Source organism: Oncorhynchus kisutch, linkage group LG8 (genome assembly GCF_002021735.2).
Source record: "Oncorhynchus kisutch isolate 150728-3 linkage group LG8, Okis_V2, whole genome shotgun sequence".
NCBI lineage: Eukaryota > Metazoa > Chordata > Actinopteri > Salmoniformes > Salmonidae > Oncorhynchus > Oncorhynchus kisutch.
The window spans coordinates 27,339,474-27,461,052 of record NC_034181.2 but is presented as its reverse complement, the minus strand read 5'-3'; the positions used below and the strand labels follow the sequence as shown (position 1 = coordinate 27,461,052).

Below are 121,579 nucleotides of genomic sequence, written 5' to 3'. Positions count from 1 at the left end.
ATAGTGGCAAGCCTTCCCAGAAGAGTGGAGGATGTTATAGCAGTAAGTAAACTCCATAATAATGCCCATAATTCTGGAATGAGATGTTTGTCGAGCAGGTATCCACATACACATCCATCAGACGAAGTGTCAGGGCAGGGGGGAAAAAGTTCCTTCCCAAGTTGCATCTCAATATAGAAGACCTATACTATTGGTCGCTCTGTGTCAATATGAAATAAGCCTAGTAGTTACACTTTGATACCTAGCCTGTTTATATTCAAACTTCATTTTGGATTCCCACTGCTATTCCAGTTCACAGGCAGAGCCAGACAAGCACTGTCTGAAACAACAGCTGCACCATTTTTGTCTCTGCACATGCTGCTCTGCTGTTATGTGATGATTTGAATTTCAGTATGGAAAAAGGAGGGCCTTGTTTTGATTTGAAAAATACAGTTGTTTCTTTAAGAGAGAGAGAGGGTGGTGGAGGGAGAAAGAGACTGGTGGGATGACATCATTTTCTGGGCCGGGATGAATCAGCTTTTCTGTGACACAGACAACTCACACACCGTGCTCAGTTCCCCAGCATGAGCAACTGGCTCCCAGTCATCAGAGAGCTCTCATCAGCTGTGACCGGACTTCACCCGCACACAAAACACTGGGCTTTGCTCTTTAACTGGAAATTAGACATTTGAGAAGTTAGGGCTGGAGCATTTCGAGCGTTCATATTTAATTTGATAACCAGGACACCGTACAATGAATGCACCCTGTCTGTGATGTCAAAAGTGATTACAGGTATACAAACAGACTGGATTATAAAAGCAAACACAACTGTTACATTTAAACAAAGCTCAATTCATTCTCATTGGGAAGTGAAGAGTGATTATCAAAAGTGCTCTGAGAATGTCTGGACATATGCTGAACAGATGCATTAAGAAATGTGGTATAAGTCACAGCCAGGGGAGGCTGACATCTGGTTAATAACATCCATTGCCTCTTGATATGATTGAGAGGTTTCTCAAACAACGAAAATAACTTGCAAAGACGTCATCGCAATTCTGTAAAAAAGCCTGAAGGCAGTCGGTCTATTCTCACCAGCAAATGTACAATTTAGTTCAGTCATTTTTGACCAAGTACCTCTTCATTCACTAGTCATTATACAGTTAATTCAGGAAGTAGTCAGACCTCAACTTTTACCACATTGTTAAAAATGAGGCTAATGTAACAATGTGTAAATAGTTTTCCCTCAATCAACACACAATACATCATAATGACAAAGCAAAAATATTTAGAAATGTTTGGGAATGTATACATTTTTAAAAATTTAATTTTAGATGTCATAAGTATTCAGACCCTTTACTCAGTACTTTGTTGAAACACCTTTGGCAGTGATTACAGCCTCGAGTCCTCTTGTATGAATTTACAAGCTGGGCGTACCTATATTTGGGGAGTTTCTCCTATTCTTCTCTGCAAATCCTCTCAAGCGGTAAGGTTGGATGGGGAGCGTCACTACACTTCTATTTTCAGGTCTCTCCAGAGATGTTCGATCAGGTTCAAGTCCGGACTCAGGCTGCCCCACTCAAGGACATTGAGACTTGTCCCGAAGCCACTCCTGCGTTGTCTTGGCTGTGTGCTTAGGGTCGTTGTCCAGTCTAAGGTCCTGAGCACTCTGGAGCAGGTTTTAATCAAAGATGTCTCTGTACTTTTTTCCGTTCATCTTTCCCTCGATCCTGGCTAGTCGCCCAGTCCCTGCCTCTGAAAAACATCCCCACAGAATGATGCTGCCTTCACCATAGGGATGGTGCCAGGTTCCACGGGTGGGACTCCAATCAAGTTGTAGAAACACCAAGGATAATCAATGGAAACAGGACAAACCTGATCCCAATTTCAAGTCCCATACCAACGGGTCAGAGTACTTATCTAAATAAGGCTTTGTTTATTTGTAATACTTTAACATTTTCTACAAATCTTTTCGCTTTGTCATTATGGGGTATTGGTATTCTGTGTAGATTTTATTTATTTAATCCATTTTAGAATAAGGCTGTAATGTCATCAAAATATGGAGAAAGGGGTCCAAATACTTTCCGAATGCACTGTATATGATTACAAATGCAACATGAAGTGTCACAGACCAGTTATATATCCTCTATGGCTTAGAGAAGTCTTGACAGCCACTATATCTTTGGGAAAATGGATGCATCTATTATGCTGGTATTGTTGCAAAGCTGCAGACTACATAGTGCCTCCTAGTGGACAATTCATTAAGAGAAACCTGCTGAAGGAGCAGAGCTGTCAAATACTGTATAATTCCTACCACTCTAGAACAGTTGAAAATGTAAATGCAAAGTCAACCAATCACGATGCCTCATAACAGCAATGGATCTGAACTTCTCTTAGCATCAAATAGGAGTGGAAATTTTATTTTCAAAATTGTTCATTACACAACTGTGGGAAGGAAAAGCAATTACAATTAAAAAAGAAACGTGTCATGTTTTACAATACACTGTCCAAAAAAATCAGTCTGTACATCTAAGAAATGCAAAAATAAACGTGCACAAGTCAATAACTGAACCAAGGGTAAACAAAACTAAAAACAAAACATTTAACTAGGAGTTGAATGAAACTGCAGAGTATTTCAAAAGCAGTTATATAACCATTTATAATATGGAATCATAAATTAAAATTTTCATTTTAAAAATCTAATCCTGCGTCAGATGGAACATTTTAATTGCTTTCTTTTAGTAGGGTCGGTCTCTGCGTTCCTGGCGATGGTCCCTATGAGAGGAAAAAACATAATTTAGTGTCTAACAAACATGCATTAAGTAAGCAAATAATATTTGAGTATGATGAAAGCAGTCCAACATATCCCCTTACCTCATATCCATCTTGCCTGGGGGCCCGCCCATTCCTCCTCTCCCCATTCCCCTTCCTCTGTCCATCGGTGGTCCTCCCCTGCTACCCCCTCGGAATCCCCCTCGGTCCATTCCACCACGCCCTCTGAAGCCACCGCCACGGTCACCTCCCCATCCTCCACGGAAGCCGCCAGGACCACCGGGCCCTCCTGGTCCGCCACGGTCCATCCCTCTGCCCCCACGCATCCCCATGCCACCCCTGCCTCGCTCACCACCTGAACAAAACCACACAAGGCCCAGTTTAGCTTGCCACCACAGGCTATTGTAGACATATTGTATGATACACAGTGTAGATCGCTGTTGATATAATTTGGGCTGCTGGTAATGATAGTACCAGGAAATTCCAAACATCCAAAGACAACTGAACTTCATATCATGGAGTACTTCACAGGGAGGGAAATATGACTACTAAACATAAGTGGCATTCCAAGTGAACACAGAACAAGTCCTCCAATGCCAAAGTGTTTCATTACAGTGAGCTGACTGCTGCACATAGATGATTTCATGTTTCCCAAGAGTTGACACGAATCAAGTACAACTGCTAAGCATGGGCCCCGAAGTCAAGGTGATAAACCGGTTTGATTTGTATGTTTACATTTCAAGCTTTAAGATATATGAAATAAGAATCAGCCCGTGTTGCTCAAATAACACTTATATTGATTCCCGTCTATTCCTGTCTAGTTATGAATCAGGCCCTGACAATAGCGCTGCTGTGCCGGTGAGAGCCGTACCTGAAGGGGGCCCAAAGCCCTCTGGTTTGGGAGCTTTGCACTGGTTACACTCCATCCTCCAGGAAAAGTTCTGGTTGCCACAGCCCCTGAGAAAGACAACCACTCAGTCAGTACACGTTAGACACAAAAACTGTACATTTAAAAAAGGGGAAAGGGGAAAGGGAAAATACATTTTTCTTGAGGTACTTACTGGCTGGGGCACTCCCAGTCTCCAGCTCTCTGCTGTATGTTGCCACCCGGGCCCCCTGGTCCACCTCTGCCCATGCCACGTGGTCCTCCTCGTGGGACAAAACCTCCACGCTCCCCTCCACGGCCCATCATGCCTAACACCAGAGGTCGTTTCAGTATTTCACTTAATGGTCACGGCAACGTGGGACAATACCTTCTTGTTCAAAACTGAAAATTTAAGTCCCACAAAAGAAAGTTGGACATTTACCTCCAGGTCCTCCACGGCCCATCATGTCACCCCTCATGGGCATGCCCCCTCTCATCCCACCCATCATGGGCTTACGGCGAGCCATGGACACCTTCAGCCTCTTTCCCTGGTACTCTTTCCCTGTGGAGATCATGAACAGAAGGAAACAGGAATAAATAGAAAATGGAGAGAGGCTTGGGTTACTGGTCATTTCTTGTATTCTACAGTACATTTATGCATTAATCTGGACAGTTCAAGGGTAACAGCAGAGAATAGGCTGATGTCGGTTTAACAGGGCCAGTGAGACTAACCATCGAAGTACTCCACAGCAGCTTTGGCACAGAGGGGCTCCTCGTAGGACAGAGTGGCGTCTCCCTTAGGCTTCCCTGAATCATTGTCTGTGTAGATGTTGATGGCAGGCTTGCCCAACCTCCGGTTCATCTGAACATTAACAGAGGAATGAATCACTCAAGTCAAACTACCACACCATTGACAACTATCTGCAGTTGTATTTTTCTTTTTTATAGCATTTCTAAAACTGTTCAATCCTCCAATTAAAATGAGAACAATACAAGAGATTAGCAGTGGCCATTTATAAAAGCATTCTTTGGGAAAGACTGAAGGAATGCCGTGTTTCCCCTATTTATTAATGCCGTGGCGGCAACGGTTGTGAAAGGGGGAGGGCACAACTTGAATCTGTCCGGAATTGGCAGCCGAGAGCAAAATGTGCCTTTTCTTAGACAATTTCCTGCAGTTCTATACATTTCTCCATGGAGCTGAGAATTCTGTAGTGTGAAAGATCATTTTCTACAATTCTATGCATTTTGCTTAAATATTATTAAACATCCAATGGGGACCATGCGAACAATTTTGAGTTTTAAAGAGACATTTTTGTGGCAACAATTTAGCAGTTGAGGTATACCGATGCTAGATGAATACAGGGGAACAAATGGAATGTATGAGACCTAATACAGGTTTAAATTGAAATTATTTAGTTTCAGAGCATATCCTCACCCTTATAGGTCCAGGGTGTTTGAAGAAAACAGCCATCTCCTCCAGAGTTGCGCTTTCCGTGAGTCCTGTGATGTAGATGGTGCTGTTCTCAGAGTCATCCTGCTCCTCAGGGCGCCCTGAACAGACAGAACTGCTGTTTAAAACAAGCCTGAACACACTGCCACTATACTGTCCTTCATGTCAGATTCATAGCATACGCCATTAGGCAAAGCCACTTCAAGATGAACGCAACAAAAGACTTTCAGGTGGATGCAATACTGCCAAATCTGTAAGATAAACGCTGAAAGTTTGATGGTCAGTTGTGTCTACTTACCCATGTCACGCTCTGCCCCGTTGTTCATGGGTCCTGTTGTCCACCAGGCAAGGTAGAGAAAAAGGCAAAGAAAAGTCAGTTTGTGCCACTCAGGTCCACTGCTGAAGAGAATTTGAAGTGACAACCCAGACACACTCCTCCAAAAACACAGGTGTCAGACATTTGGGAAAATTGAAAATGGTACTGTGGTAAACCATGTTCCCCTCTTAAGTGGAAGACTCAGTAACCAGTATATTAGGAGTCCACCCCATTCACAAAAATGGTTTGCTCCTACAAGACAGCGAGTCACGTGGCCGTAGCTTGCTATATAAGGCAAAGAGGAATTCAGTTACTGCTCGGTTGAACGTTAGAAATGTGCAAAACGAGTGACTTAAGAGACTGACCGTGGTATGATCATAGGTGTCAGGTGCACCGGTTCCGGTACCTCAGAAATGGCCGGCATATCGGGCTTTTCACGCACGAGTGTCTAGGGTTTACCGAAATTGGTGTGACAACTAAAACATTGGCGGCAGTCACGTGAGCAAAAACAGCTCGTTGAGGTCGAAGGAGAATGGCAAGAATCATGCAAGCTGACAGGCATGCCACAAACAGGCAAATAACCCAGTACAACAGTGGTTTGCAGAACAGCATCTTGGAACACACAACTAGTGAGTCCTTGTCACGGCTGGGCTATAGCAGGAGACGACCACACATTGCCAGGTCTGACCAAACCCAGTTCCTGTTGAATCATGCTAATGGCAGTCAGGATTGTGTGTAAATCAACATGAGTCCATGGCCCCAGCCTGCCTGCCGTCAAGAGTACATGCTTGTGCCAGTTGTCGTGAATGTTTTCCTGGCACACATTAGGTCCCTTGATACTGAGCAACGTTTCCCTGGCCCAAAGAATACAGGCAATTCTGGAGGCAAAGGGGCATACTAAATGGGTGTACCTAATAAACTGGCAACTGAGTGTATATTAATAATGATGCAAAATAAAACCTCAGACCCTTCCGTATAAAAATGTGTGCCATAAGAAAAGTTCTTATGCCACCACAGATAGTCCCAAAAAATACCAGGAGTTTGCTCCATGAAATTGTAAATGCAAAACCATTTTTCCAAACCCGACACATTTCTTAGCAGCAGGCATTTGTCATTAACTTGTCATTGTAAAATAAGTACCTTGCTTTTCAAGGTTACCTTAAGCAGTGAGTGATAAACCAAAATGAGTTAAAAGTACCCCTTTCCTCTATTTCCATCCATCCTAATAGCCACCTATATAGATATTTGGCTACCCAAAAAACGCTGCACACACACACACACACGTAATGTAAGGGCTTAGGTAAATGCTCAGAGCGTACATGCTCTAGTAGGTAAAGGTCTGGAGTGGACTAGCCAGTGTAATACTCGTTAACTTACCACCAGGCTTATTGAAGCCACCTCTGTCTCCGGCGACGCTATGGGGGAATAAATGGAGATATGAAGGCGATTTCCCTTTTATCAGCCACTTCCATGTCTGGAGCCTCGTGGCTCGTTTGGGGAGGTTGACGGACACAGTTCTGACTAGCTCATTTAACAACCCCCCCAACATGCCTATACAGTCTATGCAATCCAGTTAATTGGGAATTAAGGTATTAACAGCAACTACGTGGCATGACTCCTTTACTAAATGGCTTCTTAATGACAGCATTCAATAGCAGATACTGGATAGTTTGGAGGTAGCCATGGGGTGCTAAATCTGTTACGTTTGGGAAATATGGGACAGAATCCCAGGTATTTGTTACAAAGGAAAACTATTTCAGATGCATTCCATATGTAGACAAGTAAAGGCTAAATGTCTAGCCTGGAGATAATACAATGCTTAGATCACATATTTAACTGTAAATGTAAGTTGATTATGCATTATGTCCACTTTACAGTTGAAGAAACCAGCTAAAAAAAACATTTCTTTATTTAAGTGCTCAAATGCAATGGATCTGAAATATTACAAACAGGTGATAGCCACCTTGGGGAGGAAAAAAATAAAATAAATCCATGTACATTTTACAAAGATGATTTGAAGTTACACAATTCTAATACAGAATTTAATTGGACCAAGTTACAATGTTATGCTGTAAAAGTAATAAGTTACATTTGTATAGTATAATTTGAGTTTCCCAGCACGCTTTAGACAGCACCATCCTCATCTCTTGGATTTTAGGCAGAACCCAAAATCTCTGTTGTTTAACCCCTTTGTTGTTTAAGATGCTGGCTCTTTAGTGAGTACAGGCACTTTATAGAATAAAGCTGGGTTTACATGGCTCTCACTGTGTTACCTGTAGCGTAAATGTGACAAAGCATGTTAAAAAAGGTGTTCATTTGATTAAACAAAACATTTGTAATCCAAAACACATTTCAAAAACACACATAAGGGGGTGGTTTTCCAGACAGATTAAGCCTAGTGCAAAGGCTAAAAAGCATTCTCAGCATTCTTTTCAGGAGACTAGGCTGAATCTGAGTCTGGGAAACCGGACCCAAAACATTTTGAACAAAAAACTATCCTGTATGAAAGTAAATGAATGAGTAACATATGGATGGGAAGCTACATTTCTAGACTACTTTAACCAATGTCAGCTGAGAGCTAGGGTTGTGATATATACTTTCAACTTTAAAACAGGGCTAATCAATAACATTATCTAATTGAGGTAAAAAAAAATGTGATTAATCAAATATTGTGATGTTGGCAGAGCAGTATTATTCACTTTGATGATCCTTTTAGGGCACACACACACAGCCATGTACTGAATAACCTATTACTGTAATATAAACCTAGGGCAAAACACAAGTGAACACGATAGGAGTCTGGTGTGACCTAGTGAACATGTGATGCGTTTTTTCTTATTACAGGAATATTACCTTGAGCCGTCTGATACTCAATGGAATCAACATCGACTCAAACTCTCGAGGTCCTATCATAATGCTGAGAAAGCTTTAACTAAACATGAAAGGCTACAGGTGGCAAGTACAGTACCAACAACCTATAAGGGGGATAACTTTGGTTCTGCATGGATGTGCCCTGAAGAAATGTATTTTATCGGTTTTCCCAACAAACAAAAACCTCATGTGCATTGACCTCAACCTAATATGCAAAAAAATGTATTAGAATAAGTAATCAAAGCATCTTGCTTATTAAACAAAAAGTTATTTTAAAAGACCTTCCTCACGGGTCATGAGACAAAAATGGTCCCTTAAATGGCCAGAAATGTTGTCCAGAAATTACCTCATTGGACAGAAAGGGGCACACCTCCCAACACCAATGTGAAAAAATATTGTATTTTATTGCAAAGGTTTGCTAGCTTAAAGATAAGAACTTTGTGGTTTGAAGAAGCAAGTCATAGATTCATGTGAAATAATACCTTTATATAAACAATAGTCAACACAAGCCAAAACCTAAAATTATCAGTTAATTTAACTAAACTTCCATAGTGCATACTCTCAAATACTGTACCTTCTGGATCAGCTTTTTAAAAGAAAAACCAGAGGATGGAATAAATACCCATGAAAATGATACGTTCTTAAACCATCTTAAAATGTATTTAACATCAAAGCAATAATTTTAGAAGGTGAGGTGTGCCCACAGCAGTGACCCTGTGAAGCCTTGTGAATAGATTTACCATAATCAATGCTATGGATGATATGCTGCGGTACAGCAACAAAGGATATCCGATTGAATAGTTTACGAGTCCAGCTCTCTGTTCACACGTCAGTCCCAACTCTTTGATTCATGAAAACATATTCCCTTCTTACCTTTGGCCAATATGGCAGGGCTGAGAGTTAGTCCTCATTTATGGAGGGTCCCTTCATCTAACTTTCTGTAGGCATTATATCTTTAATTTTACACAAAAGTGAACAGTTTGACTTCCCCCACTAATAAATTTGTTGTCTGTCATCCTTTTATAGGGTTATATCTCAGGGGCCCACTTACGTTTTAGGGAAACTTCAGACTCAGCCCTGCTCTGCCTTGACGAAGCACTTGTAAGAGTGGATGGAGGTTAAGTTAAGCAATAAGGAGTCTCACTTACCCCATGCCTCCACGGCCCATGCCCCCACGGCCCCGGCCACCGTGCATCATGCCGCCCCTGTCATAGCCATCCCTGGGAGGCCCACGGCTCTCCCCTGACCCTGGGAACCCAGCAGGCTCAGAGCCAGAGTAGCCAGAGCTGCCTCTGCCCTCCTGCCCGTAGTTATCTACAGAATAGCATAACAACAAGGTTAGGGAAAAGGAGGGAAAATCACATGACTATGACAATAAATAGCAGGTAGGCATGGGTGTTGAAATAGCAGGAGACTGATGCTCTTACTATAATGGCTTGACTGGTTGTAACCACTTTGAGGTCCGCTCTGTTGTCCATACTGGCTGGCTGCAGGCTGCCCATAGGAGCCCGAGGCCTGAGGGGGATAGCCCGCAGCAGGAGCCTGTTGCTGCGGTGGGGGCTGCTGCTGCTGGTATCCACTCTGCTGCTGCCCATAGCCTCCCTGCTGGGCCTGGTACCCACTCTGCGGTGCAGCATATCCCCCTGGCTGAGAGTAGCTGCTCTGGCTGTAGCCAGCGGGCTGGCTGCTGGCACTGTAACTAAAGTGATTAGGGACAGGCAGGGATTGAACAGGTCAAAGAGCGCTACATAACTATCTCTCCCGGGTGGCGCAGTGGTCTAAGGCACTGCATCGTAGTGCTAGCTGTGCCACGAAAGATTCTGGGTTCGAGCTAAGGCTCTGTCGCAGCCGGCCGCGACCGGGAGGCCCATGGGGCGACGCACAATTGGCCTAGCGTCGTCTAGGTTAGGGAGGGTTTGGCCGGCAGGGATATCCTCGTCTCATCGCGCACTAGCGACTCCTGTGGCGGGCCGGGCGCAGTGCATGCGGACCAGGTCGCCAGGTGTACGGTGTTTCCTCCGACACATTGGTGCGGCTGGCTTCCGGGTTGGATGTCCGTTGTGTCAAAAAGCAGTGCGGCTAGGCTGGGTTGTGTTTCAGAGGAAGCATGGCTCTTGACCTATGCCTCTCCCGAGTCTGTACTGGAGTTGCAGCGATGAGACAAGACTAACTACTACCAATTGGATACCACGAAATTGGGGAGAAAAAAAACGCTCTACACAGTAGATGGTTCTTATAAGTTGCCAGCTGCAACTTGTCTTCTAATGTGAACAATCATTAACAAAATATTGTGTAACTAACTGCACAACAACCTCCATTACACCCAGATGGATTTACTACAAAGCAGAATCAATTAGTTAAGCAACCAGAAATAACTACAGATTTTATGATTAATTAAAATAGCTAAACTTAGATGTCTATTAGTTTGTTCAATCAATTAGAACATGCCCATTTCAAACAACTTTATATAAAATAAAAAAAGTTATGAATATTTTGGCAAGTTAGATGGCCAACTCCTTGATCCTGCTTTGTAATATACCCTTAGGTCTTAATGTAACACTAGTTAGCCTACCTCTGAGGTGCAGTAGAGGCAGGCTGCTGACTGTAGCCAGCGTAGGCAGACTGGGCTGCATAGCCTGGCTGGGATGCATAGGTTGGCTGAGAGGCAGCAGGGGCAGCAGCAGCAGCGCTCTCATATCCACTGGCTCCATAGCCCGCGGCGGGCTGGGAGTATGCATGGGCACTGGGCTGGGCAGCAGGGTACCCAGCTGTGGACAAAGAGGAGATGGTTTAACTAAAACGCTTTAGATGGATAATTCCAGGCACACACTGTTGGGATTTTAGACCAGAGGCTGAACTACTCAAATGAATGAAGCAATCTGTTGCCTATTTGGATCACTCTATACACAGGACTTCAAAAACAAAAGTGCCCATGAGGAGAACTGATGAAGAATATTATGGCACAGAATACCATTGTGTGATTAAGAGTATTAGAATAAGTGTTAGATAAATAATATTATGAAGGGACTATCATCTTGTATCACTAACATGTCTGTTACAATTATGATTCAGGATGAGTACATACAATGTCAAAGAAATCTAGCATGTCCAGGGTTCATCTAGTCTACTAACAATACTATAGTCTACTACATATGATTCTAAATACAGTATATTATATTGATCACTCCATCAAGGCATTGAAGACTTGAAATGGATGGAGATGCATGAAAGGGAATCTGTGTCAAACCTGTTTTACTCCCAGCTGGAACGTGATAGCAATAGAGGAGAAAATGTTCACATTACATGAGGTCAATAGTTAAGAGTCATTTGATGGACAATTCTCACCCCCCCCCCAAAAAAATACAGTTGACCAAACATTTTGGTCTCTCTGGAACTGACCTGATGCTGGTTGCCCATAGGAGGAACCATACTGCTGCTGTGTATAGCCACCAGCAGAGGGTGCTGCCTGAGGGTAACCGGTCTCAGCTGCAGCTGGTTGGGCATAGGACCCATATGCTTGCTGGCTATAACCCTGTTGAAATACAAAAGGCCATAAGCTATTAGTCTATAGAAGAATAAGTCTGCTTTCCCAAGGTACAAGTTTTCCTGTGCTTTAGTTCAAGCTGTATGCAAACATGTCATGAGATCTGGGCATAATGTGGGTCACTGACCATTATTCCAGTTTGAATAATTTATAAATGACTTCTAATAAAACTCACCTGGGCAGATTGTCCATAGGCCTGTGAGGGCTGAGCAGCATAGGATCCATACCTGCAGGGACACAAGAGCATTCAATCATACAGTACCCATCTCTGATGTTGGCGTCTTAGTAAATCATAATGAATTTACCTAATTACACAAAACACCCATCCCACTGCATTGATTTGAATAGTCTGGTAGCACAATACCCATGTAGAAAGACTTACCCCTGCTGGGCACTGGCCTGGTTGTAGGAACTGTAATCTTTAAAAGAAAATAACAAAATAAATGACTAGCCTAGGCTTAACTTTCAGCAACAGTCCTAGTATCATATTCAGTTTGGGACTCGTGAGATGGAACTGCTCGACAATAATACCGTGTAAACCTTTTGCATTGCCAACAACGGCACACAATGGAAAGTATTTCAAGTTCAACAGACCTTGAAAATACACAAAGCACAACTGCAATTCCCTCTAAGCAAGGTCCGACTAGAGGCCGTTTTCCGGTGTTGTGTAGTGGAGGACATCCCGCCTTTGCTTGCATAACTACCGTAGCTAACGTTAGCAAACGTTTTTTTTTTTTTACTAGCCACACGTTTCAATTTGCAGACAAAGAAACGACGTGCGGCTAGATTAGCAAGGCCGCATGACCAACGGAATTGCATACGCACAGGCACGAATTAAAAACGCAGATAAACGTGTGCGGTGAATTTGTACCCTTCGCCCGGCATCGTGGCTAGTTAGGGCCTACTGCCCTAGATTCTAGCTAAGCTAGCTACAGTAGTAAACTGGTCAATTCACCAAACTGGTCAATTCGGCTGGCTAACTACTAACGTTAGCTAGCTTAATAGCTAGCTATCGACTACTGTACAGATTTAAACGTTCGCATTAGATTTGAATGTTGGATAATAACATTGATGTAACTATGCAGAATGACATAGAACTTTCTTTTGATATGCAACAATAAGTAATGTATTCGTGCAAAATCAGATAATAAAAGACCGTTAACGAAACCCACCAGGAGCTGACGCCATCTTCGTTTCTTCGTTTAGTCAGAGAATGGCGCATGCGCGTAAAAGTAAACGAGCCTCTAGCAAAGATGTTCTGTAGGCGCTATCCTGGATACTAGGGATGTCCCTATCCTAAACCCTAACCTTAACCTTTACTTTAAAAACGTACTATGTAGTAACCGCTCCGGCATTTCCTGGTTGCTAAAATTCTATTAGTTCGCGCTCAACGTGATCAAGACAAAGGAGATGATCGTGGACTACATGAAAAGGGCTCCCGAGTGGCACAGCGGTCTAAGGCACTGCATCTCAGTGCAAGAGGGGTCAATGTCGTCCTTGGTTCGAATTTAGGCTGCATCACATATGGCCGTGATTGCGTGTCCTATAGGGCGATGCACAATTGGCCCAGCGTCATCCTGGTTTGGCCGGGGTAGGCCGTCATTGTAAATAAGAATTTGTTCTTAACTGACTTGCCTAGTTTAAATAAAGGTCACATTTCAATTAAAACTTAAAGTTTGACTTTAAATAAGTAAAAGTTAAGTAAAAAAATAAATAAAAGTAACAAATAATTAAACAGCAGCAGTAAAACAACAATAGCAAGGCTATATAAAGGGGGTACAGGTACAGAGTCAATGTGCCGGTTAGTCAAGGTAATTGAGGTAACATGTAGGTAAAGTTAAAGTGACTATGCACAGATAATAAACAGAGAGTAGCAGCAGCGTAAAAGAGGGGTCTGGGTAGCCCTTTGATTAGCTGTTCAGGAGTCTTCAGGAAGCTGTAAGAAGCCTTTTGGACCTAGACTCTGGTACCACTAGCTGTGCGGTAGCAGAGGGAGCAGTCCATGACTAGGGTGACTGGAGTCTTTGGCAATTTTTAGGGCCTTCCTCTGAAACCCCCTGGTATAGAGGTCTTTGATGACAGGAAGCTTGGCCCCAGTGATGTACTGGGCCGTATGCACTACCCTCTGTAGTGCCTTGCGGTCAGAGGCCGAGCAGTTGCCATACCAGGCATTGATGCAACCAGTCACAATGCTCCCAATGGCGCAGCTGTAGAACCTTTTGAGGATCTGAGGACCCATGCCAAATCTTTTCAGTCTCCTGAGGGGGAATAGGCTTTGTCGTGCTCTCTTCACGACTGTCATAGTGTGTTTGGACAATGACAGTTTGATGGTGATGTGGACACCAAGGAACTTGAAGCTCTCAACCTGCTCCATTTCAGCCCCGTCGATGAGAATCGGGGCGTGCTTGGTCCTCCTTTTCCCGTAGTCCACAATTATCTCTTTTGTCTTGATCACGTTGAGCAAGGGGTTGTTGTCCTGGCACCACACGGCCAGGTCTTTGACCTCCTCCATATAGGCCGTCTCATCGTTGTTGGTGATCAGGCCTACCACTGTTGTATCATCGGCAAACTTGATGATGGTGTTGGAGTGGTGCCTGGCCGTGCAGTCATGAATGAACAGAGAGTACAGGAGGGGACTGAGCATGCACCCCTGAGGGGCCCCCCTGTTGAGGATCAGCGTGGTGGATGTGTTGTTACCTACCCTTACCACCTGAAGGTGGCCCGTCAGGAAGTCCAGGATCCTGTTGCAGAGGGATGTGTTTAGTCCCAGGGTCCTTAACTGAGTGATGAGCTTTGAGGGCACTATGGTGTTGAACGTTGAGCTGTAGTCAATGAATAACATTCTCACATAGGTTTTCTTTTGTCCATGTGGGAAAGGGCAGTTTTGAGTGCAATAAAGATTGCATCATCTGTGGATCTGTTGGGGTGGTATGCAAATTGGAATGGGTCTAGGGTTTCTGGGATAATGGTGTTGATGTGAGCCATGACCAGCCTTTCAAAGCACTTCATGGCTACAGACGTGAGGGCTACAGGTCGGTAGTCATTTAGGCAGGTTACCTTTGTGTTCTTGGGCACAGGGACTATGGTGGTCTGCTTGAAACATCATGGTATTACAGACTGAGTCAGGGAGAGGTTTAAAATGTCAGTGAAGACACTTCCCAGTTGGTCAGCGCATGCTCGGAGTACACGTCCTGGTAATCCGTCTGGCCTTGCGGCCTTGTGAATGTTGACCTGTTTAAAGGTCTTACTCACATTGGCTACGGAGAGCGTGATCACACACTCATCTGGAACAGCTGATGCTCTCATGCATGTTTCAGTGTTCCTTGCCTCGAAGTGAGTATATAAGTAATTTAGCTCGTCTGGTAGGCTCATGTCACTGGGCAGCTCGCAGCTGTGCATCCCTTTGTAGTCTGTAATAGTTTGCAAGCCTTGCCACATCCGAAGATCGTCGAGGGCTGGTGTAGTACAATTCAATCTTAGTCCTATTTTGATGCTTTGCCTGTTTGATGGTTCATCGGAGAGCATAGCGGGATTTCTTATAAGCTTCGGGGTTAGAGTCCCGCTCCTTGAAAGCGGAAGCTCTACCCTTTAGCTCAGTGAGGATGTTGCCTGTAATCCATGGCTCCTGACTAATGTGTACCCCCGCACATTGATTCGGGGGCCCCTGTATATAGCCTCGTTATTGTTATTTTATACTTACCTTTAAAAAATGTTTACTTCAGTTTATTTAGTAAATATTTTCTTAACTCTTGTTTTTCTTAAAACCTTATTGTTGGTTAAGAGCTTGTCAGTAAGCATTTCACAGTAAGGTCTACTACACTTGTTGTATTTGGCGCATGTGACCAATACAAATGTCAGTTTATGTGTGAAAATAAGCAAGTGTAGTGTAGAGAATCATTGTACCATCTAAATCACAGGAAGTTGGTGGCACCTTATTTTGGGAGGACGGGCTAGTGGTAATGGATGGAGCGGAATCGGTGGAATGGTATCAAATACATCAAACACAAGGTTTGATGCCATTACATTCACTCTGTTCCAGACATTATTAAAAGCTATCCTCCCCTCAGCAGCCTCTATAAATCTAAACCAAAGTTAAATATATTTTCCATATTCAAAAAAATAGTATTTTCAGTTGTTTGAAGCTGGTGTACAAAACAAAAAGTAAAAGACAATAAAACTACACTTTTCTGCATAATGCTGCGCTCAAAACAACTGATAAACTTAAATTATGTATTAAAACATTCTTTATGTATTTTGGTGGAACATTAAGAATCATCATGTATTATTATCATTATTATTATTATTATGATGATCATACTTGATTATAATTATATGATGTAGCCTATATGTAATTATATAGCTTTTAAATAAAACAAAATTAACTCAATCTTGGCCTATCAGCTCAACATTCTCAAAAATACACTAATGGACATTTTGTACAATGAAACCAGAAACACCTTGCCCCTCAACAATTTCAATGACTGTTTTATTGTCACCAGAGTAAAATACAGCAAAATCAACCAAAATCAAATCAAATCTAAATGTATTTGTCACATGCGCCGAATACAACAGATGTAGACCTTACTGTGAAATGTTTACTTACAATCCCTTAACCTACAATGCAGTTTTAATGAAAATAAGAGTTAAGAAAATATTTACTAAATAAACTAGTAAAACTTTAAAATACAAAAAGTAACAAATTAAAACAACAATAATGACTCTATATACAGGGGGTAGCAGTACTTAGTCAATGTGCGGGGGTACAAGTTAGGAATATAGCTAGTTTTAATTTCTTATGTTGGTGAGGTAATATGTTGGTGAGGAAAATGCAGCTGTGCTAGCTTTTTCTATCTAGCAAGCTAGCTGATTGCAGATTTTAGGAATATGAAATGTAACATTTTATCCTATTTAGAAAATGGATTTCTGTTAAGAGAACATTTATTTATAATTCCCCCAAATATTTTTACCGCATTAAAATTGCCCAGGGGAGTGTTTCAGTTTGACAGTAACAGGCTGTCCCAGTTTGACAGTAACTTTAGGCTATTGGCATACTGGGACACTCTCAAAATGTAAATATTCTAAAAAGGTGAGAGTAGTAAGAAAACCACTTACAGTCCTTTTGATTTACAATTACATCCCATTACAAATATGTTGTAATGATGCACTGAATATCCTTTGTTCGTTTTGTATAACCTTAACATTATTTACTTCAGTACCCTATAGAGACACGTGTCTTTACACGGGATACCACGCCCACGTCACATCCATTGTGAACCCTTTTCTTTTCGTATACTTCCTACAAATATTGTATACCAAACAAATTTCAGGAAGTGCACTTTAAAATTCTACATATGATAGATCCATGTAATTCTATGTTGTCCAAATATGTGGGTATTGATGATCAAATCAAATCAAATTTTATTTGTCACATATGTCACATATCTGCATTATCTGTTAAAAAAGAAAGTGAGAATCTGAGTCACTTGTTCCGTGAATGTAAATTTGTGTCAGTATTTGGGGAAAACCTTGCAGAATACTTATTTACCATTATGAACACTACCCATGTTTTTGACATGAAGGATATAATATGTTACGACTGCAATGATAACAAGACCATTGAAATTATTGTGAATTTTTTTAATTCTTGTTGCCAAATACTTTATATACAAACAAACATTTCAGAATTCTATACCAAAATTACACATATTTTTTATTTAATTGAATCATCTTGTTAAGACATTATCCCTCGTGAATAATAGCAAGAATAACATCTTCCTGAATCATAATAATGAGATTTTTTTCAGAGTGAATGCAATTGCACGAGAAATGTTTTTTTTTTTTTGTATTCTTTAGTATTTTTATAGCTTTTAAAAAATGTTTTAGTATTTTCTTGTTAATACCTGTGTTTTGTTTTGTTTGACATGTTTGATGTAGCAATGTAAGTTGTTGATTTTTGTATTACGAAAAATGTAAATAATAATAATATCACATACTTCCTTACTAACATACAGGCATTGATTGGTGGCTGTGTTATTGTACACATTGAAAGCTATTCATTACAAAGCTTAAGTGTCCCTCTTAACCAATACTCACCCTACATTTAGTTTTATGTTATAAACTTTTTCAGCAAACGTAACTTTTTGTGAATTGTGGTGTGATTTTTAGTTAAAAAAAATGCACATAAAGGCTTCATAATTCCTAAAGGTAATGTTAACTGACTGATATTATCTCATAGAACAAAACCTATAAGATTTTATTTAGCCTATTTAACCAGGTAGGCAAGTTGAGAACAAGTTCTCATTTACAATTGCGACCTGGCCAAGATAAAGCAAAGCAGTTGGACACATACAACAACACAGAGTTACACATGGAATTAACAAACATACAGTCAATAATATAGTAGAAAAATAAGTCTATATACAATGTGAGCAAATGAGGTGAGATAAGAGAGGTAAAGGTAAAAAAAAGGCCATGGCGGCGAAGTATATACAAAATATCAAGTAAAACACTGGAATGGTAGATTTGCAGTGGAAGAATGTGCAAAGTAGAGATAGAAATATTGGGGTGCAAAGGAGCTAAATAAATACAGTAGGCGGAGAGGTAGTGGTTTGGGCTAAATTATAGATGGGCTATGTACAGGTGCAGTAATCTGTGAGCTGCTCTGACAGCTGGTGCTTAAAGCTAGTGTGGGAGATAAGTGTTTCCAATTTCAGAGATTTTTGTAGTTCGTTCCAGTCATTGGCAGCAGAGAACTGGAAGGAGAGGCGGCCAAAGGAAGAATTGGTTTTGGGGGTGACCAGAGAGGTATACCTGCTGGAGCGCATACTTCAGGTGGGTGCTGCTATGGTGAGCAGCGACCTGAGATAAGGGGGGACTTTACCTAGCAGGGTCTTGTAGTTGACCTGGAGCCAGTGGGTTTGGCAACGAGTATGAAGCGAGGGCCAGCCAACGAGACCGTACAGGTCGCAGTGGTGGGTAGTATATGGGGCTTTGGTGACAAAACGGATTGCACTGTGATAGACTGCATCCAATTTATTGAGTACGGTATTGGAGGCTATTTTGTAAATGACATCGCCGAAGTCGAGGATCGGTAGGATGGTCAGTTTTACAAGGGTATGTTTGGCAGCATGAGTGAAGGATGCTTTGTTGCGAATTAGGAAGCCAATTCTAGATTTAACTTTGGATTGGAGATGTTTGATGTGAGTCTGGAAGGAGAGTTTATAGTCTAACCAGACACCTAGGTATTTTTTAGTTGTCCACATATTCTAAATCAGAACCGTCCAGAGTAGTGATGTTGGCAGGTGCAGGCAGGGATCGGTTGAAGAGCATGCATTTAGTTTTACTTGTATTTAAGAGCAGTTGGAGGCCACGGAAGGAGAGTTGTATGGCATTGAAGCTCATCTGGAGGGTTGTTAACCAGTGTCCAAAGAAGGGCCAGAAGTATACAGAATGGTGTTGTCTGCGTAGAGGTGGATCAGAGACTCACCAGCAGCAAGAGCGACATCATTGATGTATACAGAGAAGAGAGTCGGTCCAGGAATTGAACCCTGTGGCACCCCCATAGAGACTGACAGAGGCCCTATCAGAGAAGTAGTTGGTGAACCAGGCGAGGCAATCATTTGAGAAACCAAGGCTATCGAGTCTGCCGATGAGGATGTGGTGATTGACAGAGTCGAAAGCCTTGGCCAGGTCAATGAATACGGCTGCACAGTATTGTTTCTTATCGATGGCGTTTAAGATATCGTTTAGGACCTTGAGCGTGGCTGAGGTGCACCCATGACCAGCTCGGAAACCAGAAGGCATAGCGGAGAAGGTATGGTGGGATTCTAAATGGTCGGTAATCTGTTTGTTGACTTGGCTTTCGAAGACCTTAGAAAGGCAGGGTAGGATAGATATAGGTCTGTAGCAGTTTGGGTTAAGAGTGTCCCCCCCTTTGAAGAGGGGGATGACTGCAGCTGCTTTCCAATCTTTGGGAATCTCAGACGACACGAAAGAGAGGTTGAACAGGCTAGTAATAGGGGTTGCAACAATTTTTGCAGATAATTTTAGAAAGAAAGGGTCCAGATTATCTAGCCCGGTTGATTTGTAGGGGTCCAGATTTTGCAGCTCTTTCAGAACATCAGCTGACTGGATTTGGGACAGGGAGAAATGGGCAAGGCTTGGGCGAGTTGCTGTGGGGGTGCAGTGCTGTTGACCGGGGTAGGAGTAGCCAGGTGGAAAGCATGGCCAGCCATAGAAAAATGCTTATTAAAATTCTCAATTATGGTGGATTTATCGGTGGTGACAGTGTTTCCTATCCTCAGTGCAGTGGGCAGCTGGGAGGAGGTGTTCTAATTCTCCATGGACTTTACAGTGTCCCAGAACTTTTTTGAGTTTGTGTTGCAGGAAGCATATTTCTGCTTGAAAAAGCTAGCTTTGGCTTTTCTAACTGCCTGTGTATATTGGTTTCTACCTTCCCTGAAAAGTTGCATATCACGGGGGCTTTTCGATGCTAATGCAGAACGCCATAGGATGTTTTTGTGTTGGTTAAGGGCAGTCAGGTCTGGAGAGAACCAAGGGCTATATCTGTTCCTGGTTCTAAATGTCTTGAATCGGACATGCTTATTTAAGATGGTGAGGAAGGCTTTTTTTTTTAAATAACCAGGCATCCTCTACTGATGGGATGAGATCAATATCCTTCCAGGATACCCCAGCCAGGTCGATTAGAAAGGCCTGCTCGCTGAAGTGTTTCAGGGAGCGTTTGACAGTGATGAGTGGAGGTCGTTTGACCAATGACCCATTACGGATGCAGGCAATGAGGTAGTGATCGCTGAGATCTTGGTTGAAAACAGCAGAGGTGTATTTAGAGGGCAAGTTGGTTAGGATGATATCTATGAGGGTTCCTTTGTTTACGTCTTTGGGGTGGTACCTGGTAGGTTCATTGATAATTTGTGTGAGATTGAGGGCATCAAGCTTAGATTGTAGGATGGCTGGGGTGTTAAGCATGTTCCAGTTTAGGTTGCCTAGCAGCACGAGCTCTGAAGATAGATGGGGGGCAATCAGTTCACATATGGTGTCCAGAGCACAGGCAGAGGGTGGTCTATAGCAGGCGGCAACGGTGAGAGACTTGTTTTTAGAGAGGTGGATTTTTAAAAGTAGAAGTTCAAAATGTTTGGGTACAGACCTGGATAGTAGGACAGAACTCTGCAGGCTATCTTTGCAGTAGATTGCAACACCGCCCCCTTTGGCCGTTATATCTTGTGTGAAAATGTTGTAGTTCAGAATTTTTGGTGGTCTTCCTAAACCAGGATTCAGACACGGCTAGAACATCCGGGATGGCAGAGTGTGCTAAAGCAGTGAATAAAACAAACTTAGGGAAGAGGCTTCTAATGTTAACATGCATGAAACCAAGGTTATTACGGTTACAGAAGTCATCAAAAGAGAGCGCCTGGGGAATAGGAGTGGAGCTAGGCACTGCATAGATATCCTATATCCAAGATATCCTAAACCTGTGTTAACCTCAGACCTTATTTTCGGCGTTTATGCACAAACCTTCTTTGCAACCCAACCGATTCTTTCCCAATTAATTTTCCCCATAGGAATGACTGAACGAATCGTTTTGTTTTTGTTTTTTAAGACCGACTAGAAGGTTTTCACTAGTTACCACAGTCACAAAGTCAAAATGGTCTATATCGAAAAATAAATATGAAAACAAAAACGTGTTTCCCTTAATTGAAGGTTAGGCATACGTTTAGCAGTGTGGTTAGGGCTAGGTTTGAAATCTGATTTTAATCAAATACATTGTAGAAATAAGGGGGTATGACTTTGTGGCTGTGGTAATCCACTGAGATATGGTGCAATCTGTGTCTCTGGCATACACCATATTTCAGTGGGTACCAACACATTTACAAAATCAGGGTGCAGAAACATTTCATGAATCAAATAATTACAGAAACACCCCACAAATATTTTCCGTATGTAGTCAATTATAATAACTCGATGTAATAGGAGGTTTTACGTTAAGGTAGTCGTGAATGAACTCGTCCAAGAACGTAAACAGGAAGTGTTGATACATTGCAAAGTGGCACATTTTCTATCGGCTAAGGAAATACTTGAGTGTTCATGATTTATGCATTTTAACACGAAAAACGTCATTGAAGTAACTTACACTTATTGTACATCTTTCGACCCTTGGACAAACACACTTGGACAAGTAGGAATCCTCTCGCTGCTATCATGCTCGCTTTCTGATACGTCGTGCAATCTTATTTTGAATATTGTCAGTCAGTTAATGAAGCGAATATTGTCAGTCAGTTAATGAAGCGAATATTGTCAGTCAGTTAATGAAGCGAATATTGTCAGTCAGTTAATGAAGCGAATATTGTCAGTTATAAAGCGAAGATGGCGTTGTCATATTTAGAAATATTCAAGTCAAATATGTGCCATTGTCTTTATTGGACATAAAACATATTAGAACTTCGTGTGTCCGGAATATCGTTTGAATGGGGAAAGTGTTTGATTAGAGAGCTTACTACAGTGCTTCTACGACAAGCACTAGTAAGTCCGCTACAATGGTTGACCGCATTTGCTCAATATGGTTTTGGTTTGGCTCGAATCGTCCGGGATTCTTTCTTGGAACAACGTTTCTGTTAACTCTGATGGGGCTGATGTGGCTTGGTGGTATTCCAGCCAGTCTGAGTTTAGGCCCAGGTGGACAGTACCCAGGGTGCCGAGGTAGGTAATCTGCCAGACACACCTAGATTAAAGCAGGTATGGAATTTGATTTGTTACCCCTGAATAGAAAATAGAAAGTAACCTTCCCTCTCTCACACACAGATCTGTCACTCTATGCCTTTAGTCATGAGGAGCTGCCCTCTCTTCTCTACAACGCAATTCTCCTGCTGTTGCTTGGACCATGCCAGGAGCGACGCTGGGGCACAGTGGCTTTTCTTGCCCTCTCACTCCTCTCCATAGCTCTCCTGCCTCCACTGTATGCCATCCTACTCTTCATCAGTGGGGATGAGGCTAGTCGTGTTTGTGGTTCCTCTGCCACTCAACTGGCTCTGTTTACAGCCCAGTGTCGTCAGGTGACCCAAAGGAAGCTGCTCAGATGTGTACCAGTTTGGTTCCTGCCCTGGCTTCTCTTACTCCTCAATTTGGTGTTGCTTCCAAGCACACCGGGCCTGCTCCACTTCTGTGCCATACTGATAGGACACAACTGTATCCTTCTCTGCCAAAAAATACAACAAATTATTGGAAAGTGTTTTTGTCCCCATTGTCTCTGCCATATCTTTTACATTCTGTGATTATGTACCTTAACTTTGTTTAAAGATCGTCCATCCTTTATTGGGGTTTTGCAGAAAATAGAGAATATAGGGATTTTCAACTTCCTCCCTGATTGGGCCTATGTTCCTTACTACTCAAGGCTAAGGCTTCCCACCTATAACACCTTACAGAGGTGAGAACAACTCATGAGTTACAGTAGCTTGTTGAAGTCTGATTTACTACTACCTATTCTGGGAATGGAGTTGGTGGCATGAGTGAGATGAGATAATTTAATAGTCACATGTGCAGGGTTGTACAATGAATGCAGGACAAAGTGAAATGAAACAATGAGACTTTGTTTATTACAGATCTGGGCCATTCCCTCAGGTAGCTCCCTCTAACAGAACCCCCTTGGAGGACTTTCCACCAGTGAACCCACAGCCTTGGTTAGCGTCTGTTCCTCATTGGCTGCTGGATGGGTCTGCAGCAGTGTCAGAGGCCCAGTTATTGGAGGAGCAGATGCTGAGGGCGGGGATATTGGCCTCCTTACAGGATGCTCCTGAGGAACCAGGGACCAAAGTTGAGGTGCCAAAGTCCTCAGTGTCCTTTCTGAGGTCAGTCAGGTTTACTCTGACATTTACTAGTATAGAAGAGCACATTTGTGGCAGCCTATACACTGAGTGTACAAAACATTAGGAACACATTCCTAATATTGAGCTGCACAACCTTTTGCCCACAGAACAGCTTCAATTTGTCAGGGCATGGACTCTACAAGGTGTTGAAAGCATTCCACAGGGATGTTGGCCCATGATGACTCCAATACTTCACACAGTTGTGTCAAGTTGGCTGGATGACCATTCTTGATGCACATGGGAAACTGTTGAGTGTGAAAAACCCAGCAGTGTCACAGTTCTTGACACACTCAAACCGGTTTGCCTGTCACCTACTATCATAACCCTTTCAAAGGCACTTATCATAACCCTTCCCTAACCTGGACGACGCTGGGACAATTGTGTGCCGCCTCATGGGTCTTCCGGTCGCGGCCGACTGCAACACAGCCTGGGATTGAACCCGGGTCTGTGGTGACGCCTCAAGCAATGCGATGTAGTGCCTTAGACCTCTGCGCCACTCGAGAGGCCTAAAGAGCAATGTTTTGTACACTCAGTGTATGTACTATATTTTTTTAAAGAATCATTTTTGTAATTTGTCATATAATGCTTAACTTTGATTCCGGCCTAATGCAAGCTGTGATCGAATATATCATCAAAGAAAATACATTCTGAGCAAAACATACAGTACCAGTCTAAAGTTTGGACACACATACTCATTCAAGGGTTTTTCTATATTTTTTAAAACAATTTTCTACAGAAATAATAGTGAAGACATTAAAACTATGAAATAACTCATATGGAATCATGTAGTAACCAAAAAAGTTTAAAACATATATTTTATATTTGTGATTCTTCAAAGTAGCCACCCTTTGCCTTGATGACAGCTTTGCACACTTGGTATTCTCACAACCAGCTTCACCTGGAATGCTTTTCCAACCGTCTTGAAGGAGTTCCCACATATGCTGAGTACTTGTTGGCTGCTTTTCCTTCACTCTGCGGTCCAACTCATCCCAAACCATCTTAATTGGTTTGAGGTCGGGTGATTGTGGAGGCCAGGTCATCTGATGCCGCACTCCATCAGTCTCTTTATTGGTTAAATAGCGCTTACAGAGCCTGGAGGTGTGTTTTGGATCATTGTCCTGTTGAAAAACAAATGATAGTACCACTAAGCGCAAACCAGATGGGATGCCGTATTGCTGTAGAATGCTGTGGTAGCCATGGTGGTTAAGTGTGCCTTGAATTCAAAAATCACAGACAGTGTCACCAGCAAAGCACCATCACACCACCTCCTCCATGCTTCACAGTAGGAACCACACATGCTGAGTTCATCTGTTCACCTACTCGGCGTCTCACAAAGACACGGCAGTTGGAACTAAAAATCTCAAATTTGGACTCATCAGCCTGAGGACAGATGTCCATTGCTTGTGTTTCTTCGCCCAATCAAGTCTCTTCTTCTTATTGGTGTCCTTTAGTAGTGGTTTCTTTGCAGCAATTCGACCATGAAGGCCTGATTCACGCAGTCTCCTCTGAACAGTTGATGTTGAGATGTGTCTGTTACTTGAACTGTGTGTAACAGATGTGTCTGTTACTTGTAAAGAATTAGTTTGGGTTGCAATCTGAGGTGCCGATTTCTGAGGCTGGTAACTCTAATGAACTTATCCTCTGCAGCAGAGGTAGCTCTGGGTCTTCCTTTCCTGTGGCGGTCCTCATGAGAGCCAGTTTCATCGTAGCGCTTGATGGTTATTGTGACTGCACTTGAAGAAACGTTCATAGTTCTTGAAATTTTCTGGGTTGACTGACCTTCATGTCTTAAAGTAATGATGGACTGTCATTTCTCTTTGCTTATTTGAGCTGTTCTTGCCATAATATGGTCCAAATAGGGCTATCTTCTGTATACCCCCCTACCTTGTCACAACACAACTGATTGGGTCAAATGCATTAAGAAGGAAATAAATTCCACAAATAAATGTTTAACAAGGCACACCTGTTAATTGAGAGAATGCCAAGAGTGTGTAAAGCTGTCAAGGCAAAGGGTGGGTATTTTGAAGAATCAAAAATATAAGATATTTGTTTAACACTTCTTTGGTAACGACATGATTCCAGGTGTGTTATTTAATCGTTTTGATGGCTTCACTATTATTCTACAATGTAGAAAATAGTAAAAATAAAGAAAAACCCTTGAATGAGTAGGTGTGTTAACGTTTGACTGGTACGGTATATGTATTATTTTTTTACATTCTTTTCCCCTCTCAGGCTTCAGCAACTGGAGAAGATGGGGTTTCCTACAGATAAAGCTGTGTTGGCACTGGCTGCAACTAGACAGCTAGATGGCGCCATCTCCCTGCTCATTGATGACAGAGTTGGGGAGGAGGCTGTGATGACATCCAAAGGGAAGATCCCCCTGCCACCAAGAAATACCTGAGGCCTGTCAGGTCAGCACATGGTGACCAACTGGACCTTGGAACAGAAGGTGTGATTTAGCATGATGATATTGATATTTTGTTGAGTTTTGCTGAGCTGAACTTTGCTGAGCTGAATGTACCTTGTGGGCTAAAAGGAAAAGACGAGTACCCAAATTAATGTCATTATGAAAAAAATGACAATTGGCCTGTTAAAAAAGCAAAACAATTATTTATTATAAAAACCATCTAGAAGATTATTTTAGCACAATAACACATTAGCAAGCAATATCAAATATGCCCAAATTGGAAAATACATATGATGTTACATACTGTATATTAGCATACAAAACAATAAGCTTCTATTTATCTTTTTTTAAATAATTCACAACATTTTTATTATAAGATAAAGAAACAAATGATCAAAGAAGGAAGTTTTTTTTACTGTGACAGAGAAATCAGTCTAAGTATAAGAATGTAATAGCGGTACAAAGTTACACAAAAATGTATTCAAATTGCATCAACAGGTCCTGTACTACTGTGTGGTGTGTGTGCGTAGGACTGAAGCTGTTGTAGGAGAAAGATACACCTGTCCCATGAGTGGGGGTTCTTAGAGATGTCATTGCTTTAGCTTGTTGGTTTAAAATGTCAACTACTGCCAGTTTATGCAGGAGCTGCAGTTTGGGGTTTGAAATAAATGCAGGAATTTGATCACATATCAGTTTTGGTAAAGGAGATACTTAGCTATATGGGTATGAGTTTTGTATTCCAGCACTGCTGTTGAGAACAAATATTGTCTAAGAGTATAGAAACACATAACTGCATTTTTTTTGTGCACCAACAAATCTACAATAAAATGTGAATAAAATGAATACATGAAATCTCTTGTTAGATTTGTTTGATTGAAAGGGATGGTTATCAGACACCAAGACAAATGCTGTGCACTGATAAGCAATGCAGTACTACTAACTGACATCTCAATAGGAAAGGTGTGCCATGTCTTCATCTTTATAGTGCCCTACATAGCAAGGACTAACACAATATTATAGAAACAAAACAAAAGGAATATAAGAGGAAGAGATTGTGTGTGTGTGTGTGCCTTGCAGTCAGTACATGCTCAATATATTTAAATAAGTAAACCTCAGATTCCCAACATTGTTACAGTCCAAACAAATTCTCAGAGCCAGTCTTTTCTTTTACACTTAATTCCTCCTTTAATTTACCGCAATTTATAATATCCTGCAATGACCCTTATAGTCCAGAATTGTTTTCAGATGATTGAGCACCATTTAACATATCAAGCTTTTTAATGTTTGCATGTTTTCCAGAGGCCTATAGGATATTTTCTTGAAATATTTCCTAGCTGTAGCCACATTGGTGGGACACAGGGGGAACAGGGATGGGACACAGTGGGAGCCATGGGTCTACGAGGAGGTGTATGTTGGTGTAAAAGTGGCTGGTACTGGTTCCCAATGGAGGTGGGCAGACTCCGGAGCACCAGTGGAGCTTCCCTGAGGTGTCCCCCACCTTTCCTCTGATGGTACAGCCCACAGAGGGTATCAGATAAGGTCTGGATCAGTAGAGTGCCAGAGAGACCTAAGGGAGGGGGTAGTTAAACCCAGCCTGTGATCCTCAGAGATGCAGCAGGGAACAATGCTACTTCCCCTGAACCTTGGTGTCTGAGGACAGAGGAGGGGAGACGAGCCGATAGGGTTCGGCTCCTGCTCGCTTATCCCTGTAGAAACCACCTGGGGACGCAGTCCCGTATTGACCATCTCCAGACCCTAGATCAGGCTCTGTTGAAGAAACAAAGAATTGGGGCCATGCTACCCTATGCATACATATGAGATATAAAATAGTTAGTTAATAGAGCACATTATTACATATGATAAAGCATTTAAACTCAGCACAAAAAGAAATGTCCTCTCACTGTCAACTGTGTTAATTTTCAGCAAACTTAACATGTGTAAATATTTGTATGAACATAACAAGATTCAACAACTGAGACATAAACTGAACAATTCCACAGACATGTGACTAACAGAAATTGAATAATGTGTCCCTGAACAAAGGGGGGGGGGTCAAAATCAAAAGTAACAGTCAGTATCTGGCCATCATCTGCATTAAGTCCTGCAGTGCATCTCCTCCTCATGGACTGCACCAGATTTGCCAGTTCTTGCTGTGAAATGTTACCCCACATCCACCAAGGCACCTGCAAGTTCCCGGACATTTCTGGGCGGAATGGCCCTAGCCCTGAACCTCCGATCCAACAGGTCCCAGACGTGCTCAATGGGATTGAGCTCCAGGCTCTTCGCTGGCCATGGCAGAACACTGACATTCCTGTCTTGCAGGAAATCACACACAGAACGAGCAGTATGGCTGGTGGCATTATCATGCTGGAGGGTCATGTCAGGATGAGCCTGCAGGAAGGGTACCACATGAGGGAGGAGGATGTCTTCCCTGTAATGCACAGAGTTGAGAATGCCTGCAAAGACAACATGCTCAGTCCAATGATGCTGTGACACACTGCCCCAGACCATGACAGACCCTCCACCTCCAAATCGATCCCGCTCCAGAGTACAGGCCTCAGTGTAACGCTCATTCCTTCGACGATAAATGCAAATCCGACCATCACCCCTGGTGAGACAAAACAGCAACTCGTCAGTGAAGAGCACTTTTTGCCACTCCTGTCTGGTCCAGCGACGGTGGGTTTGTGCCCATAGGTGACATTGTTGCCCGTGATGTCTGGTGAGGACCTGCCTTACAACAGGCCTACCAGCCCTCAGTCCAGCCTCTCTCAGCCTATTGCGGACAGTCTGAGCACTGATGGAGGGATTGTACGTTCCTGGTGTAACACGGGCCGTTGTTGTTTCCATCCTGTACCTGTCTCGCAGGTGTGATGTTCGGATGTACCGATTCTGTGCAGGTGTTTTTACATGTGGTCTGCATCTGCGAGGACGATCAGCTGTCCGTCCTGTCTCCCTGTAGTGCTGTCTTAGGCGTCTCACAGTATGGACATTGCAATTTATTGCCCTGGCCACATCTGCAGTCCTCATGCCTCCTTGCAGCATGCCTAAGGCACGTTCACGCAGATGAGCAGGGACCCTGGGCATCTTTCTTTTGGTGTTTTTCCAGTCAGTAGAAAGGCCTCTTTAGTGTGCTAAGTTTTCATAACTGTGACCTTAATTGCCTACCGTCTGTAAGCTGTTCGTGTCTTAACGACTGTTCCACAGGTGCATGTTCATTAGCTGTTTATGGTTCATTGAACAAGCATGGGAAACATTGTTTAAACCCTTTACAATGAAGATCTGTGAAGTTATTTGGATTTTTACAAATTATCTTTGAAGGACAGGGTCCTGAAAAAGGGACGTTTCTTTTTTTGCTGAGTTTATATGATGTTGCCATACAGTGCATTTGGAAAGTATTGAGACCTTGACTTTTTCCACATTTTGTTACATTACAGCCCTATTCTAAAATGGATTAAATACATTTTCTCCTCAAGCTACGCAGATACCCCATAATGACAAAGTGAAAATAGGTTTAGAAATGTTTGCAAATGTATAAAACATAAATACCTTATTTACATACATTTTGCGATGAAATTGAGCTCAGGTGCATCCTGTTTCCATTGATTAATCCTTGATGTTTCTACAACTTGATTGGAGTCCACCTGTGGTAAATTCAATTGATTGGACATGATTTGGAAAGGGACACACCAGTCTATATAACGTCCCACATTTGACAGTGCATGTCAGGGCAAAAACCAAGCCATGAGGTTGAAGGAATTGTTCGTAGAGCTCTGAGACAGGATTGTGTTGAGTCACAGATCTGGGGAGGGTTTACTGAAAAAATTCTGCAGCATTGAAGGTCCCCAAGAACACAGTGGCCTTCATTATTCTTAAATGGAATAAGTTTGGAACAACCAAGACTCTTCCTAGAGCTGGCCGCCTGGGCCAAACTGAGCAATCGAGGAGAAGGGCCTTGGTCAGGGAGGTGACCAAGAACCGATGGTCACCCTGACAGAGATCCAGAGTTCCTCTGTGGAGATCGGAGAAACTTCCAGAAGGACAACCACCTCTGCAGTACTCCACTATTCAGGCCTTAATGGTAGAGTGGGCAGACGGAAGCCACTCCTCAGTAAAAGGCACAGTAAAAGGCAGGGACTGGGAGAAGAGTCAGGATCGAGGGAAAGATAAACGGAGCAAAGTACAGAGAGATCCTTGATGAAAACCTGCTCCAGAGCACTCAGGACTTCAGACCGGAACGAAGGTTCACCTTCCAACAGGACAATGACCCTAAGCATGTAGCCAAGACAACACAGGAGTGGCTTTAGGACAAGTCTTTGAATGCCCTTGGGTGGCCCAGCCAGAGCTCAATCGAACATCTCTGGAGAACCTGAAAATAGCTGTGCAGCGACACTCCCAATCCAACCTGACAGAGCTTGAAAGGATCTGCAGAGAAGATGGGAGAAACTCTCCAAATACAGGTGTGCCAAGCTGGTAGCATAATACCCAAGATGACTCGAGCAGGTAATCACTGCCAAAGGTGCTTCAACAAAGTACTGAGAAAAGGGTCTGAATACTTATGTAAATGTAATATTTAAGTTTTTTATTTTTAATACATTTGCAAACATTACTAAAAACCCATTTTTGATTTGTCATTATGAGATATGGGTGTAGATTGATGAGGATTTGTTTTTCAATTTTAGAGTAAAGCTGTAATGTAACAACAGTTTGAAAAAGTCAAGGTGTCTGAATACTTTCAGAATGCACTGTATCCATCATTATGATGTGACTAACTATGAAAGTGATCTAGACAAGTCTAAATCTTTGAGTTACATCAGCTATATTTAGTGAATTAATAAGATTGTACTAGTAGGTTCCCACTAATGCGAGTCCAGTTACACAAACAACTCTTAAATCAAAACAGACATAAAATATATATTTTTTCATATGGTTCTTGCATGCCTAATGCAGTAGATAATGTACTAGTGTGACCTGGGGGTGAGGATGGTTACCAGCGTTACCTGGCCAGATGATAGCCTCCAGCAGCGTCACCCTGCGAGCCAGAAGCTCCAGGTCTGCCTGCAAGTCTTGGAACATCTTCAAACTAATGTCCTATCAGAGAACAGTGACAAGGGGACTGGGTGAGGGGTGGGAAGTGGACACACCAGGCCTGGTCCTGGGGTTGTCTGACTCTGGCCATACCCACTGTCCCACGGCCCAGGAGTGGAGGGTGTGGTGACACCCAGCCTCGTCTGACCCCTGCCTAAAGCTGACCCTGCTGCCTCAGGCCTCCTACTCACCATGAATACCGATCATAGTCTCGAGGATTAAAACCCTCTCAGCTAAGATCTTCAGCGCTTCTCTGATCTGATGTATCCCGTCCCCCTGTGAAGATAGATATAGCTGTCAAGGTAAGGAGCACAAGCCAAACAAATTGCTCGCCAAGGTGCAAGTCATTTTCTCTATCAAACTAATACAGCAGTTAGAAGGTTAAAACCAGTCCACGCACCCAGCCCGCACCCTTTACAGATGTAGGATCTTCATTTGTGTAACGTGTACTCTACTAATCGGGAGCAAGTACCGGGAGTGAATTTAATAAATAAACGAACATGGAACAAAACAAGAAACACGAGTAGCGTACAGACATATAACACAGGATCAATAGCGCCTGTGGAAAGAACCCAAGGGAGTTACAGATATAGGGGAGGTAATCAGGAAGGTGATGGAGTCCAGGTCTCATGAGGCGCAGGTGCGCGTAATAATTAATAAACTGGCGACAATGAGTGCCAGAAAGGGGGAGCGGTAGTATACGTGACAGTAACCCCTCCCTGACGCTAGGCGCCGACCAGAGGGATGGGCCGGCCGAGGCATGGGAGCCTGACGAGCCGGCCGAAGCATGGAAGCCTGACGATCCCGACCGAGGCATGGGAGCCTGACGAGCCGGCCAAGGCATGGAAGCCTGACGATCCCGACCGAGGCATGGGAGCCTGACGAGCCGGCCAAGACATGGAAGCCTGACGATCCCGACCGAGGCATGGGAGCCTGACGAGTCGGCCGAGGCATGGGAGCCTGACGAGCCGGCCGAGGCATGGAAGCCTGACGATCCCGACCGAGGCATGGGAGCCTGACGAGCCGACCGAGGCTTGAGAACCTGTCAAGCCAGCTGAGGCATGGAAGCCTGACGAGCTAGCTGAGGCATCCCCGGGTTGCGTCAGCAGCCGCCATTGGACCAAACATCACCAAAAGAAGAAAAAAATCGAGCCGTTATTCTCCAACGAGTAAGCTAATAATCGGAGTGAATTTAATAAATAAACGAACATGGAACAAAACAAGAAACACGAGCAGCGTACAGATATATAACAAAGAAATAGAATCAATAACGCCTAGGGAAAGAACCAAAGGGAGTGACAAATATAGGGGAGGTAATCAGGCAGGTGATGGAGTCCAGGTGAGTCCCATGAGGCGCAGGTGCGCGTAACGATGGTGGCAGGTGTGTGTAATAATGAATAAACTGATGACAACGAGTTTCAGAGAGGTGGAGCGGGAGTAGACCTGACAATTTGAGACACTTTGCTACAGCAGGAAAACATTTTCCTGCAGCAACAGGAAATGTGTGAATTATTATGTGAATGAAATTTTTTTGTAGTGATTGATACATTTTCCGTGAGGGCAAATCAAGTCTGACATTTTAAACTGGAAATTACAAACTTTAGAAGCCTTTTTAAACCTTGAATACACTATAAGTTTGCATTTCCTGCTGTGCAGGAAGATTCTCAGCCACAAAATAGTGATCAAATTAAGATCCTACATCTGTACCTTATCCCTCCCCTGTATCTTTCTGTCTCCCTCATTCTCTGGCCATGCTGCCATTCCAGGCCAGTCTTTGCCATGCTGTGCAAAAACAGCATGCACATCACAGGACATTCCCATGTTGTTGACATAACAGAAGTGGAGGAGACGGCCCAGGGCTTCAGGTTTGACCATGCCATCTGCATTCCTTCTGGACTTGATCAAGATGAGCAGCTATTCAGCCAGGCAAGTTTCTGTTGCATTTCAGAGGGATTTTCTAAAAAGGTTGAAAATAACCTTCTGAAGTCTCAGTATACTGTATCTATATAACGGTTATTAGAGCTGAGTTCACAATAGCTGCCCATCCATCACTCACTGTATTAAATCATGCTCACCAAATAAAGCCAGTAAACCTTTACTATTTTTATTGAGTCTGTTTAAAATGAGAAACAGATCAATATCTACTTGTCAAGAAAGACCCACTGGCTTTATGAGTCAACCCCTAATAAATAAATATGAAACATTGAAAAAAATAAACAGAAAGAAAACAGACAAAAGCAATCATGTCAGTGACAGTTGATATAGAATGCATGCACAATATGACGTTAGTATGGATGCCTGAGTATTTTTCTCTTGGGTCAAGAAATAAACTGATTAACGAGCAAAGGACAAACCTCTACGGAACAAAAGGCAAGATTTCATTAAGCTACAGTACTGTATATCAATAAATCATATCAATGTCTAATGTCCAGTGTGTTTGTCCAGTTTGTATGATTCCACAATAACAAGATCCTCTGAGTCATGGTTGATTGATGAAGAACATATTAGAGCTGAAAGGATAACGGGGCTATTGTGAGACCATTGAGGAGATAAGAAATATATTTTTGGTTTGAGATACAATTTAGAGTGACCTTGCCTGGTTCCTGTGTTATTGATGAATTGTTACACTAAGTTAAAGCGTTTACATATGAGTTTGGCAAGCAAGAGATACATGGCAAACAGTGCAGTAACTAAGGATGGGACCATGCAGCCATGCATTGTGGGACACTGGAGGATAGCTGTATCCACTCACATCTCCAATCCCAGTCCACCCAGCACTAACCCACCACCACGGTTCCCACAATAACTCTATATGGAGTGATTTGGCATATACATTCCACACATACAGTGCCTTGCGAAAGTATTCGGCCCCCTTGAACTTTTTGACCTTTTGCCACATTTCAGGCTTCAAACATAAAGATATAAAACTGTATTTCTTTGTGAAGAATCAACAACAAGTGAGACACAATCATGAAGTGGAACGACATTTATTGGATATTTCAAACTTTTATAACAAATCAAAAACTGAAAAATTGGGCGTGCAAAATTATTCAGCCCCCTTAAGTTAATACTTTGTAGCGCCACCTTTTGCTGCGATTACAGCTGTAAGTCGCTTGGGGTATGTCTCTATCAGTTTTGCACATTGAGAGACCGAATTTTTTTCCCATTCCTCCTTGCAAAACAGCTCGAGCTCAGTGAGGTTGGATGGAGAGCATTTGTGAACAGCAGCTTTCAGTTCTTTCCACAGATTCTCGATTGGATTCAGGTCTGGACTTTGACTTGGGCATTCTAACACCTGGATATGTTTATTTTTGAACCATTCCATTGTAGATTTTGCTTTATGTTTTGGATCATTGTCTTGTTGGAAGACAAATCTCCGTCCCAGTCTCAGGTCTTTTGCAGACTCCATCAGGTTTTCTTCCAGAATGGTCCTGTATTTGGCTCCATCCATCTTCCCATCAATTTTAACCATCTTCCCTGTCCCTGCTGAAGAAAAGCAGGCCCAAACCATGATGCTGCCACCACCATGTTTGACAGTGGGGATGGTGTGTTCAGGGTGATGAACTGTGTTGCTTTTACGCCAAACATAACGTTTTGCATTGTTGCCAAAAAGTTCAATTTTGTTTCATCTGATCAGAGCACCTTCTTCCACATGTTTGGTGTGTCTCCCAGGTGGCTTGTGGCAAACTTTAAACTACACTTTTTATGGATATCTTTAAGAAATGGCTTTCTTCTTGCCACTCTTCCATAAAGGCCAGATTTGTGCAATATACGACTGATTGTTGTCCTATGGACAGAGTCTCCCACCTCAGCTGTAGATCTCTGCAGTTCATCCAGAGTGATCATGGGCCTCTTGGCTGCATCTCTGATCAGTCTTCTCCTTGTATGAGCTGAAAGTTTAGAGGGACGGCCAGGTCTTGGTAGATTTGCAGTGGTCTGATACTCCTTCCATTTCAATATTATCGCTTGCACAGTGCTCCTTGGGATGTTTAAAGCTTGGGAAATCTTTTTGTATCCAAATCCGGCTTTAAACTTCTTCACAACAGTATCTCGGACCTGCCTGGTGTGTTCCTTGTTCTTCATGATGCTCTCTGCGCTTTTAACGGACCTCTGAGACTATCACAGTGCAGGTGCATTTATACGAAGACTTGATTACACACAGGTGGATTGTATTTATCATCATTAGTCATTTAGGTCAACATTGGATCATTCAGAGATCCTCACTGAACTTCTGGAGAGAGTTTGCTGCACTGAAAGTAAAGGGGCTGAATAATTTTGCACGCCCAATTTTTCAGTTTTTGATATGTTAAAAAAGTTTGAAATATCCAATAAATGTCGTTCCACTTCATGATTGTGTCCCACTTGTTGTTGATTCTTCACAAAAAAATACAGTTTTATATCTTTATGTTTGAAGCCTGAAATGTGGCAAAAGGTCGTAAAGTTCAAGGGGGCCGAATACTTTCGCAAGGCACTGTACCAACGTTCATTTATACAATGTATAAACAGTATGTGCTGTACACAAGTTGACTTGACATATGAACATGTCATCCTTGGCATAGTTTATATCATTGGTAGAAGTGTTTGTAAAAGCATGGCATGACCAAATATTGATCCTCAATACAATGCTGTATTACATGACACTCAACAGATTCTTATAGATTCTATTTTATTTCCCTCAATCAGCAAATGACTTAGTATGTGCGATGTAGGAACAACAGGTGTGTGTGTGTGTGTGTGTGTGTGTGTGTGTGTGTGTGTGTGTGTGTGTGTGTGTGTGTGTGTGTGTGTGTGTATATGCCAACGTCAGATGCTCAGAATGTGACTGTGAAAGGTAACCATGGAGACAGTAGCTTGCAGAGGGAGTCAGGCAGCTTTAGGGTCAGACAGGAGTAGGACAGTGTTTTCAACAAGGGGCAGCACCCCACAGCACACCCCGAGGACCAAAAAAACACAATAATTACAACATCATAACAGAGCCCACACAAACAACAAAAACCACAATCCCACATGCCGCAAACTGACATACTATGGGTAATTGAGTACTTTTTAAAACAAGTGCAGGACGATTTGCAGACAACACCAATAACAATATAGATAAGTGGAAAGTAAACTTGATAAAAATAATAAATATGTAAATGTGGTGATTGGACATGGATCATAAAAAGGACCAAGTGGTGACTTGGTTCATAAATCCCTTACATTTAGATTGTTCTTGTAAAATGAGATAGAGGCAAAGGAAAATAAGTGATTAGACAGACACAGAATAATTGTCTACACAGCATACAGTGGGGAAATTGACTACTTCTCAATGTGTTTTTCTCAATTGCTGGCATCCTCTTTCCTCGCATCCTTATCAAACCCCATTGGAGGAGAAGACCCAAGGTTCCTCCCCTCAGACATTCTCCTCCTATGAGTTTTGAGAAGGACGCAAGGATAGAAGATACAAGGAATCAAGGAAAGACATTGGGAAAGGGCCACTATTTCCCCTCCTGGCTCCTGGTCCTATACAGCCCAGTGAGAGTCAGTGAGGCACAGGGTGAGCTACGGCCCCATCTCTGGTGGTCTTACCGGCAGGCCTTTCTGTCCTGGCTCTCCCTTGGCTCCTGCTACTCCCTGTATAGAAACATTGAGTCAAGAGTAATGGCACATTGAGTCAAGAGTAATTATCACTGGCATGAAAGTACTGACTATGAGGGGTTGGGTTAAATGCGGAAGACACATTTCAGTTGAATGCATTCAGTTGTACAGCTGACTAGGTATCTCCCTTTCCCTTTCTTTTGATGAAAAAGCAGCAGTAAAACCCATTCTCCGAGTTTGTGAGATCACTGGTTTGTATAGTTGACCATGGTGTAATCAGGTGCAACGTGTTGGTTTTTGCCACACTCATTTGGGCCACAGCTAGACAGGAAGTAGGTGGCTTACCGGCTCTCCTCTGAAACCTCTCTCTCCTGGATAACCCAGAGGACCCTAGGAAGCCAGAGGCAAGTTAGAAGGAGTTTTGTCTCTCTATCTAGGTGATGGAAAGAATGGGGAGGAAACATTAGGTGTGGTTGGGCCCTGGCCTATGCATGGTACTCACTCTCTCCCCACGTTCTCCTTTTGGCCCCACCGGGCCCTGTAACCCGGGGTCACCCGACTTCCCCTGTAGAGAGACAGGAGAAAAGGTTCAAACAGACACATACACATTTGTTAAAGTGGACAGTAAGTGGATCTAATGTCACTCATATGATTATTATTTCCATTGCACCATTACACACTGCCCACTATAGTCCTAAGGCAAAATCTTACGTTCTGTCCTGCTGGGCCAGGGGGTCCCACGGGGCCTTTGGGGCCTGGAGGACCTGTATACATAAGGACTGTGAGCATCAACCTAATAGGCAGCCTTTCGGTCAGGTTGCCTTTATAGGCCAAGATAGGTTCTTCTCAGACACACAAGGCAAATTGAGAATGAAAAGAGAGACAAAATAAAGGAGGAAAAAATGATGAATTATGGATGAACGATAGGAAAGGGGTTCATGTTACATGTGTGTTGAGGAACAATGCAGGGTTAAGACAATCAGATTATGCAAAGGTATTTGGACTATGACATAAACCACTATAAACAAAGTAAGAAAATACCCAGAAATCTCAGATGAATATTAACAACTGTGTCCACATTGTCTTTCTATTCTTACCCCCACCATAGGTGTGTATAGAATTACTGGCCTTGGCAAACCATTACAAATATGGACATGCTTGTTATAATGTTATAATGAACACTCTTAAATCTTCCTTGTTTGGTCATGATAGAAGTGATGCTGGATAAGTCTTATCCAGAATCCGATCAATAATAGGAGCTGGCCGAAGCTCACTCACAGTTCACTTTAAACATGAGAATGGAAAGGGCTCATCTTGACACATGATTTGATGGAACACTGTTGATGCAAACTGGGGCAAGAGGGACAGGCAAACAACAAATCAATCCAACATTTGAGAGACTGGGAGCAAATCCAACTTCCTCTAAAGAGGAAGTCAGGCATCTCCAGTTGAGAGGTGAGGACAGGGGAGTTGTGTTTCAGTGAATCTGACAGAGAACGGAGACTTTTGAGTATTAACCCAAATGAATACTCAATTTAATCACTACACTGACAGGATAATGAAACCAATATGTTACTGGCTAGTGGCTAGCGACCAGGAGAGAAAAACAGACATACTGACCAGCAGGTCCAGCAGGGCCTTGTGGGCCTTGGACAGGCATCCCTTGTGGGTCAGGGAATGTGTTGGAGAGGAGCAGCTCCTTGCCCTGACCTGGAATACAGAACATTGAGTGGTTAATAAAAAGGACAAACGAGGGCTGAACCACATACCTGAAAAGTACCTACAGGGGGCGATGTTCTCGCACAAATGTTCAGGCTTCTTTCAGCACCATAAAGTATCAAACCTTTACACTGTCCATCTTTCATAAAGGTAAATGTAATATATATATATATATGGCTGAATATCATAATTATCACATTGTTTGCACTCATTTGTATGTGTACTTCATGTCCTACAGGTACACATGGTACAGTATTAATTAAGAAAGACTTGTGTCACCTCCATTGACATTGTGCTGACAGAGCACTTCTGAGCTGACCTATATCTATCTGTAGGGAAAGAGAGAGGGAGAGGGGTAGGAAATGTCCAGTGATAGGTGGAAGTGTGTGGTTTTAAAGGGTTGCCTCAGGCTGACAGGTAGCACTGTGCTGATGGAGTACCACAGTGAGGGGAAGGACTGTCAACGAAACACATCCTCCAGCTGCCAGACTGACTCTGATCCCTGTTCCAGCCCCACATAACCCTCCTAACAATAGCCCAGGAAAAGAGGTGTCCGTCTGTCTGTCTGCCTGCCTACCTGTCTGCTTGTCCGTCCACCTGCCTGTCTGTCTCTATTGAAACATGATTTTATCTTCATCTCCAGCTCCTGTACTTCAACACCCTCTCTGATAGTGAGTCTCTGTCCATGTACTTTCCAACCCCACAGTGTTCTACAATGTAATGCATATGATATTCTAAGATGGCTGGGTTCCTACATCCCCTTATCCTCCTCTTCTCTACCTGTGACCCTGTCCCAGTTTAAAGTTGGAGGGTTCAGTCCAATTCTGCTGCAGGAGATTCCAGCCTCCAGATCCAGACGGGACAGCCAATAAGCCAGGTTTTTCCAAACGAAGCCTAGCATATAACCCCTGCATCTGCTGCTTTCATTCTGCTGCTTTCATTCACAGTTCACAGTCTCAGAATTCTCAATGCCAACCTTAAGTTACCCACAGCTAGAATTCTTCTGTCAACCTACACATCTGTGCACTGTTCAACACATTTCCTCCTCTCAGTCCTCATTCCCTCTCACTGCCTGGGCTCCACTGTTCAACACATTTCCTACTCTCAGTCCTCATTCCCTCTCACTGCCTGGGCTCCACTGTTCAACACATTTCCTCCTCTCAGTCCTCATCCCTTCTCACTGCCTGGGCTCCACTGTTCAACACATTTCCTACTCTCAGTCCTCATTCCCTCTCACTGCCTGGGCTCCACTGTTCAACACATTTCCTACTCTCAGTCCTCATCCCTTCTCACTGCCTGGGCTCCACTGTTCAACACATTTCCTACTCTCAGTCCTCATTCCCTCTCACTGCCTGGGCTCCACTGTTCAACACATTTCCTACTCTCAGTCCTCATTCCCTCTCACTGCCTGGGCTCCACTGTTCAACACATTTCCTACTCCCAGTCCTCATCCCTTCTCACTGCCTGGGCTCCACTGTTCAACACATTTCCTACTCTCAGTCCTCATCCCTTTTCACTGCCTGGGCTCCAACCCTTAAGTGAGGCTTTATGAACCCCCCCCCCCCCCCCCCCAGCTGGTTCAACTCCACATTTGGAAGTGGCTGAGTGACATCAGCGGCGGACAGGTCCTTATCCCAGCATGTGACGTTTGGGTCAAGCCATTGCCACTCTCTTTCTCTCCCCAGACTCAGACCCTCTCAACCACTCAATCACCTTGCTCTCAGGCCTTTGGCAGGCACACATGACAGGTGAGAGGGAGAGGGAGCGTCCGTTAAAACACATTGCATACATTTGTCTCTTTCTAATATCCTTACTTTTATTCCCTTTGCCATTCTCTCTGTTTCTCCTTCAGTTTCTCTCTCTCTCTCTCTCTCTCTCTCTCTCTCTCTCTCTCTCTCCCTCCCTCCCTCCCTCCCTCCCTCCCTCCCTCCCTCCCTCCCTCCCAACTCAAATAGATGCTCATCATGACTCTATGTAATGTAATAGACATTGGGAACATGTTGATTCTCAGTGGAAATAAACAATATCACCTATTTAAAGATCTAAGCAAGGTAGAATCCTCAGCCCACACCTCTCACGAAAACTACTGTCTCTGCAGCTCCAATCATTTTGGAATTGATTATGTGCGGACTGAGGTCACTCCCTCCAGTTTGGCCCAGAAAAATACCACCTATTATGAGAAGAGGAGGGGTGAGGGTGGTTGTCTGACTATCCATCCGTTTTTTTTCTTCTGGGACATCTCCAAGTCCATAATACTGGGGTGTGAAAACTCATGAGCTGCACTAGAATGGTCTACCATATTCACACATACCCACTGAATGGAAAATTGTACCCAGATGGGCATGAGCGATGGTGGTATGGAGCACTTAGGGCTGTAAGGCAAGCACATTGGCCTACCCATGGGCAGTGGCTACCTGTCATTCAGGGCAGGTGAGGCATGCCTGTTTTGCATGTTATTTTGGCATTAATACGTGTAACATATCAGTGGGCAAACAATGTAAAAAAAAAAAAGTTAATTAAGCTGCATACAAACGTTGTCTCTTTCTGGCTTTCTTGAGGAAGGCAGCTCCAAAATGCAGGTGTTTCAGCCTAACTCGGTGCTTTCTGTTGTGGTGGGGTAGCCAGTGGAAAATATGGACCGTAGGGGTTGGTAATGTTCTCTAGTTGTGCCGTTATTGGCTCAGTGTTCTGTCAGTCATGGGGACAATACGTTATCACCAAATCTAAGGGTAGAGCTCGAAAATTCAAGCCCCTTGGGCGCTGCCATAGAGTTACATTAGAAGTGCCCATCCAATAAGGCTCAAGGTCATTGGCCACAGATAAAATGTCAAATCATCTTATATCTACAGCAGCTTTGATTGGACTGATCATGTCGACATCATACTTTCAAAATCTTAGCTAGGAATCTAGTTGACAATCTACTGGCAAATCCTTTTTAAGAGAAATTATAGATATTATAGATAAAACGTATTGGTGCTCATCGGCCATTGGACATTACACAACATGTTGGAAATCGCAAATTCAACAATGAGTGATTTTGAAGGAATTTTGAAGGAATCAGTGGCTAATTGTAAGCATTGCAAAGCAATCACTAGCCTGCTATGCAGTGGAATGGGTGTGTGGGTCTCTTTTCCAAACTTAAAAGGATAAACATTCAACATTGGCCATGATGTCAATCCAGCATGACTTCAGATTTCCCTGTTCTGAGTTTCCAGTTGTTTTGACCGCGGGGTCAAAACAACTGGAAACTCAGAACAGGGAAATCTGACTTCCGTGAGTTCAAGACAACTGGGAACGATCTCCTACTGGGAAAATGTGTTTTGAACGGTCATCCAACTCTGAATTCCAAGTCGGGAACTTGGGCTTCTTTCTAGAGCTCCAACCTGAAGACCACTGACGTCATCATGATTGGACCTTTTTCAGAGATCTGAGTTGTCTTGAAAATATAATAAATCCAGAGAATAACTTTGATGACAAAGTTTGATGACAAAATGTGCCCACGAAGAACCACCGCCCCACCTTCCTGTTCAAGTGAGCACAGCACAACAAGGTGAGTCCAAAAATGTATTGTATGCTGTTGCATAAATTATGTAATATGCCAGGGAGATATGTATACTGTGGCTAAGAAAGTAATAATAAGTGTATGTTGTGTAATAAGCTGTTAGTAGCCCATGCATGAAAAATAAAAATAATATTTTGCCCCACCAAGATTATATTTATAACCAAATTCTTTGAGTGTTCCATAACACAACTGTTAATCTGATTAATTGAGTGTGTGTGGTGATGGATATGTCTATAGGGTATAGTGGTGCCTCTCTTACCCCGGTCTGGCTCTGGGATGCGGGCGCTGGCTGGGGCCGGGACTCCAGGGGGTCCAGGAGGTCCAGGAAGCCCAGGTAGACCCCTCTCTCCTGGGAGACCTGATGGACCTTTGGGTCCTGGGGGAGGGGAGATACACCGCACTGTTTCACTGAGGGACAGCATTGGCATGACAACAATGGAAAGGGTAGGAAAAAACTCCATGACAAAAGCAAGAATCAGCATTGGGACAGCATTCAAATCAAATCAAGCTTTAGGATTAAAAAACTAAGAATACCAATAAAAACTGAATAAGACTAAAAAGCACCCTAAGGAAAAGCAAAGCTAAAAAGGTGTTTTAAAATGTCTTTTGAATATGTCCACAGTTTCGTCCTCTCAGGTTCTCTGGCAGGCTGTTCCAGAGGCTGGGGGCATAGTAACTAAAGGCTGTCTCTCCATGCCTCTTAGTCCCCCTCAGGTTCTCTGGCAGGCTGTTCCAGAGGCTGGGGGCATAGTAACTAAAGGCTGTCTCTCCATGCCTCTTAGTCCCCCTCAGGTTCTCTGGCAGGCTGTTCCAGAGGCTGGGGGCATAGTAACTAAAGGCTGTCTCTCCATGCCTCTTGGTCCCCCTCAGGTTCTCTGCCAGGCTGTTCCAGAGGCTGGGGGCATAGTAACTAAAGGCTGTCTCTCCATACCTCTTGGTCCTAGGCTTTAAAAGGCCAGTGCCAGATGACCTGAGGACCCACTGGGTACATAGCTTTAGAGCATGTCTGACCTGTATTGGGGTGCACAATCGTTGAATGATTTAAAAACCAATAGAATTATCTTAAAATGAATTCTAAAACTCACAGGCAGCCAGTGCAGAGACCTTAAAACCAGCGTAATGTGTCCTCTCCGTCTGGTCTTGGTCAGTACCCACACTGCAGCATTCTGTATGTTTTGCAGTTGACCAATGGCTTTCTTGGGTAGACCAGACCGGAGAGCATTACAGTAGTCAAGCCTGCTTGTAATAAAAGCATGGATGAGCTCTCTGTATCCGCCTGAGAGAGAAATGACAGCACCTTGGCAATGTTCCTCAGGTGGTAAAAAGCTATTTTGGTCACGTGTGATTCAAAATTGAGTTCAGAATCAAAAATGACACCTAGGTTTTTTACCTGCTGTTATCTTTATTGCCCGTGAATTAAAATGTGCAGCCAGATTCTCTCTCTGTGCTTTGGCTCCAACAATAAGTACTCCCGTCATGTCTTGATTTAGCTGGAGGAGGTTGTGAGCCATCCAAGTATTTAAATCACTAATACAGTCTAATAATTTATCCGTGGAGTTAAAATCCTCTGGTGACACAGAAATGTAAAGTTTTGTATCGTCTGCATAGTAGTGAAAATCAATGCTGTGTCACACCCTGATCGGTTTCACCTGTCTTTGTGCTTGTCTCCACCCACCTCAAGGTGCCGCCTATCTCCCCCATTATCCCCTGAGCATTTATGCCTGTGTTTTCTGTTTGTCTGTTGCCAGTTCGTCTTGTCTTGTCAGGTCTTACCAGCATGCTTTCCCAGTTTCCTGTTTCTCAAGTGTTTGTTTCCTAGTTTTCCCAATTCTGACCATTTTTCTTGCCCTGACCCCGAGCCTGCCTGTCGTCCTGTACCTGCCTGACTCTGACCTGATTACGAACCTCTGCCTGTCCTGACCCCGAGCCTGCCTTTCGTCCTGTACCTGCCTGACTCTGACCTGATTACGAACCTCTGCCTGTCCTGACCCCGAGCCTGCCTTTCGTCCTGTACCTGCCTGACTCTGACCTGATTACGAACCTCTGCCTGTCCTGACCCCGAGCCTGCCTGTCGTCCTGTACCTGCCTGACTCTGACCTGATTACGAACCTCTGCCTGTCCTGACCCCGAGCCTGCCTGTCGTCCTGTACCTGCCTGACTCTGACCTGATTACGAACCTCTGCCTGTCCTCGACCTGCCCTTTGCCCCGTGTTATAATACATTATTGAGAACTGTACTATCCGCATCCTTTGTGGGTCATATCCTATGTGATATGCATTTTCTAGACTCTTGACCATTTAAATAGGTTCTAAACCAATTTAGAGCTGGACCAGAGGCCAACCCACCTCTCCAGTCTGTCCAGAAGGACACCATGGTCAACACTGTCGAATGCAGCACTTAAATCCACAAGGACAGAGAGCTGTTTGGCATCTGTGTTGACTCTTAGATAATTTACCACTTTAACTAAGGCTGTGCTGTGGTGGGCAAAAAAACTACAAAAAACAGATTGGAATTTTAAAAAGATACAGTTGGCACTTTAAAAATTATTTAGCTGTATGAAAACCAATTTCTCCAGAATTTTGCTTAAAAATGGAAGGTATTTTGGCCGAAAATTGCTAAGAGCTGAAGAATCTAGATTACTTTTCTTCAGAAGTTTCTTCAGTTTTTAGTGCAGTGGGGAAAGTGCCCGGTGTCCGGAGAGACATTTTTATTCTCTTTTGGTATATCATTCGATTTTTCATAGAATATTTTCATCATTTCAAAGGGCACCAGATAGGTGAACCCATGATGAAGAGGTTTCACCCTGTGTTGCCTTTTCTGGCATGCCGCACAATGGCAGGGGAGCCCTGGTGAACCTAGACAAATTGGTAGGGTACAGGGCTGTATAGATGTATAGTAGAGAATGTGAAGGGAGAGAGGAAGTGAGCGATGCATGGTGTATTAGGTTTCCGTGCTTGGTGGTTAACATCAGCAGCAGGCAAGGAGAGGAGAGAGCGGCCTGAGCGACTGACTGCTGTTCAGCTTTAATTAACAGGCTCTTAATGGCTGTGTGGGAGCTCAAAGGAGGACCTGGGAAAACTCAAATAAACACCATTAAATGTTGGAGCATATTAGCGGCACTGGTGCGCAATAAATTAAATGCTGCCTGCATCTGCATGAGCCGGAGTGTGAGAGCGCTCACGGTTGTGTGTGTGTGTATAACCAGTCCCAACAAGCCAGCTCGTGAAATTGTTTCTCTCTCCCTCCCACATCGGTTTCTCCTTTTGTTGAAAAAGGTGAGAAAGAAAAGCTGAGATGTGACTTGTCCCTGTGGCCCAGCTGGATTGGCCTGCTCCATCCACAAACCCAAACAAAGTGCCTCACCTCCCCACCACAACAACATCTGACCTCATTGTTTGCACTTTCCTGAGGTAATGCTTTGCACACACACACACACACACACACACACACACACACACACACACACACACACACACACACACACACACACACACACACACACACACACACACACACACACACACACACACACACACACACACACACACACACACACACACACACACACTCTATCTCCTTCTATCTCTTTGCCTTGTGAACCCGTATAATGCTCTGGAGGGTGATGCAACTGACAACAGCTATCATTGATTGTATTATCAACTATGAATAACTTGGCATAGAAGAGGGTCATTTGTAATGTGTTATTACAGCTCTAATTGGATTTGACACCTCGCTGATTCATTTTCACTTTGCTTTGGTAAACATTGCTGCAAAGGCTGGCTGTGTTGTGGTTCTGCACACACTCAATTCCACCTGAAGGACCATAACCCATGGTCAGCAGCACAGTGGCACAGCTGGGTAGTCAAAGTGGCTCCATCTCCAGAGTCTGTGTGTTAGCATGACGTTAAGGCAAACTAGGCTCTATTTCTCCAGCAGGATAATGGGGCCCTGGAGCAGCTGTGGGCTACAGTGTCAAGGTGTGAGTAAAATTGTGTGTGTGTGTGTGTGTGTCTGTCTGTGTGTGTGTGTGTGTGTGTGTGTGTGTGTGTGTGTGTGTGTGTGTGTGTGTGTGTGTGTGTGTGTGTGTGTGTGTGTGTGTGTGTGTGTGTGTGAGTGTGTGTGTGCATGTGTGCGTGTGTCTGGGTGCCTGTGTGCGTGCATGCGTGTAAGGAAATCGTAGTTCTTCTGTACAGGAAACACATGTCCTGTCTATGCGCTGTTTCAGGGAAAAACAACCCAAAATACATCAGTGCACGGCTCCACACACCTCAACCCTAACTCCAACCTCACACTGCTTCCCTCCCTGCGGAAGTCCCTGAGTGTGACAACAGTCTCCCCTTGACTCTTTATGAATCTGTCTGAACCACTTTTACACCACTGCTGAGATCATTTATTTCCCTTCCTCCTAAACTCTTGCTACCAAACATGCTCTCATAAGGCTCAGGGTTTCAGTAACATCAAACACATTTTTGTCAATGTTATCATTTCTAGTATGTGCAATGTACAGAAAGAATTCAGCATATAGGGGAGCAAATTGTGTGTAATAGAAACCCTATAAACAAGGCAACAATAAACACTTCGTCCCCCACCACTGATGCAGCTTGTGACTAACACATTTCTGTGAATTACTAAAGCTCCCACCTTGGGCCAATCAGTGCAATTTTGTAAATGCCGGATCTCTATGGCAAGACACATCATTCACCCAAGTTTAGTCAAAATCAGCCCAGTGCTGTCTGAGATATCGCATGTGACTAACGTACGAACGAATGTACGAACGAATGTATGTACGGATGGAGACAGATCCACAGTTCCCTCCCCGATTTGATCATGGGGGACAACAATAACACCGCAGACATATGGAAGACATAAGGAGACAGGACTTATACACATAGCTCATGTTCATTTCAGATTGGATTCACATGGTGTTTCTCAAAAAGTGGGTTTGTAGCTTAACTTTTGCTCTACATCCAATTTCTACCAAGCAGCAGCAGGGTCATATGTCCCTCAGAGAGGGAGGGGTACACTGTCTGCTTGTTCCATACAGAGAGGAACCAGAACCACAGCCACCAGCTCCAACATTCTACATTTACATTTGAGTAATTTAGCAGACGCTCTTATCAAGAGCAACTTACAGGAGCACATGTATGACAAAATTATTACTATGCATTTTATTGTCATTAAACTCATAGCTGCTCAGGAATGCCTAGGAATTTCTTGTTTTCAGACTGTTATTTATTATTTGTCCGTAACCATTTACCCTCGAATATAAGCAACAGATTTATGCTTTTCTTTATGTTGCTGAACGAATCGAATCTGGTTAGTCAGCAGGCAGGAACAACAACGAGTATTGCGAGCCATAGGGGAGTTTTGTGTAGTCTGAAGAGAAATATTTTTGGCGGGCTGCTGGAAACCATGCTGAATCAGCAAACTTTTGTATTTAGTAAGTCTTATGGTTGAAAAGTCTGTAAGTTATCACCATGTTGTCCGCAGAGGAACTGCTGTGTTTTTTATGGACTACACATGGCTTTGTGGAATGGCAGAGTGGTTTCACAGAAAGACAAACACTCTGATGCAGGATGTCATGATGCAATTTGTTGAGATCTGAGTGACTTTTCCACAATTGTTTCAGGCCTTAAGTCAACAGGTAGTGACATACACTCCGGGTTCTTGTCTGCCCTGGCAGACAGAGAGTACTGTCATAGTTGTCTTGGAGACAATGGGTTAAGTGGGTGGGTACACACACAATCCCCCTGTCCTTACACTGATCTTCACCATCTTTACCACAAGCGTATTTATTGACAAACAGTGTCAATGTCTTGTAAGACAAGAAGCATTTGTTTGACATCGGTGCACCCTGCTTAATCAACTGGAAATCTGGAATGTGTCAGTTATTCATGAAACATACATCTACTGAGTACAGTCTGTTATTATCATATTTCAGCCAAAAGGAATGACTGTCACACATTTGGAGGTTTACAAAATCAGTGGTTGTTATAAATCTTACACTCTGTCATTGTCTAGTTACAGTAAGTATCTTACCCACTAGTCCTGGGGTCCCAGAAGGCCCTCTCATCCCAGCCTCGCCCCTGGGGCCACTGGGGCCCGGCAGTCCCCGAGACCCTAGCTTCCCTGAGCAAAGACAGTGGACAGACACTAGTAACCATTGAGCCATACTGATACAGCCACAAATAAGAGTTTGTGTTACAAAGCAATGACTGACTTGACACCTCAAACCTACCATCTTGTCCAGGGGTACCGTCTCTGCCTCTATCGCCCTGTGGACCTGTGTGTTTGGGAAGAAATAGACAGGCGTCAGAGAGCAGACAAGGGCCCAGGGAAAGAGGGAGAGAAAGGGGTTCCATTGCCTTGTGTGGAAAAATGGACTAGACGTTGAGCGATTCCTGAGGTGAAGGGTTACAGGTGAAGGCAGAGCAGCTGAGCCGTGGACTGGATTAGATAGACTGGCTGAAAGACTAAGCACTGAGATGTTAATTAGGGCCACAGAGGTGCCAGAGAGGAACAAACCCCTTAGCTAGTCATGGGAGACTAAAACCCAAGAGTCCCACACAGGGCAGCAGATTCTGCGAAATTAAAGCTCCTATATTGTAGTGAAACTCAAAACGTACAGTACCATTCAAAAGTTTGAAGGGATTTTTGTTTTTACGATTTTCTACATTGTAGAATAATAGTGAATAGATCAAAACTATGAAATAACACATGGAATCATGTAGTAACCCAAAAAAGCATTAAACAAATCAAAATATATTTTATATTTGAGATTCTTCAAAGTAGCCACCCTTTGCCTTGATGACAGCTTTGCACACTCTTGGCATTCTCTCAACCAGCTTCATGAGGTAGTCACCTGGAATGCATTTCAATTAACAGGGGTGCCTTGTTTAAAGTTAATTTGTGGATTTTTTCCCCTTCCTAATGCGTTTGAGGCTATCCGTTGAGTTATGACAGGGTAGGGGGAGGTATACAGAATATAGACCTATTGTCACACCCTGGCCTTAGTTATCTTTGTTTTCTTTATTATTTTGGTTAGGCCAGGGTGTGACATGGGTGATTTATTGTGTTCGTCTTGTCTAGGGGTTTATTAGATTAATGGGGTTGTGTTCAGTTTAGTTGTCTAGGTAAGTCTATGGTTGCCTAGAGTGGTTCTCAATCAGAGGCAGGTGTTTATCGTTGTCTCTGATTGGGAACCATATTTAGGCAGCCATATTCTTTGGGTATTTTGTGGGTGATTGTTTCCTGTCTTTGTGTTTACTGCACCAGATAGGGCTGTTTTGGTTTTCACGTTTCTTGTTTTGTAGTTGTGTTCATGTTTGAGTTTTCTTATTAAAGAACCATGAACTATAACCACACTGCGATATGGTCAGCCTCTCCTTCCCAGGAAGAAAGCCGTGACACCTATTTGGTAAAAGACCAAGTCCATATTACAGCAAGAACAACTCAAATAAGCAAAGAGAAATTACTTTGAAAGTTTCTTCAAATCAAATCAACTCAAATATTATTGGTCACATACACATGGTTAGCAGATGTTAATGTGAGTGTAGTGAGATGCTTGTGCCACTATTTCCAACAGTGCAGTAATATCTAACAAGTTATCTAACAATTTCCCAACACACAAATCTAAAGGGGTGAATGAGAATATGTATACAGTATATAAATATATGGATGGGCGATGGCCGAGCCGGCATAGGCAAGGTGCAATAGAGTATATACATGTAACATGTAATGTAAGATATGTAAACATTATTGTAGTGGCATTATTTAAAGTGGCATTGTTTAAAGTGGCATTGTTTAAAGTGACTAGTGGGATGGTAACGGTGTGAACAAGCAGTGGCTCGGGTGGTTGTTGTCTTTTTGGCCTTCCTGTGACATCGGGTGCTGTTGGTGTCATGGAGGGCAGGTAGTTTGCCCCCGGTGATGTGTTGTGCAGACCTCACTACCCTCTGGAGAGCCTTGCGGTTGAGGGCAGTGCAGTTGCCGTGCCAGGCTGTGATACAGCCCAGCAGGATGCTCTCGATTGTGCATCTGTAAAAGTTTGTCAGAGTTTTGGGTGACAAACCAAATTTCTTCAGCCTCCTGAGGTTGAAGAGGTGCAGTTGCACCTTCTTCATCACACTGTCTGTGTGGGTGGACTATTTAAGTTTGTCTGTGATGTGTACGCCAATGAACTTAAAACTGTCCACCATCTCCAGTTCTGTCGCTTCGATGTGGATAGGGGGGTGCTCCCTCTGCTGTTTTCTGAAGTCCACGATCATCTCCTTTGTTTTGTTGATGTTGAGTGAGAGGTTATTTTCCTGACAGCACACTCTGAGTGCCCTCACCTCCTCCCTGTAGGCTGTCTCGTCATTGTTGGTAATCAAGCCCACTACTGTTGTGTCATCTGCAAACTTGATGATTGAGTTGGAGGCGTGCATGGCCACTCAGTCGTGGGTGAACAGGGAGTACAGGAGGGGGCTGAGCACGCACCCTTGTGAGGCCCCAGTGTTGAGGGTTAGCGAAGTGGAGATGTTGTTTCCTACCTTCACCACCTGGGGGCGGCCCGCCAGAAAGACCAGGACCCAATTGCACAGGGCGGGGTTGAGACCCAGGGTCTCCAGCTTGATGATGAGCTTGGAGGGTACTATGGTGTTGAATGCTGAGCTGTAGTCAATTAACAGCATTCTTACATAGGTATTCCTCTTGTCCAGATGGGATAGGGCAGTGTGCAGTGTGATGGCAATTGCATTGTCTGTGGACCTGTTGGGGGGGGTATGCAAACTGAAGTGGGTCTAGGTTGGCCGGTAAGGTGGAGGTGATATGATCCTTGATTAGTCTCTCAAAGCACTTCATGATGACAGAGGTGAGTGCTACGGGACGGTAGTCATTTAGTTCAGTTATCTTTGCCTACTTGGGTACAGGAACAATGGTGGTCATCTTGAAACATGTGGGGACAGCAGACTGGGATAGGGAGCGATTGAATATGTCTGTAAACACACCAGCCAGCTGGTCTGTGCATGTTCTGAGGACACGGCTAAGGATGTTGTCTGGGCCAGCAGTCTTGTGAGGGTTAACACGTTTAAATGTTTTACTCACGTCAGCCACAGAGAAGGAGAGAGGGGGAGGGTGCAGTTTTTGTTAGCGGGCCGCGACGGTGGCACTGGATTATCCTCGAAGCGGGCAAAGAAGGTGTTTACTTTATCTGGAAGCGTGACGTCGGTGTCCGGGACGTGGCTGGTTTTCTTTTCGTAGTCCGTGATTTCCTGTAGACCCTGCCACATACGTCTCGTGTCTGAGCCGTTGAATTCCGACTCCACTTTGTCCCTGTACCGGCATTTCGCTTGTTTGATTGCCTTGCGGAGGGAATAACTATATTGTTTATATTCAGCCATATTCCCAGACCTCTTTCCATGGTTAAATGCGGTGGTTCGCGCTTCCAGTTTTGCGCTGATACCGCCATCCATCCACGGATTCTGGTTAGGGTAGGTTTAATAGTCACAGTGGGTACAACATCTCCAATGCATTCTTTATAAACTCACTCACCGAGTCAGCGTATAGATCGATGTTGTTCTCTGAGGCTGACCAGAACATATCCCAGTCCACGTGATCAAAACAATCTTGAAGCGTGGATTCCGATTGGTCAGACCAGCGTTGAATGGTTCTAGTACATCCTGTTTGAGTTTCTGCATATAAGACAGTAGGAGCAAGATGGAGTTGTAGTCGGATTTGCCAAAGAGAGGCTGGGGGAGGTATTTGTATGCATCGCGGAAGTTAGAGTAGCAGTGATCGAGGGTATTAAAACCCCCAGCTACAATAAATGCAGCCTCAGGATATATGGTTCCAGTTACATAGAATCCAGTGGAGTTCCTTGAGGTCCATCTTGGTGTCTGCTTGAGGGGCAATGTACACAGCTATGACGATACCTGACGAGAATTCTCTTGGGATGTAATATGACCGGCATTTGGTTGTAAAGAATTATAGGTCGGGTGAGCAGAATGACTTGAGTTCCTGTATGTTGTTATGATTACACCATGAGTCGTTAATCATGAAGCAACAACATATCCAGAGAGAGCCATGTTTCCATGAAACAGAGAATGTTACAATCTCTGATGTCTGTCTGGAAGGCAACCCTTGCTCGAATTTCATCAACCTTGTTGTCAAGAGACTGGACATTGGTGAGTAGTATACTTGGGAGCGGTAGGCGATGTGCACGTCTACGGAGCCTGACCAGGAGGCCGCTCCGTCTGCTGTTTTGGGTCAGCCTAAGGACTCGAAGTGAGCCGACCATCTCTATCGGCGCCATCTTGCTAAAAAAAAAAGTTGCAAAATGCATCAAGCGCTATGATGAAACTGGCTCTCATGAGGACTGCCAAGGATTACCCAGAGTTACCTCTGCTGCAGAGGATAAGTTAATTAGAGTTACCAGCCTCAGAAATTGCAGCCCAAATAAATGCTTCACAGAGTTCAAGTAACAGACACATCTCACAACGTCAACCTTTCAGGGGAGACTGAGTGAATTAGGCCTTCATGGTCGAGTTGCTGCAAAGAAACCACTACCAAAGGGCTCCCAAGTGGCGCAGTGGTCTAAGGCACTGCATCACAGTGCAAGAGGCGACACTATAGTCCCTGGTTTGAATCCAGGCCGTATCACATCCAGCCGTGATTGGGAGTCCTATAGGGTGGTGCACAAGTGGCCCAGCGTCGTCCGGGTTTGGCAGGGGAGGACATCATTGTAAATTATCTGGCTTGCTTAGTTGAATGAAGGTTAAATATATACAAAAAATAAAGGACACCAATAATAATAAGAAGAGACTTGCTTGGGCCAAGAAACATGAGCAATGGACATTAGGCTGGTGGAAATCTGTTCTTTGGTCTGATGAGTCCCAATTTGAGATTTTTGGTTCCAACCGCTGGGTCTTTGTTAGAGGCAGAATAGGTGAACGAATAATATCTGCATGTGTGGTTGCCTCTGTGTAGCATAGAGGAGGATGTGTGCTGGTGTGGGGGTGCTTTGCTGGTGACACTGTCAATTATTTACTTAGATTTCAAAGCACACTTAACCAACATGGCTACCACAGCATGCTGCAGAGATATGCCATCCCATCTGGTTTGTGCTTAGTGGGATGATCATTTGTTTTTCAACACGACAATAACCCAACACATCTCCAGGCTCTGTAAGGGCTACTTGACCAAGACGGAAAGTGATGGAGTGCTGCATCAGATGACCTGGCCTCCACAATCACCCAATTGAGATGGTTTGGGATGAGTTTGGACCGCAGAATGAAGGAAAAGCAGCCAACAAGTACTCAGCATATGTGGGATCTCCTTCAAGACTGTTGAAAAAGCAATCCGGGTGAAGCTGGTTTAGAGAATGCCAAGAGTGTGCAAAGCTGTCATCAAAGCAAAGGGTGGCTACTTTGAAGAATCTCAAATATAAATATATTTTACACTATTTTGGTTACTACATGATTCCATATGTGTTATTTCATAGTTTTGATGTCTTCACTATGATTCTATAATGTAGAAATGGTAAAATAAAGAAAAACCCTTGAATGAGTATGTGTGTCAGAACTTTTGACTGGTACTGTATACACGGAGCAGATAATTTCTCTCTCTCTCAAAACTACTAAGACTGACCCACAAACATTGTCTGTGTGGCAGGACAAACATAATAGTGCATTTACATTCTTCTACAGGCCTCAGAAGGCCAGTGAGGATCTTAACCTAAGAGAGCCTTTGGCTAAAACAGATTTGAATGTAATTGGATGGAAGTTGATACACTATTGAAAAGCCTTTTGAAAGTGCACCAGCAGAACACTCTATCTTTCTAGCTGCAGCCAACGCTGGGCTGAGCTCCAGGGAAGGAGAGGGCTTTCATGCCCTGAAGTGTTCACTTTCCACACAACAGAACCCTGAAAGAGAGCAGCGCAGACAACTGGAAATTAGTGTGTGTGTGTGTGTGTGTGTGTGTGTGTGTGTGTGTGTGTGTGTGTGTGTGTGTGTGTGTGTGTGTGTGTGTGTGTGTGTGTGTGTGTGTGTGTGTGTGTGTGTGTGTGTGTGTGTGTGTGCGTGCGTGCGCACGTCTCTCTTTTAGCGACAGAAGAAATATGATATGGGGGAGGAGAGCTGTTTGAGATGCAATGGAGAACGAATTACAGCACACAAAGAGAGCCATAACCCGCTTCACTCAAATCAGTAGGAATACATGGTTGTTCCTAGAACCTGCCCATCCATGTGTATAGGTGACTTGTACGTACCTACGGATCCCTGCTCGCCAGGGGCTCCTTTGGTTTGTGGAGCCCATGTCTGTGAGGAAGACTCCGGTGCCGTTCCTTCTTCACCCTGTAGGTGGCGGTGAGAAGTGGAGGCAGGAGAGGACAGCACTTGGACCTATTGGATGAAATAGGAAAGAGAGAAATTTGAAGAGATGTTTTAATTGACATTTTCATTAGGATCCCCATTATCCGACACCAGTGCCGACAGCTAGCCTTACTGGGGTCCGACACATAATGAAGAAGACAATACAGATAAAATACTTTACAATTTATTGTAGTGTGCATGTGTGTTTTCATCTATCAGAGAAATGCCAATGCCTTTCAAATGGACTCATGATCAGAGACTGTAGCCTCTCGCTGCAGCACAATTTTCAGTAGAGTCCATGACTGTACCTTTTCCTCCAGTGAGCGGAGTCTGTCTGTCAGGGCTGTGAATCGACTACAGTTGAGGCAATCTGGAGAACAGACAAAGAAAAAAATACTATATGTGGACAAGTGTCGATATCTGCAAAAAGCACTTCCAAAAATGTTCTTCAATGAATATGAGAAACATGGGGCCTGAGTGTTAAAGCAAAACATTGTAAAGGAGATCAATTGGATCCCAGGTGTTCTGAATCTGATGATATTTAAAAGAGAAATATGGTTCCAGGTGTCATAGTACAGTATGAGAGAGTGTTAGGGTCCTGGTTCTTACTGGCGGAGAGCTGCTCCCCTGTTCCTGCTTCTGTGCGGGCAGAGGCAGGAGGTCGGCGGAGAGTGGACGGCTTCCTCACCGCCTCCTGAGCCACCAGCTGGTTTCCTGACTCTGTAGCAGAAGAGGAAGGGGAGGTTGAAGAGGAGTCATTTCAGTAGACCACACAGTGAGTTCATACAGTCGTCATTCCGTTATGATGCACTAAGTCAGTCATGCAAATGGCCCTTATAAGCAGTGAGGCTTCCAGACAACAGCACAATCAGTCCACATCAACAAGAAAATACCAACCCTCCCACAAAGTATTTTCACTCAATTTCAGAATGCTCAGTGGTGCCAATATTCCCTTGTCAATTCAGTGTTCTTTTTTTATTCCATTATTTTTATTCACATGATTTGTCATTCTGATTATGATGAAGCACAGTGGCAGGCTAGTTGGACTGCATGAGAGAGTTCTGCTCTGAAAGCCCTGGACAAAAACTATCTAGCGTCCTGTGACTGCAAGGAGACAGGGAGCTTCTCTCTACCAGGTGACCTCACCAACACCACTGTCAGGGTGGGCTAGCAGGTGAGGAACACAAGGGAGAGGGATGGACGGATGGAGGAATGGATAGAAAGAGGGATGATAATGTAGAGCAGGCGTGACTTTTATCTCTGTCCTGTATCCCATCCATAGAGCCATGATTGCATGGAACTCCATTCCATCTCAGATTGCTCAAGTGAACAGCAAACCTGGCTTTGAAAAACAGCTTCACAGCACTTCAACTCCTCTCCCCTATTTAAACAAATGATTTGATGTGTATGTATGTACTGATATGAATGTATAACTCATAGTCTAGTGCTACTGAATTGAGTCACTATTGAGTCAGTACAGAACCTTTCAGTTATATTTTTCTTGTTTTAATTGATGTAGTTTCTTGTCTATTTTCTGTATTATGTCATGTTTCATATTTTGTGAGGACACCAGGAAGAGTAGCTACTGCTATAGCAACAGCTAATGGGGATCCTAATAAAATACCAAATACCATACTGTAAACATCCTATAGAAGTAGGATCTTAATTTGAGCCAGTTTGCTACAGCAAGGAAATAATCCTGCAACAACAGGAAATGTGAATTATTATGTGGATTATAATTAATGGATACATTTTTCTTAGGGCAAATCAAGTCTGGCATTTTAAAGGGAAAATTACAAACTTTAGAAGCCTTTTTATACCTTGAATACACTACAAGTTTGCATTTCCTGCTGTGCAGAAAGATTCTCAGCAACAAAAGAGTGATCAAATAATTGGTACACTGCAATTGTATCAAATTCACACACAACAAAAGCTACACTTGGCCAAACTGCTTTCATGTTGGTATGATTTGATTGAATATAAAAACAGTTTCAGCTCTGAGTGCTCTGTTCTATCTCGCCTGTGGGAGTTTGTGTTCCTGCGGGTTGGGGATGTTTTAAATAGGCAGACCTTTGTGGAGTTCCACACTGTCTCCTCTGTGTGTGTTAGTGTTGTTGTGTCTGTATGACCCAGGTTCTGCGGACACAAACAAGAGTCTGGGTTCAGCACCTCGTTAGACGCCAGCCAACACCTCTTCTCAGAGTCAGCTGGAGCCAAACACACTGCAAACCACTGGCCAACACTGCCTGAGCTCACTCAATCTCTCTCTGTCATTCACACAGTCAGCCACACTTACTGTAATATATATTATGTGCTACTGATGCTCGTCAGTGACAGCACAGACAGAAATACAGTACAAAGAGTTCATGATCTGTTCAGAGTTCAGTGGGAGAAAGCAAAAGAGGACAAAAGAAAGCACAACAGAAAGAGTTAGGGCCCATAAAGAGAGAGAAGGAGAAAGGGAAATTAACAGTGTAAATGGGTCCTGCTCCAGACACTTGCCCTCAATCTTTGTGGATTTGATTTTCTATGTTTTGGGTTGAAAGGCTTTCTCAGTGGGCTACTACTAGTGCATGTGGAAATGAAACAAGGTTCGAGCTGAGACTGTAAATCAATGGTAAGTTCTGAGATATGTGTAAAGATGTACTGCTAAAAGCCGTATCTTCCATTTCAGTAAGAATGAAAAATTAGAGGCGAACTTCGAGTGGGGAAATAACACAGTCTTCGTTCTGCTCCATGTCCGTCTGTCTGCCTGTCTATGTGAGGGTGTGTGTGTGCGTATGGTAGGGGAGATGTCCTATGGAGACCAGGTAATATTGATGACAATGTCCGATTTCAAATAGGCTCGGAATTGATAATATACCCCTGCTCCAGAACGCACTGAAGGCACCTCTAACCCAGACTCCCTTTCCGACAGACAGCACTTCTTTTCTCTTTAGATTATAGACCATTCACGTGCCAAGATCCACCCTCCCACACTTAAACACATTGTATGAAACGTTCAGCTGGCTCTGGCACTCAGACAACCATCCCCCACACACCCCAACTTCCATTCTCTCACTCTCTCTTTCATTCACTCTGCCTGCCCATGTCTCAATTTTGAGAAATCACAGGATAACAAGTCAACTTATTCCCTATCTTCCCATAGACAGTGTCTGTGAAGCAGTGTGTGTTGACTTGGATGTGCTGAGTGTGATCTATTCATCTGGGCCAAGAGTAACAATGTCGGGGCTTGTGACTGGTCTCTCTCTCTCTCTCTCTCTCTCTCTCTCTCTCTCTCGCTCTCTCGGCTAAAGGGCGGGGGGGTCAGAGAGACTTGCCTGAGTGCATTTGACCCTTGACCCTGTGATGCTCTGGGCCCTAATCAAGGTTTGAATCAGAGCTCTTCATTAGAAGAGACCCCTGTGGAGAGAGGAGAGGTTGTCCTGACATCAGCTCTGTGTCTGGTTCCAGGCTCTGTGGCTGACAGGACAGGACAGGACACAGAGCACAGCACAAGGGGGAGTTTTCCACTGTTTACAAACACTGACAAGTCATTTCCTCCCCACTAGCCTGGCCTGCCTGGTGAAACTCTCTCAGGAGACAGAGGGAGAGGGGTGAAGGTCACACCACTGCTGTGTCAGGGTTAATTAAAATCTCATTAGTGTTATACAATTATCCACAGCTCTGAGTGTGTGTGTCACAGGAGGTTGGTGGCACCTTTATTGGGGAGAACAGGCTCGTGGTAATGACTGGAGTGGAATCATTGGAACAGTATTAAATACACCAAACACATGGTTTCCATGGTTTCCAGGTGGTTGATGCCATTCCATTTGCTCCGTTCCGGCCATTATGAGCCATCCTCCCCTCAACAGCCTCCACTGGCATATATATGTGTGTGTGTGTGTGTGTGTGTCAGTACTGGCAGTAGGAGCATAACGCCTTCCCCTCTGTGACTGTGGTTACCAAAATAAATCCCTCCAACACCCTTTAAGCAGCCCCTGAGGGCCCTCCATGGCAGTCCGGGGGAGGCCCCTGACAGCACAGTCACAGGGAAAGGGGGCTGGGAGCCATCCTCTTCCTGTGAGACAAAGTCTCACCAACCAGCAGGCTTGTGTATGTGTGTGTGTGTGTGTCATATTAAATCTATGTTCATTGGTCGTGTACACAGATTTGCATATGTTATCGCAGGTGTAGTGAAATGTAGTAATACCTAGGAATAAAAAGAAACCGATACACACATAATCCAGAAAAAGTCTGAAATATAAATATACATATACACTACCGTTCAAAAGTTTGGGGTCACTTAGAAATGTCCTTGTTTTTGAAAGAAAAGCAAATTTTTTGTCCATTAAAATACCATCAACTTAATCCGAAATACAGACATTGATAGGGACTTGTGAGGTGTCTGTTTCTCAAACTAGACACTCTAATGTACTTGTCCTCTTTCTCAGTTGAGTCCAGGCTCTGTCACAGCCGGCCGCGACCGGGAGGCCCATGGGGCGGTGCACAATTGGCCCAGCATCGTCTGGGTTAGGGAGGGTCTGGCCGGCAGGTATGTCCTTGTCTCATCGTGCACTAGCGACTCCTGTGGCGGGCTAGGCGCAGTGCACACTGACACGGTCGCCAGTTGTATGGTGTTTCCTCCAACACATTGGTGCGGCTGGCTTCCGGGTTGGATGGGCATTGTGTCAAGAAGCAGTGCGGCTTGGTTGGGTTGTGTTTCGGAGGACGCATGGCTCTTGACCTTTGCCTCTCCTGAGTCCGTACGGGACTTGCAGCGATGAGACAAGACTGTAACTACTACCAACTGGATACTATGAAAATTGGGGAGAAAAAGGGGGTGAAAAATAAATAAATAATAATAATAAACTTGGATTAGCTAACACAACGTGCCAAAGAGAACACAGGAGTGATGGTTGCTGATAATGGGCCTCTGTACACCTATGTAGATATTCCAATCAAAATCAGCAGTTTCCAGCTACAATAGTCATTTACAACATTAACAATGTCTACACTGTATTTCTGATCAATTTGATGTTATTGTAATGGACAAAAAAGAAGCTTTTCTTTCAAAAACAAGGGCATTTCTAAGTGACCCCGCTCTTTTAAACGGTAGTGTACATTAAGGGTTAAGGTTAAGGTTAGGGGTTAGGGAATACATGTTTTGGTCCCCTTAAGGATAGTACAACAAACGTGTGTGTGTGTGTGTGTGTGTGTATTTGTGTGTGTATTTGTGTGTGTATTTGTGTTTAATGGTCCAAGATCAGTCCTCCAGTGTTACTTTCCCAGTGAAAATAAACCAGACCATTCTGCAGCCAGCCCAGCCAGCCTAGCCTGCCCAGAGAGCACATTTCCTCCTTCTTTTCTTTACAGAGCCCATTAATGCTCCAACTCACTCTAGGCTCCCTCTCCTTAGCTCATTATTTGCCCTGGTTTATTTATTCTCTCTTTGATATGCAAAAGACGTAGCCATGTGCAGACAGACAGCCCTCGTGCTAGGAAGGCCTGTCTTCTGGAGGTATTTCTATGGCTAAAATGTCTCTTTGTTTCTCAATACATATGGTCTGTAATGCTGGGAGGGTGATTATATGCAAGCTCACACACATCTCGTCTCAGTGGTGGCCTCGATGGAGTTTAATCAACAACGAGGTGTACATTTAAACTATGTGATTTTACCACAGCACAGGTCAGAACCTGAGAATGAACTCTGTCAGAGGGGACTGGGGCTCTGGCTACACCTTCTCCTCCTCCTTTAGCTTGAGTTTCATAAGACTGGTTTAGCTCAGAGCCAGAGGTTCCCAGAAGGAGGTATGGGGTCTGAGGGAGCGGCGAGCAGCTGTGGACACAGACCATCCAGACAACACAGGGCTGGGCCGGGCTGGGGAGGGGAGGAATCGTCCTGATCTGATCCATCTCTGTCTGCTCAGAGAGTGACCGGGTGCAGCTAACCAGCCAGGCCAGGGAGTTTTTATCTGTCACACTGCTGTTGAAGCCTTCATGAAGACTAAAGACCACTGGTGCATGTGGACAAAGATTTGGATGCATCTGTAGATGCATTCCTCTTAGACAAAATTATGATCCTGCAAATATTCCTTACAGAGTGGCTGGCTACCCTTTGTCTATGAGTTCTGACCTAGCAGTTTCACTGGTTTATTAGTGTGACTAAAAAGGGCATATGATAACAAGTTTGGATGATGCTCCACCAGTTCTCTCTCTCTCTCTCTCTCTCTCTCTCTCTTCTCTCTCTCTCTCTCTCTCTCTCTCTCTCTCTCTCTCTCTCTCTCTCTCTCTCTCTCTCTCTCTCTCTCTCTCTCTCTCTCTCTCTCTCTCTCTCTCTCTCTCTCTCTCTCTCTCCTCTCTCTCTCTCTCTCTCTCTCTCTCTCTCTCTCTCTCTCTCTCTCTCTCTCTCTCTCTCTCTCTCTCTCTCTCTCTCTCTCTCTCTCTCTCTTCTCTCTCTCTCTCTCTCTCTCTCTCTCCCTCGCTCTCTACACATGGCTTCCATCTCCCAAATTGCGTTGGGACCATGGTATCGTCACTGTGACCAACCCGAGACTCCTCTTCAGTGGGCCAACCCAAAACTGCCCTGCACCCCAGCGTTTATAGTGCTTTCCCAGGATTCCAGCTTTGCTTTTATTAGGTGATTGGCTGAGAGGGAGGGGTGGCCTACATCATGAACTGCCACTCTCCAGTGACCCCCCACCTCAGCCTGCAGTGGTGAGGCCCACAATTTCTTCTCACACTGCAGTGCCCGCTGGGTTCCTGTGGGACTCTGTAATTAGGGGCAGTTGTATGGGAAGGGGGGGTCCTTGGGCCAACATGGACTATCTCCAGAATTCACTATATGGGTAGGTTAAGCTCAGAGAGTCTTTCCACGGACACTCACACATATTTGGCTACACACACAAACACACACTACTAAGGTTGTTGTTGTGAGCAGACCTGCTGCAGAGGTGTTGGGCCAGCCAAACTGCAACTGAAACCAGATGTGGCCTTTAAGACCCTGAGGTGAGGGGTGGAGTGGTGGGGGGGGGTGGGGGGGGGGGGGGGGGGTCAGGGAGGGGCTCTCACCTCCTACAGACACATCTCACTTCATCAGTCAACACCAGCAGGCCGGCAGGCAGACCAGACAGTCAGACAGGAGATCCCTGGCCTCCAGACTAATGGGTCTGAGAACAGACTAAGACTGCCTGGGATCTTTAACAAACACTTCGCCTGGCCACTCAATGGAGTGTTGGAACTTGTGTGGTTGCAGTTACTGACTTCATTCTAATGCTTTCCTCTTGTTCTAGAACACACCTGTGTGTTCTGATTCCAGTTAAGATGATAAAGGTAGACTCAGCTAAATGACATTGCCACGAGTACCACTGCAGAAACTGCGATAAGTGAGATGCAAGACTTCACTCCCACACTGTCACACACAGTGTCTGCACATGTGTATGGGTTCACTTCGATGCTGTTAGAGCGTGCTTGGTACGGGACTAATTTCGGTCACCCAGAAGTAAAAATCTTGAAAAGTTGTCACTTCCCATTTACACATGAATCTGTCCACGAGAGATTAGTACGGGACCAAAACAGTGGGGAGTTTAGCCTCGCACTTCAACACTCTTAGTTGTTGCGGAAATTGACCCACTATGCTGTTTACTTTATGCACCTACGTCATATCGCTGAGTTTACCTTCACCTGGCCTCTACAGAGTAGACAGACAGACTCAGCAGGGTGGCACTAACCCTAAAGCAGCCCATGCCCAAGCTGTCCCATAATATGGAGCACAGCCAAACACACAAACACACACACGCATCCATACACGCGCACAAGCTCCCGTGCACACGCAAATGCACACAAGTTCCTACAGTAGTGTAGTGCTGGTCTGTCAGCCCTGTCAGCTCATCTATTCCATCCAGATGTGCACGCAGACGGACCTCTAATCTCCCGCCTCCTCTTCCCAGACAGGGGCTGCTCCTTCTGCCCCCTCTCTTCCTCTCTCCTGCCCCCTCTCCCTCCCTCCCTCTCCCTCCCTCTCCCTCCCATACCTGTGGTGAGGCTGATGGCAGGGGCAGGGTCCCAGACGGCTCTGTGGAGCCTGGTTGCCCCCCCCCCACCTTCTCCCTGGCAGGCAGCTACAGAGTAGAGCCTGGCCTGGCTGTATGCTGCACTGGTGTCTATCTGCCTGCCTGCCTGTCTGTCTGTTCATCTGTCTGTCTAGAACATTTACATCTGCTCCTACTGGGACCCTGTCCGACTGACTGGTTGCTATGGACAGCCTTTAACTTAATTTCGCTCCCCTCCCACTTGTCCTTCCACTCCTCACTGACCCTCTGGTTATTATTTCCCAACTGCCTGGTCTGTGGTTACCTACACTGGAGTGCAGTCCTCTGGCCCCCCTGACAGTTTTCACTGCTGAGAATCGCTCCAAGGCGCTCTCATAAATAATAATGACTATAATAGTGAATACAGAAACCATGAGCTGTTTCATAATCTCTCTCTCCCCTCACTTTCCCTCTGACCTTTGAGTATACTAACTACAGTACCTCCGTCTCTTGTTGCCTGACCACTTTATTTCTCTCTCCAAAATCTCTCTTTTTTTCTCTTATCTGCTTCAGCACTCTGTCAGTCCTCTCAGTAAGTTTCATCTCACCAACATGATGTCTGGATGCCCACAACAACAACAACTGGGTGTGTTCATAGAACAAGCCACAGGAAATAAAACTATTCTGAAATCCTATATTCCAACAAACAGATGTGAAAATGCAAGGCTAAACATGGTTTAAAAAAGCGGAGTTTAAAAGTAGAAACATAATAAGACAATGCTCTCCCCTTCCTCCCCCAAAACATATTGGATTGTTAGTGTACGGCACAATGGAAACAATTATCTTGGTGCCGCGAAAACAAACAACGCTGTGGTCTGTGTAAAGTGGCAAACATTAGCAGCAGGCACATCTGGGGAAATGAAGCATGCTGCGTTTGAGACGGTGTGCGGTTGGGATGGGCTGCACCACAAATTCGCTCTACGCTTTTTAAACATTTTCTCCGCTTGAAAGTAACAGATGTCCAATAAATACGTGAGGCAAAGGCTGACGTTACCAAATCCCAACATCACTTTTTATTAAGACAGACACAAAAACATTGGAAAACTATAAAATCTCCTTCCTTTCATGCCCCCGTCTCGTGACCCCAGCTGACCTGCATGCAGACGCCTCCCTCATCACCCTCTCCCTCCTCTCTCAATTAAATTCAAAAATATATATTGGCATAGGACACATATGTTAAATCAACAATTTTAAAAAATTACAGTAACATTACACTCACAAAAGTTTCAGAGGAATAGAGAGATTTCAAATGTCATATTATGGCTATGTACAGTGTTATAACAATGTGCAAATAGTAAAAGTACAAAATGGAAAATAAATAAACATAATTATGGGTTGTATTTACAATGGTGTTTGTTGTTGCCCTTTTCTTGTGGCAAAAGGTCACAAATCTTGCTGCTGTGATGACACATTGGGATATTTCACCCAATTCATATGGGAATTTATCAAAATTGGATTTGTTTTCAAATTCTTTGTGGGTCTTTGTAATCTGAGGGAAATATGTATCTCTAATATGTTCATACATTTTGTGAGCAGTGTGCACATAGCCTGTATTCTCTTGAGAACCAGGTCTGCCTACAATGGCCTCTCTCAATAGCAAGGCTATTCTCACTGAGTCCGTAGTCAAAGCTTTCCTTAATTTTGGGTCAGTCACAGTGGTCAGGTTTTGGTAAATTCTATCCAATGTGTCAAGTAATTCTCTTTTGGTCTTCTCATGACTTGGTTGGGTCTGCTTGTGTTGCTGTTGCTCTCCTGTGAACAGAGCCCCAGGACCAGCTTGCTTAGGGGACTCTTTTCTAGGTTCATCTCTCTGTAGATGATGGGTTTGTAATGGAAGGTTTGGGAATTGCTTCCTTTTAGGTGGTTGTAGAATTGAATGGCTCTTTTCTGGATTGTGATATATTTTTGATATTTGAGGATGTTTTTGCAGAATTCTGCATGTAGAGTCTCAATTTGGTTTGTCCCATTTTGTGAATTCTTGGTTGGTGAGCGGACCTCAGACCTCGCAGCCATAAAGGATAATGGGTTCTATAACTGATTCAAGTATTTTTAGCCAGATCCTAATTGGGATGTCGAATTGTCTCTCCTTGTCTCTCAGATCGTTCACAGCCATGTGAAAGTTACCTGTGGTGCTGATGTTTAGGCCGAAGTATGTATCATTTTAGTCTGCTCTATGGCAATGGTGTCTACATGGAATTTGTATTAGTGGTCCTGGCAACTGGACCTTTTTTTGGAACACCATTATTTTTGTCGTACTGAGATTTACTGTCAGGGACAAAGTCTGAATTAATCTATGCCTTCCTTGGTCAAGGACAGAAGCACCAGATCATCAGCAAACAGTAGACATTTGACTTCAGATTCTAGTAGGGTGAGGCCGGGTGCTGCAGCCTGTTCTAGTTCTAATTTGCCAATTCATTGATATATACGTTGAAGAGGGTGGGGCTGAAGCTGCATCCCTGTCTCACCCGATGGCCTTATGGAAAGAAATGTGTTTTTTGCCAATTTTAAACTCACACTTGTTGTTTGTGTACATGGATTTATAATGTTGTATGTTTTCCCACCAACACCGCTTTCCATCAATTTGTATAGCAGACCCTCATGGCAAATTGAGTCAAAATCTTTTTTGAAATCAACAAAGCATGACAAGATTTTGCCTTTGTTTTTTTGTTTGTTTTTTTGTCAAATTAGGGTGTGCAGGATGAATATGCGGTTTGTTGTACGATAATTTAGTAAAACGCCAATTTGACATTTGCTCAGTACATTGTTTTCACTGAGGAAATGTACATCTCTCTCTGAGGAAATGTCTCTCTCTCTCTCTCTGAACCCAAGAAGAGTATTGTCCTGTGATGTGTCTTAGCATTCCCTCCTCCCTCCTCCTCCCCCTCCCCTCATTCCCCTTTAATGGTCACCAGGGAGACCATTAAAACCAGGAGCATTGTACTACTGACAGTGCCTGGGTGAAACCACACTATCCTCTGTTGTGTGTTTAGAATGACAGGGAGGGACCGTCTGTGACATCCTCCCTTCTTGTCCTGACACAGCACAGCAATTAAAACCCAGTCCTCTCAGCCAACACACAGCCACAAACGACTCAACAAACAAGTGTTCCAAAAATAACTGGGTCCAGGAATCGGCCTGCCTACTCACTTCCATACACACACCATTTCCATAGCCACAGATATAACCACAGACACAGCCACAGATATAACCACAGACACAGATATATATATTTAAATATATATATATATTTCACCTTTATTTAACCAGGTAGGCCAGTTGAGAACAAATTCTCATTTACAACTGCGACCTGGACCAAGATAGAGCAAAGCAGTGCGACCTGAACAACAACACAGAGTTACACATGGGATAAACAAACGTACAGTCAATGACACAATAGAAAAGTCTATATACAGTGTGTGCAAATGTAGTAAGATTAGGGAGGTAAGGCAATAAATAGGCCATAGTGGCGAAATAATTACAATTTAACAATTAAACACTGGAGTGATAGATGTACAGAATATGAATGTGCAAATAGAGATATTGGGGTGCAAAGGAGCAAAAAAATAAATAACAATATGGGTTGAGGTAGTTGGGTGGGCTATTTACAGATGGGCTATGTACAGGTGCAATGATCGGTAAGCTGCTCTGACAGCTGGTGCTTAAAGTTAGTGAGGGAGATACAAGACTTCAACTTCAGTGATTTTTGCAATTTGTTCCAGTCATTGTCAGCAGAGAACTGGAAGGAAAGGCGGCCAAAGGGGGAGTTGGCTTTGGGGGTGACCAGTGAAATATACCTGCTGGAGCGCGTGCTACGGATGTTGCTGCTATGGTGACCAGTGAGCTGAAATATAACCACAGATATAACCACAGACACAGCCACATATATAACCACAGATATAACCACAGATATAACCACCGACACAGCCGTTGATATAACCACAGACACAGCCATAACCACAGATGTAACCACAGATATAACCACTGACACAGCCACAGATATAACCACATACACGGCCACAGATAAAACCACATACACAGACACATATAACCACAGCCTTTCCCTGCTCACTGATGTTGGACACAGCAAGTACAGTACTGTGCATTACTATACATTACTATGTATTAATACTTTGCAATGAGATATTGTCACGACTTCCGCCGAAGTCGGCTCCTCTCCTTGTTCGAGCGGCGTTCGGAGGTCGACGTCACCAGCTTTCTAGCCATCGCCGCTCCATTTTTCATGTATCCATTTGTTTTGTCTTGTTCCCTTCACCCCTGGTTTTCATTCCCCAATCAATCCGTATGTATTTATTCCTCTGTTCCCCATCATGTCTTTGTGTAAGATTGTTTGTGTTACGTGTATTTTGGAATTGTGGATATTGTTACGCGCATTACTTTTTGTCTATGTTCCGTTTTCGGGCACATTTTATGTTACTTTGTGCTGTCATTTTGGACCGGAATAAATAGTGCGCCTGTTCACTACACTCTGCTCTCCTGCACCTGACTTTGCCTCCAATACACACTCCTAACAGATATGAAGTCCATGCTCACGATGCATAAATTCTAAAACTAAATCAAACCCACTGAGGAATTGATAGCTAAATTGACAATACATAGTAAATATACACACAGTTATTAGAAGTGCCTTAAGAGGCATGTAGTGTATTGCACTCTTGGCTTGAACATTTTTGAAAACTGTGAGAAAAGGAAAGTTTGTAGCTTTTATTCTAAGAACCCTGATCTTAAACCCAGGTAAGAACACTGATCTTAACCCCAGGTAAGAACACTAATCTTAAACCCAGGTAAGAACACTGATCTTAACCCCAGGTAAGAACACTAATCTTAAACCCAGGTAAGAACAATGATCTTAAACCCAGGTAAGAACACTAATCTTAAACCCAGGTAAGAACAATGATCTTAAACCCAGGTAAAAACACTGATCTTAACCCCAGGTAAGAACCCTGATCTTAAACCCAGGTAAGAACACTGATCTTAAACCCAGGTAAGAACACTGATCTTAAACCCAGGTAAGAACACTGATCTTAAACCCAGGTAAGAACACTGATCTTAAACCCAGGTCAGAACACTGATCTTAAACCCAGGTAAGAACACTGATCTTAAACCCAGGTAAAAACACTGATCTTAACCCCAGGTAAGAACCCTGATCTTAACCCCAGGTAAGAACACTGATCTTAAACCCAGGTAAGAACACTGATCTTAAACCCAGGTAAGAACACTGATCTTAACCCCAGGTAAGAACCCTGATCTTAAACCCAGGTAAAAACACTGATCTTAACCCCAGGTAAGAACACTGATCTTAAACCCAGGTAAAAACACTGATCTTAACCCCAGGTAAGAACCCTGATCTTAAACCCAGGAAGGAACACTGATCTTAACCCCAGGTAAGAACCCTGATCTTAACCCCAGGTAAGAACACTGATCTTAAACCCAGGTAAGAACACTGATCTTAAACCCAGGTAAGAACACTGATCTTAACCCCAGGTAAGAACACTAATCTTAAACCCAGGTAAGAACCCTGATCTTAAACCCAGGTAAGAACAGAGATGAGGGCTATTTCACACACTTTGGTTTTCTGCACTAAGACACCCTGCAACAACACGACGCTGGGGGAATTCTTGGCCAGTGAACCCTGTACTCTGGCCTTGCTCATTACCCTGGGGGGTGACATGGGCTAAGTTCCAAATGGCACCCTATTCCCTATTTAGTACACTACTTTGACCAGGGCCCCTATGTAATGCACTACTTTTGACCAAAAGTAGTGCACTATATAGGGAATAGGGTGCCATTTGGGACACAGTCAAATGAGCCCACTCTGCCCACAACGCCAGCCAAGCATAAAGCAGCCCAGTCCAGCCATGCAGCTAAACATCCTGCCCCATGTCTAATGCTATATACAGAAGGTTCTGTGGGAGTAAACGCTGTGGCCTAAATGTTTGATGGACAAGTCGACTCCAACACACATAGTTTATATGCCACAGTAAAACCCAGATCACTTGTTATAGCTCTGGGGCCTGGTGTTGCTCCATCAGCCCATAGCACTGTGTTTTCCCTACAGAGAGAGCTGATCTGTCCGTGAGTGCAGATGAGGGCAAGGCTTATTAATAAAAGGCTTAAAACACTTCCAGCTTCCCCTCCCGTCACCACGCTCCTAAATAACCAGCAAAAATCAAGAGCCCCCTATGACAACAGCGCAACTGTATCCATGGCAACGAAAAATAAAGGTTTTGCTTTAATGCACTGACTGACTATATGAGAGTGACTGCACAGCTCCCCAAGCCAGGCGGCGGTTGCCAGACGTAGCTATTCCAACTCCCCTTTCTGTGATATTCTGCTCCAAAATGCAAATCATAAACCTTCCTTACTGCTACCATGTTGTTGTTATGTTGTGTTTCTGCCTTGCTATGTTGTGTGTCTTAGTTCTCTCTTTATGTAGTGTTGTCTCTCTTGTAGATATGTGTGTTTTATATATACTATATATTATATATTTTTAATCCCAGGCCCCCATCCCTGCCGCAGGTGGTCTTTTGTCTTTTCAATTTGTTCTTAATAACTGACTTACCTAGTTAAATAAAGGTTAAATAACAGGCGCGGTGAGGGGGGGCCAAGCAGCAGGGACAGGCGCAGTGAGGGGGGGCAAAGCACCAGGGACAGGCGCGGTGAGGGGGGAGAAAGCACCAGGGACAGGCGCGGTGAGGGGGGGCCAAGCAGCAGAGACAGGCGCGGTGAGGGGGGGGAAAGCACCAGAGACAGGCGCGGTGAGGGGGGGCAAAGCACCAGGGACAGGCGCGGTGAGGGGGGCAAAGCAGCAGAGACAGGTGCGGCGAGGGGGGGCAAAGCAGCAGAGACAGGCGCGGTGAGGGGGGGGCTAAGCACCAGGGACAGGCGCGGTGAGGGGGGGCAAAGCAGCAGAGACAGGCGCGGTGAGGGGGGGCAAAGCAGCAGAGACAGGCGCGGTGAGGGGGGCTAAGCACCAGGGACAGGCGCGGTGAGGGGGGGCTAAGCAGCAGAGACAGGCGCGGTGAGGGGGGGCCAAGAAGCAGAGACAGGCACGGTGAGGGGGGGCAAAGCACCAGGGACAGGCGCGGTGAGGGGGGGCCAAGCAGCAGAGACAGGCGCGGTGAGGGGGGCCAAGCAGCAGAGACAGGCGTGGTGAGGGGGGGCAAAGCAGCAGGGACATGCACGGTGAGGGGGGGCCAAGCAGCAGAGACAGGTATGGTGAGGGGGGGCCAAGTAGAAGGGACAGGTACGGTGAGGGGGGGCCAAGTAGGAGAAACATGCACGGTGAGGGGGGGGTCAAGCAGCAGAGACAGGCACATTGAAGGGGGCCAAGCAGCAGAGACAGGCACGGTGAGGGGGGGGCCAAGCAGCAGAGACAGGCACATTGAAGGGGGCCAAGCAGCAGAGACAGGCACGGTGAGGGGGGGGGCCAAGCAGCAGGGACATGCACATTGAAGGGGGCCAAGCAGCAGGGACAGGTATGGTGAGGGGGGGCTAAGTAGCAGGGACATGCACGGTGAGGGGGCCCCAAGCAGCGGGGACAGGCACGGTGAGGGGGGCCCAAGCAGCAGAGACAGGTATGGTGAGGGGGGGCCAAGCAGCAGGGACAGGTATGGTGAGGGGGGCCCAAGCAGCAGAGACAGCTATGGTGAGGGGGGGCTAAGTAGCAGGGACATGCACATTGAATAGGGCCAAGCAGCGGGGACAGGCACGGTGAGGGGGGCCCAAGCAGCAGAGACAGGTATGGTGAGGGGGGGTCAAGCAGCAGGGACAGGTATGGTGAGGGGGGCCCAAGCAGCGGAGACAGGCACGGTGAGGGGGGCCAAGCAGCAGAGACAGGCACGGTGAGGGGGGGCCAAGCAGCAGGGACAGGCACATTGAGGGGGGCCAAGCAGCAAAAACAGGCACATTAAAGGGGGCCAAGCAGCAGAGACAGGCACGGTGAGGGGGGCCAAGCAGCAGGGACAGGCACATTGAGGGGGGCCAAGCAGCAGAGACAGGCACAGCGAGTGGGGGCCAAGCAGCAGGGACAGGCACATTGAGGGCGGCCAAGCAGGCAAAAACAGGCACATTGAGGGGGGCCAAGCAGCAGAGACAGGCACATTGAGGGGGGCCAAGCAGCGGAGACAGGCACATTGAGGGGGGCCAAGCAGCAGAGACAGGCACGGTGAGGTTGGGGCCAAGCAGCAGAGACAGGCACAATGGGGGGGGGGCCAAGAAGCAGGGACAGGCACGGTGAGGGGGGCAAAGCAGCAGAGACAGGCACAATGAGGGGGGGCCAAGCAGCAGGGACAGGCACAATGAGGGGGGGCCAAGCAGCAGAGACAGGCGCGGTGAGGGGGGCACAGCAGCAGAGACACAATGGGGGGGGGGGGGAGCAGCAGGGACAGGCACAATGAGGGGGAACCAAGTTGCAGAGACAAGCACTTTGAGGGGGGCCAATCAGCTGAAACAGCCACATTGAGGGAGGCCAAGCAGCAGGGACAGGTGCGGTGAGGGGGACCAAGCAGATTCAGCTCCTTTTAGGGAATTGCCCATTTCGCTTCCTTCACATTATAGGCCATAATTGAAATGTTCCAATGGGACTAGTATGAGAACCATACTTAGGTAGCCTGGTTTCACTTTTGAGTTGTGGGTGCTTATTTTCCGTGTCAGTGTTTTGTTCCACACGGAACTGTTTCGGTTTGTTTTTTCACGTGGTCATTTATTGTTTTGTTCAGTGTTCATTATGCTTATTAAAAAAACTAAGATGAACATTTACCACGCTGCGTATTGGTCCGATCCTTGCTACTCCTCCTAAGAAGAGGAAAGCCGTTACAATTGTACAGAGCAGAGGAAGAGTGCCCGGAAAGAGTCCTAGGTACACAGTACTTCCTGGTTTATATTCATTGTGTTATTATAAATTCAGTGCTATGCATCAGTAGTTCCAGACATAATGCTGATGTATAAGTCTCCCAAGTATTCAGGCAGAGATGGCACCACACTGACATGTACAATAGCACTTATGGTCCATCTATGTATACAACTCTGCACTCTAGGTCCTCTGGTTTCCTAGCAGAGGTTGTGGCTATGGAAGACAGACATGGAAGACTGGATGGTTACAGGGTCTGCGGGCCAGCCAGCCAGGCAGTAAGGCAGCCAGTAATTATGTTAACAGTAGAAGATCTTTGTTGTGGTCCTGACTCACAGAGACACAGACTACAGCGGACAGATAGCTGGGTCTCAGAGGCCTTGATTTAGATAGCCTATATATTCTTCAAATATAAAAACGTCACAGTCGATTTGGGCCGACTGTAAAACCTTAGTGCATAAAAACGCAGGAAGGAATAGCTACATCTAAAAGAACAGTATGTCTCTTCCACTAGATAATATGACGAATAGCAGGAGCTGATGGTGGGTTACAGGAGAAAGAGGGGAGAGCACACCCCCATCCACATCCACAGGGCTGTAGTGGAGCCCATGGCGTCCACATCACTAAGGACATAACATGGTCCACACACATCTGCACAGTGAAGAGGGCACGACAGTGCCACTTCCCCCTCAGGAGGCTGAAAAGATGTAGCATTGGTCCTCAGATCCTTAAATAGTTATGCAGCTGCACCATAGAGAGCATCTTGGCTGGCTGAATCATCGCTTGGTATGGCAAATGCACCGCCCTCGACCACAAAGTGCTACAGGCGGTGGTGCAGACAGCCCAGTACATCACTGGGGCCGAGTTCCCTGCCATTCAGGACTTCTATATCAGGTGGTGTCAGGCCCGAAAAACTTCCAAAGACTCCAGCCACCCAAGCCATAGACTGTTCCCTCTGCCCCCGTCCGGCACACGACTCCGGAGCATCGGCTCTCAGACCAACAGGCTCTGAGACAGCTTCTACTCTCAAGCCAGAAGACTGATAAATAGCCATAAGAACGCTAAATAGTAAAAAAAATTTATTTTTTATTTTTTTTTAACCTTTATTTAACCAGGCAAGTCAGTTAAGAACAAATTCTTATTTTCAATGACGGCCTAGGAACAGTGGGTTAACTGCCTGTTCAGGGGCAGAACGACAGATTTGTACCTTGTCAGCTCGGGGGTTTGAACTCGCAACCTTCCGGTTACTAGTCCAACGCTCTAACCACTAGGCTACCCTGCCGCCCCATCTGCATGAATCGTATCTTGCACTGACTATGCACACTCACAAGACCATGCACACTCACAGGACTATGCACACTCACAAGACCATGCACACTCACAGGACTATGCACACTCACAGGACTACACATCCTTTGCTCTCAGAAAAGCCTCAATTCGTCGGGGTATGGACTCTGCAAGGTGTCGAAAGGGTTGACTCCAATACTTCCTACAGTTGTCAAGTTGGCTGAATGTCCCTTTTATTTATTATTTATTTAACCTTTAATTAACTAGACAAGTCAGTTAAGAACAATTTAGAACAAATTCTTATTCACAATAACGGTCTACCTCGGCTAAACCTTCCCCTAACCCGGGTGACGCTGGACTAGTGGTGCGCCGCCCTAAGGGACTCCTGATCACGGCCGGTTGTGATACAGCCTGGGATCGAACCAATGTCTGTAGTGCCGCCTCTAGCACTGAGATGCAGTGCCTTAGACCGCTGTGCCACTTTGGGTGGTGGACCATTCTTGATACACATGTGAAACTGTTGATCGTGATTAACCGAGCAGCATTGCAGTTCTTGACACAAACCAGTGTGCCTGGCACTGGTTACCATGCCCTGTTCAAAGGCACTTAAATCTCTTAAATCCCATGTCTTGCCCATTCACCCTCTGAATGACACACATGTACAATGCATGTCTCAATTGTTTCAAAGTTTAAAAATCCTTTGTGAACCTGTCTGCTCCCCTTCATCTACACTGATTGAAGTGGATTTAACAGGTGACATCAATAAGGGATCATAGCTTAACCTGGATTCACCTGGTCAGTTTGTAATTGAAAGATGTTTTGTACACTCAGTGTATGTATAATAATGGCTGGAATGGAGTCAATGGAATGGTATCAACCACATTGAAACCAGCAGCCTCCACTGATAAATATCCACCACACAAAGGACATCCAGCCAACTTGACACCACTGTGGGAACCATTGGAGTCAACATGGGCCAGTATCCCTATGGAACACTTTCGAAATATATATGGTATATTATGCATAGGAATATTTTTGGAACAGATTTCCAAAATTAAAATCACTTAGAGCTGATTTTTTTGCTCAGGAAACTTGGGGGGCCAAATAAAATCATCCGCGTGCCAAATCTGGCCCGACAGTTGGGAAACCGTGATATACACACTCACTTCACTGACAGTCTCACACAAACCCCTTTTTATTATCCTGATGCCTTGTCACTTTACCCTGCCTTCATGTACATATATACCTCAAAAACCTCATACCCCTGCACAGTGATCTGGTACTGGCACTCATATACTGAGCATAAATATAAACGCAACATGACAATAAAAGGCCACTCTAAAATGTGCAGTTTTGTCACACAGCACAATGCCACAGATGTCTTCTCATGTTTTAAGGGAGTGCGCAAAAGGCATGCTAACTGCACAAATGTCCACCAGAGCTGTTGCCAGAGAATTTTGCAGTACGTCCAACTGGCCTCACAACCGCAGACCACGTGTATGGCGTTGTGTGGGTCGAGTGGTTCGCTGATGTCAACATTGTGAACAGAGTGCCCCATGGTGGCGGTGGGGTTATGTTATGGGCAGGCATAAGCTACGGACAATGAACACAATTACATTTTATCGATGGCAACTTGAATGCACAGATATACAGTGATGAGATCCTGAGGTCCATTGTTGTGCCATTCAGCCGCCGCCATCACCTCATGTTTCAGCATGATAATGCACAGCCCGATATCACAACGATCTGTACACATGTCCCAGTTCTTCCATGGACTGCATACTCATCATGTTTTGGATCGACGTGTACTACAGCGTGTTCCAGTTCCCGCCAATATCCAGCATCTTCACACAGCCATTGAAGAGGAGAAGAATAACATTCCACAGGCCACAATCAACAGCCTGATCAACTGTATGCGAAAGAGATGTGTCGCGCTTCATGAGGTGGTCACACCAGATACTGACTGGTTTTGTGATCCACGCCCCTACCTTCTTTAAAGGTATCTGTGACCAAAAGATGCATATCTGTATTCCCAGTCATGTGAAATCCATAGATTAGAGCCTAATGAATTTATTTCAATTGACTGATTTCCTTATATATTTTTTAATGAATGAATTTAACCTTTATATAACTAGGCAAGTCAGTTAAGAACAAATTCTTATTTACAATGACGGCCTACCCCGACCAAACCCCGACCACGCTGGGCCAATTATGCGCCGCCTTATGGGACTCCCAATCAATGCTGGTTGTGATACAGCCTGGAATTGTCACGTCGTGACCTTCGTTCCTTTTTTATGTCTCTATTTTAGTTTGGTCAGGGTGTGAGTTGGGGTGGGCATTCTATGTTTTGTGTTCTATGTTTTCTATTTCTATGTGTTTGGCCTGGTATGGTTCCCAATCAGAGGCAGCTGGCAATCGTTGTCTCTGATTGAGAACCATACTTAGGCAGATTGTTCTCCCACTATGGGTTGTGGGTAGTTATTTTCTGTTTAGTGTTTTTGTTGCACCTTACAGAACTGTTCGTTTTTCAGGTTGTTGTTTTTGTTCAGTATTCATCTTTATTAAAATGATTATGAATACGTACCACGCTGAACTTTGGTCTGATCCATCCTATTCCTCATCAGAAGAGGTAGACAATTGTTACAGGAATCGAAGAAGAGTCTGTAGTGACGCCTCTAGCACTGAGATACAGTGCCTTCGACTGGAGTCCCAGTCATGTGAATGGTAACTCAGTAAAATATTTTAAAATGTTGCATGTTGCATTTATATTTTTCTTCAGTATATACATGTATGCACGCACGCATGCACGGACACACGCACACACAGCGGGGTAATGGTCGCATGAGACTAAGCTGCTTTCTGTGAAATCCCTGCTTGAATGGTCTCCTGTGTGCCAGGCATTCCTCTGTGTTTTATAGGGCTCTCTGGGGATTAGAACCCATTTACTCCCAGTGGCAGTGGGGCGGGATCAAAGCTGATTGGTCTGTGGCCTCCAGGGTGGTGGTGTGAGGAACACTGAGCCCATACTCACCTGAGACACCACGGCAAAAACATGAGACACTAACACAGGTCACACACACCCGGTGGGGGTCAAATTTGACCTAATTCGTGTCACTGCTAACCTCAGCTGTGATGACTGACAGATTGGCCCTGGGTCTGGGTTTACACAATAAATTATTCTAGATCTCCGTTACTGGAGGTTACACAAACAAGGAACACAAATGAGAAATTATTTTGATTTTAATCTAGAATTCTTTAATCGATCAATCAATCAAATTTATTTATATATATATATTTTTTACATCAACAGATGTCACAATGTGCTTATGCAGAAACCTAAAATTAAAATAAACGCACACCTATTAAGACGAGGTGCTGGCTAGCGGAGTAGAACACCTATTAAGACGAGGTGCTGGCTAGCGGAGTAGAAAACTTGAAAATAAAAGAGAGCCGCACACTCTAGTAGCTCAGATGCTCAGATGCAATAATTGAATTACCAGCCAAGCTGTCTTCATCAGGGTATAATCACAAACACTGTGGGATGACTCGTTTATATAGTGTCAAAAGACACAGGTGTCTGTAATCATGGCCAAGAGTGGCCTAATATCATTGGTTAATAATCAAATATTAAAATGTCATACAAAGAACAGCATACAAACAAATAGATAACATACAATCATAGATTCATTTGACTACACAAGCTTACAAACAATTACTATTGCAAAGTCACAATAATCACAAGAATGACTTCAGATCAAAGTCTACGTTGAGACCGAAGGGAGCAAGGGTCTTTAAATTAAAGATCCAGGCAGCCTCTCGTTTTAACAATAAATTATCAAGGTCACCCCCTCTCCTAGGGAGGGTGACATGTTTGATGCCAATATAACACAGAGACGAAATCGAGTGGCCTGCCTCCAAGAAGTGGGCCGCAACCGGATAAGTAAAGATTTACACCTAATGGTGCTACGATGCTCTGAGATACGTACTTTTAATTCACACTTTGTTTTACCTACATATTTTTTACCACAAGGACAAGTTATAAGATAAATAATTGCCTTAGTGGAGCACGTAATAACACCTTTGATTGGGATCGATTTCCCTGTTTGTGGGTGTTTGAAGGATCTACATTTATAAGTGCCATTGCATTGAGCACAGCCATTACATTTGTAATTTCCATCCAGTAGGGGCAAATAGACGTTGTTCAGGAATATCTTGGGGTGGTAAATCAGAGTTTACCAATTCGTCTCTGAGATTTCTGCCCCGCGAGAATACGACCAAGGGAAGGTCCGAAAACACATTACCGAGACTATCATCGGATTTTAGGATGTGCCAATGTTTGTGAACAATTCCCTTCATTTGTTCAGAGCACTTTGAATAGCGGGTAGTTAGAACGCAAGAATGCTTCTTTTTGCGAGACTGACCTTGAAAAAGGTCATGTCTCGTTTTGTTTTGAATTATCTCAATGGCAATATTAATCTGATCATTCTTATAGCCCCTCTCCTTGAACTTTCTTTGCGTCTCAGCCATATTTCTGTCGAAATCTGATTGTTTTTTTGCAAATTCTTTTGATTCGACAGAATTGGCTGTAGGGCAAACTATTTTACAAGGGAAGTGGGTGACAACTATCAGCCCTTAACAAACTGTTAGGATCAGTAGGCTTCCTGTAAAGATCAGTGTATAGAACATTATCTTCACACAAGATCAGAAGATCAAGAAAACTGTTTTGACGTGTATCAGATTGCATAGTAAATCTCAGATGCTCAGAACAGGAGTTCTGGAGCATGGAACGCCTGGAGCTGTTTTGCATCACCCCTCCACAGAACACAAATATCATCAACATACTGTTTCCAAATAATGATGTGAGGCAAGAAAACATTTTTGAGAGGATTGAAAATAGACTGTTTCTTCATGTAACCCACATACAAATTAGCATAGTTAGGAGCCATGGGGGATCCCATTGCAGTACCTTTCGTCTGAATAAAGAAATCATTAAGATTTGGTAATTAAATTAAACGTTGGTAATTAAATGATTGCATCTGAGCTCCTGGAGTGTGCGGCTCTCTTTTATTTTCAACTTATACAGAAACCTACCTTAAAACCCAAACAGCAAGCAATGTAGATGTGGAAGCATGTTGGCTAGGGAAAAAGTCCCTAGAAAGGCAGGAATCTAGGAAGAAACCTAGAGAGGAACCAGGCTCTGAGGGGTGGCCAGTCCTCTTCTGGTTGTGCCGGATAGAGATTATAAGAGCAAGCTGACTCTAACCAGAATAGAAAGAGGATTGGGAGGCCCCGGTGCACAACTGAGCAAGAGGACAAGTACATTAGAGTGTCTAGTTCACAAAATAGACGGCTCACAAGTCCTCAACTGGCAGCTTCATTAAATAGTACCCGTAAAACACCTGTCTCAACGTAAACAGCGAGTTTTCTACGTGGCTTGATTCATGCGTCCTTCACAAAGACAAATCTGCCCGATACCAGGCTTGCTGAAGCATCCCCAAATCATCACCGATCCGCCACCAAATTTCATGAATGAAAGCTGTGATTGAAAATCAGGGTTATTCCACTAAATATTGATTTCTGAACTGAATTGTGTTTATTTTCTTTGCATTATTCGAGGTCTGACAACACTGCATCTTTTTTGTTATTTTGATCAGTTGTCATTTTCTGCAAATAAATGCTCTTAATGACAATATTTTTATTTGGAATTTGGGAGAAATGTTGTCAATAGTTTATAGAATAAAACAAAAATGTTAAAACCAGAGAAACTGATCATTTTGCAGTGGTCTCAATGTTTTCCAGATCTGTATATTTTTTATATAACCTCAACTGTTTTTCTTCAATCAATGTATTTTCAACATAGAGTTATTAGCAGCGCAATTTAGCGGATTTTATTGATTTTGTGGTCTCAAACCAGTGAGCTTAACATTCTTCATCAAGAATATGGTTCCCTTGTCATATAATTGGTACATTTACTATCAATATAGCATTAAACATAGTTTTCCAGATTGCATTTTGGCACATAAATATTGGATCGCCACTGAGACAACCTGGTTCAATTTGGGTCCCGAGGAAAAAACAGTTGTGAACCACTGTCATAGAAGGGCATTACTTTAGACCAGGGGTGTCAAACTCATTCCACGGAGGGCCAAGTGTCTGCTGGTTTTTGTTTTTTCCTTTCAATTGAGACCTAGACAACCAGGTGTGGGGAGTTCCTTACTCATTAATGACCTTAATTCATCAATCAAGTACAAGGTTGGAGCAAAAACCAGCAGACACTCCGTGGAATTGTTCCCGGGTGGCACAGCGGTCTAAGGCACTGCATCTCATCTCAGGCATCACTACAGTTCCTGGTTTGAATCAAGGCTGAATCACATCCGTGATTGGGAGTCCCCTAGGGCGGTGCACAATTGGCCCAGCGTTGTCCAGGTTTGGCTGGGGTAGGCCGTCATTGTAAATAAGAATTTGTTCTTAACGGACTTGCCTAGTTAAATAAAGGTTAAATAAAATAAATAAAAATGAGTTTGACATGTGCTTTAGACCTTTACCCAGGTACTCTCAGAGGGACACAGAGAGAGAAAGAGCAGATTTCTCAATAGTATGTCTAACTGAAGGGTTTTCCTCTGTTCTGCAATGACAAGTCTTTATCATCAAAATAGACAGTGTAAAAGTCAACTAGAGGTGGAGTTGGCAGAGATCCTAGCACTCTGTCTGTCTCTCTTCCCTCTGGCCGGGAACACATGGAGATAAACAAGAGGAAGATTAGCATGGCTTTATGAAGCCCCCCTGGGCACAGTCTGGAAATAAACCTGCTTCTACTGCGCCTACAGGCCCCTTCACCAACACATGATACATGGCAGTTCAGTGTGTCCACATGCGCACACACACACACACACAGAGGGAAAACACCCACACACAAGCACACACACACATTCACAACCTTGTTCTTTGCGTGCAGGAATTTCAATGGATTATCCACGTATAGCCTTAGATATTCGGTGCATCTCTACCTCAACCTAAATATAGCACAACAATGTGACAGACTTCAACACACACACATGCCCACGCATGAGTGCACGAACACACCCACACACCCACTTGCTCTACGACAACAAACAGATTGGAGAGATAATAGGAGTCATTCAAATTGTTGGCACATTGGCATATGGACACAAATGAACCATACAATAGACTGGGAGGTCTGTGCAGAACACACTAATAATAGTCACAACACATTCTGTTGTTTTGGTGGGTAACATGTGGGCACTGAATAAATGTAACAAGACTATTGTAATAAGATAAATACATATGTTATTTCATAAGTGTAAGTCTGCTAGTTGAACTAAATCCAATGGCTTTGTGAGAAGAATGAATAGCAGTTAATTTACCTTTAAAGGACCTGAGCATTCAGCACCAGGTGAGCGCGACCAGGCAGGCGGGCAGGCGGGAGCTGGCACAACTCCCACCCCCTGGCATTTAATGAATGGGTAAGTCAAGACAAATACTGAGAATGTGTGTGTGTGTGTGGATGGTTGTATAGTGTTATCTTATTTCTCTGTGTGTGCTGCTCTTGTCTCACTGATATCAGCCCAGATGGAAGCCCTCTCATCTCATTTAATCTCCACACTGGTCCTTTGTGCTACAGATCTATGCATCTACACCTTTTATCTTATCCCGATCTGAACCAGCCACCCCAGCCCCCCTCTCATGAACAGTGTTAGAGAGGCGCGTGGGTCTGTCTCTCATCTGATTTCCATGACAGACAGAAATAGAGAGAGCCCTCTGGCCCGCAAGCTGTTTGTGTTTTGCACCATTGGAGATAAGTGTGCATGCTCTGTGTAGAGCACAAAGGGATGATAAGGGGAGGACAGGCATCCAAAACATGACAGAGGAAGGGATAGAGCAGGGCTGGGGAGAGAGCAGGGCTGGGGAGAGAGCAGGGCTGGGGATAGAGCAGGGCTGGGGAGAGAGCAGGGCTGGGGATAGAGCAGGTCTGGGGAGAGAGCAGGGCTGGGGAGAGGGCAGGGCTGGGGAGAGAGCAGGGCTGGGGAGAGAGCAGGGCTGGGGAGAGAGCAGGGCTGGGGGAGAGAGAGCAGGGCTGGGGAGAGAGAGGGCAGGGCTGGGGAGAGAGCAGGGCTGGGGGAGAGAGCAGGGCTGGGGGAGAGAGCAGGGCTGGGGAGAGAGCAGGGCTGGGGAGAGAGAGCAGGGCTGGGGAGAGAGAGCAGGGCTGGGGAGAGAGAGCAGGGCTGGGGAGAGAGAGCAGGGCTGGGGAGAGAGAGCAGGGCTGGGGAGAGAGCAGGGCTGGGGAGAGAGAGCAGGGCTGGGGAGAGAGAGCAGGGCTGGGGAGAGAGAGCAGGGCTGGGGAGAGAGAGCAGGGCTGGGGAGAGAGAGAAGGGCTGGGGAGAGAGAGCAGGGCTGGGGAGAGAGAGCAGGGCTGGGGAGAGAGAGCAGGGCTGGGGAGAGAGAGCAGGGCTGGGAGAGAGCAGGGCTGGGGAGAGAGCAGGGCTGGGGAGAGAGAGCAGGGCTGGGAAGAGAGAGAAGGGCTGGGGAGAGAGAGCAGGGCTGGGAAGAGAGAGAAGGGCTGGGGAGAGACAGCAGGTCTGGGAAGAGAGAGAAGGGCTGGGAAGAGAGAGAAGGGCTGGGAAGAGAGAGCAGGGCTGGGAAGAGAGAGAAGGGCTGGGGAGAGAGCAGGGCTGGGAAGAGAGAGAAGGGCTGGGGAGAGAGCAGGGCTGGGAAGAGATGGAAGGGCTGGGAAGAGAGAGAAGGGCTGGGAAGAGAGAGCAGGGCTGGGAAGAGAGAGAAGGGCTGGGGAGAGAGCAGGGCTGGGAAGAGAGAGAAGGGCTGGGAAGAGAGAGCAGGGCTGGGAAGAGAGAGAAGGGCTGGGGAGAGAGCAGGGCTGGGAAGAGAGAGAAGGGCTGGGAAGAGAGAGAAGGGCTGGGGAGAGAGAGAAGGGCTGGGAAGAGAGAGCAGGGCTGGGGAGAGAGCAGGGCTGGGGAAGAGAGCAGGGCTGCATAAGAGCGTCTGCTAAATGACTAAAATGTAAATGTAAGCGTGAATAAAACAAGGTGTAGCCACCAGTAAAATTTCACCAGTCACACACACACACACACACACACACACACACAAAATGCCCTCGTCGCATGCACCCCTCCCTGTCATTATTGTTTTACTGTGGCTAAAAGAGGGAGTTGTTTATTTTAAAGGTCGAATTTATTAAGCGTGTGATGAGTGCTCTCAGAGTCTTATAGCAGACGTGGGGGTTTGGGCTTTCTCAGCGTCTTGGCTGAAATACACCAAGGCCAGTAGAGGACTCCGAGAGAGGCCCATAGAGACGGCTGCTCTCTCTCCCCTTCTCTCTCTTTCTCCCCTTCTCTCTCTTTCTCCCTCTCTCTCCCTTTCCCTCTTGCAGTCTCTCTCTCTCCCTCTCTCCTCTCTCTCCTCTCTCTCTCTTCTTCCAACTCCCTTCCATCTATCAGCCTGAGCTGTTGAGATGCTGCTGCAGTGATAAAGTGATCTAGCCTTCCTCTGACATTCATTCTCAGCCCAAGCGCCAGGCAACAATACAGCTGAGGCTGGGGTTCAATAACAGCAGGACGGAGACACATGCCTGCTCTCTCAATACACTGGACCACCTCAACACTACACGTCAACCACAGGAAGAGACAGAGAGAAATTGAGGCAGGGAAACTGAATGAGAGTGAAAGAAGGACAGGAGTAAGAGAGAGAATGCGGGAGGATTCTATTCATGGTGTCTTCGCCCCCTTCTTGTTCCCTCCTTTTCCCAGCAGGCAGAATGATGAGGGTCTTATCTTATCTCTGAAAAGCACATTAGCACAACATGCCTTCAGACAGAGCTGTGTATGTGAAGACATGCAGGGATAAAGGACACACACTCAAACGCGTGCGCCATGAACGCACACACGCACGCACAGAGCGGAGGTTGCAGGATTGTGGAAGAGGATTAGAGGATCAGGAGAGAGGGACAATAGAGGAGGCAGATCTAAACGGAAAAGGAACAAAAAATAGAACTATCACTGGCTTTACTGTAGAGAAAACGACAACGAAGGGAAATAATGAATGTATATATCCAGAGCCATCCATCTGTGGAAAGCTGTTCTCTCGTCAGCTAATAAAAAAGGGTCTGTTTGATCACAACTCAGGGTCAACATGGGTCAGCTCACCCTCAGGGGCCCAGCAGGGGAATACGTGTGGGACGGGGCCCTTATCTCAGCACACTGGTTCAAAAGAACACATGCTCCCCCACTCTAAGCCCTTAACCACTAAGTACTACATTCCCTCCCACACACATCAGCCTTGGTGGAAGGGTGAACCAATGTGAATGACCCATTGATGTTAGCCATATGCTTTCATGTAGCAGGGGGGGGGGGAACATAATAAAGAAACACTAACAAATTGGAACATGGTGTAATATTATCAAATCATTGATATCTAGTAGAGTAGGGGACTGGGTATAATTTCATTACCTGATTTTATTGGACGCAAACATGGTCACCAGAGAAAATCTCCTGCATTTACGAGTTATTAGAGACTTGCAGTTAAAGTAGTGTTTTCTGGCTGCTAACTGTAACTGTTTATAAGGTCTAAATCATGTGCAGGCAGGACCCCCCATGGTTACGGGGGTCGGTGTGATTTATTGGAGTGGTCCCAGTCCCTCTAAGCCGTCACAATGGAAACCTGCCCAGCTCAGCTCCACGCTCCAGAGACTAGCACTCTTCACTCAGCCAGACGCAGTGCTATGACACACGTACAGAGACTTTATAAAACATCCAGCCATAACGTTCTCTGTCTGCTCCACTGTATCTCTCCTCTGTGTGTGTGTGTCCTCCTGATGTGTCTGGCAGTGTGTGTTGTGTTCTGGAGGAGGCCCAGAGGTCTTAGCTGGGAGAGACCTAGGTCCCTAGGCGTATTGCAGTGTAATGTAGTAAAGCAGAATGGATATATAGTATACTGTCTCTCACACTGACTCCTGGCCCAGGAACTGGTGAGACAAGAAACATAAATCAAACATAGTGGCATCCAGGTACAGACAGAGAGAGTGTGTGTGTGTTCATGTGTCTCTGAGTGAGAGAATGTGACAGTGTATGTTTGGTACTGTAAGCAGGACAGGGTGTGTGGATGTGGATAAGTGAGAGTGTGTGAGTATGTGTCTACATGGTGAGCGTAGCTTTGAGTGATGGGGTGATACTGGATCCAGCTGTCATACAAACCGTTGGACAGTAACTCTAATCTAAACGATACAACAGTGGGAAGAGGAAGAAGACTAGTGAAGAGTCCACACACTCATCCTGTCTTTCCCTTTCTCCTTCTCCATCTTCAACTCTTTGTTGGGACTTAATGGGTTTATGAAGGTATAAGTCCTTTTTCAGGGAGTATAAAATGTTGTGATATATTTGGTAGAGTTTAATAAGAACAAGGTCCTTGACTTAGCAGACGATCTATGTTTTATCAGCAGCCTGTTAAACTATTCATGAAATCTGTAAAAATCACAAGTGACAATTTAGGACAATCATGTTAAAATAAGTATTTTAAAGTCATTATACTCCCATCTATATTAAAATGGTCTTTATAAAAGATTCGTAATTAGAAATGACATCACTTGGTGGTGAGATGAGATGCTAAAGTTATTTACAGCAATTTCAGCACTAAAGCACTTTACCATATTTCTGTGGGTGGATGAGGGTGGAAAGGGGGGCGAGGGTGCATGTTGTGATAGAACCCTCAGGCTCCTTGGCTGCTTCCATAGCAACACTATATATCTATATTGGAACACTATGGAGCTCTATGGTACACTATAGATCTATATTGAACACAATGGAACACTATGGAGCTCTAAGGAACACTATGGAGTTCTATGAAACACTATAGATCTATATTGAACACAATGGAACACTATGGAGCTCTAAGGAACACTATGGAGTTCTATGGAACACTATAGATCTATATTGAACACAATGGAACACTATGGAGCTCTAAGGAACACTATGGAACACTATGGAGCTCTATGGAACACTATATATCTATATTGAACACAAATGAACATTTAAGAGCTCCATGGAACTCTAATGAGCTCTATGGAACACTATAAAGCTCTATGGAACACCATGGAATACTATAGAGCTCTATGGAACACTATGGAACACTATAGATCTATATAGAACACAATGGAACACTGTGGAGCTCTATGGAACACTATAGATCTATATTGAACACAAATGAACATTTAAGAGCTCTATGGAACTCTAATGAGCTCTATGGAACACTATAAAGCTCTATGGAACACCATGGAACACTATAGAGCTCTATGGAACACTATGGAACACTATAGATCTATATAGAACACAATGGAACACTGTGGAGCTCTATGGAACACTATAGAGCTCTAAGGAACACTATGGAACACTATGGAACACTGTAGATCTATATTGAACACAAATGAACACTATAGAGCTCTATGGTACACTATAGATCTATATTGAACACAATGAAACACTGTGGAGCTCTAAGGAACACTATGGAACACTATGGCACACTATAGATCTATATTGACCACAAAGGAACACTATAGAGCTCTATGGAACACTCTGGAACACTATGGCACACTATAGATCTATATTGAACACAAAGGAACACTATAGAGCTCTATGGAACACTATGGAACACTATGGCACACTATAGATCTATATTGAACACAAAGGAACACTGTAGAGCACCATGGAACACTATAGATCTATATTGAACACAATGGAACACTATTGAGCTCTATGGAACACTACAGAACACCGCAGCTCTATGAAACCTGCTGTACTGTTAGGAGTGGGTCAGGTTTCTGTTCTGTCAGGTGCAGTCAGGAGAAAGGAATTACAGTTTGCCAAAATAGCTCCTCTCTCTCTCCATCTACAACTGGGGTGAATAGATTATTACCTGTCTGAGAGAGAGGGAGAAAGAGAGGAGGAGAGAGATGAGAGGAGGATCTAAACTGAGCTTGGACTTTCAGCACTTCTCAACAGTCTCTGAACCCATCTGGCTACAGCTTCAGTAACACAGTCTGAATGTGTCTCTGTTTACACCAGCAGCTAGATTTACACAGCCAAAGTGGAGGTTTCATACAAAACGCATTAGCTGGGAATAAGGTTTCAGTTCATTTCTAAATAGGATGTAATGAAGGATTTAGGTCCAGGAAGGAATAATAATCTTTAAGGAGACTAAGACAGAGAGAGATTTGTGTACAGTCTGATGATACTCAGAGACTTATTTTTGCATGAATGCATGATTGAGAACCAGGGCATTATTTCATTTAATTCATTAGGTGAGAGGCAGGTATCTAGCTCCAGAATAAGCAGTTATTTGACTGACCGTCCCATTGTCTCTCAGACCCAGATAGTGCAGTCCCTGTCAGTTGAACCCTTCAGACAGACAACATGTGAGCCAACATAAATAATACAGCCACCCTTCTCCCTGCCTCACTACAACGACAGCAGCAGATAGACAGGGCTGTGATGGGAGGCCCTGCTCTGCTCCCACCCAGTAGCACTGAGACTATACTATGTCTAGACCTCATCTCTCTCAATCTCTCTCTGCCTCTCTCTGCTTCTCTGCCTCTCCCTATCTCTCTGCCTCTATCTATCTCTCTCTCTCCCTCCCTCCCTCTCTCTGTCTCACTCTCTCTGTCTCTCTCTCTCTCTCTCACACACACACACACACACACACATACACACACACACGCACACACACACACACACACACCAGACAGAGGAGCGTTTCCCTCTGCCGGGTTTACCCTGCGTTAATAGAGCGTGTAAGACATGCATCATTTAAGAAAGAGCTCATATCTCCTCTGTCCTGACTCCTTCACTGTCACACCTCAGAGTCCTCTGGACTCCATCATACTGTCCTTACACATGCACACGCGCACCCACCCACCCACCCACCCACCCACACACCCACACACACACACCCACATATGCACACACACCACACACACACACATACACAAACCACACACGCATGTATCCACACACACACACGCACGCACGCGCGCATACACACGCACGCGCGCATACACACGCACATATATTCTCTCCTTCAAGCCCATAATGGAGGGGCGGGGACTTTGGCAGAACCAAACTTTAGCACTGTCTTTTGCCTTCTGCCTCACTAGAGAATAGACATTTGTTGGTGAAGAGGATTAGATCTGTGGTACAGAGATTTCCAAGTGATGGTCAGGGAGTGTGTTGTACTCCCAGGTCATGGGTTCAGGGCTGGAGAAAGAGAAGGATGGTGTGACTGTGTCAGAGCAGTGTGCCCGTGATACGTCAGAGCAGTGTGTCCGTGATACGTCAGAGTAGTGTGCCTGTGATACGTCAGAGCAGTGTGCCTGTGATACGTCAGAGTAGTGTGCCTGTGATACGTCAGAGCAGTGTGCCCGTGATACGTCAGAGCAGTGTGCCTGTGATACGTCAGAGCAGTGTGCCCGTGATATGTCAGAGTAGTGTGTCCGTGATACGTCAGAGCAGTGTGTCCGTGATACGTCAGAGTAGTGTGCCTGTGATACGTCAGAGTAGTGTGCCCGTGATACGTCAGAGTAGTGTGCCTGTGATACGTCAGAGCAGGGTGTCCGTGATACGTCAGAGCAGTGTGTCCGTGATACGTCAGAGTAGTGTGTCCGTGATACGTCAGAGCAGTGTGTCCGTGATACGTCAGAGTAGTGTGTCCGTGATACGTCAGAGCAGCCAGGTCACCCGTGATACGTCAGAGCAGTGTGTCCGTGATACGTCAGAGCAGTGTGTCCGTGATACGTCAGAGCAGTGTGTCCGTGATACGTCAGAGCAGTGTGTCCGTGATACGTCAGAGCAGTGTGTCCGTGATACGTCAGAGCAGTGTGTCCGTGATACGTCAGAGCAGTGTGTCCGTGATACGTCAGAGCAGTGTGTCCGTGATACGTCAGAGCAGTGTGTCCGTGATACGTCAGAGCAGTGTGTCTGTGATACGTCAGAGCAGTGTGCCCGTGATACGTCAGAGTAGTGTGTCCGTGATACGTCAGAGTAGTGTGTCCGTGATACGTCAGAGCAGTGTGCCTGTGATACGTCAGAGCAGCCAGGTCACCCGTGATACGTCAGAGCAGCCAGGTCACCCGTGATACGTCAGAGCAGCCAGGTCACCCGTGATACGTCAGAGCAGCCAGGTCAACCGTGATACAAGTCAGTATTCAATGCCCATCCGTGTCTGACGACGTCAGGAGTTGACATGGAAACCAGTCACTAGGGGCAACAGTGAGCGCTGTTACCTTCAAGTAGGTTTCAGTTTTGCTAGGGTGTTGTGGATGGGTGTAAGCATAGAATCTGCCTCTGGTGCAAAAGGTTGCAAGTTTGAATCCAGCCATAGAAAGTTGTTGACACGGTCGTGTGGAGAGACGGACCAAGGCGCAACGGGATTGGAGTTCCACATCTTTATTTTTGTGAAACCAAGACACAAACAACGACCATACAGTACTGAAGTGCTACATGCACTCTCTCAAAACAATATCCCACAAAGCAGGTGGGCGAAAGGGCTTCCTAAATATGATCCCCAATTAGAGGCAACGATTACCAGCTGCCTCTAATTGGGAACCATACAAACCAGCCACATAGAAAATAAATGACTAGAACACCCCCCTAGTCATGCTCTGACCTAAACACCATAGAGAAACGAGGGCTCTCTATGGTCAGAGTGTGACAGTTGTTTTTGACTCTTACCTTAAGATTACAGAGTTAATGCCTAAACTTAACCTTAAAAACACTTTGAGTTTCGACGTTTGGGACAACTTAGAAATTTGACGTTTGAGAAACATGGATGAACGTCTAATTCTGAAGTGAAACTGTGAGAACTTATTGGCCAGAGAGTCTCTGCAGGGTGAGATCATTAACAAGAGGACGTACCCCTGAACCTCCAATCCCAGGCCTGCATTCCGCCTGCCCCGCCCTGCCACCCTCTGGGACTCATCCAGAATGGGTTAATGGCCCTGTGTTATGGTTGGACTCCCGCCTGCCTTCCACGGCCATGCAGAGCCAACAGTGGACTCCCCCGCTCCACTCTGGTCAGGAACATAATACAGCCTAATGAGAGAGCTGTGTGTTCCTGCCTCCTCAGGTGTTTATGATCCTCTCACTCATTCACACTGAGCTCACAGCCAGGGCCTGACAACACACACACACACACAGTCTTGTATAACTAACCTTGTGGGGACACACAATTCAGTCCCTAACCCTTAACCCTAACATTAACTCTAAAACTAACTCTACGTCCGAACCCTAACCCTAAGCTTAATTCTAACCCTAACACTGATTAGTTGCCATACTTCCGAGAACCCACATCTTTTCATAGCGAGCTAGCGAGGGATGGAAAGAGAGGTGAGGGGCACAGTATAAGCAGGTCGGCCACACGGCAGACAGTCAGAAACGTGCATTAGGGCTATCTATCGGCAATCAAAAGCTGTATCTCACAATGGAATGCTGTATCTTGCAATTCCAGTAAAGCAGGGCCTAACATCAATTAATAGGAGAAGATATTTTACACGCAACAGACTGAAGACTGAATACACACTTGCAATCATTGGCGAAGAGCAAAAGCTGGCGAGCAAAAGCTGGCGAGCAAAGCAGGCGAGCAAAAGCAGGCGAGCAAAAGCAGGCGAGCAAAAGCAGGCGAGCAAAAGCAGGCGAGCCATGCGCGAGGGAGAGTGAGTCATCAAAGTAGCTTAGTTTAGCTCTTCCTTTCTTTTTATTGAAATTACACAACTCTACCCGTGCCTTTATAGCATATTGTCTACCCGTGCCTTTATAGCATATGTCTACCCGTGCCTTTATAGCATATTGTCTACCCGTGCCTTTATAGCATATTGTCTACCCGTGCCTTTATAGCATATTGTCTACCCGTGCCTTTATAGCATATTGTCTACCCGTGCCTTTATAGCATATTGTCTACCCGTGCCTTTATAGCATATTGTCTACCCGTGCCTTTATAGCATATTGTCTACCCGTGCCTTTATAGCATATTGTCTACCCGTGCCTTTATAGCATATTGTCTACCCGTGCCTTTATAGCATATTGTCTACCCGTGCCTTTATAGCATATTGTCTACCCGTGCCTTTATAGCATATTGTCTACCCGTGCCTTTATAGCATATTGTCTACCCGTGCCTTTATAGCATATTGTCTACCCGTGCCTTTATAGCATATTGTCTACCCGTGCCTTTATAGCATATTGTCTACCCGTGCCTTTATAGCATATTGTCTACCCGTGCCTTTATAGCATATTGTCTACCCGTGCCTTTATAGCATATTGTCTACCCGTGCCTTTATAGCATATTGTCTACCCGTGCCTTTATAGCATATTGTCTACCCGTGCCTTTATAGCATATTGTCTACCCGTGCCTTTATAGCATATTGTCTACCCGTGCCTTTATAGCATATTGTCTACCCGTGCCTTTATAGCATATTGTCTACCCGTGCCTTTATAGCATATTGTCTACCCGTGCCTTTATAGCATATTGTCTACCCGTGCCTTTATAGCATATTGTCTACCCGTGCCTTTATAGCATATTGTCTACCCGTGCCTTCATAGCATATTGTCTACCCGTGCCTTTATAGCATATTGTCTACCCGTGCCTTTATAGCATATTGTCGGCTAGGGAGTTTTCTTAACGTTAAAGATGCCCAATGCAGAAATCGCCATTTCCTGGTTTAAAAAATGTGAATAGTTCACCTAATTTCAGTTGATGTGACAAAACATGCAAGTATAGCGGAGAGAATCATTGTACCATCTAAACCTCTGTGAAATAGAGTTTCCATTTAAAAAAGTATTCTATTTTCAGCTGTTTGAAGCTGGTGAACAAAACCGAAAGTAAAAGATGCACAAAAAACAAAATTTAAGCACAAGAAGCATAGAAATATCGCCATTAGAGCATATCTACCGCTTCTTAGACTTGGGAGGACGGCTCATAATAATGGCTGGAATGGAGTTTACTGGATGGAATGGAGTAAATGGAATGGTATCAAACAAATGAAAACAATGTTTTTGATACCATACCAGCCATTAATATGTGTCGTTCTCCCCTGAGCAGCCTCCACTGATTTCTATGTGAATTTGGTCAGGTCGCCCAGAAAGTTACATATTGCAGCTTTAAGGATCCCAACTTCATTTAAACATTTAAATGTTCACACCCCTAATTTGGCCTCATACTGTATTCCAGTACTCGGATCGTTAGAGACACTCCTATACCTTCCACTGTTCCCTGTTCCAGCCTATGAGGTGAAGTAATTTTCCCCCAGTCAAGGCGATTGATTCCACAGAGGCCAGAGGGAAGTATTATCCTTTGTAGTCTCTGGTTGCTGCTCACAGAACCAGGCTTGTCTCTAATTAGCCTGTGTGCAAGTACAGCTCATCCAAAACCCCTTCTCCAGCTCCAACCCATAATGAATCACTAACATCACCAAACCTCTCTCTTTCTGACTCAGCACCACCTCAGTCCGCCACATACGCAGGCGAGAGGAGCAGTAAATAGTGTTCACAAAGGGCAGAGTGAGGATAGCAATGTGACTGCAACCTGAGTCTACCTATTTATCCAGTTTGGTTTGAAGGACTGGGTTTTAGAGGAACAGCAAGACGATGGGTTTTGGGAGGTCCTTGAAATGATCCTTGAACACCACCCATCCATCCACCGCAGCCCAATGCTTTGTTGTGGTTGTCTGTCTGTGGTTTGGGATAGGGGAGTGTAGTAGTGGGAGGCATGGTTTGGTTTAGATAGCTGCTTTCTCAATCCACACCAATTGGACCACAATTCTTTGAGTCCCTTTCATGTGGCGTCGTATATGTTTATGAACTCATGTAAAGATGACGAATGTGCAATCAGACAATTAAGACTTCTGGGAGTATGCAAAACCTCAAACAGATACTGCATATACACTATGATACACAACACCAGCATAGCAACTGCTAGCATAGTTTCCATGCTGGTTTCATACTAAACATTTTGCTTTGCAGCATCTGGACAACTGCAGGAGGGAGGGAGGAAAGAGGAGAGGAGGAGGGAGGGGCATAATTCGATTTAATTTGGATTAATATCTGCAGCTGCCCAGGGCTGTAATAAAACAATAAAGGGATCAGTCAGAGAGAGAGAGAGTTGGCAGTGTGGAGGATTGAGAGGCAGCCAGGACTGACGCACTGCACAGCGAGAGGGAAGAGAGAAGTAGAGATAAGAGAGGAACAGACGAAAGGATAAGAGGAAAGAGGAGAGGCGAGGAATGAGGATGCAAGAAGACAGGAGAGAAGAAGTGAGTGGAGAGACTGACAGGGTAAGGTGAGGAGAGAGGTAGAAGATAGATTGAGAAAAGAGAAAAGATAGTTTAGGTTTAATTTATTTAACTAGGCAAGTCAGTTAAGAACATATTCGTATTTACAATGACGGCCTACCCCCGCCCCAACTTGAGGGAATGAGCGGAGGTCCTTCCGTGAAAGAGATCCACAGACGAAGGGAGGGCAATCCCATTGGGAGCCAGCGCTGGGCTAGGTGAACTCATCAGGGATGTACAGCACATTACCACCAGCACCCTGAGAGCACAGGCCAGTCCCATTAATGCTGCCATTGTCTCAGCCTCAACAATGTCAAAACATTTAGAAATATACCTCACAGCCTTGTCATAATCCATCAAAGCTACAGTAAAGGTAATAGGTTTAGACTCTGAGGGGTTGTGGGACATCAGACAGACCTAGTGCACCTCTGATGACATCACTCAGTCAGGATGTAGAGCAGAGACAGTCGAGGGCTGCAGCACAATTCCACACCATGGCTGACCTTCTTTACACCACAAGCTTCTCCTGAGAACTGAGGCTAACACAGGGAGATCAGGGTGAGGTCATTAGCAGCACTGACCCAAAACAAAAAGAATAGGATATCTGACGGGTTCTCTTTTAGATGTTTAAACCCAATTTATGTTTGTTCCCCCACTCTCCCCCTATAGTCCTTTGCTTGTGGGTCACTCATACAGCAGCACACAGGTCATGTTAAACTGCAGGGTAAGAGGTAATGCCTCTCATTTATTGGGTACAGAGGAGCGCATAGTGGCTGCCATTGGGCTAGGGCAGGAGTGTGTGTGTGTGTGTGTGTGTCTGTCTGTGTGTGTGTCTGTCTGTGTGTGTGAGTGCGTGGTGGAGAGGGCAGGCATGCACACAGTTATATCTCTGCCTGCTGGGTCCATTTCCCCAGAAGAAGAAGCATGATTTTCAATAATCCACGATGCCTTGGGACTCCAGGGAAGCCAGGGAAACCATAAATAAACTGTCCTGCAGCACAGGGAATCTCAACCTTCATCTGACTTGTGGCAATAGTTGGTTTCCTCTAAGATATACTTTGAAATAGTCTAAAACAACTCTTTACCATTTCCATCTTAACAAATGAGCACAAACACACAACAACAGAGTAGCGCGCAAAACAGACAGAGAGAGAAAAATAGCTCCTTTCCCCTGTTTGCTTAGTTAATTGATGGCTGGTCCCACTAATAAATCGGCTGGTGTCGTATGGTAATGAATGACTGTTGTGACTAATCCCCTCTGAGTGGAGAAGCGAGGTGCCAGGGGCTGGACTCTCTCGTCTCTAATCTCATCTGGGACCCTTTGCTCTCCTTCCCTTGCCTTGCTTCAGCTGCTTCCAATTTGGGCTCAGCACTTGTGCTGCTGTCGCTTGCCATTTACACAGCCATGAATCTCCGCAGCACAGGCCTGTCTGCATACGGCTGGGAGCATGCCTGTCTGTGTGGATGTATAGGATGCCTTCATGGCTATGTGTGTCTGTGCTAATAGTGTTTTGTGGCTGACGGTGAGTGTGTGTTCGTGTACGTGCAGGAGTATGTGTGTGCATCTGAAAGTGCTTATGTGTGTAATTCGTGACGTGTGTGTCTACGTTTCCTTCTAAATAAATCAGTGTGTATGTGTGAGTGTGTTTGCGTGTATGTGTGAGTGTGTTTGGGTGTATGTGTATGTGTGAGTGTGTTTGGGTGTATGTGTATGTGTGAGTGTGTTTGGGTGTATGTGTATGTGTGAGTGCGTTTGGGTGTATGTGTATGTGTATGTGTATGTGTATGTGTATGTGTATGTGTATGTGTATGTGTATGTGTATGTGTATGTGTATGTGTATGTGTATGTGTATGTGTGAGTGTGTTTGGGTGTATGTGTATGTGTATGTGTATGTGTATGTGTATGTGTATGTGTATGTGTATGTGTATGTGTATGTGTATGTGTATGTGTATGTGTGAGTGTGTTTGGGTGTATGTGTATGTGTGAGTGTGTTTGGGTGTATGTGTATGTGTGAGTGTGTTTGGGTGTATGTGTATGTGTGAGTGTGTTTGGGTGTATGTGTATGTGTGAGTGCGTTTGGGTGTATGTGTGAGTGTGTTTGGGTGTATGTGTATGTGTGAGTGTGTTTGGGTGTATGTGTATGTGTATGTGTATGTGTATGTGTATGTGTATGTGTATGTGTATGTGTATGTGTATGTGTATGTGTGAGTGCGTTTGGGTGTATGTGTATGTGTATGTGTATGTGTATGTGTATGTGTATGTGTATGTGTATGTGTATGTGTATGTGTATGTGTGAGTGTGTTTGGGTGTATGTGTATGTGTATGTGTATGTGTATGTGTATGTGTATGTGTATGTGTATGTGTATGTGTATGTGTATGTGTATGTGTATGTGTATGTGTGAGTGTGTTTGGGTGTATGTGTATGTGTGAGTGTGTTTGGGTGTATGTGTATGTGTGAGTGTGTTTGGGTGTATGTGTATGTGTGAGTGTGTTTGGGTGTATGTGTATGTGTGAGTGCGTTTGGGTGTATGTGTGAGTGTGTTTGGGTGTATGTGTATGTGTGAGTGTGTTTGGGTGTATGTGTATGTGTATGTGTATGTGTATGTGTATGTGTATGTGTATGTGTATGTGTATGTGTGAGTGTGAGTGTGAGTGTGTTTGGGTGTATGTGTATGTGTATGTGTATGTGTATGTGTATGTGTATGTGTATGTGTATGTGTGAGTGTGTTTGGGTGTATGTGTATGTGTATGTGTATGTGTATGTGTATGTGTATGTGTATGTGTATGTGTATGTGTATGTGTATGTGTATGTGTATGTGTATGTGTATGTGTATGTGTGAGTGTGTTTGGGTGTATGTGTATGTGTATGTGTATGTGTATGTGTATGTGTATGTGTATGTGTATGTGTATGTGTGAGTGTGTTTGGGTGTATGTGTATGTGTATGTGTATGTGTATGTGTATGTGTATGTGTATGTGTATGTGTATGTGTATGTGTATGTGTATGTGTATGTGTGAGTGTGTTTGGGTGTATGTGTATGTGTATGTGTATGTGTATGTGTATGTGTATGTGTGTGTGTATGTGTATGTGTATGTGTATGTGTGAGTGTGTTTGGGTGTATGTGTATGTGTATGTGTATGTGTATGTGTATGTGTATGTGTATGTGTATGTGTATGTGTATGTGTATGTGTGAGTGTGTTTGGGTGTATGTGTATGTGTATGTGTATGTGTATGTGTATGTGTATGTGTATGTGTATGTGTATGTGTATGTGTATGTGTATGTCACGTGTCAGTGTTCCAGTGGTTTTAAAACCTGTTTAATGCAAACAAGGCGACTGTGGGACCAGGGGGGTGGTTGAGAGGAGAGAGAAGGGCCACTTCAGAGACAGCTCTGGAAAGTGGTGGCTTTATGTTGGGTCATAATATGTTGTTTTTGACAGTGTTCCTTTGTGTGATCCAAGAGGAGTGGGAGTGGTCAGCACTCAGAGAGAGAGGAACTGGTCTCGTGCGGCTCCCACACCCGTGACCTCACACTGGGGTCTTTCCACTTACAGCTACTAAAAACTACAGTCATTAAATCGGCTAATCACGCTTAACAGCTGCATCCTTCATCATACAAATGCTCAACACCTCGCTCTCCCACCCACACATATACACTCATGTATACATACGCACACACACACGCACGCACGCACGCACGCACACACACACACACACACACACACACACACACACACACACACACACACACACACACACACACACACACCCTGAACACACACACCCTGAACACACACACCCTGAACACACACACACACACACACACACACACACACACACACACACACACACACACACACACACACACCCTGAACACACCAGCCCCACGTACTCTCACACTCCCCTTGCTAATGGCAAGCTGCAGCCCAGCGATGTTTAAAGTGAGGGGCTTAGAGTGTAGGCCTCTGATAAGCCGAGCTGAGCTGTGAAAACACAGATTACATTTTGGCGGCTTATTAAAGATGCCGAGCCTCTGCCTCTCGGCCACGCCGTAATTGCAGCCCAGAAACCGCAGCCTCCGCTTGGCTGAGAAACATGGCTTGATGGGGCTCTTTCAGCCGCACTAATTCAGCAAAACCTCCTCCCTTTACAGGAGGTTGGTTATGGCTGGAGCTCCTGGTAATGGCTGGAGTGGAATGGTATCAAATATGTCAAACACATGGGTTCCATGTGTTTGATGCAATTCCATTAACTCATTTCCAGACATTATTATGTGTCTCAGCAGCCTCCACTGCCTCCCTAATGTCTCAATGTGCTGCCTGCGGCCCCCTCCTGAGGTAGGCTGCCCGGTGTTGTGTTGTTTCACGTGTCTGTCTTTATAAATCATGTTCAGTCTGTGATATCAACTGGAACCTCCCATTGTCATCCTCTCTTTCTCACACTCTATCCTCACATAACTCAGTCACAGCAGGGGAAACGGGCAGGAGGCCAACTAACACACCTGACCTGAGGGAAACAGGAATACTATCACAGCGTATATGCCAGGGAGACAGGAATACTATCACAGCGTATATGCCAGGGAGACAGGAATACTATCACAGCGTATATGCCAGGGAGAAAGGAATACTATCACAGCGTATATGCCAGGGAGACAGGAATACTATCACAGCGTATATGCCAGGGAGACAGGAATACTATCACAGCGAATATGCCAGGGAGACAGGAATACTATCACAGCATATATGCCAGGGAGACAGGAATACTATCACAGCGAATATGCCAGGGAGACAGGAATACTATCACAGCGTATATGCCAGGGAGACAGGAATACTATCACAGTGTATATGCCAGGGAGACAGGAATACTATCACAGTGTATATGCCAGGGAGACAGGAATAGTATCACAGTGTATATGCCAGGGAGACAGGAATACTATCACAGCGTATATGCCAGGGAGACAGGAATACTATCACAGCGTATATGCCAGGGAGACAGGAATACTATCACAGTGTATATGCCAGGGAGACAGGAATACTATCACAGCGTATATGCCAGGGAGACAGGAATACTATCACAGCGTATATGCCAGGGAGACAGGAATACTATCACAGCGTATATGCCAGGGAGACAGGAATACTATCACAGCGTATATGCCAGGGAGACAGGAATACTATCACAGCGTATATGCCAGGGAGACAGGAATACTATCACAGCGTATATGCCAGGGAGACAGGAATACTATCACAGCGTATATGCCAGGGAGACAGGAATACTATCACAGTGTATATGCCAGGGAGACAGGAATACTATCACAGTGTATATGCCAGGGAGACAGGAATACTATCACAGTGTATATGCCAGGGAGACAGGAATACTATCACAGCGTATATGCCAGGGAGACAGGAATACTATCACAGCGTATATGCCAGGGAGACTATGACCTCCATTACCAGTTCCAAGGTTTATTAGTTGTATGTATGGGATACGTATGGTGTACATCGTCCAACAAAATGCTGACTTGCAGGTTCCTTCTCAACAATGTAACAGCAATACGAAATAGTAAAACATAAGAATACTAACAAAGTAAATGGCAGTAGAATAGAATAAACATTTTAGCATCAGTATAATACAGGAAGGCACAATTTAAAGTCCAATATTTCCAGGTGTATTGGAGAAGAGGGGATGGGAGGCAAGAGTATAAATTGAGCAGTAAAATAAGAGTCTGGTAGCAGCAGCTGTGATGTGTGCTAAGACGCGGAGAATCAGAGCAGGTGGTCAGTCCAGTTCAAGTGTTCAGCAGTCTGATGGCTTGTAGATAGAAACTGTCTCTGAGCCTGTTGGTATCAGACCTCCAATACTTTCTGCCCAATGGTAAAGAAGTGAACAGCTTGTGGCTGGGGTGTGGGGTCCTTGATGATGCTGCGGCCTTCTTCGGGCACCGTTTCCAGTAGATTTCCTGGATGGGTGGAAGCACGACCCCAGGGGTGTACTAGGTCGTCTTCACCACCCGCTGGAGGGTCTTGTTTTCGTGGACAGAGCAAGTCCCATACCAGGCTGTGATGCAACCGGTCAGGACGCTCTCGATGATGCAGCCGTAGTATTTTGAGAGGACCCGGGGCAGAATGCCGTATTTCTTCAGCCGCCATAGGAAGTAGAGACGCTGTTGCGCCTTGACAGGAGAGGTGGCGATGTTGGTCCATGAAAGTCCTCTGTGATGTGGACGCCAAACCATTTAAAACTCGTGACTCTCTCTACTATAGTCCCATTGATGTGGATCGGGGTATGTTCCCTTCTATGCTTCCTGAAGTCAACCATAAACTCCAAAGTCATAATCAAATATAAGGAATACAGAATATGTTTGATATTCTGTTGTAATAAAATGGGGTATAATTTTGATAGCGTTATTTGATGTATTGTAACTTGGGATATCCCCAGTGAAAACAAGAGTTGTGTTGCTTGGAAGGGTGATGCGATCCAGGCATACATTATATCCATGTTCTCTGGCAGTTTATAAAAGTGCCTCCATCTGCAAATACTTAGATGTTTTTTCAAGCTCAATCAGAGATAAAGACCATTGTGTTGCAGGTCCAGCAGTAAGACAATATCTCCCCAACCTCATAGAAAACAATTACGATGAGGTAATTACACCACTGGTTTGGAATTTCAGCCAAGGCTTGAGATTTGGTTGGGGGCTTGAGAAACAGAGAGAAATATGAGGGGTGGCTGTCTTAATACAGTGTTATCTTACTCCACATAGACTCTCTCTGACTCAGTGGGTTTGTCTGTTATCAGCCTGTGTGTGATGTAATGTTTTGTTTTTGGAGCCCATGGGCTGGATGTGGTGGAGCCAACGGGCCACAGATCCCACGGGATCCTCTGATTGGAGTGACTTGAGTGACTTGAACCCATCCAATAGTATTCACTCACTCATCCTGGGTCTGGGAACTCTGCACCCGGGCCATTGGGACTGGGGGGAACACTTCAAGAGGTTCTAAACTAAAACAGAGACGTGCTATCTCTAGGTCAGACACACCAGACAGACTGGACCCTAGTCAGCCACTCTGACAACAGGCAGGGGACCAAACTCCAAAGCACCTAACAAGGTCAGAGAGTACACACATTTAAGGGAAAGAACTCAGCTAAGTGAGTGAAGGAACAAAAGTGAAAACAACCCTCAACAATCAACGCTATGAATACAGCACCCTCACCGCTCTGGCTTTTCTGAGTGAGGAGGATTGTCATCATTCAGTCTCACCTTAACTCTCACCCTCCCAGAGAGAATCCCAGTCCCAGTCCCAGTCCCCAGTCCCAGTCCCAGTTTGCAGCTGGCCTGTCTGCTGTGGTGATGGCTGCAGTAATGCAGACCAGCCCTGGGAGGGGGGTCAGTCAGGGTAGTGGTACAGTACAGAGAAGTTAGGGGAGGTAAAGTAAATCAAAGGATCATGCACATTTTCCACAGTCTGTGAGAGGCAGACAGCAGACAGGCAGCAGAGAGAGTGTGTAGATGGAAGGAAGGGGGGAACACCTAAGACTACTCTTAACTGGAACTTTGAATGGGTCATAGATCAAGAGAACAGGACATCACATGAGTTCAAATTCAGACCAAAGATATATCCCGTATGTCCACTTCAACTAATAATTAATAACATACATCTATGTTATGTTTCTAAAACACACAAATACATTCTCTAGGCCATGTATCCGCAAAGCTAGAGCCTAACAATCACAAGAACGTCACACACAGCTCATCTTTGACCTCGCACTCGAATGCTGCATCAACTGAGAATGCTGCACTAACTTCCCTTGGCAACACTATGGCAACACTATGTGCATGTGCTGTCCCATCTCCAGTCATCCAGTGTCACTGGTTTTTATTTGTCCTTATGGTAGGGGAAGAGGGGGCTGAGAGGAGGGGTATCAGGTTGGGTGCTGGCAGGGGCCTCTCCAGGGGCCTCTCCTATACAGTCCCGACGGCGGTCCTGGATGCTATCCACCCGCTGCATAGTAGGGCTCTCTGAATAGGAGCTGACACTTCCACTCAGCGCTGCTTGTGATCTGAGACACCCGGAACGGCGCTCTCATAAGTGTCTAATCTCAGCATCCCTGTCCCTGTCTCAACCCCCCCAGACAAACCCCCACCATGGCCCTCTAGTACTACTTAACTGGATAATTCTAGGTATTTTGACAGTGTGTGTGTGCGTGCATGCGTGCGTGCGTGCGTGCGTGTGTGTGCGTGTGTGTGTGTGTGTGTGTGCGCGTGTGTGCGTGCGTGCGTGTGTTGTCTGTGTGTGTATGTGTATCTCGGTAGTCTGTCCATGCGTGTGTGGGAGTTTTTGAGTGTCTCATATGCTGTATCAAAGGGCTTCTGACATATGTACACCTCAGTGGTGGTCAGTGACATTTAAGATACATTTTTTCATGAGAATGGCCTATATTTATAGCATATTGGATGACTGTCATTCATATCCCATTCACCCAGTTCAATGTAACAGCGAGAGGTTTAGGCTCCTACATGATACTAAAAATGTCCCTATAGTCATCACGAGGTTGCTACAACCTAGCCTATGAATGAAAGTTTACAAAGTAGGCGTACACAGGTCGAGAGATACATTTAAGGTAAAAGACAGTGACACATGGACAGACAGTGACACATTAAACACAGCCTTGCACAGTCTTGCCTGCATCTAGCTGATATAAGGTGTAGTCCAACAGTTGCAAACGAGAGTTTCTATTCGACAAATGTAGCTACGTTTATCCCCGTTTTGTTCCGTTTGCTTCCGTTTAAGAAACTCTTTTCAACGGAATCGGCAGAATGAATACACCTCTGATCACATTTCACAGTTCACTTTCATAGCAGAGTTGTATTCCTTCTCTCCTCCTATTACCTTGTCCCTTCGCTTGTAGACTTCAATGCACAACACATCAGCTGTATGTGACCAGGCGAAAAAAACTTTCCAAGCCAAACCATATCATAACCACTACACACAGCCTACATCGTTGTCACCATATTACCTAAAGTAACGTCATAGTCAACATAGCTAATAGACGTTACAGTAACGTTACAGTCTACAGTCAGTAAGCAGTTTAGCTCTTACACCGGCAGGCCCCGGTAGCAATAAATTAGTAAAACCAAAAGCTTACCTTGATTTTGAAGAGTTCTCGTGTTTTGTTGGATAGTCATCGCCAGCTAGCTAATATAGCATCCTTATTTTTGAGCAGGGTGTTTGAGTAGGTTAAACAAGCTAGCTGCATTTGCTAGCTAAGTAAGTGAAACTGAAAGTAAAAAAATAAATGATGTATCTATCTTTCACTTGCTTCTCCTTCATTTTGGAAGAAATGGATTTGTTCAAAACTGTTCAACTTTTATCTTTCTCTCTCTTTGAATCAACTACTTAACACATTGTATGCACTGCACTGCACTGCACTGCAGTGCTAGCTAGCTGTAGCTTATGCTTTCAGTACTATATTAATTCTCTGATCCTTTGATTGGGTGGACAACATATTCATGATGCAAGACCTCCTCTGGAAGTTGTCATAATTACTGTGTAAGTCTATGGAAGGGGGTGAGAACCATGAGCCTTCTAGGTTTTGTATTGAGGCAATGTACCCAGAGCAGGACGGAAGCTAGTTGTCCTCCGGCTACGCCATGGTGCTACCCTACAGAGTGCTGTTGAGGCTACTGTAGACGTTCATTGCCAAATGTGTTTTAATCAATTATTTGGTGACGTGATTCTATTTAGTATAGTTTTATCTAAAAAGTACAACTTTTTCAATGTTTTAAAAATTGTGTTTTTATGAAATTCACTGAGGATGGTCCTCTCCTTCCTCCTCTGAGGAGCCTCCACCGGTACACCTTGTGTCAACATGTGTAGGCACATGTAGGGCAGTTGCGGTGACCATGTTACCGCCACACCGGCTGTCACGACTCATGAAGGCAGTCACGGTAATTAGGCTTCTCAAAGCTCTGATGCTGCTGATGGTTATTAATAGCCTACCAATCTTGCTAACTGCCTGGTACTCAGCACTATATTGTCCCTCTAATAACTCTGTCATCAATGCAAATGTAATCGATTCAAACACTTCATGAGAGCCCATGACCTCATGTTGTGCAACATTTCTGTAGGCTATGCAATTGTATGAGAAAACAGAGGGATGGCCTCTACTAAAAAGAGGAGGCTCCCATCAGCTTTCTATAGGCTAGGCCTACTATTTTTATTTCTCAACTTTCCTAATATTAAGCACATTGCGTATCTTTACAACAGGAATACAGGCTACCTGGCTGGCATGAAAATAAACCATGGGAAAAGCATCCTCCATTTGCTATTTAAGTGCATAGAGGGCATGTATTTCAAGACAGGTGCATGATAATGGTCCATTCTAAATCAAAACTAATTTCACACATATATTATTTAGTATATGTAAAGACAAGATTGAATCTATAATGAATGATGCCCAGCAAAAGAAACAATGCCTTTAAAAAAAAAAAAATTCTAATCATAGTGGCACACCTCATGTAGAGTGTAGGACTATATTTTTTGAAAAGGTTTGTATCACAACTAAAGTGGCCAAAAAACGTCTTAAAATTAAGCACATTCATCTGCTTTACAATACAAGGGGTGTACAGTAGAGCCTAACTGGTGTGTGTGTATATACAGTATATAAGCAGCACGTGAGTTTCAAGTTTGGGGAAGATTTTCACCATAAAAATGCACCATTTACATGCATAATCACATTTGTGGTCACTTTTGATAATAGTGTTTTCCCGCTAATGGAACATTTGCGCTTATAGCCTCCTGCCATGTGCGCATTGCTACGCTTATAATGTGAAGAAATAGTTTATCAACATTTCAAGCTAAACGTTCTGACATTGTGTCAGCCACATTGCGTAAAAAAGTATTTTTGATGCTAGTGGTATTCATCTGGGATCCATCGCATCCCACAACTGTCCCAGACTATGTTTGTAATTTTTATTTCTCGCACAGAAAAGAATGGGTCGACTTTTGTACTTTGGGGGATAGTAGATTGACATAGGCTAGTGCTTTTGCTGTTCATTAGGCCTACTTATCTTGTCGGCTGACGAAAAGTAAATGTGGACAGTTCTTCCAATATCTTCAATATGCACCTCGGAATTGGATAAGGACGCATGCAGTTGCATCCCTGATGTGCCTGTCTTCACTTGTAGCCTGTGAGAAAGACGGATGGAGAGCCATGTGAGTGAGAGGTGCTTCAGAGCGTGCAGCACTCAGGGAGAAGGGCACAATGCAGCACTCCGGGCCCAGGCACCGCAGCCATTGGCCTTAAAAAAGCATGGATTTTTGTAGGGTGCATTACATCCACACATAGGGGATGCCGCTGTGAAATCTGAGGCATTATCAAGTGCTTGTCAAATTGTGAATGAGAGACTGAGTGTGTACAGCCTGCGCAAAAAAACAAAGCAGAGCACATGCCCTTCAAGCAACTTTTTTCAAATAATCATTAGAGTCGCATCACGCAGCATTACAGTGTATTGAAAATCAAAACATATAGCCCAAATGACATTAATAACAAAAAATTAAGCATATAGAAGTACGTATATCTTCGTTAACCACTCAACCCAGAATAGCTGCATGTGCGCACTCCCTCAAATCTTTTGGAGAAAATATCCTTTATATCTTATTCAGCTTTGTTCAATTGTATTCTTCATACTATAAAATAATATCAAATAATGCCACAAGATTCTAAGCAAATCTTGTCTGCTAAATTAACTAGTATAGCCCAAAGCCATTTGGCATAGCCAGATCAGGACCTAACATAAGGACATCTCAGAGTATGCTATTTTGTTCTTCTGAAATAGACTACATTTTCTTCATATCATGCTTCTTTTGACCTGTCTAAAATAAAGAATGTATTTATTGTGAAGGTGTAGGCTATATTATATGGATTTATTAGACTTTTCAAAATGTAGATGTTCCAAAGGTCTGCTTCAGTGGCTTGTAGGCCACTGTGTGGAAGCCAGGAGATGCTAAATGTGTTATGTTAATTAACGGTCAATTACCGTGAGACCGACAGTTATTTGCTTGACAATCACCAGCTGACTATATTTCGTGACCACCACAGCCCTAGGCACATGTGTAAAGGGGTTGCTGGTGGGAAAAGTAGGGTAATTTCTCCCAAATGAGGCCCTATTAAAGCACCCTTCAGCAGGTAGTGGGCCCCTGTGAGCCCCCCAGAGAGACTGTTATCTCACCTGGAAGGAGTGGGCTGGCTGGTGAGGGAAACAGTAGTCCCATGTCAACACAACTGAGAACTCAACGTTTTATCACAGTAAAGGGTTATTGTAATCAGCGCTGGGTCCTGGGGCAAACAGTCACTCCACCCTCTACACCAGACAGGGGGCCAGCCAGCGCCAAGGGAAATTATTAGGCTCTGTTCTGGGTGAGTGGTGTGAAGAGAAGTGTGTGTGGAGTGTAGGCAGGGGGAGTTACTGGAGTTGAAAGGATCAGAATAGCAATAACAGAGTGTTGGCATTTTAAGGGGATGAAACCATACTTGCAGATGGACCATAAAACGCAAAACCATACAAAATAATTTACCTTATGCAATTCAATAACAGTCAAGTTGGATACTTAAAAAACCTAAAAGATTCATAAACTGGAGGCTGTTGGCTCTGCCCTAAAATGCTGATGTGAGGTTTCTCTAGACCACTGGCGAGTGAGTGTATTGATATGCAGGCAAACAGAGGGATATCCTAGTGTTTATCCATGTTACTCATTTATTAGTTTTGAGGAACCCCTAAGAGGCTAACAGTGAGGAACTGGGGATACTGGATAACACAGAGGAAAATAGAGATAGAGAGATATGTTGAAATGGGGAATGGAATGAAGACAAAGATACATTATTGAACTTGAGATAAGTGAGAAAAGATAACTTACAGACAGGAAGAAAGGGATGACAAAAAAAGAGAGAAATGAGAGAGATATCAAACTTGAGAGTGAGAAAGTGAACCATACGAGAGAGAGTGAGAAGGGGAAGTTAGAGTGGAAAGAAGGAGGAAGTGGGGGAGAGCTAAGGCAGTCCTGGCAGCCGTCTGGTCTTCATGGTTTCTCCGACCACAACATGGCTGAGGGGCTGGCCCCCGCTCAGAGCTGCGTCAGAACCAGGCTCCAGGACTACATATCACATGCCTAGGATTCACTACCTCAGCCCTTAATCACCATCACCTCCTCTGGTCTCTCTCTCTCCTCGCACCAAAATCTCATGTCCTCATTGTTCTGTTCACATTCATGTGTTTTCAGTTGTGAGCATTGAGGGGGGAGGGAGATGCAGAGAGAGGAGAGAAAGGCACTACAGGGACCAGAAACTAGAGAAGTACAGAGAAGTACAGAAAAGTACAGAGATGTACAGAGATGTACAGAGAAGTACAGAGAAGTACAGAGAAGTACAAAGATGTACAGAGAAGTACAGAAATGTACAGAGAAGTACAGAGAAGTACAGAGATGTACAGAGAAGTACAGAGATGTACAGAGAAGTACAGAGATGTACAGAGATGTACAGAGAAGTACAAAGAAGTACAGAGATGTACAGAGAAGTACATAGATGTACAGAGAAGTACAGAGATGTACAGAGATGTACAGAGAAGTACAGAGAAGTACAGAGAAGTACATAGATGTACAGAGAAGTACAGAGATGTACAGAGAAGTACAGAGAAGTACAGAGATGTGCTCAGCTGGAGAAGAACAGAGAAATCTGTAAGTGCATAAATCCCAGAAGATGTTGACATCTGTTGCCCTCTTACCTTCTTCACAGGCCGTGCCGCTGTAGCCTGGACAGCACTTCCACTCCAGAGAGTTGATGGTACGGTACACCACCTTATAGGAGGGTCTGACCACTGTCCGGTAGCTGGGGAACACACACAGGCCAACATCACAAACAGTGTATGGAGGAAACAGTTCCTCTGATCTTGTGGCTCATTCATCAAGGTGTAGATGTCGGGTGTGTTTGGTGAGGTTTTGACATGCAGTGTTTTGGATAAGAGGTCCCAGACTCACCTGCCCCCTGTGCATCCCTGTGGCCAGCGACATGTCTGGTAGACACGCTGCAGGGTTGTCCCATTCTGCACCTGGCAAGTCACCGTCTTAGTGACCGTATGGGGACACCAGTTCCTGAGAGAGAGGAAAGAGGCAGAGAGAGAGAAAGAGAGGGAGAGAGAGGGAGAAAGTGGGACACACAGAGCAGGTTTAGCATGCACACTCAAATTCAACAAGACAAAGGGTAACAGAAACACACTATTGGCTCCACACCTGTACAAAAAAAAATACAAGCCACAGGTGGTCATATCATTATCTGATAAAAACACACACACCCTGCAATCTCTCTCTCCCTCTCTCAAATACACACACACACACACACACACACACACACACACACACACACACACACACACACACACACACACACACACACACACACACACACACACACACACACACACACACACACACACACACACACACACACACACACACACACACACACTAACACACAAACACACACACACACACACACACAAAGGGAAATAGCCGTGCCCTTGCACTCAGTAAGCCGTCTACTCTGGGATTCGAATCTCTTTTCTCATTCTCTGCCCTCTTTCTTTTCAAAGTCCTTATGGTGTTTACATGAGTTCAATCAGCCGTGACACTTGCGGGAGTGCATTGTAGGCTGTGTTTATATTGCGGTCTTTCCCCTATCAATACACATCCGCTGGCTTTTTCCCGCCTGGGTCTCAGAAGAGGCAGAGTCACTGAGGGGGACCAGAGGGGGCAGGGTCTCACACAGAGAATAGAGTGAGTTTTCAAACACAGGCTAATAGTAGGTCATAGGCCCACTCCTTTTCCAAGACGACTCCTTTCGTAATACGTTATCAGGAATTGCTTTGCACAGCTGGAAAGGCTGGGAGCGGGATGACCTGCCAGGAAAACAGCTTACCCAGAGGTCACAGGTCAACACCAGATGCTGAAGCCCTCATTAGTCAAAATGTGTCTTTTAAGAATAAGTTATACACATTTACCTCAAGTTTTTATATAGTCTCTATAAAGGCTTTGTATACTTACTCTCACTACTTATGAAGCGCTCACTACTAGCGAAGCTCTTGGTTTTCGGACCTCTTTTGAACCATATGCAGCCAAGGACAAAGAACAGGGAGTCAGTGCAGTAGTGTATCAGTTAGCCTGGACCAGCTCTTGTCCATGTTAGTCAACCAAGACTAGATCTGTTTCCCTGGGCTGTGCCGTGTAGAATAGATATTTGAGTCGGATTAGGAGAGGAGCTATGGGATGGTTTCAATCACTGCATTATTGGTCGGAAGAAAATGCTAACAAGGGAAACAATACTCAGAAATAAAGGGGAAACCTCTCCATGGTATTCGTTAAACATGTCCTACAGTGCATTCGGAAAGGATTCAGAACCCTTCACTTTTTCCAGATTTTGTTACGTTACAGCCTTAATCTAAAATGGATGAAATCATATTTTTCCCTCATCCCCCATCCCGACAACCATAAATCAAGGAAACATGGAGTGGCTCTTAGAGAAATGTAATGTATGAGGAACATACGGAGGCTATTCCACGAAACATGTGTTAGCAGTCTTTTATTAACAATGAAGTGCACAAATACCCTGATTACCCTCATATGGCTAGGGCTGAATAGATGTGATACAGTAACACTGGAGTCACAATGTTTCAACCAATGACTGTACTGAATGTGTGTGAGACTGTGTGTGTGTGTACACTGCTGGACAATGCCAAGGGCATAAGATGCTGAGCAGCCCTAAAACAGCTCACAGTAACAATCCACACATGCTGTGGTGTCCGTACACAAGCCCCTACTAGGGCTGTATGATATAGGGAACCAGTTTGAACTATTTGAGCAATTTCCAAGGGCATAAAATCCTAAATGCAACTTATTGGCGTTAGAAGACAGACGAGGGGAGGTGGGATGCAGCAGGACACTGTTGGCAGCTCCTAGTGGCCATGCGTGAGCACAGGTCTTCCTCCCACCTACACACTTAATATGCGTAATTGTGCAAACACAATGATCTCTTTCATGGTGAATTAGCACAAGCAGAACAATGAAGTCTTTCTTTCCATGTTTTTCGTCTAACTAACATACTTCTGGATGCTAGTGCTAAACTCTTGCTTCTTATTCATCCACCCAGAAGTTTCCCAATATGCTTTAAGCAGAGTCAGTGGCGCACCATCTACTGTGTAGCTATAGAGACGTATGCCCCAGGAAAACGCCCACCCCTGCTAACTCTGCCACCGCTGCTGAAAAAAATCCTAGGGGAAACACAGATCCACCTGACACAGACCACGACAACAGCTACTGTCACTTTTCCCTACCTATTTAACACTGTAAGAGCCTCCACCTTCCCGAAGCCAGGTGAAGTCACACAGTAGTACAATTCAGTCTCGACAGAGCTGTGGTCAGGTAGGGTTAAAGGTCCAATGCAAATCAAATCAAAGTTGATTTGTCACGTGCGCTGAATACAGCAGGTAAAACAGTGAAATGCTTACTTACAGGCCCTAACCAACAGTGCAATTTCTAAGTAAAAAATAGGTATTAGGTGAACAATAGACAAGTAAAGAAATAAAAAACCAGAGTAAAAAGATATAAAAGTGGCGAGGCTATATACAGTAGCGAGGCTCTATACAGGCACTAGTGAGTCAGGCCAATTGAGGTAGTATGTACATGTAGGTATGGTTAAAGTGACAATGCATATATGATAAAGAGAAAGTAGCAGTAGCGTAAAATGGGGGTTGGCAGGTGGTTGGCGGGTGGTCGGTGGCGGGACACAATGCAGATAGTCCGGGTAGCCAATGTGTCTAGTCGGGCTAATTGAGGTAGTATGTACATGAATGTATAGTTAAAGTGACTATGCATATATGATAAACAGAGAGTAGCAACAACGTAAAAGAGGGGTTGGGGACACACACAATGCAAATAGTCTGGGTAACCGTTTGATTACCTATTCAGGAGTCTTATGGCTTGGGGGTTGAGCTGTTGAGAAGCCTTTGGTCCTAGATTTGGCGCTCCGGTACCGCCTGCTATCCGGTAGTAGAGAGAACAGTCTATGACTGGGGTAGCTGGGGTCTTTGACCATTTTAGGGCCTTCCTCTGACACCGCCTGGTGTAGAGGTCCTGGATGGCAGGTAGCTTATCCCTAGTGATGTACTGGGCCATACGCACTACCCTCTGTAGTGCCTTGCGGTCAGAGGCCGAGCAGTTGCCGTACCAGGCAGTGATGCAACCATGCTCTCGATGTTGCAGCTGTAAAACCTTTTGAGGATATGAGGACCCATGCCAAATATTTTTTGTTTCCTGAGGGGGAATAGGCTTTGTTGTGCCCTCTTCATGACTGTCTTGGTGTGTTTGGATCATTCTAGTTTGTTGGTGATGTGGACACCAAGGAACTTGAAGCTCTCAACCTGCTTCACTACAGCCCCATCGATGAGAATGGGGGCGATGCTCGGTCCTCCTTTTCCTGTAGTCCACAATCATCTCCTTAGTCTTGGTTACGTTGAGGGATATGTTGTTATCCTGGCACAACCCGGCCAGGTCTCCGACCTCCTCCCTATAGGTTGTCTCATCGTTGTCAGTGATCAGGCCTACCACTGTTGTGTCGTCTGCAAACTTAATGATGGTGTTGGAGTCGTGCCTGGCCGTGCAGTCATGGGTGAACAGGGAGTACAGGAGGGGACTAAGCACGCACCCCTGAGGGGCACCAGTGTTTAGGATCAACGTGACAGATGTGTTGCTACCTACCCTCTCCACCTGGGGGCGGCCCGTCAGGAAGTCTAGGATCCAGTTGCAGAGGGAGGTGTTTAGTCCTAGGTTCCTTAGCTTAGTGATGAGCTTTGAGGGTACTATGGTGTTGAACACTGAGCTGAAGTCAACAAATAGCACTCTCACATAGGTGTTCCTTATGTCCAGGTGGGAAAGGGCAGTGTGGAGTGCAACAGAGATTGCGTCATGTTGAAAATGTCAGTGAAGACACCTGCCAGTTGGTCAGCACATGCCTGGAGCACACGTCCTGGTAATCCATCTGACCTCGCGGCCTTGTGAATGTTGACCTGTTTAAAGGTCTTACTCACGTCGGCTTCGGCTACGGAGAGCGTGATCACACAGTCGTCCTGAACAGCTGATGCTTTCATGCATGCTTCTGTGTTGCTTGCCTCGAAGCAAGCATAGAAGTGATTTAGCTCGTCTGGTAGGCTTGTGTCACTGGGCAGCTCGCGACTGTGCTTCCCATTTGTAGTGTGTAATAGTTTGCAAGCCCTGCCAGAAAAGACAAGCATCGGAGCCGGTGTTGTACGATTCAATCTTAGCCCTGTATTGGTGCTTTGCCTGTTTGATGGTTCGTCGGAGGGCATAGCAGGATTTCTTATAAGCTTCCAGGTTAGAGTCCCACATCTTGAAAGCGGCAGCTCTACCCTTTAGCTCAGGGCGAATGTTGCCTGTAATCCATGGCTTCTGGTTGGAGTAGGTATGTACAGTCACTGTGAGGATGATGTCCTCGATGCACTTATTGATAAAGCCAGTGACTGATGTGGTGTACTCCTCAATGCAATCGGAAGAATCCCAGAACATATTCCATTCTGTGATTGCAAAACAGTCCTGTAGTCTAGCATCTGCGTCATCTGACCACTTTTTTATAGACTGTGGTGCTTTCTGCTTTAATTTTTGCTGGTAAGCAGGCATCAGGAGGATAGAATTGTGGTCAGATTTACCAAATGGAGGGCGAGGGAGAGCTTTGTACGTGTCTCTGTGTGTGGAGTACAGGTAATCTAGAATTTTTTTCCCCTCTTTTTGCGCATTTAACATGTAGATAGAGATGAGGTAGAACTGATTTAAGTTTCCCTGTATTAAAGCCTCCGGCCACTGGGAACCCCGCCTCTGGGTGAGTGGTTCCCTGTTTGCTTATTTCCTTATACAGCTGACTGAGTGCGGTCTTAGTGCGGTCTTAGTGCCCAAATCCATATAGATGAAAACTCTCTTGGCAAATAGTGTGGTCTACAGTTCATCATAAGACATTCTACTTCAGGCGAGTAAATCTAGAGACTTCCTTAGATTTCGTGCAGCAAGTATGTGGACATCCCTTCAAATTAGTGGATTCGGCTATTTCAGCCACACCCATTGCTGACAGGTGTATAAAACCGAGCACACAGCCATGCAATCTCCATAGACAAACATTGGCAGTAGAATGGCCCGTACTGAAGAGCACAGGGACTTCAACATGGCACAGTCTTAGGATGCCACCTTTCCAACAAGTCAGTTCGTCAAAGTTATGCCATGCCCACTCCTCTTCAATGGCTGTGCGAAGTTGCTGGATATTGGCGGGAACTGGAAATGCTGTCGTACACGTCAATCCAGAGCATCCCAAATGTGCTCAATGGTTGACATGTCTGATGAGTATGCAGGCCATGGAAGAAATGGGACATTTTCAGCTTCCAGGAATCATGTACAGATCCTTGCAACATCGGGACATGCATTATAATGCTGAAACATGAGGCAATTGTGGTGGACTACTGGCATAACAATGGGCCTCAGCATCTCACAGTATCTCTGTGCATTCCAATTGCCTTTGATAAAATGTAATTGTTTTCGTTGTACGTAGCTCATGCCTGCTCATACCCTAACCCCACCGCCACCATGGAGCACCAAGTTCACAACATTGACATCGGCAAACTGCTTGCCCACACAATGCCATACACGGTGTCTGCCATCTGCCCGGTACAGTTGAAACTGGGATTCATTCATGAGGAGGACACTTCTCCAGCGTGCCAGTGGCCATTTGCCAACTGAAGTAGGTTACAACGCCGAACTGCAGTCAGATCAAGACCCTGGTGAGGACATCAAGCACACAGATGAGCTTCTCTGAGACAGTTTCTGACAGTTTGTACAGAAATTCTTCAGATGTGCAAACCCACAGTTTCATTAGCTGTCTAATTCTCTAAAACGGCCTCCCAACTGGCGCAGCGGTCTAAGGCACTGTATTGTACTGCTGAGGCGCCACTACAGCCTCAGTTTCGATACCAGACTCTGTCACAGCCAACCATGACTGGGAGCCCCTTGGGCGGCGTATGCTTGGCCCAGTGTCATCCGAGTTAGGGGAGGGTTTGGCCGGTGGGATTTTCTTGGCTCATCATTCTCTAGCGACTCCTTGTGAAAGGTCGGGTGCCTGCAACCTGACTTCGGTTGTCAGTTGGACAGTGTTTCCTCCGACACATTGGTGCAGCTGGCTTTCGGGTTAAGCGAGCAGTGTGTTAAGAAGCAGCGCGGCTTGGCAGGTCATGTTTCCGGAGGACGCATGACTCTCGACCTTCGCCTCTCGACCTTCGTCCGTTGGGGAGTTGCTGCGATGAGTTACAAGTTTGTAACTACCAATTGGATATCACACGCTTATGGTAGCGTAATGAACATAAAATTCTCTGGTAACAGCTCTGGTGGACATTTCTGCCGTCAGGATGCCAATTGCCCTCTCCCTCAAAACTTGTGGCATTGGGTTGTGTGATAAAACTGCACATTCTAGTGGACTTTTATTGTCCCCAGCACAAGATACACGTGTCTAATGCCATTTTCTTTGTTCATGTTATGTTGCCGCAATATAACAGAATTACTGGTAGGCCTGGGGCTACTCGCACTCAAAACCATAAAAAGGAAAAACCAAAGAGGGCGAGATGCAAAACTTTATTTCATGCTGCAATATAATAACTTGCTGGTATGACTTGACTTAGGTCTACTTTTGGTATTACACTAATAAAGTTAAGAAACTTTTGTGAAGGTTTGGTGTGGTATGGCTATTATTAGGTTTGACTACTGCAGGCTTATGAAGGCAATGCGCACCAGTGTTTCAACTGACTCCGACAGTTGAACTTGAGCTGAGGAAGAAGGTTTTAGGCCTACCAGACTTTATTCTAACAATAATGCTTATCCTTCTGTACGCCTATATCTCTATAGCAATAGTAGCCTATCTGACAAGTATAAATGCATGTCGGTGTCAGGAACATGGCGCCGGCATGTCTATATTTATCTCGATCTCTCTAGGGCTAGGCCTAAGCATTATATTTATAAAATATCTAAATATACTGTAGAGTGGAGACGCCTAAGCCTATAGGCCTATCTGCATGTAGTGCCCTGATGCATTTAGTGCTCAAATCTCTGACAGCTGAACCGTGAGGTGGACAATTATTGTTTTAGGAAAGTAAAAATGAATAAAACAATAGGCTATAAAGTTTTGAATATCCTACACAACGAAACACAACAAATATTTTTTTGTCATTTGTTTTAGGCAGGTTTTAAGGACAAGTAACTGTGGATCATTTGGCCATTTTCAGTCATTTGATGGCGCTGGCAGTGCCCGGTGGGAGATTTCTTTCTCTCTCTTTCTTTCTACTCTCAGAAATGAATGGGTATTTGGTATTTATAAGGATCCCCATCAGCCGCTACTCTTCCTGGGGTCCACATGAAACATGACACAATACATAGTACAGAATAGTATTAGTCCAGGACTGAAATACATACATTTAAAACATCAAACATAGCCTACATATCAGTACATATACACAATATGTAGTCAAATGTATTCCGATACCAACGTTTAGCAATTTACCATCCAGGTGTCGGTACCAGGTGGTTTGTACTTATTTATAGACATCAGCAATGTTTTCACCTCTTCGACAGCCACTTTGTGGAACTTAAAACTACAGCGCTTGTCTTTCATTATTTGGTCCTTGAAACATGAATATGAACACTCAGCATTTGTTGTTTACATGTCATACCTAAGTTTACTGCTCTCTTGGATCCAAACCTGCACGTGTCTGTTTGGGTCTGTTTTTCCAATGGGCCTTTTTCGGAACGGGTCTATGTTTAAATATATATACAGTATATTTATGCACATTAGGTCGGGTGGGAAAGCTACAGATCTATTTCGAAACAGGTCCAACTTTTTGGACCCGTGAAGACCTCTAGTGCAAACCTTCTACAGCGTTGAGCTGTTCCCAGGGGTACAAGGTGTGAAACCCAACAGCACGGCTGTGTTTAACTGGCACTGGCACCAGGCAGGCAGGCAGGCCCACAGTGGGTATCAGGTCTCTCTGCAAACACCCCACACTCCCTCCCTTCCTGCCAGCTTCCCTCCCTGCCTCCCTCCTTTACTCCTGATGCCGGGCCAAAACCATGTAAATCACAAAGCACCATGAGCACTCAAACAGATCACAGCCAATGTTTAGAAGGAGAAAGAAAATAGAAATCCATAAGGGAGAAAGATCTCGCCAAGACAGTAAAATAGAGGGGGGAGCGTGATGCTGATGACAAGATTCTACTCTTCAAAAAGAGATTTGCTGCTGTTGTCCCCTCACTGCAGTGTGGCTGGGGACTGTTAACACAAGGAGGCTCTTTCAAGACCATATATAGTTAGGTAATAACACTTTAAGCTTTAAGAGAGACATTGGAAAGAGATTAACAACAACAGAGAGAGTGAGAGAGATAAAGAGAGGAACAACCCCAGAGCCAAGCCCTCAGATGCAAAGAGAAAGAAAAAGTAGTTGAGGCAGGCAGGCTCACAGAGTACAGAAGAAGGCCAGGTAGGGTGAATAACGTCCAGGTGCGTTCGCCACTGAGCTTCCTGTTTCAGTCCCTCTCCCTCTCAATAACTCTCTGCCTTTGGGACAGAGTTGAAGAATCCCAGCCCCCCTTCTTCCCCTCTTTCTCCACCCCTATGCTGTGTGAGGAGGGTAAGAATGCCAAAAAATATTAAATTTAGTATGATAAAAAATCTCACAGAATTTCTCTAGATTTCTGGCTGTGGGAAAAGCGCTTGTGGAGAACAAATGACAATAGACAGATTTGGCAGACAGCCAGACGAGAGGAGAGGAGAGGAGAGGAGGAGGAGAGGAGGAGGCAGAGGTCATTTTACCATAGAGTTCACAAAGGAAGCCCCCAGTAGGACAGACAAGGGGTTAGAGGATGGACCAATTAGGATGCACTGTTGGTCCAAAGGCACAGGTAAGTGGGAAATCTGAGGTTTGTAGGTTTTCAACTCATTGCCTATCAAATATACAGTGTAAATGGGGTCATATTGCACTTCATAAGGCTTCCACTAGATGTCAACAGTCTTTAGAACCTTGTTTCAGGCTTCTACTGTGAAGGAGGAGAGAATAAGAGCTGATTGAGTAAGAGGTCTGGCAGAGTGCCATGAGCTCAGTCTCGCGTGCGCCAGTGAGAGGTAGCTGCGTTCCTTTTTCTTTCTAAAGACAAAGGAATTCTCCAGTTGAAACATTATTGAAGATTTATGTTAAAAACATCCTAAAGATTGATTCTATACATCGTTTGACATGTTTCCACGACCTGTAATGTAACTTTTTGGACTTTTCGTCTGAACTTTCGCCTGGACTTGCCCGCGCCTTGTGAGTTTGGATTTGTGAACTAAACGCGCTAACATAAATGAGGTATTTGGACATAAATGATGGACTTTATCGAACAAAACAAACATTTATTGTGGAACTGGGATTCCTGGGAGTGCATTCTGATGAAGATCATCAAAGGTAAGTGAATATTTATAATGCTATTTCTGACTTCTGTTGACTCCACAACATGGCGGGTATCTGTATGGCTTGTTTTTGTGTCTGAGCACCGTACTCAGATTATTGCACGGTGTGCTTTTTTCGTAAAGCTTTTTTGAAATCTGACACAGCGGTTGCATTAACCAATATTTACTTCAATATTTTTGAATTTCGCGCTCTGCCTTTTCAGAGGATGTTGTCGAGGAACCCCTAGCCTTATTAACAGTGGTGTAAAATACTTAAGTAAAAATACTTGAAAGTACTACTTAAGTTGATTTTTGGGGTATCTGTACATTCTATTTATATTTCTGACAACTTTTACTTTTACTTCACTACATTCCTAAAGAAATTAATGTATATTTATTCCATAAATTTCCCTTACACCCAAAAGTATGCACAAATACTTAGCAGGACATTGATAATGGTCTAATTCACACACTTATCAAAAGAACATACCTGGTCATCCCTGCAGCTTCTTATCTGATGGACTCACTAAACACATTTGTAAATTATGTCTGAGTGTTGGAGCGTGCACCTGGCTATCCGTAAATAAATAAAAAACAAGAAAATTATGCTGTCTGGTTTGCTTAATATAAGGAATTTGAAATTATTTTCACTTTTACTTTTGATACTTAAGTATATTTTAGCTTGTGATACTTTTGATACTGGAGAGAGCGAGCTGGAAAGAATGAGAGCGAGCTTCTAGACTATCTAGTCGACAAATGAAATACGTTATTCTGCACAAAGCTAGAGGGAAAGTTAGAAGGACTGATTTTTTATCAAGGATATCAGAGAATACAACACAGAGTTAGATAAGAAGGGTATTTTCTTTTAGAAAACCACACTAATAGAGATAGAGAAACGCAAAAGAGATCAATAGAAAATGATAACGCCAAAGAAAAGCAAAGATGATATAAGTAATACTAATATAGAGAGTTTCATGGTCTTCACGGCACTGCTCTGTGGGTTGAAATACTGCAGTGGTGTAGAGGAGGTGTTGAATGAGAGAGTTTAATTGGGGACATGAGGGGTGGACAATTGTGCTGCTGGTTCAATCAGGGTCAAAGGACATGTCAGGGGTGAATGAGAGGAGGGGGCCAAGCAGAGCCGGCAAAAGGGCTTTCCATACTGGATAAACGTCCCTGCCCTGGGTCAGTGAACGCCCAATGAAAACACCTAGACACCATCAAAGTTCAGAGCGAGGCCTTGAAGGGGTTTTGGAAGACAAGTGGGTATCACACAGCAGTCTGACACAGTGAGCCTGAATGAACCCATCCTCATCCAGCCCAGCTGTGGCCAAGACAACAGGTTGGAGTTCACCTGTGTGTGTGTGTGTGTGTGTGTGTGTGTGTGTGTGTGTGTGTGTGTGTGTGTGTGTGTGTGTGTGTGTGTGTGTGTGTGTGTGTGTGTGTGTGTGTGTGTGTGTGTGTGTGTGTGTGTGTGTGTGTGTGTGTGTGTGTGTGTGTGTGTGTGTGACTGTCAGCTCCTCTGTTGGGGGTAGTTCAGGAGAATGCGTGGTGAGGCTGAGTGGAGGTGGTGATGGGTCAGATTCTAAAGGTCCCACAGGGAGTAGGCTGTCTGGCAGTCAGACCATGACTTCCCCTCCTCAGGCAGCACAGGAAATAGCTGCTGTCTTAACCCTTCCCTCTGCTTGGCTCCAATAGCCCTCATTAAGGCCACGGTTGAAAAAACTGCTGCATTGGGCTGGCTACTCAACAGAGGGACGGTACAAGTCAAGAGCTCACTCAAGTACAGTTAACCCCTTCCATTTGCATAGGTGGTACTATTTCTATTGAACAGGTTGTTGGGGCATGCAGTTGTTTCTAGCTATTATCCAATGTCATTAGTTGCATTGCCTTATTGTAAGAAAGCATAGTTGTTTAGTACGATTATTTTTGTTACTGTAATGGCTTTAATACTTTAGTGTTTCTACTTGCCACTGGCTGTCACTAGTCAGCATGCCTCTATTGTAAGAATGCATAGTGGTTTACTTAAAAAATATTTTGGAAAAATGTAATAGCCATGTGATTTTTTGCAAGCTCTGATGCTTGACGTATCGCACTCTGATATTTTTCTGGCTTGTGTCGTGTACATGTCATTTTTTCCTGATTGTATGTCATGTACCTGTTTGTGTGATACTGATGTGCAGTGGTGGAAAAAGTACCCAATAGTCCTACTTGAGTACAAGTAAAGATACCTTAATAGAAAAGGATTCATGTAAATGTGAAAGTCACCTAGTAAAATACTACTTGAGTAAAGGTCAAAAAGTATTTTGTTTTAAATATACTTATGTATCAAAAGTAAAAGAAACAGTACGAATAATTTAAAAATCCTTATATTAAGGGGCACACTCCAACACTCAGACATAATTTATAAACAAAGCATTTGTGTTTAGTGAGTCTGCCAGATCAGAGGCAGTTTGGATGACCAGGGATGTTCTCTTGATAAGTGTGTGAAATGGACCATTTTACTGTCCTGTTAAGCATTCAAAATGTAACAAGTACTTTTGGCTGTTAGGGAAAATGTATGGAGTAAAAAGTACATCATTTTCTTTAGGAATGTAGTGAAGTAAAAGTTGTAAAAAATATAAATAGTAAAGTAAAGTACAGCTCCCCAAAAAACTACTTAAGCAGTACTTTAAAATATTTTTACTTATGTGCTTTACACAACTGCTGACGTGTTCATGATGCGGTCTTGGTCCAGGTCTCTCTTTATTTTTATTCCTTTTTATGCCGTTCTGGTTGCTGGTCTGAATCTAGCACTAGGTAGGTATGACTGGAGACTTCTTTCAGTCATTGTTATCTCTTGACCAATACTCATTAACTCTTGAGCACCCTTCCCTTGTTGAAATCAACTTTTATCTCTCTCAGTACCTCTGTTGTCAATACATTGTTCAATGCCTTGTATGTGGACAAAGGACTTGGGCCTTTAGGAATGTTACAGTGCTCCTACTATGGCCATGTGAGCGGAGAGGACAGCCCTCTGTCCTACACAGAGCTAATGGTAATGCCCCCAACTGGTCTTGTTGACACACACCATAAACATGCCTGTCTACATAAAGCAGCCTAGACAGACAGCAGGTGGAGGGAGATTAGTTATGCAGCTCCTCTAATGTCATGTCAAACCCACTGATCCCATCCTCAGACCAGGGCTGACTCACTAGAATACCCCCCTCTCCACCTTCCATGCGCCCTCCCTTCCCCACTAGCCCAAGTAACCTTCAAACAGCAGCCGAGTAAACTGTAAACTTCACCTCTTCCAAGTCCAGATGCATTAGGGCTGCAGCTGCATGTGCTTAGTAAACATGTCCACCAACCACGGCACATGAATGACAGAGAGAGGCTCAGGGTGGGGTAGTGAACACAGCACCAGCGGACCAAAACCAGGATCTCTCTGCACCATCTGGACACTTCCCAGGGACACTTCACCCATCAGGAGGATCCTCCACCCACTACCCCCCACCACTCAGAACCTGAGAGCGTAAATATTAGTGTGATGGGGAACTTAATCACATCCACATTGGCTGTCCGGGCTCTGTGAAAAACTTGTTCTAAAGGGAAGCTGGTGTTTTCCCCCTCTGTTAACATAAAACAGACCAGTGTTGTCCATTCACTACCCATTCCCATTGTAGAACTCCCCAGATGAGAGTGTTGAGTTTGTGGTTTGTGCCTGTCGTTAAGGATGTGTATGGGGCTTAGTGGAAGAGCCTCAAAGGACTGAGGACTGAGCCTGGTCAGATGTGAGGAGGTTCCTGACAGCTGAGCGGCAGCAGATGTTGGAGAGAAGAGAGAGGTGCTGCTGGACAGACTAGAGCACAGTTTAGAGACAGCGCTTCTCTCACAGGACAGGAGCCAATAGGCCACCCAGAGCGACAGTGGGCAGGCCAGGCAGGAACGCAGAGACAATGAGGATGGGACAGTGTGCTGCTTGGACAGGAAAAAGGAAAACCCAGTGTGAAGAAGACAATGAGACCTTCTAGATGGATAGGATAGGGATGGGGAAGCTCTGTCATTGTTGGTTGTATAAACAGGCAGAAAAGGGGACTTTGAGGAGATGGATGGAATTGATAACAATAGGAGGTTAATTATAAGTATATTGGAAAATAAATAATAGCATTTTAGTCAACTAAAATGAGTTGTGGATAGAGTATTTATTTAGGGACATTAAATGTAGCACAGTCTATGAATGTGTCACAATCTGAATATGCATTATGAATGGTACGCACACTAAAGCAGGTAGTTCATGTGAACGGATGCTTCAAGGACACAGAACCTTTGAGTGAGACTTTGACACGTTTGTTTTATTATGCCTTATGATGATCTAGCCTACTTACAGTATCATCAACATTTCCATGAAATGTTATAATTAGCCTCTAATACACGAACTTAGAAGATAAACAACAATAAATGATCATGCATGTATCCATACCTTTTTTGATAAATAGAGGTTTGAGACGCTGCGGACGACTCTCTGTTGAGTTGGGTCCCAGCTGAATATTTGTAAAGCCCCGTCCTCCAGGTGGCATGAGCTGCAGAGGTCAGCCACAGCAGCAGCACAATCCAACGGAAACTTTTTCGGCAAAGCGCGGACACAACGTCCCGTTGACACGCTCCCATTTCCGCGGCCTCAAAAAAGCACAGGCAGAAAAGTTCCTAAAAAGCTCAGGCTGACTGGAAAGCAGAGCTAGTGAGTGAAATATTTATATGCCTTAAAGTCCAGGTTTTTGCGTCACCGAGAGGGAGCGCATTCCATCATCAACCAAATACATAAAATGTAAATATATAAATTACACGTACCGTTATAATAGCAAAAAATAAAGTGGATGCCTTTTAAATGCCACGAAAAGAAAGGTGACAATGACACCCCGTGATGTCGCACAAAAATCAAAATCACGGACTTTGCCGAAAGTTCCCCACATGCCCAAATCTATCAGCAGTGTTCCGAAGCAACCAGACGAAGTAAACTTGGAATTGTGACTGGTCAGTCTCTTTTCTTTTCAATATCAACTCTCCCTCCCCCCGTCTGTGCGTAATGTAGCCTGTCTCGTGTCGAGCGTCTCACAATGGGCAAGAAACTATAGTTTTATACTCTACGTGAGTCTTTTAAAAGCAGAGCCTGCAGTCTTTTACCCTGCCCATTCCCCGTTTCAACCTTTCACCGCGGACAAGGCATGCCTACAACAACACGGATTCGCTTTACGCATCTGTCATCAGGTCATTACACTAAACACTGAACTACCCCAGAGTGACTGATATTCCTCAGTAATCATTTAGTTTAGAAAGTCTACTATGGTACACGTGGGAATCACGTGCACATGATTGTGAAATAAAGAAGTGAGTAGGATCATGCATTCTGATGATAATAAACTGATGATAATAAACATGAATACATACACATACTGTAGTTTAATATTATGGTGGTGTTGATGACCTTAAATTAAAGTCTTTGCTATTGATTGTCATTGAGTGTCATATTAATGTGCATCCTTTACTGTAGGACAAAAGACCCATATGCCAGACACACTTTTGCATTGTGTCATCTGGTTTATATTGACCGGGGTTGGGGTCAATTCCATTTAAATTCTAGTCAATTCAGAAAGTAAACCAAATTCCAATTACACATTTTCCTAATTGAAAAGCATCGACTTGAATTGGAATTGGAATGTCAGCGTACTTCCTGAATTGACTGTAATTGAAATTAAATTGACCCCAACCCTTTTAGAGATGCTATTTGTTCTCGTTTTTCTCTGTATCCTTCTTCCTCCCACCTAATCTTGGCCTTTGTCCAGCCTTGAGCTATGTGGTTGCCATTGGCATCATAACTCAGCAGCCCGTGCGGGCAAACACCAATGTTTGGGCATGGTCCAGGCAGACAGAGCCAGACAGCAGGGGAGGTTAGCTCTCTGTAACCTCTTTCCCGTACCCAGTGGAGGTGGAACTTGGAGGGTTTCTGTCCAAACAGCCACTAACCACAGGGCTGTGGGACGGCTCCAAGCTAAACACCTGGCAGCCTGGAAACCAGTAATCTATATCTGTGGTCAGAGTGACTACA

At 44.5% G+C, this 121,579-nt stretch overlaps 3 protein-coding genes across 9 annotated transcripts; 1 reads left to right on the top strand and 2 right to left on the bottom strand.

Annotated features, from left to right (window-relative positions):
* Positions 1–2,369: 2,369 nt before the first annotated feature.
* On the bottom strand, positions 2,370–13,309 carry ewsr1b (EWS RNA-binding protein 1b). Of its 4 annotated transcripts, none has more exons than XM_020490076.2 (17): positions 12,967–13,108; positions 12,177–12,213; positions 11,970–12,021; positions 11,650–11,782; positions 11,498–11,512; positions 10,823–11,018; positions 9,678–9,949; positions 9,399–9,564; positions 6,757–6,794; positions 5,362–5,394; positions 5,049–5,164; positions 4,346–4,475; positions 4,056–4,175; positions 3,810–3,942; positions 3,620–3,705; positions 2,851–3,103; positions 2,370–2,751 (listed from the first exon to the last, which is right to left on the bottom strand). In XM_020490076.2, the coding sequence occupies exons 1-17, from the start codon at positions 12,980–12,982 to the stop codon at positions 2,715–2,717; spliced, it is 1,833 nt and encodes a 610-aa protein (XP_020345665.1). In that variant the 5' UTR covers positions 12,983–13,108; the 3' UTR covers positions 2,370–2,714. The 4 variants fall into 4 exon arrangements, with proteins under 4 accessions (XP_020345665.1, XP_020345666.1, XP_020345668.1 ...); XM_020490077.2 differs by having other exon boundaries at positions 9,678–9,943; positions 12,967–13,103; XM_020490079.2 differs by lacking the exon at positions 11,498–11,512 and having other exon boundaries at positions 9,678–9,943; positions 12,967–13,309.
* Positions 13,310–21,813: 8,504 nt separating this feature from the next.
* Positions 21,814–26,929, top strand: rhbdd3 (rhomboid domain containing 3). The gene is made up of 5 exons (XM_020490083.2): positions 21,814–22,507; positions 22,610–22,993; positions 23,105–23,231; positions 23,407–23,652; positions 25,903–26,929. The coding sequence occupies exons 1-5, from the start codon at positions 22,345–22,347 to the stop codon at positions 26,069–26,071; spliced, it is 1,089 nt and encodes a 362-aa protein (XP_020345672.1). The 5' UTR covers positions 21,814–22,344; the 3' UTR covers positions 26,072–26,929.
* Positions 26,261–120,778, bottom strand: LOC109895951 (EMI domain-containing protein 1). Of its 4 annotated transcripts, none has more exons than XM_020490081.2 (17): positions 120,325–120,762; positions 119,957–120,153; positions 105,960–106,073; positions 105,707–105,810; positions 54,978–55,088; positions 54,677–54,738; positions 54,266–54,398; positions 48,259–48,303; positions 48,060–48,149; positions 42,280–42,396; positions 38,360–38,449; positions 37,451–37,503; positions 37,242–37,304; positions 37,085–37,129; positions 36,731–36,775; positions 31,075–31,165; positions 26,261–27,844 (listed from the first exon to the last, which is right to left on the bottom strand). In XM_020490081.2, exons 2-17 carry the CDS (start codon positions 120,142–120,144, stop codon positions 27,705–27,707), a joined length of 1,491 nt encoding a protein of 496 aa, XP_020345670.1. In that variant the 5' UTR covers positions 120,145–120,153; positions 120,325–120,762; the 3' UTR covers positions 26,261–27,704. The 4 variants fall into 4 exon arrangements, with proteins under 4 accessions (XP_020345670.1, XP_031685853.1, XP_020345671.1 ...); XM_031829993.1 differs by lacking the exon at positions 31,075–31,165 and adding an exon at positions 31,354–31,438 and having other exon boundaries at positions 120,325–120,760; XM_020490082.2 differs by lacking the exon at positions 31,075–31,165 and adding an exon at positions 31,354–31,438 and having other exon boundaries at positions 119,957–120,778.
* Positions 120,779–121,579: the final 801 nt, after the last annotated feature.

Coding starts and splice junctions, on each gene's coding strand:
- ewsr1b (XM_020490076.2), bottom strand. Junction 6,795..9,398: donor ATGGGCCGTGGAGGCATGGG/GTAAGTGAGACT, acceptor ATTCCCCCATAG/CGTCGCCGGAGACAGAGGTG. Junction 3,943..4,055: donor GGGCCGTGGAGGACCTGGAG/GTAAATGTCCAA, acceptor CTCTGGTGTTAG/GCATGATGGGCCGTGGAGGG.
- rhbdd3 (XM_020490083.2), top strand. CDS start 22,345: ATGGTTGACCGCATTTGCTCAATATGGTTTTGGTTTGGCTCGAATCGT. Junction 22,508..22,609: donor ACAGTACCCAGGGTGCCGAG/GTAGGTAATCTG, acceptor TCTCACACACAG/ATCTGTCACTCTATGCCTTT. Junction 22,994..23,104: donor CATACTGATAGGACACAACT/GTATCCTTCTCT, acceptor CTTTGTTTAAAG/ATCGTCCATCCTTTATTGGG.
- LOC109895951 (XM_020490080.2), bottom strand. CDS start 120,144: ATGGGAGCGTGTCAACGGGACGTTGTGTCCGCGCTTTGCCGAAAAAGT. Junction 54,739..54,977: donor AGGGGAGCAGCTCTCCGCCA/GTAAGAACCAGG, acceptor TCTGTTCTCCAG/ATTGCCTCAACTGTAGTCGA. Junction 38,450..42,279: donor CATCCCAGAGCCAGACCGGG/GTAAGAGAGGCA, acceptor TCTGTATTCCAG/GTCAGGGCAAGGAGCTGCTC.